Raw genomic sequence first — 144179 nt, 5'->3', positions numbered from 1 at the left:
CAGTCGGTTACGCATCTGACTCTTGATTTCAGCTCAGGTCATGATCTCAGGGTTGTGAGATTGAGCCCTGTGTAGGGCTCCATGCTGGGCCTGGAGCCTGCTTAAGATTCGCTCTCTCTCTCTCCCTCTGCCCCTCCCCTGCCTAAAAAAAAAAAAAAAAAGAAATGTTAAAATAAGTTCTCCCGAGAGAATGAAAGTAATGTAGGTCAGAAACTCAGGTCTACATAAAAAAGGAAGAGCCTCAAAAAAAGAACAAATGAAGGTAAAATAAAAACTTTTTTTTCTTATTCTTAATCGATCTAAAAGATAACAGTTTGTTCAAAATAATAGCAACAATATATTTGATTATGTATGCTTATGTATGTATCTTATGTCTGTATATATATTTTATATATACATATGTTTATGTTTGCTTACATGTAAGTGAAATGAATGACACCAATGATACAAGGGACAAGAGGAAAGAATTGGGATTATTTTGTTTTTACAAGGTATTCACACTACCTGTAAAGTGGTATAGTGTTATTTGAAAGTGGACTTGCATTAGTTATAAATGTATGTTGCAAACTCTAAGACAATTACTAAAACAAGTTTTTTAAAAAGTATAATTGATATGCTAAGTAAAGAGAGAAATGGAATCATATATATTGTTTGATTAAAACCACAGGTCAAAAAAATGTGGAAGACAAAAATAGGAAAAAAGAACCGGGCAAAAAATCAAGAACAGTAACAAACAATGTAGATAGTAATCCAATTATATGAATGATCACTTGAATATCAGTGGTTTAAATATACCAATTAAAACACAGAGATTGTCAGAATGGGTCAAAAAAAACACAACCCAACTATATGTTGTCTACAAGAAGTCCACTTTAAATACAATGACACATATAATTAAAAGTAAATGGATAGAGAAAAATATAGTATGTTAACACTAACCAAAAGAAAGCTGGAGTAGCTATATGAATTTCAGAGCAGACTTCAAAGTAAAGAAAGTTATTGGGCAGAAAGAAGGGCATTACGTAATGATAAAGCAGTCAATTCTCCAATAAGACATAATAATTTTTAATGTGTATGTACTTAACAGAGCATCCAACTTACATGGGGCAAAAATTAATAGATTTCAAGGAGAAATAGATGAATCCACTATCATAGTTGGAGACTTTAACCCCTCTCTCTCAGAAATGAACAGATCCAGGAGACAAAAATCAGTAAGGACATAGTTGAACTCAACAACACCATCAACCAACTGGGTATAATTGACATCTATAGACTACTGCAGAATACACATTTTTCTCAAGCTCACATGGAACATTCACCAAGATAAACCACATTCTGGGTCATAAAGCACACTTTAACAAATATAAAAGAATATAAATTATACAATATGTACTCTCAGGCCACAATGGAATTACACTACAAATCAATAACAGAAAGATAACTGGAAAATCCTAAAATAAATAAAGATTAAACAATACACTTCTAATAATACATGGGTCAAAGAAAACATCTCAGGAGAAACTTAAAAATAAACTAAATACAAATGAAATAAGAATAAGAACAAAATAAGAATGAAAACACAACTTAGGAAAAATTTTGGGATGCAGTGAAAGCAGTTCTTAGAGGGAAATTTACAGCACTGAATGACTATATTAAAAAAGAAGAAAAATCTTGGGGTGGCTAAGTCCATTAAGGATGAGACGCTTAGTTTCAGCTCAGGTCATGATCTCAGGGTCATGAGATCAAGCTCCGCATTGGGCTCTGCACTCAGTGCAGAGTCTGCTTGAAATTCTTTCCCCCTCCCCCCTCCCTCAGCTCTTCCCCTCCCCTCTCTCTAAAATAAAATAAATAAATAAAATCTTTAAAAAGGAAGAAGAAGAAGAAGAAAGCTCTCCAATAATCTAAATTTTCACCTTTGGAAAGTAGAAAAAAGAGCAAATTAAATCCAAAGTAGGCAGAAGAGAACAAAGCAGAAATCGATGAAATTGAAAACAGGAAATCACTAGAAGAAATCAATGACACCGAAGCTGGTTCTCTGAAAAGATCATAAAATTGATAATATCAACCTCTAGCTAGACTAAGAAAAAAAGAGAGAGGACATAGATTACTAATATCAGAAATGAAAGAGGGACATAACTACGAATTCCATGGAAAGTAAAAGGATAAGAAGGAAATACTATGACACACTCTATGCCCACAGATTTGATAACCTAAATGAAATGAGCCAATGCCTTGGAAGACACAATCTGCCAAAACTTACATAAGAAAAACTGGACAATCTGAATAGGCCTGTATCTATTAAAGAAACCGAATCAATTATTAATAACCTTCTAAAATAGAAATCACCAGCCCCACATGGATTCACTGTTGAATCTACCAACATTTAAGGAAGAAATTACGCTGATTCTCTACAATCTTTTTCAATGGATAGAAACAGAGGGAATACTTCCTAAGTCATTCCATTAGGCCAGCATTTCCCCAATACCAAAACCAGACAAAGACATTTTAAGAAAACCACAGACCAATATCTCTCACGATCATAGATGCAGAAATCCTCAGCAAAACATTAGCAAATTGAATCCAAACAAGTAAAAAAGAGTTATCTACCATGACTCAGGTTTATCCCAGCCAGGTATGCAAGCCTGCTTCAACACTCAAAAACCAACTAATGTAATTCATCACATCAAAAGACTAAAAAACGAAAGTCACATGATCATATCAAATGCAGAAAAAGTATTTTACAAAATCCAAAACCCATTCATGATAAAACTCTCAATAAACAAGGAATAGAGGGGAACTTCCTCAACTTGATAAAGACTACCTACAAGAAGCCTACAGCTAACATCATACTTAATGATGAGAAATTTGACACTCTCCCTCTAAGATCAGGTAAAAGGCAAGGATGTCCCCTCTCACCACTCTTTTTTAACATACTGGAAGTCTTCGCTAATGTAATAATGCAAGAAAAGAAAAGAAAAGGTATACAGATTGGGAAGGAAGGCATAAAACTGGTCACAGATGACATGGTCATCTATGAAGAAAATCTGAAAGAGTCAACAACAAATAAACCTCTTGGAACTAATAAATTATTAAGTTTTGAGGATACAAGGTTAATATACAAAAGTTGTTGTTTTCCTATATACCAACAATGAACAAGTGGAACTTGAAATTAAAAACACAACAGCATTTATATTAGCAACTAAAAAAATGAAACACTTAGGTATAAATCTAATAAAATATATACAAGATCTATATGAGAAAAACTATAAAACTCTGATGAATAAAATCAAAAAACTAAATGGAAACATATTTCATGGTTAGGAAGATTTAGTATTGTCAAGATGTCAGTTTTTCCCAACATGACCTATAGATTCAATGCAACCTCAATCAAAATTTCAGGGAGTTATTTTATGGATATCAACAAACCGAATCTAAGTTTGTATGGAGAGGCAAAAGACCTAGAACAGCCAACATGATATTGAAGTAGAAGAACCAGGTTGGAGGACTGATGCTACCTACCTTCAAGACTTACTATAAATGTCAATAGAAATCAAGACAGTATGGTATTGGTGAAAGAGAAGATAAATAGATCAGTGTAATAGAATAGAGAGCCTAGAACTGATCTTTGACAAAGAAGCAAAAGCAATACAATGGAGCAAAAATAGTCTTTTCAACAAATGCTGCTGGGACAACTAAACATCTACATGCAAAAAAAAAAAAAAAAAAGGTGAATCTAGACACAGACATTAACACTCTTCACAAAAATTAACTGAAAATGGATCATAGACCTAAATGGAAAACACAAAACTATAAAACTCTTGGAAGATACCATAGAATAAAACCTATATAGCCTTGGGTATGGTGATACCTTTATAGATACAACACTAGAGACAGGCTCTATGAGAGAAATAATCTGAGCCTCATTAAAATTAAAACCTTCTGCTCTATGAAAGACAATATGAAGAAAATGAGAAGACAAGCCACAAACTGGAAGAAAATATTTGCTAAAGACACTTCTGGTAAAGGACTATTATCCAAAATATACAAAGAACTCTTAAAACTCAACAATAAGACAACAAACAACCTAATTTAAAAATGGGCAAAAGACTTCAATAGACGTCTCAGTAAAGAAGATATATAGATAACAAGTATTTGAAAAGATGCCCCAAATCATATGTCATCAGGGAAATGCAAACTAAAACAATAATGAGATACCACTACATACCTATTAGAATGGCCAAAATCCAGAACACTGACAATACCAAATGTTGATGAGGATGTGGAGCAACAGGAACTCTCATTCATTGCTGGTGGAAATGCAAGATGGTGCAGACACTTAAGAAGAGTTTGGTGATTTCTTACAAAAGTAAACATACTCTTACCACATGATCCAGCAACCACACTGCTTCGTATTTACCCAAAGGAACTGAAAACTTATATCCACACAAAAACCCACATACAGATGTTCACAGTAGCTTTATTCATAACTGCCATAACTTAGAAACAATCAAGATGTCCCTCGGTGGGTGAATGAATAAATAAACTGTGGTACATCCAGACAGTCGATATTACTCAGCACTAAGAAGAAATGAGCTTATAGGGGCTCCTGGGTGGCTCAGTTGGTTAAGTGTCTGCCTTCGGCTCAGGTCATGATCCCAGGATCTTGGGATCGAGCCCTGCATCAGGCTCCCAGCTCATGGGGGAGCCTGCTTCTCCCTCTTCTCCCTCTCCTTCCAGCTTGTGCTCACTCATGCTCTCTGTTGCTATCTTTGTCTCTCTCTCTCTCAAATAAATAAATATAAATTTAAAAAAAGAAGAAGAAATGAACTTACCAAGCCATGAGAAGACAGGGAGGAATCTTGAGTGCATATTACTAAGTGAAGGAAGCCAATCTGAAAAGGCTGTATACCATATAACTCAAGTATATGGCATTCTGGAAAAGGCAAAACTATGGAGACAGTAAAAAGATCAATGGTTGCCAGGGGTAGGGGAAGGAAGGGAGAGATAAATAGGCAAAGCACAAAGGATTTTTAGGACAGTGAACATACTCTGTATGATATTATAATGATGGACATATGTTGTTATACATTTGTCCAACATGAAGAGTGAACAATAAGGTAAACTATTGGCTGTGGGTGAGCTTGACATGTCAACGTATGTTCATCCTTAGTAAAAATTGTACCATTCTGGGGAGCAATATTGACAATGGCGGAATATATAAATGTGAGGGGAGAGGGGGCATATGTGAAATCTCTGTAAACTTCTCTCAATTTTATTGCAAATCTATAACTGCTTTTTAAATATTGTCTTTAAAATAAATAAAAATAAAATTTTTAGGGGTGCCTGGGACTCAGTTAAGCGTCCAACTCTTGACTTTGGCTCAGGTTGTGAGATCAAGCCCTGTGTTGGGCTCTGTGCTGGGCGTGGAACCTGCTTAAGATTCTCTCTCCCTCTCTCTCTGTTCTTCCCCCGCCAAAATGAATAAATAAAATAAAATGTTTAAAAAGGAAAGAGTCCCTTTTGATAAGACAGTTTATAATAAAAGCCACAGTATGAAATTATTTCTAGAGAAATATTAACATGATAATGCCACTTATTTCCAAAAATAAAATGATAGTCAAAAAATATATAGAAATCCCTTTTAAAAGATTTTTTGTTTGCTTGTTTTTAAAAACACCAACTACAAAGCAATGGAGACCGGAAGAGAATTTGGTCCAAAACCCTAGATCAACACAAACTCTTACAACTAAAGCAAAAACTTAGTTAAGAACTAAGGTGAAACAAGACACACACGAGCTGCATAGTTTTCATTATTTAGTAAAAGGAAGCCCATCAGTGTATAAGGGCTGGAAGGAACTGATCATAGATAAGCCTTTATGTAATAGTGATTTGATGTAACTGTTTCTTACACTGACCATCTTCAGAAGTCAAGGATACCATGGATTTATGGTTCTTTGCTGGCATTTCTCTGGGGAGCTAATACAACATAGCCGAATGACATCAGCTCTCTGGCGGTGGAGTTGGCGTGACATGTAAGATATTTATACATAAGGCTGACCAAATGAGAAGAATGTGAGGTGAGTAGAAATGTTTTCGTAGTGTCCGCTGGGTGCTAAGGACAGCCCACTGTGCTCACTGGCTTCCAGTCACAGCGTCCTCCTTGGTGTCTGGCTTCAGCAATTGCTTTAATGCTCCTTCCTGTGAATTTCTGTCACCTTCTTTCTTGACACTTTCTACTACAGCTTCTTAGCTGGTGAGTGACACTGGCCTTTTATTCCTGTGGTAGTTGGTACAAATGTCACTCAAAGTGGAAAGAAGTTTCCAAAGTTACTCACATGTTGCCCGGGCTCAGCATTTAGGAGCAGAGTTTAATTAGAGAGTTGAGAACCATCTCTGATAATCCTCACTTGTGGGGGAGGGATAAGAGATGAGCACTGCCTTTCCTTTCCCTCCATCCCCCAGAAGAATGTGGAGAGCTTCACATTCTGTCGTCTTAATTTTAAAAATGAGAGGTCATTTTTCATTTTGCAAAAATAAAATTACATTACAAATTTGAATATTCTTTTTCAAGCCACACCTCGCTCAGACTCCACCGTGGAGCAGGGGGAAGCACCTTCTCCTCCAAAAACCACATAAGAAGAAGGGAAGGTTAGCAGGCCCTTGGGCTCTTTTTTGAAACTCATTTTGTTTATTCAATTGTTTAGTCATTCAACACGGTCTGACATGTAGGTATTCTGACTAGCTTGTTTAAAGGAAGGCTCAGAAGTTTTGGTGGCCATGATTGAAGGAAGCAAAGCTTCAAATTTCCTATGAAAATTACCCTTGCTTGGATGAAAGATCAGCTCCTCCCAGGTGGATTAGAAGAGAACCAGAAAGCAGGACTGAGACTTTCCTCAGGAAATAGTTTCTTCGATGTGCACAGGGGAAACCCCACAGTTGTAAGGGTGAGCCTTACCAATAAAAGGCCTCAAAGAGTTTTAACATGATTTCTGTAAAACATCTTATCTTGAATGTCACCTGCTGTAACACACCAAGATGAGTGGGTTGTCAAATACACTCCAGGAAGTTTACCTGCTCACTTGGAGTTTAGTACAATCCGTCAGGATGCTGAAGAGTGTTGCCAGAACCAAGAGCGTGTGGCAAAATGACCCCTGGATCCAAACACTGAGCGCCTCTTTCCGATTAGAGCTGGACTCAGGGGCTTCCTGAGAACATTGCTGGCACAGCAGAGCCATGCCATCGTAAGTCATTTACCCTGGCAGAACTTACACTCATCCGAGGGTGACAGAACATTTTAAAAATGTCATCAAATCAGAAGTTTAAAAGGAGAGGACTGTAACATTGTGTTATGCCAATTAGAGTTGAAATTTGCCCTCTCATTTTGTGCCTTTGGGTGATTCTCAACACATCAGGCAGTTCTTTTATAAATTTTCAAGAGGAGCATTATAACCCTTCTATAGATGGTTCCTGAGGGAACTGCTCCTATAGAATCAAAGATACGTGGTTGACAACATTATGTGCCTTGTCAAAATCCTTTAGCCTGAATCTAATTATGAGGAAATAATCAGACGAGTCCGAACCGAGGGCCCCTCCACAAGACAACTGATCTGGGCTGCTCTAGGCGAAAGAGTGGCGAAAACCAGAGGAAATCCGTGCTGACTGGCTTCAGGAGCGAAACTTTGTCACAAAGAACATTCTTGGGCCAATTGGAAGGAATTTTATGCAATTTTGTTGTGTTAATGTTACATTTCTTGCACGTAATAGTGATATTATGGTTGTGGAGAAGAAAGTGCTTGTTCTTAGGGGGTCCCTGCTCAAGTATTTACGAGTCAGGAGTCCTGATGTTTGCAACTTTCAAATAGTTCGAGAAAAAAGTGTGTGTGTGTGTGTGGAGAAAGAGAGACGGGTACATACACACAGATAAAGCAAATGTTGCAAAACAAGTGGTGAATCTAGGTGAATGGGCTCACCGTACGCTTCCAGCTTTTCTGTGGGTTTGAACGTTTTTATGATACAAAAGGTGTGGTGGGGTCTCAAGTTCACTCCATGAGAAGTTGGTTAACCCAGTTGCCTGCCGGTAACAGGGTGGCTGGGGAAGGAGGGAAATTTTTTATTGTAGCACACACCTTTCTGTACCAAGTTTTGAACAAAAGAAGGTGGATTATCTATACCAAAAAATAAATAGCATTTATATTTAAAAACAAAAATATAGGTGGTTGACGAATAATAAGATGCAAAAGTTGTAATGTTGCCAAAAGCCTTAAGTTATTCTTCAGCTTTCTTAAATAAGTGAAACTAAGTGTAGCAATAGTTGGTTCTAGAATAGTTAGGCCTTAGAGCACCTGCTTTTCCTGGACTATATTAAATCGCGAGGCTCCGGCCTGTCGTTTATGGAGAAGAGAGCTGGGGCCACTGACAAGAGCATGAACACCCCCCCACCTCAATTCTGGAGAACCTGCAGATGTGGGAGGGAAGCGTGCACAGACCTGAAGCACTAACAAGAAATGGTGAGAAAACCCTGAGGCACGGAGGGCTGTTGCTAACCGTGGGCCGGGCTGGGTGTGGGGCCGGCAGCATGCTGCTGTGGGCGGTGTGGGACGGAGCAGGGGCACATTCTGGAAGTTTGAGGCTCAGCTGGTGCCGTTCTCCCACACTGGCGTGGTCAGAGCTCACCCACTGCCACAGAAATAGCTGCCACAGTCCTGGTCTCAAGGATGTCGGCTCCCAACCCTGCTGAGCTGAGGAGCAGATGAAAGCAGGCCAGCGGGGGGCCTGACCCCAGCACTAGAGCTCTGCAACCTGGGGGCCCTGCCTCCTCCCAGGGCTGCGTCTGCCTGAGGGCCTACAGACACAGGCCTGAGGAGGGGCGTCCCTGGTGGGGTGGTAGCAAACAGGGACAAGCAGAGGCCACAGTGGACCTGTGGGACTCATTCCCTCGTCTCTGCTTAGGCTCGCTGGGAGGAGCACAGGTGAGGGCCTGAGTTTGGGCTGCTCCCTACCACACATTATCAGAGAGGGAAGCTACCACTTGCAGAGGAATATGAGCCCCCGAGCCCCCGGGCCAAGGGAGTATCGAAGGCACGTGAGCCAGGAACGAGAAGTTATTGAACAGGAGGCGTGGAACAGCTTTTGGTGCCTGACTCTCGAAGGGGCGCAGGGAGGGATCCTAAGGCCCAAGGAAATTCTCAAGACAGCAGTAGGAATTTCAGGGGCCCCTGTGCTACCTCCCCAGCGCGAGTGATAGAGATTCGGGGGGTGATGTTAATTCTACCCTTCCTGACCGTTTTAAGGACGTCCTTTGCCACCCTCAGCACTCACTTTAAAGAACTGGTTCTTTGCCACCCTTCTCACAATCGACAGCTACACACCGTGCGTTGCAGCACTGAGGTGGAGAACCGTGTCTACACGGGTCTGATTGTGTTCGTCTCCGGCCTAAAAACTTGTAGTGGCTTTCTACCATCAACAGAAGGAATTCAGGATGACACACAAGGCTCTTTATATCCCAGCCCCAAACTGCCTTCCCAGCTTCGTCTCCTGCCATGCTTCTCTAAATGCCTTATAATCGAACGACACAAAAATTTTCATCCCAGGATGGCAAAGAGGCCACTTCTCAAGCGCCAGTCCTGTGGATCTGTTATTACTGCCTGGGACCCTCTGGAGGGGGGAACCGGGGAGAACCTGCTGTGGGCGGTTGGCTTGGCTGCCATGGACCCAGGAGGTGGGGAATGGCGTGACGCTGTGAGTTAATGAGCCTTCCCAGGACATTCCCCGTGAAGACCAAGGCTTTTCATAACTTCTTGCCTTTCGAAATGCTGTTGGAACTGCCTAGAAGGTTCTTTCCCACTCTGCCTCCAATTAAACTCCTACTCATCCTTCAAGACTCATCTAAATAGTAACCCTTCTTAGCATCATCTCTTTCCCCCTTCTGGACTCCAGCCCCTTGCCAGTATGGCTGGTGCCTTCCTTTCTCCATGGCCGTGGTTGTGATTATAGGCTCATATCACATGGGACTGGTAGTATTTGTTTATTGATCTTTCTCTCCAGCCGTGAGCTCCTGGAGGCAGAGACCATGTTTTGCTTTTCTTTGCATCCCCTCTGGGAATGTGCAATGCCTGTCACATAAATATCATTTAATAAATGCTTAATTAATTAATTAAATGTAAGTGTCTAACTAGCTAATTAATTATCATGGATAATTGTATATTACTGAAGGACCTGTCCAGGGTGGTTCTTTGGAATTCCTGCCTGGAGGGAGGGTAAAATGAGTTTAGTCTGGCTTATCCTGGAGGTGGGTGAGCATGATTTAATGATAGAGCCTTGCTGTGCCTCCCTCCAAACACCTGCCTGTTCTCCAGACCGAGGCTTTCCCCTGAAGGGTCCCTGCCTAGCGGTGGGGGCCGGTGTCAGCAGTGAATGTGTCAGCCGCTACAGGTATGCTTTTCCAATTTCCTCCTAGACCCAAAGGAATGACCTTGTTCTGTGGAGGGAGACATCATATTCCCCTGCAGGCAGGCAAACAAACAAACGAAAAAAAAGTTGGGCTGTTGGACCACCCAGAATGAAAGATTTCCAGTATAAAACGGAGCTTACCTGGGAGCTGGGGCTTCATGCAGAGGTAGCCCAGGAGTCAGGCACCCTTTGCGAGCTCCTCCCTATGCTTCTTCACCTTTTCCGGGGGCGCTTCCTCCACCGGGAATTCTCCATCCCACTCCCACTGCCCCTGCAGCCTACTGGGGAACACCTACCCGCCTTTCAAAATGGAGCTCCTCGGGGTCATCTTCCCGAGGACGAGGACGAGGACGCTCCTTTGATCCCTCCCAGCCCCCACCCCTGCCAGGCCCCAAGGAGCACTGGCCCCTCCCTCTGTCTCTCACAGCACCTATCCCTTGATCGTGCTATTTCTGGGACTGAGTCCGCACAGATCCCAGCTGGGAGGCCGGGACAAGTAGGGACAAAGAGGCAGGCCGGCATCCCCGGCAGCAGGCGGACAGCAGCCCCAGAGGCATGCACGTGTGGCACGGCGGAACTGTGGGTTCCCACACCTGGGTGCCCACCTGGTGTGCAAGCTAGCAAGTGGGGCCCGGAGACAGTGCTCTCCAGGCTAGGCGGCCACCGAATGGGGCTTGCAGGCCGCACTTGGGAATCTGCCACAACGGCAATCAATATGCAGCCTGGGAGCGCTTTCTACCCTTTTCCACTACAGAGAAAACACTAACTTGGAGCACAGGAATATTGCAGAATACATTAAAGTCTTCCTTGCAAGGAACGCAAACATCCTTGGCAGGGTGGAGAGGCGACCTGGGGTTAAGAGAGAATGGTAACAGCTCGGGCCCGAGAGATCTAAGAGATCCGGAGCCCAGTGCTGTGACCCGCCAGCCTGCAGCACAGAAACACCATCCAGAAGAGCTTTCGAGCTAAGATCCCGAGTCAGCTGACAAATCAGAGAAAAGGGTACCAACTTTTTGTAGGCATTTCTTCCATGGCTGTTCTTCAAGAGGCATCTGCTTCAGGAGTTAATATTAAGTACACATTTTTTTAGAGAAGGGAACTCTTCTTTAAAAATCACAGACAGAAAAGCTTGTCCCTAATTCCGTCCCTCTCCCTTAAACCTGGTTTTGATTTTAGCCTTCCCATTCCAGCTGGGTGGCCAGGCACACTAAGCACAACGAAGCAATAGCCGCACTCCTAAAATCACAGAAACAAGGTTTCCAAAGCTGGCTTAACTTTTAAAGATTAACTTAACAAAAGAGCAAATACACAGCCCTTACTCTGTGCTAGGCTCTGTTCTAAATGCTTATATGAATTCATTAAGTCTTCCCAAGTACCCTGTATGTTAGCTACTCTGACGATGTCCATTTTCCAGATAAGGAGCCTGAGGCTGAGAAAGATCACAGACTTGCCCCAAGCCTCAGAGCCAGGAGAGAGAATGTGGGCATTTGTAGCCAGGCAGCTGCTAGGCCCCAGGATGTACACTTTTACCAAGGTGATAGCCCACCCTCAGCACAAAGGCCATAGAGTGAGGGGGGCAGGACACATAGGAGGTTCACCCCTATCATAGCAGGGCTAGAGCAAGGCTAAGTTGGAGTTAGGGGATGACTATTCATGGACGAGGAGGAATGAGGAGGGGAAGGAATGAGAAGCTGGAGCACCCAGTGGGGGCTCTGGTCAAAGAAGCTGTTGCCCGGGTGGGTGATGCCTGAGAGCCGCCAGGGGCCCAGCATGGATGGTCTGAGAGAATGTCAAGGGTCAAAACGAGAGCGATCCCAAAGACAGGCAAAAACTGAGATGAGCCCTAACATTGAGGATATAAACAAGTGTAAAAAGCCAATGAGAGGCCAAGAGACCAGCATGGATGAAGAACAAGGAGAAACGGTCCCATGTGGACAGGCAGTGGGGTGGCCCAGTTGGAGCCACCTGGAATGTGGTTGATGCAGCCACTTGAAGGCCACGGGGTCAGGCCGTGAGGAGGAGGCCTGGGTCAGGGAGTGCCATGATAAAATGACCACTGGCATTTGAAGTCTGGCCACCGGCAATGAAAATGGCCCCGTAGAAAGAAGAACTGGGATTGACTCCTCAGGAACATGCAGTCAGGAAATGTCTGGGCTGGACCTCTGACTTCCACTGGGCTGGGAGGCCATGGTTCTGGGCTTCTCCCTCAAAGGCCCCAAGGGAAAATCTCCCTTCTGCAGCCACAGTCTCACTTGCTCTGGCCTTACTTCCTGAGGGTGCTGAGGACTTAGGGCAAACCTGCCACCGTGTCAGGTCCTATTAATTCTGGGCACTAAGCAGCTACTAAGCTATAAAACAAGAGCACACAAGTCATTAGCAACATACCCGTGATCTCATAATGTTACTGTGGAGATTTGCCAAGTAAATAATTTCCTTTCCAACCACTGAGTATCATAATGATACAACCAAGAAAGGTGTCTATTTATTCCCAGCCAGTCTCCCTCAGATTTACATTCCAATCATGAGATGGGACCTGTCACTGCATTTCAATGCCTTACTTAATCAAATGGTATGCTGGTTGACCCCAGTGTGTCTTAAAGTTGGGATTATTTATGGATATGGTTTCTTGTGTAGGGTCACTGTGGGGCCTAATCCACATATGTCTCTCAGGAGAGCTGGGAAGTTATTTGCATAAGATCCCCTAGGTTTCTTGGGAGGGTCTACAAAGAGGACGGTGGAGTAGCTAAAGGGCAGATTCCCCACGTTTAGGACCCAGCTACCCAAAAGAAACTCTAGCAAAAACCCCAAAGGGGAGTACTTTGGGAAAGCAAGCTCTCACACCACCTCAAGGCAAGAGCGAGCCAGCAAACACTTGCTCTGCTTCAGGGGGCATCTCAGTCGGTACAATCTACCATGGTGCCACGAACAGCCATAGGCTCCTCAGCTCCTCTGAGGCCCTTCCTAGAGAAGGGGGTGCTCTTGTGAGCCAGACCACAACTACAGTAGACTTCCACTACATTTGGTTCAAAACATTTCTTAAGCACCTCCTGGAGCGGGGAGCGGGGGGGGGGGGGGGAGGGGGGAAGGCGGGGGAAGGTGGGGGAGGCAACACCAATAGGTGTGATTCTTGTCTTCAAAGGCTCTTATGGTCCAGTGAGGAAGAGAGAGATGTGCCATCAAAACCAGAACAGTGGTTTATCTTTTATCTTACTGCTTTATGTCTTCCTGGTGGCTGGAGCCTTCTATCATTATGTAATTACCTTTTTGTCTCTAGTAATTTTCTTTGCTTTGAAGTCTACTTTAACCAGACATTAATATAGCCACTCCTGTTTTTTATTATTACTACTACTATTATCATTAATGTTAACATGGTGTATCTGTTTCTATTCTTTTACTTTCAACCTACCTATCAGTTATATTTGAAGTATGTTTCTTGTAAACAACATATGTTGGGCCATTTTTTAAATCCACTCCGTCAATTTCTGTCTTTTGATTGTTATAGTTAGACCATTTTAGGTAACCGTTCATGCATTAGGGCTTAAATTGGCCACTTCATTATTTATTTTCTGTTCGTTTCCTCTAATTCCACCATTTCCCTTTTCTTACCTTCCTTTGCATTACTTGAACATGTTTTAAGATTCCACCTTGATATATTTATAACATTTTTGAGTATCTTGTTCTGCATATAGATATTACAATATATATATGTAACTTATCGAAGTCTACGGTATCAGCATCAACTACTTGTGAGTGATGGATAGAAAACATTTCCATTTTGGTCCCTCGACACTCCCCATTTTTAAAATATACTTTTTTTTTTTTTTTAAGTAGGCTCCACAACCAGCGGGAGCCCCACGTGGGGCTTGACCTAATGACCCCAAGACCAAGACCTGAGCTGAGCTCAAGCGTTGGACATTTAACTGACTGAGCCACCCAGGTACCCCTAAAATATACTCTTCTTAAGAATTTTCTCCACTTATATTGAACACTACATCAGATGGTGTTAGAATTTTGGCTTGAAACTTCTGATATGTTTAAGAAACTCATGAGAAGTAGGACAGTCTATTTACCCCTCTTTTTTTTTTTTTTTTTTTTTTACCCATTCTAATGTTCTTTTTCCCTTTTCTGATCCAAGCCTTCTTCTATTATCATTTCCTTTATGTATTGGGAACTTTCATCAGCCATTCTGAAAAGATAGGTTTCCTAGCAACAAAATCTCTTACTTTTTTGTTGTCTGAGAATGTCTATTTCCCCTTCATTCTTGAAAGATATTTTTGCTGGTTATAGAACTGATGGTTGACAGTTCTTTTCTTTCAGTTCTTGAAAAATGTTGTGCCATTTTCTTCTGGCCTTCATGGTTTCAGATGAGAAATCTGCTGTTATTTGAGTTAGTGTTCCCCTATACATGATGCATTATTTCTCTCTGGCTGCTTTCAAGATTTCTTTTTTTTTTTTTGGTCTCTAGTTTGTAAAAGTTTAATGATGATGTGTCTTATCATGGGTTTCACGCCATTTGGGTTTACCCCATTCAGATTTCCCTCAGATTCTTGAATCTGTAGATTTATGGCTTAACCCCGCTGATGCGTTCCCAGCAAAAGTGGGGCACTAACTCTCACTGGCCCACTGCCTCCTAGGACCCCACAGACCCCTGGCAGTGGGGAAGTTGAGGGCTCCCTCACACTGCTTTGTTGCTGCAGGACTGGGGCAGAATGTCAGCAACTTGCTGGGCCCTGCTGACACTGGGGAAAAGGAAGAGGGCAATCAGCACACCAACTAGCCTTCTACATCACTCTGCCTCTCTCATACCAGGTAAGTGTCAGACTCAACTACCTACTGGACTCTACTGATATTACCCAGGGAAACAGGGGCACAGCCTGCTTTCTCTGGGCAGAGACTAGAAGATCAGCTACCCACCTGGCCCACAGACCACTTCCTGTGGGGAATTAGGGCACCACCTGCTTCCACCAAGTTGGAGGTAGAAGATTACAAAGATCTCTGCTTAGCCCTACTGAACAGGGGACTGGAGTGCTACTGCCTGCTTCTGTGGGCAGTGGAAGAAGATCAGCTCTCTGTTCAGCCCTGCTGAAACTCTGGGGGCAGGGTTCTTCTCCTGGTGTTTGGCTGGAGCAGGGCGAGTATTGCCAATAAGGATTTCTGTTGCTAGGTGACCCCTTTCTTGGTCTATCGGCAATGGGGAACAGGCTTTTCTTGAAGATTCTTTTGGTCTATGCCTGTTGGCAATTCCAGGTTGGAAGCTTCTGTAGAGCCCTGTCCAGAATATATAGAAGGCAATAAAGAAACCCAGGGGACCGACCACTGTGCTGTTCCTCAAGTCCCAAGGGCCCTGGGAAGTCTGCCTTCTTCTTTCTGCCTTTCAGAATCTTCTTAAGCTTGTTTGTTGTGTTATGCCCATGGCCCTTTAGCTGTGGGAGGGAGGAGCTGGGAGGAATGGGGCTACTTCATCTCGGCTGTAACAGGAAGTCGGACTATATCTGGCATGTTTAGGAGAGGTCAGATAGGCTGCAAGGGACCTACAGTTCCCTTTTGGGTTACAGGCAATCACAAAGTTCCTTCATGACCAGCGGGGTAGGGAAGTACAAGAAGCCAGTGACGTTGCCAAAAGGTTGCTGTGACATGGAAGGGCAAACTTTTATTGCTTTAAACATAAAGCCTTTCCCACAAATTAAGTAATGATCCAAGAACCCTGTACATTGAACCAGTTTCAAAACATAAACTACAGACTTTATAGAGCACAGCTCACTTTCCCATGTTGGATGCATACATTTGGTTACTATTGTTTACTACTCAGTAGGCTACCCAAAGTACTTAAAACAAAAACCACCATGGGCACCAAAAGTAAGCCAACATTTCTAGACCCTAAATTCTAACATTTCTTAACTGTGGCTTTTTCAGACATTGTCTTCAAAGGCCCTTTATGAAGCATAACGTACACAAGGCACTGTGGTCGCATCCAGGCATGCTGGAGCAGCATGCGTGGTTAATTTAAATGGGCTTTCCGGGGAATGTGGTGTGAAGAAACCAAATCAATAAGATGCCCACTGAAAAGGAAGACTTTGATATGCTGCAAGGAACAGTGACTTTTGTCCCCAATTTCTGACATCTCTTTTAACATGAAGTTTTAAAACATCTGTTTCTGAAGCTGAGCAGGAAATCTCTAAGCAGCCATAATTCTTTGGTTGTGTCACATGGCAACTACAGGCTGTCTGCATTTTTTTTTTAATCCTACCAGGAAATCTTTCTTTTTCCTTTTAAACCAGTTCAAAGCAGAGCATTTAATGGGCATTTATATGTAGGGAGAGTTTGAGAGGCCACTTTTACAAACGGTGTCATGAGATGAGTCATGGTCAAGGATGCAATTCTGCTTGCAGGGTTATGAATGGGGCTGCTTCCTTAGCAAGCCAGAGGCAGGAGGGAGACCACCTGATTCGGCGTGTCACAGAAAAGGCAAATTGCAAATGTATTTGTCAGGTACCTCTCTTCTGGGCACCTCTTTGAAGCAAGAATGACTGTTCTGGCCCTTTGTTTGAATGAATGGCTTTTGGAACTCTGTTTCCAATCTCTGTGACAGTGGCTTATATCGCTTCAGCGTCCGTGGATTAGATGGACAGGGTGCGCGAGTATGTGAGCTTGTGTTTGCCTACGCAGTAGGGGAAGGTCAAGGTAGTGTTTTTTTTCCTTGATGAAATATCTGAAGTGCCATATGGTGGAGCAACCTGAGAATATCAGGTGTGCCCGCATCAGAATCTGATGTGCTGTTACCATGGAGACGTTAGCTCCCTCTGCAATGCAGGCTTCTATTGCCACCCCCCCACCCCCCACCCCCACTCCGCTCTGAGGAGCTTACGTGTCTAATAGGAGCAGATGCTTTGACATACAAAAGAAATAAACCTTGAAGGCAAGCCTTTAGCAATTTCTGATTTCTTTTTCCTTGATTCTTCCTAGAGTTTTCTCCCTCTCTACTCATGGCTCCTACTTGAGCCCAAGGCCTTGGTGAAATAGTAACAATAATAGTGACATTTATTGAGATAGTACTTTGTTATACGTATAGTATCTACCCTTTTAGAAGAAAAAACCAAGGCTTCAAGAAAATAGGAGATTTTATACCAAAGTCATAAATCTCTTAAATAAGCTGTCCAAGATAGAACATGAACCCAGATCCATCTGACTTCACCCTGTGCACTTAACTTCCTGTCAATGATGAAGTCATTACATCTGGAGTATACCTTTTCAAAGAATCATCAAGCTTTTTTGCCCTAGCTGGGCTTTTCTAAGTAAATGCCCCAGGTACTCAGAGATGAGAATAGACTAAGAACTGAGAAGCAAAAGCAAAAGGATGTGAAGCTCCTGAGGGTTTTAGAATAGCCAAGTAATGACTTACTAACAGGACATGCCACAACCACACTGAGAATGAAAGGCTAAGCATTATTGAACATCTGTGTGTCATTCATTCTTTCATTAAATACGTATTGAGTCCTACCTTATGCCAAGCATTGTTGAGTCCCGTGGATACAGCAGTGAACAAAACAAACGGACAAAAATCCCTGCCTGTGGGGACTCCCTGGGCTCCCCAGTCTGTGTCTGTGTCAGACATTTGGCCCCGGGAACTTGGAATGGGGTAAACCATGGTCCTTCCCCTGAAGTTTAAGAAGCCAAGACAGATGTGCAAGAACTTAACTGTAATGCACTGTGAACAGTATGGAGCTGTGAACAGTACGGAGCAAGGTACAAAGTGCTGTGAGTGGTGGATTATTGGGTGGGTGTGGATGAACGGTTCCAAGGTTTTTCTCACTAGCTTAGATGACCGAGGCCCTCAAGAGATCCCAGATCCACTGACCTGCCTGGAGGTCCTCTAGGGGCCTCACGACAAACTTCTGGGAAGTTGGAACCCCCTCAGGTAACACATACTGGCAAAGGCCTTTGTCATGTAGTGACCCTTATACCAGGTCTTCCTAAGTTGTGCAACAAGCAATTGATTAAATATAGGATTTTACATGTTTCTACCTCATTTCATTTCTTTACATTTCATTTTGCTCATTCCAGCTCTTCCTTCCACCTACTGAGCTCTTTTTAAAATGGTGTTTCAATAATCTTCAATATAATCTGTCCTTCCCAGCTTTGGGCCATCTAGAAATTTGATATCTTCATCTTCACCTTCTACCAAAACACTTGGATAGCAGGGTCATGTACAAGGTCCTTTGGCATGGTCTTTTTTTTTTTTTTTTTTTTTAAAGATTTTATTTATTTATTTGACAGACAGAGACACAGCGAGAGAGGGAACACAAGCAGGGGGGAGTGGGAGAGGGAGAAGCAGGCTTCCCACCAAGCAGGGAGCCCGATGCGGGGCTCGATCCCAGGACCCTGAGATCACGACCTGAGCCGAAGGCAGACACTTAACGGCTGAGCCACCCAGGCGCCCCCTTTGGCATGGTCTTAAGCCTTCTTTCTAGTCCAACACAGATCTACTAATTAATGCCCTTTGATATAGTCATTCTATTAGCCAAGAACCCATGTAACTATCATTCAGCATACATTGCTCTACCTTGTCCATAAGGACATGGTTGGAGATGTTGCCAAAAGTCTTGGCAAAGATCCCTCTTCCATCCCCAAAGGCGCATACGCACGCGCGCGCACACACACACACACCCCTACCTTGGTAGAGGTTGGGGAGATCGCAATTGCTTTACAATTCCAAATGAAAGATGAGAACACCCAAGTATCTGGCTCTAGCCAGCCTAGTACACTCAGGCCTGTTGTTCACACTTGGGTTTTGTTGCAATGGTGCCAACTGTCAGTCAAACAGAAGTGAAATGTTACCAGACAACTGTCCCATTTTATTAATTTTTGAGTAGACAGGCATGGTGTCACAGCAACACACAAACACAGTTCAGTGTTAGCATTAAATAAAACTTAAAACAAAGCAAATCTAATACATTTTAATGAAACGCAGAGCCATGATTATGCCGAGTGGTAATAAAATAGGAGTGATAAGACATTCACAACAATTGAAATAACTTTCTTACCCAGTAAAAAACCCCTGGGGTGAGAGGTAGGTAAAGAGAGGTCCTAAAAAAGGAAGAAGGGAAAAGGGGAAGGGAATTAGGACCATTTAGTAAGATCAGGTGTAAGAGTGGGTTTTGCCCTTCTTTAAATCAAGCAATTCCAAGCACTGTAGTGTTTCCAATCCCTGGAGGTGGCTGAATTTACGAGCTAGGAATTTGGGCAAGGAGAAGAGAGTCTAAGAATATCTGTTTGGTTCTTCTAAAAGAAACCAAAGAATTTTAAAAATCAAAATAAACTAAAATCAACCAAAGCTGATTCTAGGAGGACTACTAAGATACTAAGGTGAAAGATAGTGCCTCCCTCAAGAATGGCAAGCAACAAGAGAAAAGCAGACATTCCTATGCAAGAGTTCTTTACCAGGGAAGCAAAGAAATCGATGATTCAATTAAAATTATCCAGGAAGCTTTTTAAAAATTCAGACACCTAGATCACTCCAAAGCCCGCAAAATCAGGATCTCAAGGGAAGGCGTATAGGCATGTGTATTTTTAAAAGCTCCCCAAATGGTTCTGACAATCATCCTAATCGATTATCTAGAACTTTGATGTATATAAGTTTTATACCTATGGGTGATTCAGAATTGCAGCCAAAGGAAGGAAAGACTGGGGAAAGCAAGCTGAAGAAGTAAATTACACCAAGTGCCACAATGTCAATACGTGTAATAAAATGTAGTCAGATTGCTTTCCCACCACCTACCACCTAGGAAAAGGGTACTCTGACTGACATGGAGGATGGGGTGATTGTTTTGATGCAATATGGAACAGGCTGAGTGGGATGTCAAAACATGAGGTTTTAGAAAACCCAAGAGAACTGGGCACTTGATTCACGGGGATAAAATGTTGTAGGAGGTGAAAGGAAGAGAAGACAGAAATGGGCCTTTTCAAAATCTAATCGGATTACTCTTGCCTCCAGTCTCCACATGCCAGAGCAGTTTCCAATTAACTCCCTTCTGGTAGGTCCGTCCCTCCTCTTCCCCTTCACTGTCATACGGCTACAGGTGGAAACTGTGTGTTCGAGGAGGGCGTGCTCTTTCTACCCTACGTGCCGTTTAACCTCCACCGTGCCGAAGCTCCACAAGATACACCCCGCGCTTTGTGACCTGTGCTAAGTCGCCGACAAATGCAAACACATTTGAAGTGTTTTGGTCACAGCTCTAGGAGATTTTAGAACGGCTGACCAAGATTTGTACAGTCATGAACCTAGAGGTGCTGACCTGCGAGCTTCCCCTCAGGGAAAGGAGGACCCTGTACACGAAAGGCTCATTGGGGCACGCAAGCCGTCATCCCACGTGCTCTCCTTTTCATTCTTATTTGTCAGCCTCTCGTGAAATAAGCACTTCCGTCTCCCCCATAACCATCCCATCCCCCAAGGATGGGAGCATCTATTTTGCCTCTTTCTGTTGTCTCCCAACTGCAGTCCTCTGCCCGGGAGCTCTTCCAGTCACTTCCATCTATTTTATCACTCTTTCATTGGTCATTGCCCTGGGAATGTGAAACCTCTGACGAGCAGAAGTGGGGTGCTGGGAAACTCAGTGGCTGAAGAAAAGTCACCCACATTTCCCACAGGCAGTGCTGGGTTATTTTTACCAGTTGAGCACCCCGAGGACATTAGGAGCCCACGGAATACCCACTGCACAGCTCGCCCCCCGTTTCATGTCTCCAGCATCAGGAGTCATCCACCTACTGTTCCCCCGCACAAAGGCTGGAAGGAAACATACCGCGTACTACATACAGGTTTTATTTTAAATCAAATAAGCACAGGGCGCAGACTATTTATAAAATAGAGACACGATTTGCCTTGGCAGGAACTGTGACTTACTATAGTACTGAACAACTCCTAGTGCTCTGTTGAGGCTACAGAATAAATTTAAATAGGTTGCCTCTAACACAAGGTGGCTGGAAAGAAAATGATAGAAAATTGAGTCAGTTTTCATTCCAGGATTGACCATTCAGGATCTGTTTCATTTCTTGGTCTCTCAGATGGGGTATGATTTTAGGAACAATAAAGGCGTTTCCTTTACAATTAGCAAAGCAGCAATTCCTGTCTAACATTTTTCACAAGTGGATGTTGTGAAGAGAGTGCTGAAGTGAAGTCTTGCCATGTGATCTTGGGCAAATCACCTCAGTAGGCCTCAGTTCCTCGACAAGAAAAGTAAGAGCACAAGACAAGGTCCCTCAACGTCCACTCGGCCCTAAAGCTGTCTGGCTTCCCAATTCTAAAACTTCCAAATAAGAAAAAAATGAGAATTAAAAACAGGAAGCCAAATTGAATAGTCCAGTCACCAAGCATGATGAGTAACTGTGAGGTGGACTGCTGCATGGGTGGATGAACGTCACCAGTGGTAGAGTATATTATTGTTCCCAATTATTCAACCCCCTCCTTGGAAGAGGATTATACATCTCCACCTACTGCCATGTGACACCTTATAGAGAGAATATTTGCCAGTTTCACTGACAATGGCTTTGTCCACGTGACTTGCCTTGACCAATGGAACACAGCAGAAGTAATGCATGCACCATCTGAAGTTAAGAACTTTTGAATGCTTCTGAACCCTCTTGCTCTTTCCCCTATGTCATGAGGATGGGGGGGGTGCAGTTACTGAAGGCATCATCAATCTCAAAATGAAGACAATGCAGGGAGCAGAATCACAGCCAAAGAAGAGCTGCAGATGACACAGCTATGTGAATAAGAAATACTGATCCATCACCCACCACTGGGCATATCTGATAAAGACTCAAAGAATGACAAGGATTGCTTGGCTATCATGTACTCTTAGAATAGAAGCTCCTGGCCACAGCAGCCTTATAATTCAGATAGCACCAGGGACGCCAGAAATATAAAACAATTCAAATATGTAACGCCAGCTGCCTCCCACAGGAATTTGGGGATGGCATGACACTGCCATCATGGCTGTGCCCACAATTCACCATGTATCTAATTGGAGCCGAATGTGATGAAGAGAGATCCTGGTCTCACCATCCAGAGGCCCCAGGCTACTGCCTGATTACTAAATTCCTTTAGGTCTACAGGAAAACTTGATCCTGGAACCAAGTCACATAACCTTTGAAATCTCAGTGGTAGCTCCCCCTTCAGAGAGGTCTGTGCTTATATTTTTTTGTGGTTGTTCGTCTAATGAAAACACAGTATTTAAAAATTTCTCAAACAAATGGATCCTCTAGCTCAGTACGAGAAACACTGGATTCAATGATCCGTAAGGTCCCTTCCAATTCTGAAATAGGTCAATCTTAAAGCATTATCGAATCCGGACATAATTGTCCTCACCATTTCACAGGTGAATATCGTATCTATTAGTGGCACACATCAACCTGATGCAGCAAATTAGGGCAGAAAAACAGGTGAATTTTCCAAATGAATTGAGAGCATAATTTAGGTAAAATGAACATGATTATAAGGCAAACCTGTCCCTACTTAATCAGACTGTTCAGAAAGTAATGTGTGTGTTACTTTAAGAGGGGAAAAAAATCAGAACTAATTAGATTTACAATCTGTGAACATAGTCAAAATATAGAGCTCAAATCTATTTTTTTTTCATTCCTATATAGCCTGAGGGCAATAGCCAAAAGAAATTACTATTAAGTGTGAGTAATGCAAAATAGATTGTGTGCGAATTTCAATCCGAAATGTGTGAATTTAATATACACCTGCAAATTAAGAAGTGCCTTTTGATTTACAAAGTAGGCTTGGTTCATACGTGGAAAAAAATTCTATGCTATAGACAACTCCAAGACGGACTAACAGACTGCATGTGAACCTGGAAAAACAAGGGGGAGTTCTGTAGCACTGGGAAGGTACCGTGACTGCAGAGCTGTATCATCACCCACGGCGCATATGGATCAAACCACTGAGAGGAGCACTGTTGCTGGGTCTCCAGGGCCAGCTGCGGCCAGGGCAGCCACCCTCCCAGTAGAGAACGCAGGTAAAGCAGTTTATCAACAACACAATAACCAGGAATCACAATAAGGTGCCTTGAAATGACATGGAAATAAAAGAAAATGAAATTTGTGTTTATTTAGACCATGACACCCAATTTTGCTCTAGGCCTTCTGCTTAGGAGCGGATTTCAAATCCAAGCTTTGCCATCATCCTGCAGTGAACATGTTTCTTCACATCAGTGTTCCTCAGAATGGTTTTGCTTACAGGGTCACAATGAAGAAAGGAGACCTTCTTGTATGATTACAGATTCTCCTTGCCCACCGGGGGTGTGAGAACCTACCACACACAAAGTACAGGAAGCAACGATTACACTGCTCCCTACCCTCACAGAGCTCACCATGTAGTGAGGAAACAGAGGCGTTAAAGAACTTGCTCTAATAAAAGGCAACCGTCACTTGGATACAAGTCACCAGGAAGGAGATGACAGCTATCTCTACCTGGATTCGTGTTCCTTCTCTTGCCACCTGCCAAACTCCTCTTCATGCTTCAGAACATGGCTGACATCACGTCCTCTGTGAAGCCTTCTTTGTCCTTCTCCTCCTCCACACCACTTCTCAGTCACATACTCACTGTTACCGACGCATAGTATTGTGTGATGGTTTGTTTCCAGGCTTTCTCTAGCAGGACAAGTTCCTTAAAGCAGGGTTTCTATCTAGAATCTGCTGGGCATTCAGTAAGTTGAATGACTTAATAAAGGTCTAAACAGACCTACATAAATAATCTGTATAAGATTCAAGTTAGAGTAGATGAAAAAATAAGTCTTGGCTAGATCCTCCAGACCCCCTTCCTGCATAATCCCTCATGCATTACATAGAAAACCTCCTTACATGGAAAACCTTGGAAAGTTCCCTCTATGGAACCTGAGACCCTCTGACATCATGTAACACTTTTTCCTCCTTGGGAAAAGCAAGTGGGGCTAACAAACTACAACTCCAGTCTGTGATTCTTAAGCAAGGTACACAAGGATCTGTGTGATCCTCTAGAAAGGTGTGTATGTATTTGCAATTAGAAAAACAGCATGTAGCCTGTAAATTCCCAATATAAAGAGCCTCTTTGTTGAGAAATCATGCTTGCTTTTCTGTTTCTATTGTAAAGAGGGAGAAATGTGATCTTGTGCTAACTGAGGCAAGAGAGTTCTAATTGGGTGCTACCACTAAACTCCAGTTTTTGGATCAGGAAAGGTATTAAAAGAAGTGAGAACAGAACCCTCTCTTCCTCTTGCCCCTACCACATTTGCTAGAAAATAGCCAAACATTTCTCACAAATGCCTGGCAAAACACTTCTATGTACACGTCTACAACCACTAGGTAGGCCATGGCAATTCTGGGGTTCAGAACCTTTTGGACAATTAAAGAATCCTCACTTTCGGCGAAAGGCTGAAAGCAGTGTAGGTATTGCCTAGATAGAGCTCAGGCTGTATTCGTCATGGAATAAAAGGGTAGTGCAACACTTTGGTCTATTTCTGGTGTCCTCAGATTTCTCCTACATGGAAATAAAAGTACTGGAGTAAAGTCTAGCTCAGAAAAGAGAGTGGCCCTAATTTTGGCAGACCCCAAACAGCCATTCACCCCGAGTCAAAAATGGCTCAATGCAAATCAATCTGACCCTATTCATTATGACTGGCAAGGGCTAGGAATATTATTCACCATTGCATCTACTTATTTCACAGGGATTGACAAAGAGCTAGACTAGGCTTCCAGGGCTGCTTTACTTACAGACAAAAAAGAAAAAAACTCACACAAAACAAAAATAGCTAACCAGTGCTGTGCTGGTAAACTGGCTCTCTAAGGGGGTGTGCAGAGGAAGCCTCGACTTGTAGTGTTTTGCTGATTTCCGTGGTATAAATACACCCACTGAGGCCAATTCCAAGCTATCGATGGTTAGAAGACTTGCAGCAACCCTTAATATTCAGCAACTGACTCTGGGAAAGCCTGTCGTGTACCAGCTTAGCACACGTTTACCGAGGATTTACTGCAGTGCCGGAAACTGATACACACTTGACATTCAGGATCTCATTTCATCTCCCCAATGGTCCTGTCTTATTACCACTCTGTTTTCAGGTGGAATAACAGAGGCGCAGAGAGGATAAGTAGCCTGCCCATGGTCACACAGTTTGGAAGTGGTGGAGGTGGGGCTAGAACCCAGGTTTCTAGCGCCAGAGTTGACGTTCTCACAATGCTGTAATGCCTCTCATGATCCAACCAACAGACCCCTTGTGTAAATGGCTGACAGATCTCTAGCCACACAGCCGGAGAGAGGCTTTGACCAGAGTACACACAGTGCAAATAAGCCTAACATTTGTGGTTCATGGCACGCTTCGCCTAGTCACAGAATACATGAGGATTCTTTTCCTTTGAAAACTCCATATCCTCTTTCCTTGAGTCTCCCTTCTAGTCTGCCTCTCAGACCATAAATTAACACTTTTCTGTTAGTAACTAAGGATCTCTGCTCGACTCTTGCTTCTCCCTTCAACAGTTCCGTTCACATTTAACTGAAGAGTCCTTCTCCTCCTCCATGAGCAAGGAGAGGCCAGCCAGGAGCGGTGGCCCCGAGCCGATGAAAAGAAAAGGGCAACAACGGGCGCGTCTGCAGGGGAAGGTTTTAACAGAAGCCGCAGAAACAGTTGTGGACGTCGGCACAGGGATCCCTGACAAGTGAAAAAGAAGAAATGGACAGTGGCATTCACATCGTATCTACAAGTCAGGAATTACTTTAAGGCTGAGAAGAGGAAAACTCACAACAGGAATTACACTTGTCCCAAGGCATTCGAGGACAATCACGTCCAGACTGAGTAGAATCAGGAAAACCGTCGGTGGGACTGACTGGGAACTAGAATTCCTGGGTACCTGCGGGTCAGGGAGGCAGGCCGGCGGAAGACCCAGTCCCTGACCTCCCGTAGGTGTTTCCACTGTTCCAAGATTTTGTTGCCAAAAACAGTGAGTCTCTTACTAAAAACTCTAATATCTGCAACTTAACCTTGAAATAAATTTCCTATTCCTTTAAAAACCTTCCAAATGAAGTTCACAGGGTTAGCCAAAGGTAAATGAAAACTTCCGTATAATTAGTGAGCATGGGATTTTTTAATCATTTTTAATGGAGCTCATGACTTATAATTGCAGCCAATGATTTCTTTCTTCCACTTGATCTATACATTTTTGTGAAGTAACTTTTTCACCACAACAGTCATGAAATTAAGCACTGAAATACACTGAATCACTGTACCCAGTGAGGCCACGGTTTAAAGAGATAACAGAGTATATTTAATCTCATGGCTCTCCGTACAAATATTCTTCACTATTTTTAGAGGGCATTTTGTACCAATGAAATTATTTGTCAGTTTTTTCATATTTACAGCCTCTAATTTTCTAACTTTGTGATTACGGTTATAATTTACATACAAATAATACTGTAAGTTACAAATATTCTGCAAACTACCAATATAGTCAGAGTGGAAAACTCCCAAATATCTCATTGATGGAGAGGAATCATCACAGAAGTTTGTAGAACACTGTTCCAGGTTACCAGTGACGATGACCAGCACAATCCTGGTCGAACGAAATGGAGTCATGACTGACTTATAGGCCAAGGGCTTTTGGGAGACAGAAGAGCAGGTGCTGACTTGATTTCTATAAATATTCTTTTCTAAAACTACCTTAAAAGTCTTGTGAGCATATTTCCTTTGTAAAGTAATTGTCATATGGAAAAATAGAAGGTAAAAGGTAAAAAGCATCCTCTCATGCAAGAGGTTTTTCATTTTGGCTTGAATTTAAAAAAAATTAGGTGTTAATTCTTAAAAGGAATTCATCGATTATAAAAATTTTTCCTAAAATATTAAGAGTTCATTTATAGCACAAACTAGCAATATGTATAAGAAATCAGTATGCCTTGAAAAGTACATAAAAGATGTTTTGTTTTCATCCCACATTAAACAATTCAGGGAAAAAATTATGGTCTCCACGAAGAACAGGAACTAAAGAGGTTATTTCTGGTGATTAGCAAATATGTATTGCACACAATTCTCTAATGAGAACCCAAGAAAATGGTGCCTTTCTTTTCATGTGAGTATTTGTGAATGCAGCTTCTAGTTGCCTTGAGCAACCTCCATTCCTTTGTTGCTATGTTTCAGCAAATCTCTGGTTCCAGAGTCATTCTGGTGTATGACATGCTGTCCAATTAGTTGGCAACGTATTTCCTTTTACCTTCACTGCAATGACCTTACTTTTTCTAGGAAGATTTCATACAATTACCCCGCTGAATTAAAACTACACAAAAAGCTGTGCCGGCAGACCGAATGCTAGGCAACACAAACCTGTTGAACTAAATCTCAGGTGAGAAACATTTCTGAAGAGAGATGAGAACAATTACAGTCGTTTCGCAATAAATTATTAATTTAATCCAGAATACAGTAATGTCTTACTAGAATTTGTAAGCACAGGTAAAAACAGGAAAGATAATCTATAAGAATTTAAGCATTTTATGAATGTATGTATGTATATTTGAATATGTATGCATATTCATCATGTATGTGATGGGTCCCCCCCAAATAGTTTATTTCATTTGATGTCTGATCGACCCACATTTGTCACCGGTGCTATGACTTTGGGAAGGCAGTACAGAAAACATCAGTGCACTGTGTTTTCAAGAGAGCACACTGTTATTTATTACAAGCTCTTTGCAGAGACCTGCTTTGAAGAGAAACAAATGAAGCAAGTTCTTTCAGTAAAAGCAGAATAACTTATTACAGTAAATTCAGAACTAGCTTAGATTTTGAAATATGCGCTCTGCATTGTAAACTGAACTGAAATATTTCATCCACATTCATCTTTGAAGGAAAAAAAGTTTAGATTGGGGAAACGGCTTTTAAAAAAAAGGCTGATGGAATTCATGACAAGGGTTCCTAAGGCTGCTTGGAAACCAAATTGTTCTTAAAAAATAACTTTGATGAGTTAAGTGCAAATGAATCAGAAACATATGGATTAAATTTCCCTTAAAATACACAAGGGTTTAAAAATTAGAGGAAATATGCTTGGTAAAGTACATTTGAGAAATGTTACAAAACATATTTCAAAATGTTTAAAAAATAGCTTGAGGTATTTTACAAATTGCAAACGAAGCTTGATTCATCCATCTCTAATTACATAATAATTACTAACACTATAGTGCAGGATTTATGTTCTATAATACAGTAGTCATACCATGATTAGTTATTTGTCTAAAAAAGTTATTCAAGATGTGCTAATTGAAAGCATTTTGAACATTCAGAACCAAACTCAGTTCTGGGGTAGCGCTTCTAATATAGACAATGAGCCCAGGGCCAAGTACACGGGGATGGCTCTCCTGATAATTGGCAATGACCATACATACAGCTAATGACTTGAGCTGTCATCCAGTGGGCAGAACACTGTCGGGGATCTTAATAAAAGTAACTGATAGAGCTTTATGTCGCTTAAGCTGGTGGTCTAAATACAATTTATGGAAACTTTCAGAATGACTGGTTCATATAATAAAGTCTGTCCTGCAAAACAAGTAGGTGTATATTTACACTCTGATACAGCTCTGACAGTGACATTCCCCAATTCATTTTAATCCCACAACACAAGAGCCTACAAGTCTCCTGGTAAAAAAAGCATTACAAGAGGGGCGCCTGTGTGGCTCAGTCAGTTGAGCAGCTGGCTCCTGGTTTCAGCTCAGGTCATGATCTCAGGGTCCTGGGATGGAGCCCCACATCAGGGCCCATGCTTAGTGGGGAGTCTCCTTGGGGGGGTTCTCTCGCTCTCCCTCTGCCCCTCCCCCACTCTCTTCCTCTCTAAAGTAAATAAATAAATCTTTCAAAAAAAAAGCATTACAGGAAAGAGAAGGTGAGAATGATTAATAACCTCAGAAAAATGAGTGAATATAACATTTATTTCAAGAATTGAGTACTTTTGCATTTACATTGTTAAAAGTAATCTTGGAATACAGCAAACAAAGAAATAGGCTCTGGAACTAAACTGACCTAATTCCATTCCTTCTTGCACTTCTTAGGGGCCAAATGACTAGAGCAAGTCACTCTATAAAGTTCAGTTTCCTCTTCTGCAAAAAGAGTAATGGTATATCTTACAGCTAATGTACAGATTTAATAAAGCAATAAGGTAAAGTATTTAGTACGTAGCAAACATTATAAATGTTAGTTCCAATCTATGACATCAATTTATCTTATATTTCTTATGAACTATCACTAACTTGGGTGAATGCGCTGTATTGGCATCATGCTTCAGAGGCTTAAAGGTCCTTAAGAAATGTTTTTGCTGTCTGGTTTACTTTCTTTAAAGCTTATCTGCAGCATTCTTCAAGATCAAAAATAGATACAAGTCTTATTTCCCAGTTCAAAATGTGATCTTGAAAGCACATCATAAAATTTCCCTGGGTTCGGGTCTTTCACCTGTAAGATAAGAGGACTGCACCATGTCATTTGCTCCCAATTTCATTTGCTCTGGGTTGCTGCTGCACACCTCTTAAAACTTACATGAAAGGTCCAGAGATGACCTTAGAAAAATTAAAACTAGAGAAGAGTTGGCCATAAACTTTTCTGATCATAAAGAGGATAGGAAGTAGCCACTGAACACACTGCTCCTCTCCCTTGATTCCTTTCCCACGTGTCCTGGTGTGGCAGGAGCAGCGGTGGTGGGCAAGGAGCTGGACACATCCTGGGGGAATCCCTGTATCTGTCCGGGCCAGCTGCAGCGGCCTGAGGTCATGTCCAGCCAGGGAGGGAGGAAAGCACACTGGCCCTAGCCTCCAGAATCCAAGCCTGATGAGAGCCCATGCTTGTCCTCTCTGCCTACCCATTTGCAAGGCAGCAGCTGACACTGGCCAAGCAATGTTTATACCTTCCCTCACAGTTTCCAACGACATCCCTGGCTTCTCTGGGCAAACACCCCAACATTCAAGTATGCTCCACCATATGAGCCAGTCACCACATGACATCACCAGACAGCACTGGAGAAAGTGGCAAGGACTGAAGCGAGTGGGAAGGCTCTCGCCACAAATGTTTCCTATTTTTTTGTCCCATTTACCTAATTCTTTACCTTGATAGGCTTTAACAGATCAAATCTTCAGTAATGGTCACAGCAAGAAGGGCAGGGCCATGGAATTAAACTGATGTTAGGTGCTTTCCGGCTATAAATATCATACGACGAACACGACAATATAATCAAGCATAAACATCTACTTCACACTTGGGTCTACCAGGAACACTTCTGGGAACCAAAGATAAAGCTAAAAAGGCCGCAGTCTAGAGAAATGACACAAAGCACTAAAGCTCTAAGACTGAGCAGCTTCCTACTACTCCTCAGCCCCAAATGGCTATACTCCTAATTTACCCATAATTCTAACAAGCCGTTTAATGACTGTTTCACTGGGTTCACTACAGACTGGAGGTAGGAACTGGAAGAGGAATAAAGGTTGTCAGCCTGATAACAGAAGAGTAAAAATGCTATTAGAGCAAACACCAAAACTCAAAGACCATTTAGTGACAGGCAGAAAAGCCCTGCTCCCTACGCTCCCGCCCCCCACCCCCGCTAGCTGCTGAGGGTAGCGTATCTTAAGGATAACTCTGAATCACAAAGAAAAGGTTAGGCTCAAATTCTCTATTTTACAAAGTCAGAGAACAAGTATGATACAGTCTAGCAGGGTTTCAATAAAAGCCAACTAAAAATAGATAAGCATATGAAAAGATGTTCAACATGTCATTAGAGAACTGGAAATTAAAACAGCAATGTTATACCAGTACACACTTATTAGAGTGGCAAAATCAGAACACTGACAACACCAAATGCTGGAGAGGATGTGGGGCAAGAGGAACACTCACTCATTGCTGGTGGGAATGCAAAATGGTACAGCTACTGTGGAATGCGGTTTGGCAGTTTCTTAGAAAATTAAACACACTCTTGCCATATATTCCAGCAATCACACTCCTAGGTATTTACTCAAATGAGTTGAAAACTTATGTCCACACAAAAAACTGCACATGAACGTTTACAGCAGTTTATAGCAATTTCTAAAACTTGTACGCAACAAAGATGTCCTTCAAACAGACTTGAACATCCATGTAACAGACAAAAAGAAATGAACTATTAAGCCTCAAAAAGACATGGAGGAACCTTAAGTGCAAATTGTTAAGTAACTGTAGGATTCCAACTATGTAACATTCTGGAAACGGCAAACTACAGAGACAGTGTAAAAAAAAAAAAAATCACTCAGAGCCAGGAGGATTTTTAGGGCACTGGAACTATTCTGTATGATCCTGTAATGGCAGATATACCACATTGTACTTTTATCAAAATTCACTGAACTGTACAACACAGAGTGAATCTTAATGTAAACTATGTACTTTAGTAATAATGTAATAATAATGTACCAATAGTGATTCAAGTATCACAAGTGTACTACACTAAAGCAAGATATTAATAAAAGGGGCTTGAAGCGTGGAGGGGAGCAGAGGAGGGAGGAAGAACTCTCCTCGCTGTTGAATTTTTCTGTAAATCTAAACCGCTCAAAAAAATAAAGTCTATGAATTAAAAAAATAGTTTTGGGAGATCCATAAAATAAGATACAATCATCTGGAAAATTCACCATATGGAACATCCATTTTGCAATGGTGTTATACACATAAGGCAAGTGTATTTATTAAACCCGTTAGAATTAATTAAAAAGTCACTCTTATCTTACCTGCATCAAACTTGAAATTATCAGTATAATGCATGGCAAACACAAAAGGTCAGGTTTACAATATGTGATTTTTTAAGAACGGAAACTCTGGGAAAAGTCATTCCTTACTAGTGAGGGGTTTGTCACTCTCACTGGTGCCAGTAAGTGTAGATCAAATAGGGACCACAAAGAAAACACCAACAAGCAACACTCTAGAAATTTATTACCAAATCATAACCTATGCACAAAGACAACTAAGCTCATGAGACTAGCAAAGTAGCAGCACAAAATGTAAGAAAAAGAACGTTTAAGAAGTACAATTTAGAAACGTCGTCTTCTTTGAATTAGGTTCAAAATACTGAGAGACAAACACTGAAACAAAAATCTTAACCATACACAAACCATCTTAGCATGTAATGATCTGTTGGAAACCATCCACACAATGGTAACTGAAGGCGACTCCCTTGCCGTACCAACACATGAATAGACCTGTGTCCATTTTTGTGCGTTTTCATAAAATACATGGGTTCTTAGAGAATAGACACAAGACTAGTTAAGATTCCAAGATTTTTACTGTTATCACATTAGTTTGCATTTATGAAGCTATGAGAAAAGAAGGGAACGTGTGTCATGTTTGAAACTGCTCCTTGAAACGAAACACATCTGAATAATGAAGCCACACCAAAAAGAGAAAGAATCATCCAGACATTTCACAGAGGCTTAATTTGGAATAGATAGCTTTGCAAAGGCAAATATTTTAAATAAAAAATTCAAGATTAAAAAAAAGGTAGTTGGGGGGAGGAGAGCAAGAGGAGAGAGAGAAGGAAGTACTTAAACAAATCTGCATAGATGATGAACAGAATTTAAATATGGTTTCAGTTCATTTCCTCCTAAAACTATGCCTGGTTAACTGAGGTAGACTCTGGAAAAAACAAGTGCAAAGATTCAGGTTTTCCAAAGGGCAATATTTAGTCATTTCAGAGGTTGTAAAATGAAAGCGCATTTTATGAGCACAGAATCAAGTGGAAGCCCTTTTACAGGAAGAAAACCTCTATACTAATTCCCTATTTGTTGTGCCAAACTTCCAAATGTATAAAACCTACACACTGCCGATGACAAAGCAGTATCCAGGTTATTTATAGACATACATGAAATAAGGTTGATCAAGACATGAGAATGGTAAAATAAAAAGAATAAATGACATTACCTTATTAGTTTTCCTTTATTTATTAACAAGTCACTTGGAAATTTAGAAATACCACTGGGTTAAAGAGTTGTCTGGAGCCAAAAAACCTAGTAAACATTTCAAGAATTACTGTTAATTTGTGAATGTTTAAAAATGTATCTATTATCTTAGGGATTTTATTTTTAAAGTGCTCATGCCGTTTCTACATTAAGAAACAATATTAAAAGCAAACAGCCTTTAAAAATTAAATAAATAAAGCCCAATTTAAAGTATAAATAAGTAAATATAGTAATTAACAGAGTTTTTAGCTTTTTCTGCAAATATAATTAGTGGAGATGAGAATATAACATTTGGGGTTCAAATATTTTTATTCCCTAACAAGCCCTCCAACTGTAATTCCTATTCTTCTCTATTGTGACAGATTTTTAGATTCACATAAATATTATGTGCATCATAGATTAAGTGATATGTAAAAAAAAATCATAAAATCAAAACAGTTAAGAACAAAAGACACAAAAAATGCTAAAAAAAAAAAAAAGGTTTCATTCAAGTTAATGTGGCCCTTTCTTGGAAAAGGCCAGCAAATATCCTTAACATTTTATGCCTATCACACAGGATATAGGCTAAGGTGATTTATCACTAAGATAAAAGAAAGAGTGGGGATCTACTATTACACAAAAAGGACTCAATAGTCAAGATAATACTGAAGGTGGCAAAGCCCACACAATATGAAATACCTGCCTAAGTCCTTCACTTTACCTCCAGGTAGGGTGGAAGAGAGAGAAACAGAACTATGCCAACTGGCTACCATTTTACAATTCTCATCTAAATTCAACAGTATATAGTACAAAAAACTTCCAGTGCAGGAGTTCACACAAACTCAAGCTGTGCAAAACCTAAAGAATATCAATAACTTCACGTTCAATAGAGTCAGGCTACATATAGCCAAGTGAAAGAGTGAGCATTATATTGTACATTGGGGCTGTAAACACGCTTTTTTTCTTTAAGTACCTGTATGTTTGTTCATAGTAGATTCACCAGATATTTGCTTGCTCACTTTTTGAGTAATTAGTGGTTTCAGCCTATACTTTGACAGTCAAATATCACATCATAAAAACTGCAATCTCAGGAGCTCAACTGAAGCCCCTAATTATGCAGCTAGACCACAACACATTTCCTCTTCCAAGCTGTCTTGCTTTTTCTGGAGATAGAGGTCCAAGTCCAAAGTGTATTTTGATCACGCTAGAATGTCTACACTGCTACTGACTAGAAGATGAAAGTCTGTGATGCCATTGTCTGTTTTCCTGCTTGGATTTCTAGAAGGTTTCAGCCTACATTTAAAAGCCATTTGTCTGGTACATTTCATCTATACTAAGTTCCTTTAAAAAATAAAGTGACTATAAGAGCAAAATGTTTACCATAATTACACGTGTACATGTTTACAATAAACATGAACTTTGGGAAATAGTTCGTGAAAATCACCAGATCTATTATAATTACACTGTTCAAACAAACTTATTTTAAAACAGATTTAAAGGAGAAAAAGAGAAAAACCTGTATATATTATCTTTCCAAAGCACACACAGATTACTGTGCCTCTCCTTTTAAGATCTGAACTTGTTTCATTAGTTGGATCCAGAAGCCACACAGTGTAATTATAGAAAGTGCCCAGTCAGAACTGCACAGCCTGGTCCAACTTTGTAAGCCACAGAGCTCCCGCCCGAGGGTCTTGTACATGGTAAGCAACCAATATAAATTTGCTGAACGAAGGAACTATCTGATATTTGCAAGACAGAACTGTATAAAACTCAGTCCTAACCTCATTGTGTTGCAGAGCCCAAAACACTCATGTTTTCAGATGAAGTATTTGATAATGCAACATAGAAAAAAACAAAGCAAAACACAACAATTTTCTCATTCTGGGTAAGGCAACACACTGTCTTGCGATAAAGACAGCGTACATACAATGTACAGTAAAGGCTGGCTAGAACACCTGAGCAATCTCCTCAGGATCCTTTAAGGGGGTTAAGAAATACAAAGCAATCACCATCCACTGACAGAGCCAAATGAGAAATGAGGGAAATAAAAAATTAAAAAAGCACACCCAATTCACCATCATAGCAAAGATAAACTTCTAGGAAGCTTGAGTGTCCAAATACTACTTAACTGATAATTTTTAAAAATCACAATTACCATATTATTATCCATGAAGAATTTTAAAAAGAAGAAATACATGCCAACGCAAATAACACAAAACCTAGAAAAACAGTCTAACAAGTTTTAGCAATCAAAACACACGTTTTAATGGCTGCCCCTGGGACTTCAGGGAAAAAAATATGTTACTGGATGGCAACAGTATGCAAGATTATCTTAATGTGATCATTTATTTCTTTATTTAAAAAGTTAATGAATAAAAGAAAACTTACTTCAATGTTTTAAATGAATTCATTCAATTAAAATAAAATCATGATGTCTTATGATTTTAACTTTTATAAACTATTTCTCAGAGGAAAGGGGGGTAATTTATAGCATTATATAAAATCCTAAAGTCTAGAATCAGACTTAAGTTATCTAAAAATTATATAATTCTTAATAGGGAAAAAAATCTTTTAAAGCAAGATACTAAGAGTTTTTTTGTTAAGTGTCTAAAAAGTTCTATTATTTTTAGTTTTAAACCAGCTGGGTGCTCTCCAAAACTGAGAATTGAAGACAGCATCAAATACAAATTTTAAAAAGCATCACCATCCAAAGCAAAGGCTGTCCAACCCAAATGGGATAAATGTAATTAAAAAAAAATGAACACAGGATATCCTACATGCCATCTACTTTTTCTGGCCTCTTTTTATTGCCTAATTCCTGCTGAACTCAATGTGTATGTCAGATTTCTATCCTAATCTTACTGTAGTGTACAAGTTCTCAACCTAGACAAGGAATAATTTTAAAATTTTAAAATGAACATCACTTATTATGTACAATGCTATTTTGTTAAACTAGCTGTCTGGAAAACTATAAAGATTTTGTTGTTTGTTTTGCATTAGCCACAAGAGAGTGGACTTCCTTAGAATATCAAAGTATTTATTTAGAATATGAAAGTCAAGTTCAGCAAAAATCAAACATTGTTAGAGCTGAGGAAAATAAAAGACTTATCCATTTGAATGTATTGAAAGAAAAGTGAAAACAAACCTAGAATTCAAGAATGAAGAAATGCTTCTTATGCAATCATAATATTCTTCCCAACCTTCCAACATAAGTACCAGCAAAAAATACTAAAGACCAGAGAAACAACCTGACAAAATGCTTCAAAGACCACAAGGCTTGAGGAGATCATAAAGCTGAATAAATGAATAAATAGCTAATAGAAGAAATGGTGGGGGAACAGAGGGTAAAAATTCAACTGTATGACAGACTGTGACAGTAAGAGTTAAATTCTAAAGGTTTAACTAACAAATTCATTATTTAATTCAAAACTATCATTTTTAACAATAATGAATTTGACACAAACCCAGTTCTGATGTTAAAAGTCAACATACATGGGTCCCTCACGCTCAGAGCAAAGAATAGAAAAAAACAAAAAGCAACAAATGCAACTGAAAAAGAGAGGTCCTTCTAACCCTTTTGTAAACAAGCTTCTACAAGAGCATACTGATCGCTCTTCAGCCTCCCTGCACACCGCTTTGCATGTGCAATATTAACGCGTGAATACGTGGAAGTACCGGCACAAAGCCCGGTGATGGAGACTATCAGGCTCCCTATGTAAGCTTTCCTTCTTTCCCAACTACATTTATATTCTTTGTGGTTTTAGGTTTTTTGCCTTTAAGGGAAACATCTCTCCAATGAAAAGTTCTAAACCTGTTTTTAAAAAAAACTGCAGGGAATTTCTTCACATTTTATAAATAAAAATACCAGAAATGAAAGAGCTGACAGAAATTCAAGCAGATCCAAATTCAACCATCCATTTTTCATACTTCTCCAAGTCTGCAGCAGAGACAGACTTAGCAATTTTCTTAAGAGCCAATTCAAAGTCTCCTTTGGTAACAGGCATCTGAAGTTCCTCTTTAGAAAGTGCACGGATCTCCTCTGGACCTAAGCCATTGATTCGCCGTCTCATTGCCATTAAAGAGGCGTCCCTAAAAACATACAAAATCAGTGAATCCATACTGATGCAAATGTTTTAAACACTGTCAACTGTAACAAAGTTAAGAGAAAACATTCAAAAGATCATTTTATGTGTTTTTACGATGCTGCTCAAAAGTTCCCATTTTAGAGATATCCTGACAGTTTGGAAAAGGTTAAAACAGGATGTAAATGACTTAAACATAAAATGTACTATTAATGAATCCTAAAAGTCAAGGTTGGGCTCAGATAGTACTGAACTTTCTTTTCCCCACTTGCTCTTCAAAGGCAGCCAAGAAAGTTAGGAAACAGAAGTAGAGTTTTGAAATACTGAATTGCACACTTGAAAATGAACACATGGCTAATGTTAAGATAATTCAAATCTTAACCAGTTTGTCTACGACCTAATTAGAGGAGGTAAAGCCAGGAAACTCCTTCTCTGGAACATGAATGTATCTACATAGAGTGGATGTGGAATCCCCCACATGGAGCATTGGTGGGCAACTAAAGGGATAAAACCTGGCTTCTCCAGATCCTACTTTTAGTTCCATTCTGATCAGCTATAAATAATTATGAAGGTTTGGAAGAACTGGACAATTAATGCTCACAAAAAAACTATTAGGAAGCCAACCCAACCAAAACCTCAAATTTTTATATATTTTACACAGTGATATTAGAAACTATTGGGAGCTTCTTGTGTGCCACTAAACTTACATGCACGTAAGAAAAATACTAGTACAAAAAGTGAGAAACAACAGATACTCCAGTTTTAAAGAAAGGCTACTGCTATCAATTTAAGTATAGTTAAGAAGGTAAGAAAGAAAATCCTTATTGAGTGATGTGAATTGTCTACAAAATATGATGTCACTAAATTGAAAAGGAAATATATGATATATTTTACACATATGAAATATGTATTTCCCAGCTTAAACTGATGCAACTTTGCTTGCTCATCTGCATGTGGTAAAATAATGCCAACCAAAACTAATATTATTTTATGTTGATGCAACTAGGCTCCAATTCAGGGCTAAACTGACCTTGGCCTGTCAAAGTCATTATTGCCAAATTAAGTACAATTTCTTTAAAATCAAAGGATAGATCAGAGAAAGACAACTATCACTTGGTTTCACTCATATGTTGAATAAGGATCATAGGGGAAGGGAGGGAAAACTGAATGGGTAGTCATCAGAGAGGGAGACAAACCATGAGAGACTCTTAACTCTAGGAAACAAACTGAGGGTTACTAGAGGGGAGGTGGGTGGGAGGATGGGATAATTGGTGATGGGCATTAAGGAGGGCACGTGATGTGATCAGCACTGGATACCAACTGATGAATTACTGAACTCTCTATCTGAAACTAAGGAGGTACTGTATGTTGGCTAATTGAATTTAAATTTTTAAAAAATCAAAGGAATAGAAAAGGTGACCATATTGTTATAAAATTATTCATCTAACAATGACCCATGAGGTTATATAGAAAAGAAACAAGACAAATAAGAAATCAAGGAAATGGGTCGCTGTTTTCACATCAAGGGCTAATAATGATACTAACTTTAAGACCAATCCTCCTGCCAAATCTATACCTAATATCTAAGGTCACGGATCATTAAAAAAATACCTGCAAACATTAGTTATATCAGCACCAGAATAGCCCTCAATCTTCTCTGCTATATCTTCCAATTGAATGTCAGGATCCAGTTCAACCTCACGAAGATTTATCTTCAGCAGATCAGTTCTTCCTTTCGCTGTAGAAGATTTTTTTGTTACTGTTGGATGTTTTACTTTACAAATCATTTTGATAAGAAATCACATATTAACATTCAGGAAAAGAAAGACGAGTCAGTAACTTGAGTCCACCTAGTATTACCAACTCATTGTATGACTCAGAATTCATGAATATCCTAAGTGCCTTGGCTGCAGTAACTAAAAATTGAAACAAAACTCAGAGTTTTCCTTATAGATTGTGAAGATACTTGCTGTGAAAACAAAGGGTCTGTGATCCTTTATGAAAAATAAAATCATTAATATTGAAGTACCAAACATGCTTTTAGTAAAAAACAACATTTAGCCTAGCTTTATAAAACTAGATTGCATGGAGTGTAACTCCTGTGAATCATTTTGCTCACCTTTTAGTGTGATATAGAAAAAGATTTCCCAGGATACAGGAAATCAGCCCTTAGCACAGAACACATATTAATGTGTTTTTTTACTTGGAGAGCCAGCCCACAGACATTTGCTGTTCCAATATGACTGAAATGTGTATTGTACTATGTAAGCTCAAATGAATTACAGAATTGTATAAAATAACCAATCATGCTTACTGTTTTACTATCAGTTTTAATGGCAAATTTCTATTTAATACAGCATACTAAGATAATGCAAACGTAGGTTGCATCTGGCTTTCTACTATTTCCTGATATGTAAAATGAAATGTAATCTTCCCCAACTTTTATTTTGAAAAATTTTAAATCTACAGGTTAAAAAAAAAAAAAATCAGTGAACACCCATTTACCTTCCATCTAGGCCCATCAACTGTCAATATTTTGCCATTATCACTCCCATCTCCTCTCTCCTCCCTCCTCTTTTTTGAATTGAGAGCTAACTGTAGGCATTGCAACACTTCACCTTAAATTCTTCAGCATGTACCTCCTAAGAACAAAGGTATCCATACAATTATCACATTACCAGCAAATTTAACATTGTTATATTAGAATCATCCAATACACAATCCAGATTAAAATGTCCCCATTTTCCCCAGGCCCTTATGACTTTCTCAAAATACACACTGCATTTAGTTATCATATCTCTTTAGTGTTCTTTAATCTAAAGCAGTTCCCCAAAGTTTGTTTTATCTTTCCTGACATTGACAATTCCCCCAATGATCATATAAAGTCAAAGTATTCCAGTAAAGATCCCAATAGGTCTGTTTGTGGATCTGAACAGGCAGATATTAAAATGTTTATGGAAATGGAAAGAATCAAGGACAACCAAGACACACTAGAAAAACAAAAGTGAGGTGGGAGGAACTGCTCTATTAGAATTTAAGACTTACTACAAAGCAACAGTATTCAAATCAGTGTAATACTCTTGCAGAGATAAACAAATAGATCAATGATACAGAACAGGGAGTGTAGAAGCAGATCAAAGCATATAGTATGAACACCTGATTTAAGACATATGTGGTTCAAGCAGTGGGAGAAAATGCCAGAACAACTACTATCTACAGGGTAAAAAAAAAGAAATTGCATCCTGCCTCATACCATACATAAAAATCGGTGCCAGATATATTACTACTCTAAATGTAAGATGGAAAATTACAAGCATTTTAGAAGATAAAACAGGAAATATATTAATGACTTCAGAGTGAATATCCTCAAGATATATATAGATATGTAGATACATATATTCAAGAAGTTGCCCACAAAAGAAAAGACTGAGAAACTGACCACATTAAAATTAGGAACTCTAATTCACCAAGACTCTGTAAATAGAGTGAAAACACAAAAGTTAGAGTTTGAGAAGATATTTACAACATATATAAGTAACAAAGAACTTATATCCAGAATATATAAAGAACTCCTACAAATATAAAGGTCAGACCACCTAATAGAAAAATGGGCAAAAGACTTGAACAGATATTTGTTATATATCTTTTCCTTTAGTAGCCATTTGATTTTGTTATAATCAAATAACATAGTAACATGGCTACTAAAGGAAAAGATAGTCAAATTATTTAATAAAGAAGGAAATAAAAATTAAACCACAATGAGATAGCACTGCACACCAAGAGACTGGTATAAATTTAAAAAGTCTAAGGTTTTGGAAAAATGTGAAGTAACGGGAACTCCCTATCTTGCTGGTAGGAGTATAACGTTTAACAACCACTTTGGAACAACCACTTGGGAAGACAGATTGGATTTATTTATTGTTCCAGCTATGCAACATGACCAGCAATTCACTGCAAGGATGGAATGCTCCATCTCGACCTAAAGAAACTTAGGCATTTTCACCATTATGCAAGTATAAAAATATTCATAGCAGTACTATTCATAATTGCCTAAAATTGGAAACAATCAAAATGTCCACCAAATAATATGATGGATAACTGTTGTATAATGACATAATGGATGTTATAGGCTGAATTATGTCTACCCCAACCCCCGAAGTTTTATGTTGAAGCTCTAACTTCCAATACTTCAGAATGTGACTGTATTTGAAGATAGGGCCTTTAAAAAGGCGATTAAAGTAAAATGAAGTCATCTGGGTGGGCCCTAATCCAGTCTGATTGGTGTCTTTACAAGAAGAGGAGATTAGGACATACACGGTGGAAGACTACTGGAAGAAAATGGCTATCTAATGGCTATCTATAAGCCAAGGAAAGAGGCCCCAGAATGAAACAACACCTTGCTCGATCCTGGACTTCTAGACTGCGAAAATAAATTTCTGTTGTTTAAGCCACCCAGTCCGTGCTACTCTGTAATGGCAGCCCTAGCTGACTAATACAATGGAATGCTATACAGCAACAAAAATGCACAGCATCTAGATACCATAATATGGATGAATCTTAAAAATGTACTTGAACAAAAGAAGCAAAATACAAATAAACATAATTAGTGTGATTCAATTTAAGTTTTAAAAAAAGATAAAACTTTGTTTAGGGATACATTATTAGGTGAGAAAATTTTAAGATAAAAATAAATTATTTCCATAAAAGGAATAACAGTGATTACCACCAGGGGGAGGTATGCTAGGGAAAGAATATACCGGCAGCTTCTGAGGTCTGATAATGCTCCATTTCTTGCCCTAGAAAGTAGTTACATGGTTGTTTGCCAATTATTGGATGGACTGAACTAAATTTTAATACAATTTAGTTCTATAATGAGTTATATTTCTCAATCACACACAAAAAGTAAGACAAAGCAAAGCAATGCAAAGAGCAGCCACAGTGAAAGAGAAGTAAGCAGGCATTATCCGGGATTGCCAGAAAAAAAGAACGAGTACTAAGTCAGAAATCTTTACCTCCAGAATTCCTTATTCTTGAGAGCTCCTTATCCTTGATCATCCCCAGCCAAAAGGCCCACCTTACAGTTCACTATGGTATAGAGGCAAAGAAGTCCTGCACTCAGATGGTCAGCAAGAGGGGAGTGGGAAAAAAGAGGGAAGGGCAGGAAGCCCCTAGGTTTGCTGCTACAGAAAGTGGTTGTGCTCCTGATGCCTCAGTAAGAACTCCGACTTTAACCTAAGTGTGATTTCATAGTGCTCCATGCATAGCAAGTGAATGTTAGCAGACAAATATCACTTTGCTCTCTTAGTCCTAAAGTTAGAGTATCACCATATTTGTAAATCAAAATGTTTTACTGCAGGCTGCCCTAAGAACTCGAACACCAAGTTCAATATAATGTATTATCCCACAGAAACAAAGTTCCAGTCAGTCACCTTAAATGAACTTTGGGGCATAAGCCTGCTCAAAGGGAAGGCCTGCATAGTAGGAAGCATCTTTTTCCCTAGTAACTATAATCTGGGGAAAATAACTTTTAATTCTGGTTGTATCAGTGATTTGTTAGAAGATTCCAAGTAGGATTTATCAATTGTATAAAACTGAATGATATTGTAGAAGGATTTAACCAGAAATTATTATGTTAATAATAAAGAACTGCGAATGCCACATAACCAAGTCAGTACACATTCTAAATTTAAATAAACATCGTTAAAAGGATCATACACTTCTTATACTAACAATTCTTCTTAAGCACACTTGGCAGTCCAGCGCAGAAGACAGCAAGTATGTGCTCTGGGGCCAGACTGTCTGGGCTCACAGCCCTGCTCTGCCTCACTGGGTGGGATACTTAACCCCTCAGTGCCTCAGTTTCCTCACATGTCAAATAAAGATAAGAACAGAATCTACTGCAGAAGACTGTTGTGAGGGTTAAATAAGTTAATACATGTAAAGCCTGGCCCACAGTCAGCACTCAAAAAATGTTCATTGTTTCCCCCGCACCACCACCACCATTGGCTAGTCAACAAACAAGATTAGAGAGAGACATAGAAAACCCAGATCCCTTCTATTAAGGACCATCTGAGACACAGATAACCCAGAGAAGTAAATTCTACACAAGGGAGATAGGCCAGGCCAAAAAAACCTTCATAGAATTAGCATGCTTTAATGTCAACTTTGAAAAAAATCAATAAACTTTTCTTAAAAGTTTTATTTATTTAAGTAATCTCTACACCCAACGTGGGGCTCAAACTCACAACCCCAAGATCAAGAGTCATATCCTCTTCTGACTGAGCCAGCCAGGCACCCCACTGGATTTTTTGTTCTTGAAATTTCTTCTTTTTAAGTAAGCTCCATGCCCAACATGGGGCTCAAACTCACAACCCCAAGATCAAGAGTCACATGCTATACAAACTGAGCCAGCCAGGGGCCCCAATAACATTTAAATAGAGGCAAAGAGAGAGAACAATCTGGGAAATGGGAGTACCATAAATAATGACATAGAAGTAAGAAGAAGCATGAGCATACCAGAGTTGTGGGAGGGGGGGAAAGGTAAGTAGGGAAGTACAAAGGAGGACTGAGAAATGGAAATAAACACAATTAAGACAGATAAGGTATGAACCAAAAAGCACTCTGACCCTGATGTGATAGGAAGTTAGACTCAGAGTCTAAGAGACTCTATGACATTTCAGTGATTTAGGGAGATTATTCTAAAAGCAAAATACAGTTAAATGAAAGGGGCTGAAAAAGGAGTTAAGCTGACCAGGCGCTTGCTGCTATAATTTAGATGCACAAAGGAAGAAGAGACTTAGTGTAAGGCCGAGCTGTAGCTCTGCCTGTTGTTTTGCCTTTTGTGAACTATGGCAGATTGTATTCACCAGGATGGCCGCAACAGTCTCATCCCACACATGCTCCTACAATGTGGTCTTGCCACTCTCCCACCTGGAGGTAGTCTAACTTGAAAACGAATGGGGCTGTAAATGCTTCAACCCAGGGTACAGCAGAAGTGACACTATATGACCTCTAAGGCTAGGTTATAAAAAGCGATGCCCCTACTACCTTTTTCCGGTGGAACATCTGGAGCCCTGAGCTACCTATGTATGAAATCTGACTATCTTAAAACCCACTACGCCTGAAGCAGCCCAGGCCACAGGGAATGGCCACAGGGTAAAAAGGAAGTGCTCCAGAAAGACAAGCTCCAGCTGAGGCCTCAGGGTGCCTTTAGTTTTATCTACTCTCATTTTTATACTTCTTTCCTTTTCCAACTAAAAATTTATTTTCATGGGTTGCTTTTTTCATAAAATTTTAGTCCTTCAACTATTTTTTACTTTCATATAATCTTTCTTTCCATTAATTTTACCCTAGATTTAGAAATCTTTCTTTCAGGTCTCTCGTCTTTCCACATGTTATTGTTTTGTCTATCCCAGACCCTTCTATCCTACCAGATGCTCCAGCTACAAGAGCTACCTGTCTATTCATCTTCAAGCAACTGCACCTTTGTTTGTTTTTCTCTATGAAAATTAGTGAAAATGTAACTTCCTCCATGAAGTCTCCCCAAAGCACTTTGACCAGAATTTATTATTCCTCATTCTCCACTCCAAGGTACCATGGACCAGAGGGGAGGTGGGGATTAAATAGGTGACAGGGATTAAGGAGTGCACTTGTCGTGATGAGCACCAGGTGTTGTATGTAAGTGTTGAATCACTATGTTATACACCTGAAACTAATATTACACTGTACTGGAATTTACACTGGACTGGAATAAACTAACTGGAATTTTAAATTAAAAAACCTGAAAAAAAAAAAGTACCATGGAAAACACTAATATCACGTTACACTGTTTTCCCTACAGTTAGGTTAAGTGTATGGCTACCTTCCAACTAACTGCATCGTGAGCTCTCTAAGGACAAGGCTTGTACATTGTTTTTATTCCCATAGTACCTAATAAATGTCTAACAGCAAAGAGCTAGATAAACACCTACTGAACTAATAGAGAAAGAGTGGAGTTCTAATTATGATTACCTGTTTGGATACACTTCAGGAGAAAGCAATTTCTCAAGTTCTACGGTCACAAGGTACACACCTTCAGACTAATAATGAGCAAAGAGAAGCACCCAAAAATGATTACCTATAATGGACATAATGTTTTCATAAGGGAAAAGAAGTTTAGAAGAAAGCCTTTCAGTCAGCCAAATCTATTTTCTTCTCCACTATTTCAAAGAAAGCTAAATTCCTACCTTTGTACCACAAAGCATGTCTTTCCCCCAATAGCTAAGCTCTCCTCAGCAGTTTATAAAATTGCTATCATCATCTATTTTTCCAGTTACATTTTTTCCTCCCTATTACGGTGAATTAAAGTTCAAAGTACCAAAGTTTAAATGATGTCAGTTCAAGTAGTAAAACTTTTATTTTCCCCCATTAGTATTAATTTCTTATTTATAATCATTGTACACAGTAGTAAAATTAAAACCCATTTCATAAAAATACACTAGATAGCACACAGATATTTGGCTTAGAAAACAAGGAAGAGAAAAAAGGGAAAAAAGAGAAAGGAAAGAAACATTAAATCAGAAGTGATAACAAACCACTCAAATTTCAAACCTTCATGTGGCTAATATGAGAGCAAGCCAGGAACTGAGGAGCTGCTTCTGGGAGGTGGAATATTCCAGGGTGGCTTACAGCTTCTAAATTGAATCACTTTCATTACTGCTTTAAGTAAGTTTATTATTAAGTTCAACAAGTAATTTAAGCACTGTTTTAAGAAAAAGAACATTTTTCAAGTAACGAGATTGTTAGTATTAATGGAAAGACAATATAAGTCAGAAACTATGAGCTAGAAATCTACCAATTAATTACATAATAGAGTCTTGAGATCTAGTCAAGAAAGTGAGTAAGGAATATGTTATAAAAAATTAAGTTTCAGGCGCCGGGGTGGCTCAGTCGGTTGAGCATCTGCCTTCAGCTCAGCAGGGAGCGTGTTCCCTCTCCTTCTCCCTCTGCCACTCTCCCTGCTTGTGCTCTCTCTGTCAAATAAATAAATAAAATCTTAAAAAAAGAAAAAAGTCACAGGTGAGGCTTCCATTCTGGCCATCATGAAAAAACTGGTACCAGACTTGTCTTTCTATGGTAAACAAATATAAAACAAGAGATAAGAGGCAACTGTTTTCATGCATTAGCCAACAGACAGCAAATAACTGTAGTTTTTTCTTAAGTTCTGCCAAGAATATGAGTGCCTGCCAGAACAAAATTCAATGCCCTTCAAAGGAAAACATAATCCAGACACCCTATAATGTAGAGCATATAATAGAAATTACTGGACATGTGAAGAAACAGAAAAATGTGACCCACAATTAAGAAAATTAAAAAGTAGCCAATTCTAGAAACTGATGTTCCAGATGTAAGAATCGGCTGACAAAAACTATAAAGTAGTATATCAATTATCTATTTCTGAATAAAAAATTATACTAAAGTTTATTGGCTTAAGATAACAATTTATTATCTTCACAGTTACTGTGCATCAGGAATTTGGGAGAAACTTAGCTAAAAAGCTCTCACTTTTTTTTTTAGTCTTTTTTTTTTTTTTGTCTACGAGAGCTAATTTTGTGAACTTGGCCAGATATTTGGTCAAACATTATTCTAGATGTTTCTATGAGGATGTTTTTGTATGAGATTAATATTTAAATTGGTGGACTCAGTAAAGCAGACAGCTCTCCATAATGTGGAAGGCCTCATCCAATCAGCTGGAGGCCGAAGCAGAACGAAAGCCAAACCTGCCCAGAGCAAGAGGGAATTCTGCCCAAAGAGGGCCCTCAGACTTGCATTGTGACATCAACTCCTCCCTGGGTCTCCAGCCTGCCAGCCTACCCTGCAGATTTTAGACTTCCCAGTCTCTGTAATTCCATGAGTTAATTCATTAAAATAAATTTGTCCCTATATACATGTTCTATTGGTTCTGTTTCTCTGGAGAACCCTGACTAATGCAGGGTCTGTCATGAAATCTTAGTCAATGTACAAGCCAGGCCTATAGTCATCCAAAGACCAACTCACATAACAGGTAAGCTAGTTCTGGCTGTCGGTGGGAGACTTGTTTCTTCCCATGCGGGCTTCTCCCTAGGCTATTTGTCCTCGTGGTATGGCAGCTGGCTTCCCCAAAAGCATATAATCTGAGAGAGGGAGAGCTAGGCAGAAACTATCCTTTTTATGATTTAGCCTCAGAAGTCACTTACAGCATCATTCTCCCATATTCTATTCCTTAGAAACAAATCACTAAGTCCAGTACATTGTCAGGGGGAGGGGAACTAAGCTCCACCTTTTGAAGGGAAAAATCTCAAAGAATTACAGGAAAAGGGATAGACTAAATGGATTAAGATCTGGGGAATCCCAGCAAAGCAATGGAAACTATAATAAATAACCAAATGGAAATGCTAGATTTGAAAAATACGTTTGAAATGAAAAATTCACTGGATGAGATTAAAAGATTAGCAATGGCAGAAGAAAGTGTCAATGAACATGAAGATAAATGAACAGAAATTACCCAACCTGAAGAATTAAAAAAAAAGACTGAAAAAAAATGTAATGGAGTCCCAGTGACCTGTGCAACAATATCAAAGTCCAACATACATAGGATAAATAAAAGGAAAACTCCACAGAGTACATCATAGTAAAATTGCTGAAAGCAAAAAGATAAACAGAATATCTTAACAACCGTGAAGAGGGGAGCCTGGGTGGCTCAGTCAGTTAAGCATCCAACTCTTGGATTTCAGTTTAGGTCATGATCTCAGGGTCATGAGATCTGAGTTCCGCAATAATAATAAATGTCTAACAACAAAGAGCTAGGTAAACACCTATTGAACTAATAGAGAAAGAGTGGAGTTCTAATTATGATTACCTGTTTGGATACACTTCAGGAGAAAGCAATTTCTCAAGTTCTACGGTCACAAGGTACACACCTTCAGACTAATAATGAGCAAAGAGAAGCACCCAAAAATGATTACCTATAATGGACATAATGTTTTCATAAGGGAAAAGAAGTTTAGAAGAAAGCCTTTCAGTCAGCCAAATCTATTTTCTTCTCCACTATTTCAAAGAAAGCTAAATTCCTACCTTTGTACCACAAAGCATGTCTTTCCCCCAATAGCTGTTTATGATTCTCTCTCCTTCTCCCTCTGCCCCTCCCTGCCTAAAAAAAAAAACAAAACAAAACAAAAACCATAGAGGACAACCACTCAAGAAAATTCCAACCTGGTTTCTATAAACATATACTATCACATGACCCAGTTATTTCACTCCTAGGTATTTATCCAAGAGAATTGAAAACATATGTTCACACAAAGAATTGAACATGAATGTTGACAGCAGCTTTATTTACAACAGTTCCAAAACAGAAACCACCTAAATATCCATCAATAAGAGAATGGATAAATAATCTGTAATATGGCCATATAATGAAATCTTACCCACCAGTAAAAAAAAATAACATTAATAAATCTCAAAATAATTATGCTGAATGAAAAAAGACAGTCCCAAAACAATTCATACTGTATGATCCTGCTTGTGAAATTCAAAATAATTTATGGTGGCAAAGATCAGATCAATGGTTGCCTGAGGTAGAAGGTGTTGGGGAGAGAGGAGAATGGGCTGCAAAGGGACACAAAAAATCATCTCAGAATGAAAGATATGTTCTACATCCTGACTGTGGTATGGTTTCAGGGCTGTATAAAATTGTCAAAATCATCAAATTTTAAGTGGATAAAGTTTATTATAGATAAATCATTATTCAATAAAGTCGGTTTAAAAAAACAATAGCCAGAAGAAAAAATATACATTACATACAATGGTGTGAATGACAGCGGACCTCACATCAGAAACCAGTGGAGGCCAGAAGATGACAAAATGACATCAAAGAAAAAACAAAACAAAAAACTTTTTCCAACCCAGAATTATTTATCAATTAAAAATATCCTTCAGAAATAAGGGTGAAAGAAAGACATGTCAAATAACAAAAACTGAACTGGATGCTGGCAGACCTTAACTAGAAGAAATATTAAAGGAAGTTTTCTAGAAAATGGGAGATGAACCCAGATGGAAATGTGGACCTTAAAATAGAAAAGCAGAGCAGTGGGGGTGTTAAATATGTAGGCAAATAGAAAACACTATTTTTTGTGCTCCTCTTAATTGAAGTTTAAACTAACAATTTAAATTTCATTATATTGTGGGATCTATAATGAATGTAGGTATAAAATACATGACAAAATAGCACAAAGGCTGGGGGCGGGGGAGGCAAACAGTTCTTATATTTTACATGAAATGGTATAATATTAGCTCAAAGTCAGCTGTGAAAAGTTACAGGTGCATATTGTAATCCCTAGATTAACTGCTAAAAAAAAATAGGTATAGGTAAAAATCCAATAAAGGAATTAAAGTGGATACTAAAAAAGTCAATTATCAAAAGAAATTAGGAAAAGAGGTACACAGAGAAACAAAAAGGAAAATCGCAAGATGGCATACTTAAACACAGCCATATCAATGATTACATTATATTTAAATGGACTAAATACTCCAATTAAAAGCCAGAAATAAAGTGGCTAAATAGCCAGACCCAACTATATGTTGTCTACAAGAACTGCATTGCAAATACAAGGACAGGGTGAAAACTGAAGGAAGAAAGCAGATATATCATGCAAACAATAAGCAAAAGAAAGATCATGAGGCTGTATTATTATCAAAGTACACATCAAGTCAAAGGGTCTAAGTAGAGACATTTCATAATGGTAGAAGAACAAAGAAGATATACCAATTATAACTGTTTATGTACCTAATGATAGAACTTCAAAATGCATAAAGCAAAAATTGACGGAATTAAAGCAAACAATAAACAAATTCACAATAATATCTGAAGAGTTTAACAACCCACTCTAAGTAATTGGTAGAAAAACCAGAGTAAAAAAAATCAGTAAGGATCTAGAAGACTTGAACAATATTATCACACTAACTTGATATGACCAACAATTATAGAATATTATCATCAACAAGTACAGAATAAACATTCACCAAGAAAGAATATGCTGAATCATAAATTCAATAAAATTTAAAAATTGACATCCCTGACTACAGTGGAATTAAGTTAGAAATAAAAAAAGGAAAATTAGAAATGAATAGCAAAGAAAATATGCTATAGCAAAATTGGTGGGATAAAGCCAAAGCAGTGCATAAAGAGAAATTTACAGCTTTAAATATTTATATTTAAAAAAAGAAGGTTTAAAACCAATAGTATAAGTTCCTTACTTCAGAAAAAGATTAAACTCAAAGTATAATGGAGAAATAATAAAAATAAGAGGAAAAAAGTCACTGAAATAGGCAACAGAAAAATTACAAAGCAAAAAATTAGGTTTTTGAAAAGATTAATAATATTGATAAATCTCTAGCAAGATGATCAAGAATAATGGAGATAAAACACAAATGACCAATTTTAGGAATGAAAACTGAGCCATTACTGTAAATTCTACAGACAAGAAGAAAATAAAGTGTGTAGATTTGTATTATGTTAACTTAAGCAAAGCCGTAATTTCATTTCCCAGGATTTACATTGCATAGCTCTGGTTCAGTGTGGACCACATGAGTCATTATGGGTGAAATCTGAAAGAAAGTTGGTTCAGGGCGTGAAGTGCATTTGCAGTTCAAGCATACTGTCACTTATCTTCTGACTCACCCTACTAGTATGGAGCAGCTCCTGCCAGATTTCCTCCTTCAGCTTTTTTGACTCCTTAGCCAGGTATATATTTAGTACTGTTACAATAGGACACCCCAGTCATCAAAGTTGGAAGTCTCAGAAGCAATGAGAGCCCAACATGGGTTCCAGTCTATCCTCATGAGGTTCCAGTTCATCCACACAGGTTATACTTTGTCCTTGTTTCCACCACTTCATCTTCTCTTCCCAACTGCCCTCACTATTGACTTCAGGCTCCAGAACCAGACATGAAATCAACAGCCTCACATAAACCCTTTAGTCAGCTTGTATGTTTGTATTAGGTCAAATCCCAATTTGACAATTTAGAAGAAATGGACAAATTCTTTGAAAGACAAGCTACCAAAGCTTACTCAAGAAAAAACAGAGGGGCACCTGGCTGGTGCAGTTGGTTAAGTATCCGACTCTTGGTTTTGGCTCAGGTCCTGATCTCAGGGTCGTGAAATTGAGCCGCACATCAGGTTCTGCACTCAGCAGGGAGTCTCCTTGGAGTTTCTCTCTCCCTCTGCCCTTCCCACCCCCTGCTCTCTCTCTCTCTCTAAAATAAATAAATAAATCTTTAAAAAAAAAAGAAAAAATAGATAACCTAACTAGATAGCCCTATACTTATTTTTAAATCAATGGAACAGAACAGAGAACTGAGAACTAGAACCCACACATACATAGCAAAACAATTCAACAAAGGTGTCAAAATAACTCAATGGAAAAAGAAAACTCCTTTTAACAAGTAATGCTAAAACAACTCGGCATATATATAAAAAAAAAGTGAAATTCAATCTCTGACACTATATACAAAAATTACTTCAAGATGGATCATAGATTTAACTAAAGTTTCTAAAAGAAAAATAGGAGAAAACCTTTGCTCTTCGGGGTAAGCAAAGATCTCCTATGACAAAAAAAGAGCTATCCGTAAGAGAAAAACTTGACAAGAGAACATCATCAAAATTAAAACTTCTTATCAATAGACACCATAAAGAAAATTGAAAGGCAAACCAAACTGGAGTAAAATATTCACAATGCATATCTGATGAAGAACTACATAGCATTAATAAAACAATAAACTAATTAAAAACTGAGCAAAGGACTTGAAAAGACACTGCACAAAAGATATACCAATGACCAAGAGGTACACAAAAAAGGCACTCCACATAGTCATTAGAGAGATACAATTTGGTAGGATGACTAAGATTAAAATACTGACCATACCAAATGTTGGCAAGGATATGAAAATACTGGACTTTTCATTCATTGATGGTGTAAGTGTAAAATGGTACAACCACTTAGGAAAACAGTTTGAGTATTACAAAGTTAAATATATACATACCTACCCTAGGACCCACCTATTTTATTCTTAGTTATATTACTGAAAAGGATCAAAAACATTTATCCATAAAAAGATTTGTACAAGAATATTTATAGCTTCATTCATAATAGCCCCAAACTAGAAATAACTCCAATGTCCATCAAAAAAGGAATAAATTGTGGTATAATCATTTCAAGAATAAAATACCAATACATGTAACCACATGGATGAATCTCAAAACATTATGTTGAGTGACAGTAACAGACACACAAGAGTACACATGTTATGATTCCATTTATATGAAGTTTAATAATAGGTAAAACTAATCTATGGTGATAAAAATCAGAAAAGGTTAATACCTATTCAGGGTTTGAATTAATTGGTAGAGGGCACATAGAAACTTCATGGGGTGACAGAAATATCCTACATCTTGAGTAGAGTATTGATTAAACAGGAATATTCATTTGACAAAACTCACCAATTACACACTTAAGATTTATACATTTCATTCCATGTAAATTTTATCTCAGTACAAAAGAAAAAAATTCGCTTCTGAAAATTTCAAGTCATCAATAGGATGAAGTTATATTTTTCAAAGCAGCATATTTTTAAGAAAACCCCAAGAGAACTTTATTTTTAATCACTTAAGATTTAATGAGGACTTTAAATTTAAAAGTAAAACTTTAGATATCCTATCAAATTTATTAACATGAATACTGCTCTCAGGGCACCTGGGTGGCTCAGTCATTAAGCATCTGCCTTTGGCTGAGGTCATGATCCCAGGGTCATGGGATCGAGCCCCACATCGGGCTCTCTTCATCAGGAAGCTTGCTTCTCTCTCTCTCCCCTACTTGTGTTCCCTCTCTTGCTGTGTCTCTCTCTGTCAAATAAATAAATAAAATCTTAAAAAAAAAAAAAATACTGCTCTGAATATAAGAACTGCTCTGAAATGTAAGGAACTTCAACAGAGTACTACTGTGGCCTTTCTTTCCATCTATTACAAATTGGTTTTGTGATGTTATAAACTTTAAGTGGAATGCCAAACGACTAAAGACTTAAAGAAATAGAAAAACGTAACAGGAAGAAAAAAAAAGAAAAATATAGTAAAAGGAAGGCATCATACCTGTTGGGAGAGGTATATATATCCTTTTTTCTAATCTCCTTCTCAAAGCTTCATCAATGTCCCATGGGAAATTAGTAGCAGCCAATACCATAACCATCTTGGAAGGATCATCATTCTCTAAAGCTCCTCCAACTCCTATACACAATTAGGGGAAAAGAAGGCATTTTCCTTAAAGTCCTTTATTCTCTCATTCAACTAACGTTTCTAAGCATCAGCTAGAGGTTTTGTCATAGGCTCAATGACGGAAATAATGCAGTCCTTCTGACCTCTGTATGGTGGCAGAACCAGACACACCAACAGGTAACTATAAAACAAGGAGGCAATAGAATTCATATAATCTATTACAGGATTCTAATCCAGTAAGAAAAACCATTTTTTTTTATAAGAAAATGAGTGTATAGTTGCTCTGAAAAGAAAAGGCATGGGAGATTACACTGTTTTATTCCTTTTTTAAATCATGAAGTCCCTCAAAAAATTTTTATTTTAGTTGTTAGTCTAATTTATTTTCTCAAGAAGGAAGAACAGAAGAAGGTTCACATTTGCTAATGTACTAGCAAGCAATCATAATATGGCAGGATATACTGCAATAATTTTATCCTTCAAACTTCTAAGCGACTTCGAAAAAATAAACAAAAAATCTGAGAATGAACCTAATAATCATCACTACTGAAAATATCATTTCTTTTTATACCAAACCAAACATATATACCTTGAGTCTACTTTTTCAGAATTAAAGTTTTAGAATAAAAAGTTTCAGGTTACACAATGGAAACTTTGGAAAATGTGCAGTAAAAAACAAACAAACACAAACAAACAAACAAAACAAAACTCACAAACTTTATTACTAAGAGTTTCTAGTTGTGGCCTGGCATAACAAAGTAGTGAATTTAAAGCAACCCAGTTCAATATGGTATTTTCTTAATAAATTATTACCAAACTCCTGTTTCAATCATTATCACAAAGAATCAAGCTATGCAACTAATAATCCCCAACAGTAGTCACAAACACCCCTTGATGAAATTCAGCTGACTAAATTTATATTCAGTGATATTTTTAAAACATCTAATGTATTTCTCCTCTGGATGCCTCCCCCAAAATATACTTTAGCAGGAATTAAAATGATAAACTCAGGGAGGGCAGGGATTCATATACTACACTGTTTTATGCATCCTTACAGTGCCTGGCACTATATAACACACACTGTAAGTATTCAGTAAGTATCCACAGTTGCTGTAGAACCATAGCTGTTTTGAAACAACACATTCTGGATATTTTTTTTTAACACATTTTACATTTGCCACACAACTACCAGAATAATAAACCTCTGAAGGCAGCTCTGGCCCATCACTCTCTTCCTTCATTGCCATTTCTTTGAATAACTTCTACCAAAGCTTCAAAGCCCAACTTGGCTGTTCCCTTCCATGACTCCCTCAGTCTGGGTGGTACCTCTCCTACTGCGTCTTCACCACACCCAGAGTTTAGTTCTACCACACAATTTAAAATGTATTGTTAAGTTCCCTGCTTCCCAACTAGATCAGTGGTTCTACTTTTTGGTTTCATGATATGTTGTCTATACTCTTAAAAATTACTGAGCTCCAAAGAGCTTTTGTGTGTGTGGAATACATCTATCAATATTTACCATTAGAAATTAAAATTGAGAATTTTTTAAAATATTAATTCATTTTAAAGTAACAATAAATCTAGTATTTGTTAATATATATAACATTTTATGAAAAATAACTGTGATTTTCAAAACCAAAAAAAATTTAGTAAGAAGAGTGGCGTTTTCCTACATTTTTGTAAATCTCTTTAACGTGTGACTCAACAGAGAACAGCTGGGTTCTCTTATCTGCTGCTGCTTTCCATCTATGATGACATCCCAAATGTCTTGCAGCCTCTGAAACACTCCACTGTATTCTCGTGAGAGAATGAGAGCGAAAAAGGGCAAATAACGTCTTGATATTATCATGAAAATGGTTTAGCCTTCGCAGACCTTTTAAGAGGGCCTTAAAGATCCCTGGGGCCCCGGACCACATCTCTGGAAGCTCTGCAGTCCTAGTAAAGTCCTTACCGGCCATGACATTCCTTTTCTTTGTAACCTCAGAACCTGAAATGGCATGTGATTCATAACACATATGCGGTAAATGCTATCTGAGTGCATGAACAAACTGAACAAGTGGGTGGATGAACAAACGATTACAAATAAATTCAGGCTGCCTTCGAGTCCATTCACTGAGCATTTCCACAACATGAATCTACCCAAAATTCAAAAAGGAAATATAACAGTTTGGGGACAGTAATTAAATATCAATTACCATCCATCTGAATGAGTAGTTCAGACTTGACTCTGCGACTTGCCTCATGTTCATCAGAGGTTCCTCTTCGACTACAGATAGAATCTATCTCATCGATGAAGATCGTGGTGGGCGCATAAAATCTAGCCTTTGTAAAAAACATTTTAAAGAAACCATTCAATGAGCTCATAAAACAATCTGAATTTTTTAATGCCATTTCCTCCTCCTAAAACAATGGTTAAAAAAAGAGCAGAAATTTCTCACTGCTTTATTGCCACCATTTGGCTACTGACAGAGATTAAATCATTTACATCAGAAAATGGAAATTTCTAAAAATAAAAGATGGTTGGTGAAGGTGGGTGACAGATACATGGGGATTCATAGTACTATTATTTCTACTTTTTTGTTTGAAAATTTCCATAATATAAATCTTTTTAAAGATAAATCATCCATCTCTATCTTCCAATATATATTCTTAAATAGCTACTGCAAGTCCCTTACAAAAAAAGAACAAACTTTAATGATAGATTGATTTCTAATTTTTAAAACATATACTAAAATATACTCTGCTCAACCAGCTCATTAGAAATCCAGAAATATCACACCACACACATTTCCAAAGTGTCTTCCACCCTCACTGGATAGGATGCCAAAGGGCCTTCCCTTACCTCAGAGAGGAAGAAACACTGAAGACACATCAACTACTCCACAAAACCCACCACCCCATACCTTACTCATGTGTCAGGATGAACTGTTCAACTACAACTCCATTTGCCCTTTTAAAAACAGATCCCTAAGTGAATGGATATAAAAGGGGTATCATCTGCCTACACAAACAGTACTTTGAAATCTGCATATATCATCACTTACCATTTCAAACAACAGACGGACTAACTTCTCAGATTCACCTCTATATTTAGATGTCAGTGTAGAAGAGGAAACGTTGAAGAATGTTGTGCCACATTCAGTGGCAACAGCTTTAGCTAGCATAGTCTTACCAGTGCCTGGGGGTCCAACCATCAGTACACCCTGAAATTTCAAAAGCTGTATTAAATGTTTTATCAGATATAAAATGCATTCTTATAAAATATCATCAGCTATTGATGTACATAAAAATTTTCCCATCAAAAGATAAACTCAACTGTCACAGCAAAATCACGGTGTATTTGACATAGTATCATTTCATATATTTAAAAAAATGACTGATTTCACAAAACATCTCAAATCAGAGGTACTTAGAGATGGGCTAACAAAAGGCCCAGACAATAAGAAATCTTCTAATACGTTGAGAAAGAACCTACCCAATTTTCTTAAACCTGGAAGAAGATAAATATGTACAGTTTTGAGCATGGCTTAAGAGTGACTGCTCTGCTTAAACATAATGAAAGTAAGACATTTTCTACCACATCTAGTAGAACTATATATCCCTTACCCTCCTAAGGGACAAAACCTGTCTTCCACAACACATAATACACAGTTTTTAATCAAAAGTAGAAATCCACTTATTAGTTACTAAAGTAATTAAAAATCCAGTGGCAATTCAAGCGTAATCAATTTAGCTAGCATTTTATCAGCTTAATGGGCTACACAATTAATAGTTTATATAAAATAGTGTTACTGATGAAAGAGCCACTAAATATAGACTAAAAACTAAATTTTAGTTACTTCTCACTTTGAAAACAAAAAAACTCTTCTGTAAAAATAAGTCAATAAGGAGTAAAAGTTATTCAAGAAACACCAATCCTCTAGTGTTGAAGACTACTGGATATTCAAATACTCAGTATTTTCTTCTTCCAGTGGGAGTTCAAATACAAAGTTAATACTACATTTTTTTTTTTTTTGTATATTAGTTGGTGATCTTTAAAAGAATTCTGTCCCATTTATTAATTTAGTTTAATAAGCTTCTGGGGATTTAAACTTTGAAAACTATGCACACATAAAGTTTCACAAATTCAGAAACTGTCTAAACCCTTTTCTAGTGTGAAAATTAATGAAAGGAAAACTCCTTTAAAATAGAGCTGCGAGGCCAGAAGGGGGAGCTCTCATGCCCTACAACTCTTAGTCAATTGCAGACCCAACTGGAAGAGACCAGCCTTGCAAGTCTATTCTACATTAGCTACTTCACCACCCCAGCAGGAGGAAGAAAGGTTTTTCTCCTGCCCTGGCAACAATGAGAGAGTGTCAAAACCAATGACACAGTGTCAAAACCCAGCCAATGAAAAACCACTATACTTTAACCTCACACTTTATTCCAATAGACTTTTTCTTTATTACAGCCCTCCCAATTTCCCCTTTTCTCTATAAAGAAGTGTTCTTCTCCTTTGTTCTTGAGACTTGCCTATGGTTCTGCCATAGCTTGCGTGTCCCAAATTGCAATTCTCTGCTATTCCCAAATAAACCCATTTTTTGCTGATAAAATAACTGACAGCTTTATTTTTAAGGTTAACACTAGCTATAGAATTCTGACACCCAGAAAGAGGATTTGAAACACTACTTTTATAAAATTTTTTTTGCTTTCCAAGGAGCTTATAACTGTGAATGAGATGGATATTTTGAAAACTGTAAAAACAACTAATGGTATAAGCACAGCTATAGCAAAATTCATTCTTTCTCTAATGTCCCCTTTGAAGGCCCTCTCAGTTCTTGTAATGTCTTTCATGTGGGCACCTCTAATATGAGTTAATTTCCAACATTAGCATCTGTACATAGATAAAATCACACAGTATTTATAAATTTCAGCTCCTCGTGACATTACTCTTTCAATTATCTCCTCTATTTCCTCTCTCCTTCTGTATTGGCTCCTTCCCTCAGTATATAAACATACTTAAATCTGTCCTGTTTAAAAAAAAAATCCTTCGCTTGACCCTACAAATCCTCTAGATACTATCCACTTCCTCCCTTCTCAGCCAACCTTCTTAAAGAAACGGTTCATACTTACTATTTTTTATGAGCTACAATCTCACTTCTGTCTCCACTAATTCACTAAAATGACCTAATTTACTAATCCAATGGTCACTTTTCAACTTACATCTTCTTTCCTTCTCCCTGACCTCTGATGGTGCTGATACCTATGTTCATTCCCTTCTTCCTGAAATGCTTTTGCCCTAGGTTCTAAGACACTGTTCTCCCCTGCTGCTCCTCCTACTCATGACTCTCTTCAGTGCCTTCCAGGTTTCCTCCTCCCCTGCCCTCTACATTCTCAAAGCAATTCCAAGCTTCTTGCTCTTTTTCCTTTATAGACCTCCTTGAACAATCTCATCCACACCTATATTATTACAATTTTAATTTAAATTCAAACTCTATCCTAAGCTCCAGACCTCTATTTCCAATTACTTGCTGAGTATTTACCTAAACATATTTTGTTTCTATTTAAACCTGCTCATCTTCTCAATTTCCAGTATCAGTTTACAGTGTGCACCCTGTTTAATAAAGAATTTGGCTGGTCTTTTTCCCCAGTTCCTAGGAAGCAGACTATAAATCCTTGGAATTACCAAAGTAACAGGAGTGTTTTTGTTGTTCATTTGAACCGTGAGATTTTATGCTGAGGTGACTCATGGTGGGCCCCTATATAGTTTATGCTAATGAGATGATTCAAGATGGTGGCTGGCCTTGCCAGAAAAACCAACCATGGGATTAGAGGGCTGGACCTTGAGTCATATGATATCAACTAGACCTAGAGAAAGAAAGGAGACTGGAGACTGAGACACATGGGCAGTGATTCAATCAACCATGACTATGTAATGAAACCCCAATAAAAACCCTGGACACTGAAGCTTGAGTGAGCTTCCCTGTTGGCAATACTCTATGTATTGTCACACATCCATGCGCTAGGAGGGCAAAGCATTCTGATTCTATGGGCAGAAAACAACAGACGCTTCACTTTCAGCATCCTTACAGATCTTGCCCTGTGCATTTTTTCCTTTGGCTGGCTCTGATTTGCCTCCTTTTGTTAGGATAAAACTGTAATTTTAAGTACAGTATTTTCTTAAGTTCTGTGAGTCATTCTAGAAAATTACCAAACCTAAGAGGGTAGTAAGAACCCCCAAATTTATAGCCAGCTGACCAGTAGTTAGGGTGACCTGGGGATGCCCAAGTTTGCATTTGGCATCTGAAATGAGGACAGTCCCATGGAAAAGTGCCTTCAACCTGTAAGGTTTGGTCCAATTTGGGGTTGCTGGTGTCAGAAGTAATTGCACACTCCTTCAAGCCTGGAATTTGGGAGTCATACAACTTGTCCCTCACCCTATAAACACTCAGTCATAATGTTATCATTTACATTTTAAACATCTGTCACAAATCCACCCATTTCTACTAGTCAAATAACAAATGTCTTTTTTCAGGTTCTCATTGTTCAGCTCGACTATTACAACAGCCTCCTTCATCAGATTCCTCACCTATATCCACCTATGCCCATCTCCAGTCCATCCTTCACACTGCTGACCAAGGTGATCTTTCTACATGTGCAAACCACCTTCCTGGTAAAGACTTACAGGGCTCATCATGATAGAGGTAGGTTATACCTACCAAGCTCACTGTCTTAAAACTCCTTTAAATACCTATTTTAAGACTTTTTTTCTCTCTCTTTTAAATACTGTTTTAAAAGTTAAAATAAAGAGGGAATGTATGGTAATATGTTACCAAAATTAGGTAAATCTATACCAGTCTATAAAAGTTTTTAAGTTGTAGAAGACAATCAAAATGCCATGAATATTCCAAGCTATTTGTGTAAATATAAAATCTCTCCTCCTCTTTACTTTTAGGCGTGTCAAAAGAGGAAGAGATACTGAGAAGGGAAACAGCCTTCCTAGCTAATTCAGAAGGGCAAAGTAAAATCATGGTTTTATTTCACTCCACCAATCAGATTAAAGGAAGCCTCTGCCTATGACTAAGACCAAAAAAAAAAGTTCCAGGCAGCCATTGTTAGAAGGGCTTTTTAATATGCTAAAATAAAAACAATGGATTTAGGAACTAGTCCTAAGCAGGCTTTTTACTCTTAAGTGGAAGGCATGTCTGAGAATAATATCAAGCCTAAATGAAGTGATCAAAGCAATTAATTAGTGAGAAATATGCCAACTTTTAGAAAGGTTTATTTGATCAAATACTTATTCTATAAGACTATCTACTATTTAATTTCCTTCTTAACTTATTTACAGAAACAGACATCTAGAAAATTCTTAAAGCTAATCTCTAACCCGGCAAACCTGAGGGGAGTGACTTAACTAAAGACTGTAGTTTCAACACTCTGTTCCTCTGAGAGACAACACATCTCAACTACAAATTCAAATCCAGGTATTTAGGATGTACAAAAACCTCCTCCAATCTTTACTAACTTAGTTAACAAACACATAAAAAAAACCACAATGCTGTCATTCATGATCACACAAGCATCATTTTTATACCTATTTTATTTTAATAAATGCTCACCTTCCATGGCCTTCTAATCCCTTTGAAAAAGTCAGGCATCCACATTGGAAGGACAACAGCTTCCCTTAGCAACTTCTTAGCTTCTTCCAGATCTGCTATGTCATCCCTTTGCAAGAGCAGCAAAGTTTCATGTTTATTCACGGATACCAGATACGGTCAATACTAATTTTTTAAATTTTTTATTTATGAAATTATATTAAGAACACTATTTTAATTAATACTGCATAAAATGATCAGTGAAAACATACTGCAGTTATTAATTAGGATATGTTATTCACTTAACAACCTTTGTCATTTATGTCAACATCAAGTTAACATGTAAAATGTCTTGGTTAGATTTTGAAAGAAGAACTGTCCTGTCAATTTTACACATCCATTTATTATGATGAAATCACAGTCATAGATAATAAGAAAAGATTCACACAAGGCCAACCAATAACTTGTTTTCTCTGCTGCTTTAATTCAAGAACTTAAAAGACTTACCAATGAATGCTAGGATTCCTGGACACAATGTCTCTCTCAAGCGCTTCCACTAGATCCTTATCATACCCGGCACCATCAAATTTAGGAATTTCACCATCACTTGCCCCATCTTGCATATTCTTCCTTCCCTGTAGACAGGTATAAAAAAGTACTGGTCAATAACAAGATAACTTTAACATCATTGAGCTTTCAAAATATTATAATGTAATCATTTTAAGTAATTTTTCATTATTTTAAGATAGAGTTTTCTGATTACCCAAATGCCATCCTCCCGTTTATTTCATCAGAAACAGATGAATTGGCCAACTTTATTACACACTTCTTCACATTTACATCCTTGGGGGTACAGTTTCAAGTAAGACTAAAATGATCCTTGCTAGATACTTCTGAATTTGTGGATGCAGGGAATTCCCACCACCACCAAAGAATATACAGAATATTAATGCAGAGGAAGAAACAACATTAATGTACTGAGAACCTACTATATGACAATAAATCTCACATATATTATCTCATTTAATACTCACAATAAGGTAGGTATTGTTTTACAAATAAGGAACTGGGACTCAGGTGAAGTACCTTAATCAAGTTCATAATTATTAAATGTCAGAGTAGAGATTTTTATGCAGCTCTTCCTGACTTCTCAAACCTATGCCCTCTGCACAACATCAGACCACCTCATGCCTAACTAAGTCAGCTTAAAGCTTAAGACCTTTACAAACTATGAATCCTCCAAAGCCGAGAAAGAGGCTGCAGATGAGGAAACCCTTGGGACTCTGAACTGCATCTTACAAAGCCTTTTCCCTGTTACTCTAAGCATCTCCCAGGATTCAGGTTTCTTCCCAGTAAAGTCCTTGGACCACATCACAAAGTCACTGCAATGATAATGGTAAAAGGACCTTTTTAAATAGTATTATTAAGACCACTAAAGCAGTATACTTTACCCCAAATTCTTTATTTAACAATATGGTGGCTTAAAAAAAGAATTACATACTCTGGTTTACTCAGCTTTGAAGAGCTTTAAATGAAATGTGCTCAGTTGCTAGAGATAGTTCAACCACTGGAACTACTTCAGGAGACAGAGCCAAATACCTCCCTAGAGCTTCAGCCCCACAGTTACTGTCTAATACAAAAATGAAAGGGAAAGTGGTCAAAAAAATGCGTGAATTTCCTAAGCTTAAATCTGAAGAGAGAAAAGAATGAACCTCTCCTACCACACGTCATCTGAAATTAACCATAGGCTTGATCCTAAGTGCTGACAGGGGACTAAATGGCTCCCCTTGGGCAAATGCTTGAGTTCATTAAGCCACTAGGTAAATGACCAAACAGTAGTCTTGGTGACTTGACCCAAAAAATGAGTAATTTACTGTTTCTGGGTAGCACAGTGACAATATTAAGCTAAATTTTCAGAAAGATTCTTGTATTTCAGATGATAGATACCAATAGTGACACTATCAAAAAGAGTACATTTCTGGCATACCTAACACAACAAACATAATATCTACAAATTTAAAATAAGCTCAGCCTAGAATCACACTTTATAATACAGGGAGGACAAGGCTACAAAGTCACATTCAAACAAATCACTGGAAATTCTCTGCAATCATTTTAAAAACTCTTCTAAAAATAAATCAACTAAAGAATGCAACAGAAACCAATATATCTGGGACTTAATATGCCATGATATGGCATTGTAATTTCAACTTACCAAAAAATTATTATTAAAAAATATAAGTAGACATCCATTTTAATATGAATGCCCAAGTGGTAGGGAAGACATGATAAACACTGCCAAGGGAAAGAAAAAGCTGTACACCTATCTCTAAGTAGTAAGAATCAGAGGATTTAAGAATAACCATGTGAGTATCTGTCTAATACATTTCATTGTGCATTAGGTTTTATCAGTGAATGAAAATACGCTATCTGCCCTCATTGAGCATCTAGTCTAGTAGGGGAAACAAGTAACAAGTGAACAAAACAAAAACACATATAATCAAACTGTGAAATGCTATGAAAAAAAACTAAGTGGTCTGTATGGCTAAGAGGTACTGAACAAATAAAACAGATTGGAGAGACAGGCAGAGGCCAGCTCAACTAGGCCCCTATAGGCTACAGGGAGGAGTTTGGATTTTACTCTAAATGCATCGGGAAATTTTTGAAATGTGTTAAATAGGGGAATGACAGGATCTGATTTATATTTTTAAATGACCCTTCTGCCTACTGTGTGGAAAACGGATGGGGTAGAGGGAGAAATAGAAGCAGAGAAAGAAGAGCCTGTGTTATAGTACTCAAGGTCAAGCCTTTCTTCACAGAAGAGAAAATGTGGGTGTAAGCCAATAAAATGACTTGCCCTAGAATCCAAAGTTTATCAAAGGTAGAGATGAGATTTGGATACAACCTAAGTACTCCAAAAAAGATTCTAGGAACTCTTCCAAGTCAAAATGGTGAGGTTATTAAAAAACAAATTTAGATAAACTAAAAATAAATAATTTGGTGACATTGGGAAATCAACAAAATGGGTGACCATTATCCTTCATAACAAATACTCTGATAAACTGGAATAGGGATATCAAATATAAGTAATTGTGGTTTCAGTTAATGAGCTAGATTAACTATAACACTTAAAAGAGACTTTATTTCAAGCAATAAAGATAACCTCACCCAAGATACCACCTGAACAGTTTATAATAATAATAATAATAGCTGCAGTAACACTGAAATGATCTTAGAAATCTTTGCTTAGATTTTCACATTAATTGACAAGGGTCAACATTAGCAAGAATTTGATATGTAGCATGAAGTCTGACAGACCATTTTCCTCATTAAAGCAAATATTTTAGCATCTTTTTACTAACATCTAAATTACCCTTATCAAGGAAAGGTTTGATAATGATCTTTCATTAGTATTGGCTAATCATTCTATGTGAAAAAAATGAGGCTAAAATTAGTGACTAACCCAGTATTATATAAAGTCAATTAATGACACACGTTGGCCTAAAGCACAAATGATGGTTTTTACATTTTATTGCATGTCTTCTCACATTGGCAGATTAAGTGAAAGATGGTCAGTTACTAGCTCTGGGTCTTGCATTTCAAGTGACAAGTGAATTGCACCCAGAGAAGAATATCCAAGGCAATGAAAGATTCAAAAACCACATCATCTAGAGGAGGATCAGGGACACTAGAGACATTTAAGCTGAAGAAGAAAACACTAATGGAGCCACATGACCAACTGACCTATTTACCTCTATTTCCTCTATATTATTCCAAAAGAAAGAACCAGGACCCATAGAAAGTAAGAAAAGATATAAATTTCAGATCAGCAAAACAATTTTCTAACAATGAGTTCTGTCTACCAAAGGGATCATTGCTCTTATTAGGCTGTGAGCTACCCAACATCAGAATTACTAATTAGTAATAAAAAAACCACTGGCCCACAGTCACAGGGATGTCCAAGCTCATCTCAATTCTGAGCTGAGCGACATCATGTTGGTAGCTTGAAATGGGTCATAGAAGTATTTATATCACAGAAATCAGCTGATGCTACAAATCAGGGCTTGATTTATTGTTTTGTTAATGGTCTAGACTTAAGAAAATAATGGGGAAGATGTTAATAATGCTGAGGATACTTAAAAGTATGCCATTTCTGTAGCTGTTACATTGTAAATAGTACAAAAATTAAGGAAATATTTTTCCAGTATTTGAAAACTATTAACTGCTTCACGAAAGTTGCTCAAATAATTGATGAATGAGTGAACTACCAACATGCATTTCTATTGTTTTACTTTCATCTGACTCATTAATGAAAAAAAAAAAAAAATACCAACCAACATTCATGTCAGAACTACATCTTTATTCAATTGTTAACTGCAACCATAGGTTGGCTACAGATATAAGAGCTGAGCAAAAGTCAGCAAAGGCATTCTGTGAGAGTCCATTCGCTCTACAGAATTTACAATAAAGAGCACCATATATTTATTTTTAAATTATGACATCCTTTATATCAGTCAGATTTATAACAAACGTGTGAATGTGTATATATACACTTTTTTCAGAAAACTAGTTATTGAACATTTACCAATACACTGCTAGTCAGATGATCATTGTTCACCAAATAGTACCCCATATGACAGTATCCTTTTATTCAAAAGAAAAAGAAAAGTTTTTCTGAACTCACTGTTCATTTGTATAATCACTTATCAACAGTTCTCAATCCAGTTTACAACATCTCTCCACATCAGACATCCCTAGACTTACTCAGTGATGAGAAGGAAAGTATTCAGAAAGGGCCATTTGTTACATGTAATTCAATGAAATGAATTCCTTTAAGTTTAATAACTTTAAATCAATTCTATTAACATAATTTATCATACTTCAATCTGAATTCTATTTAAAAACATATATACATAGCTTTAATCATGAGATCATAATGGAAGCACTGCTCATTTCGCTAAGAGTTAATTAACCATAAAGTCATAGTTTTAAAAATACTTGAGAATCAGAGTTTTATGAATTAACTTTATTTTTGGTTATAATACAAAAACATTTCCTCTGCTACTTAATATTTAATTTTAAACCATCCTTTTTCAATTAAAAAAATGCATTTGTTATTTCTGTGTGTATTTCTATACTGACTCTAGGCTTAAATAGTTAAATAGTAATACATCAAATTTTCTCAGGTACATTCAAATAAGACTGAAAAATATAGCTGTCAAGGCTAATTGATTCATCTCACTCCCTCTCATCAATAAGAAAATAATCAACGTGCAGCCAGGAGTCACATTTTATTAAAGTCTCTATTCCCAGTACCTGCAAGTATGACAAACACAAAGTACGCACATAATAAAGGTGTGTTAAGTAAACAAGGTAATGAACCTGCTTTATGATGACTCTGTGGACCTCAGGGAGAGAAAAACGGTAAGGGCTGAACAACAGATCACTATACAAAGTGATTGTTACTTATTGAAAAACAGTATTTTTAAGCTTGGACCCAACTTGAAGCCCGTCAACAGTTTAAGAAAAAAAAAAAAGAGGAAAAGAAGATTTAATCACTCCCAGAAAATGAACTGGAACTCTTACAAGAAACAGGTATTGATGATACATTAAAATAAGATGCTAAGCATTTTCAAATAAGAGGCTATATAGCATACTGATTAAAAGCTCAGGTGTTAGGGGCACCTGGGTGGCTCAGTCGTTAAGCGTCTGCCTTCTGCTCAGGTCACGGTCCCAGGGTCCTGGGATCGAGCCCCACATCGGGCTCCCTGCTCAGCGGGAAGCCTGCTTCTCCCTCTCCCACTCCCCCTGCTTGTGTTCCCTCTCTCTCTATGTCTCTGTCAAATAAATAAATAAAATCTTAAAAAAAAAAAAAAAGCTCAGGTGTTAAAGAATTCAGCTCCTAGTTCCCCCATCTACTTGCAGGTGTGACTCTGGTGCCTCAATTTCTTCATATGTAGAACATGGAAAATAATGCTGAGGTCACAGGAATTTATAGAAATTAAATAAGCCAATATACATATAAAACTTCAAAAAGGGGCTAGTACAGGTTAAGTGTACTCAAGGACGAGTAACAACTGCTCCTGCAATTATTATTAGTTGCCCCATAACACAGTTTGGGCAACACTAAACTAAAAAATCCAAAGACAGTAAGAATCTTGGGCGAGATATGTAATTTCTCTTGTCCTTACTTTTTTTTTTTACATCTATAAAGTTAAGTGGTTGGAGTACAGCAGCAGCTTTCAAACTTTTGACCATGACACAAAATAATAAATTCATTTGAGATCATGAGCTACTATATACTAATATATAATTACATGATTAAGTTTTTATATATATTCATATAACTAAATATTTTTTTTCTCAAAATAACAGTGTCCTTACTATCACTAAAGCATTCTGAATTTTCTAGTCTGTTCTCCTTTTTTTTTTTAAGCTGGTTGCAGTACACAAAACTAATTTTCAAAACATAACACTGGGGACCACAATATCTCTGAGGAGCCTTCCAATACAAGGTACTCATTTTCAAATTAGCATTCAAAGGCTGTGGATATCTGTCAGTTTCACCTAAACTCCCTCAAACCCTATCACAGCCTTCAGTAAATTTTAAGGACACTAGTATTCTAATGGGCATTTCAGTGCTTACAATAATAATAACTGAACCAAGTACACTTTTCAAATTCTAATAAACTTTGCATGAGTTTGTTTTTCTAAATTGTAGTCCCTTTTGTGTCCAGAGTGACTCAGAAAACATCTTTGATCTTCAAACAACTGTAGGGTTTTGTTTTTTTTTTTAAATAAAGGGCTTACTTTCCAGTGACATTTGAGTAAACTTACATGTCAATGAAAGAATAAGATTTAGAAAATTATTTGGAACTTTTTAAGAGACAATTTGCAATCTCCAGAAAAATCTGACATTCAACAAATGCTGCCTCATTGCTTTGTTCTTTGCTTACGAATCACATTTAAAAATCAACATTTATTTAATTGTTCTGGGACTCCTTTCAAATCCAATCCATATTTTTAATCTAGTTTGGTAGGGATAACTACATAATATGAAAAAATCCTAAAATAAAGAGGAAAAAGATCTGTGACTTCACAAATTCCATTCCAAGCCCCATTCCTTACTCTCTGACCTTGGGTTAGGTACTTCAGCTCTCTACCTCAGTTTCTTCATTTATAAGATGACTACCTACTTCATGGGATTGTTTCCTGAATTACTGTCTAATCACTCTGAATGGTGCCTAGCAGGGAAGCATCCAATAAACCATGACCAAGATTATTCTCTTGTGTTATGTGAAATTAAGGTAAAGACTAAAAGTTCCCCACCCAGTTCTAAAAGTTTACCTAAAAGCTACTAGCAGAGTGAGGGTTGAACTTCAGCCCCTACTTTATGCTCTAAAATGCAAACCAAGGTTAGCTGACAAAAATGAAGAACAAGGGAGGAAACAAAGATGACACATAAGACAGAGATTTTTAAGTATCCATTCAGGTGGTTTTTGATAATGGCAGAAAACCAGTTCAATTTCACCAGCAGGAATGATTAATTCATTCATTAATTAGTGCCCCCTCACGAATCCCAACAAGTATCAGAGACGGAATCACTGTTTTATGGTATAATAGCTCTGACAAATTACAAAAACAAGTAGAATCTATCTTTGAATCTATCTCATGAATAGAAATACTCAAAAAACACCAGTTTTATTCTACCACAGATTAAATATGCACAAGGCTTGGGAAGGTGGTCTGTGCAGAGTCCTGATCTACTGACTGAAATTATACATGGTAAAAATATTCAAACACAGCATCTAATTTTGAAGGATAACAACTTGCTATTAGTGATAAATTATATTTTCATTATAAATATCATGGCATCAACATGAGGACATATCCTGAACCCCTAGCTAGGAAAATTTAAAACTTCTTGGTGGCAATTCAATAATCATCATCATTCATGTATGATCTCACAATGGAAATGGAAAATGCTATCACTAAAAATCTAATTTTGTCTTTTCCCTAAAATTAAGGCTAAAAGATGGGTTGGATCACCCTGGCCTGCTCCCTCCTCTGTAACATTATCTAAAGTCCATTTTAAGGGCAGGACAGAATTTCCACCTAGTACTATGTTCATTCACCCATCAATTTCCCAGATAAAGTAAATGTACACAGTGAACCCCAACCAAGGAAAATTCTCTAATTAAGAGAAAAAAATCCACATCCTTCTAATAAGTCTTTCCCCTACAACAGTTTTCATTTATTGCTCATTTTAATATAGAATAGTTGTTAAAATATATTTTAAGTTTTAAAACTTTATTTTGAATATTTCTTCCAAGATCCATTTTACTAAAGATCTGTGTGTATGTTTTTTTAAATATACTTCTGAGGTTATTAGCATTGCAGAATGGCCTTCAAAATGCAAAGACTGTTTAGGTTTTATAATCAGACTGTTTTTTAATCTCTTCCATGTCAAAACCGGGGTACCCTGAAAAGCCAAAAAATATATATATAATATGCACCAAAAGTCATGGGCTTCAAGGGAATGAGTTACAAAGAGAGTCTTGCCTTATCATCTCTTCCTCTTGCTCTATAATCCTTGTCTCTACTTGTAGAGGGTTTTTCACCCTTGGATATAGGATGTGCTCGGCCTACAGGTCCCCGGCCTCCTATTCCTGGCATTTCTTTCCTCAGAGGTCTTACTTCTCGATTGGGACGCCTTATCTGAGGTGGAGCTCTGACAAGAAAAAATTAAAATGAAAATTAATCAAAGGCAAAAATATTTCAAACTACTTTAGTCAATAAAACTATTAAATCAAGAAGCCCCAAATCTCAGTTGTTCCCCTTTTGCCAATTCACGGCTATAACTATTAGGTCAGTTTCTAAAAGTGTTTTTCTTAAGGAAAAAAAAAAGTGCTTTTCTGTAAAACATACCAGTTGACACAATTTTTAAACACAAATAAATATGTATAACAGCAACTATTTTGTCAAAAATAACTAATCACCAATAGAGGGCAATACAGACTATTTCCATCTAATAATAGTGTAATGGAAAGCCAATTACTTTATTCATTACTGTCCTAAGCCAAAACTAAGTAACTTAAAAAAAAAAAAACCAAAGCATATGAAACTAATATAATATTGTCAATTACACTTCAATTTTTACAAAAGCATTAAAAGCTGAAAGGAGAGGATTCAAAATATGTCTATCTGCATAGTTGATTAATTTATTGACAATCAAAATGATTTCCTCTGCTTCCTTACTGGAAAATCCAACATTTCAGTCATCATATTAGTAGGCTAAACAATGAAATCTTTTTATATACAAATTAATTTATGTGTGAAAATGTTATTCATGTTCTGACAGTGTCAAAAGTAATCACAGGAACATTCAAATTACATAGGCTCCCACATGTGAATTAAGAACTTCGATAACTATGTATGGTGAAGGATGTTAGCTAAACAAGTATATAACTTGGAATCCAGCAAAACAGGAAAATAAGATGAAAAGCCAGGAAGAATGCAAACTCGAGGCAACAAAGGTGAAAGACTGTTGACATATTGCAGGTCTAATAGAGCATCATCAGACTGTTGGAATTAGACCACTACATGAAACTGCTAAGGATAAGTGAAGCTGGTGAAAACTGGATGTCTGTCTATTAGGTTATAACATGCTGACATCGGAATCCTTGGAGTTCAGTCCAGCTAAACAAGTATTTGACCACCTATTAGGAGGTATATGGCCACTAGTTTGCTAGGCTCTGGGAGGAGACAAAGATGAATAAGCAATCTTGTGAAAGAAATCACAGAAAAGGAAATCACAGAAAATAGTGTATAGTACAATGGCTACAAGGCATTTTCAAATATAAAGATATTATTGTGGTATTAGTTCTAGTGCATGATTAGTCTCTTAAGTATCTGCCAATAAAATAAACATGTGATGAGACTGATTAAAAAAAACAAAACTAAAAATGTTACATGCTCTATTCCTACTATTTCATTGCAACCACTATTTTTTGACTGAACTTTTGTTCTATTTTGATGGAGTGGAAAGTAGTAGAGCAGAACTTTACTTTTATTTTTATACATTTGTGCATGCATAAATGTCTTTCCTGAATCAGACCCACGGGTAAGGCCAAAGACAATAAAATGAGAGCAACAATCTCCTCCACAGAGAACACGCGTCAAGTTTGCCCTTCTGTTAGCAGCTGCACCGGCTATTCAAATAGTCCGTCATTGTGGGTCTGCTTTTTAGACGCACAGCCGGCCTGAAGCTTTTTGCTCCCCAACAGCAAGCCTGTCCCTTCCAGCTGCATGCCAGGCTGCTCATCAGCTGCTGGGTTTGCCCCGCTAGGCCTCACTGCTTAGGGCTGAATGGTAGAAATCCTGAAACACTTCTGCCTTCTCAGCTTGTGCTTTCCCCACTTTGGCTTGCTATTTAACAGTCGCTTTGGAGTCCTGTGTAGTCCATTTTGCACACGCATTCGGCTCAGGAAAGCTGTGCTGGGAGAAGAATTATTTCAAAGCTCTTACACAGGCTGCATTCCAAGTGCTTGCGGCTGCTGACCTTGTCCTGCCACTCAATATTCTGATAGGCTCATAAATGGTCTGAATGAAACCACTCGGGAAGCCAGATGTGCCTGGTGGCAAGTCACATATCTCCCAGAAAGTGTGCCTGTGTCTGTGAGTCTTCAGTTCCATCTCACTGCAGGTTGACATTACATTTGTAACAGACTCTGTCAGCTTCCCAAAGGACATCCTTGATTCTGCTCTGTACTTCGTCCATTAGCACGTCACTGCACAATGTCATGCTTCAATTTAAGGACTCAGTGACAGCTTCCAAGCTGGGTAAAAAATAAGTCTCAAGGCTTCTTTTACTGGCCTCTTTTGAAAGAGAGACGTCAGTAGGGTTACAAAGCATCATCAACCTCTGCCCTGATCGTCAAAGAGAAGACGACACTGTACTAGCTCCCAGTATTCCAAATGTAGAGAACTGCTGGTAGATGTGCAGACCAAAGACTGGGTGGTCTACACTATGCTCAGTTCTCCTCTGTTCCCCTCTAGGAATGGGAAGAAATAGGCCTTTTTCTATCATATGCAAATAAGCCTAATCTCCTCCAAAATCCAGGATTTCTTCTTTCTAAGCCATATTAACTATCAATATTATATGTAAATGTTCTTATCAGCACTGCTTGTAATAGCAAACACCTGAAAACAACCCAATGTCCAGTATCAGAACAGATACATAAATTATTATATATTCACATAATGGATACAATATACATGTGAACATGAATTATAACTACATGCAACAACAATAGATGAATCTCAGGATCCTTATGTTGAGTGAAAAAGTAAGTTCAAAGGACACATACAGTAGGCAACATAGGATACCGTTTGGGGACACAAATATATGTACTAAAAGTAAAGGGAAGCAAGGGAACAATAAATCCCAAGTTCAGGACAGTGTCTTACTCTGAAAGGGGAGGAGGACAGAATGCAGAGGATCTCATAGGGGGTGTTCAAAGGTAATAGTACAGTTCTTTATCTTAAACTCCTTGGTGGGTACATAGAAGCTACTGTATTGTGACTCCTTATACCTTACATAAATTTTAATTATTCACATTATCTACTCAGTAGTTAATAAAACTTTAAATGTGATTGTACTACAACAACACTAAGTAAAAGATCTGAGCACCCAAAAAGTGAAATTATAGAGTTGCTACAAAGTTTTTGGCATGTTCCAGAAATACACATGTCCTAGTGACATGGGCTCAGAGTTCACATCCTTAGTTGACCTACTAGATTACTGCCTGGCAAATCTCCATAAAACATCAGGCAACAGAGAGAAAACTGTCTTATGTCTGTATTATAGCACCACTCTTCTGTGGTTCCAGAACTCAAAGGGAAAAAGACCTCTTTCAAAGAGGTCCTTCATTCCACACCATATTAAGAAACAGGGTCTAAGATACTAACACAATTTTCTCCAATTGTTATACAGGCTCCTTCTTAAGATTCCTAACTATTGAGCTCTATTTCTTCTAGCATTCTGCTTAATGATTATTCTAATTTTTTTGTTCATACATTGTTAGAATTCTGGTATAAGAATAAGTAATTTAGAACAAGTCCTAGATATGCCCAAGAACATAAGCCAGATTGCTTAAAGTTAACTTCTGGAAAAGAAAGCAAAATAATCTTATTTTGCTATTATATTAATCTATAACCTATAACTCCAGAAATAAACAATGAAACATCTCTTTCCCTATCTAATAAAAAGATAAGAAACATAAGTTCCAATTAGTTCATAATGATACTTTTGCTATAAGAACTTGGAGTCAATATATGAGACTTCTGAGTCCAAGAGAAATTGTTTGTTAAGAAATCAGGAGGCAAAAAACAAAGCTTAAACAGAAATGAGAGGACCTATGATTTGAAATCAAACATTAAAGATTAAGAATTTTAATGTCCATCTCATCAAATACATGACTGCTATTTTTTCAAATCAGTAAAGTTATTATTTACCTAATAAGTATAGGAACTGTGCTGGATGTTATATTGACATAAAAACACTGCAGGGGCACCTGGGTGGCTCAGTCGTTAAGCGTCTGCCTTCCACTCAGGTCATGATCCCAGGGTCCTGGGATCGAGCCCCACATCAGGCTCCCTGCTGAGCAGGGAGCCTGCTTCTCCCTCTCCCACTCCCCCTGCTTGTGTTCCTGCTCTCGCTGTCTCTCTCTCTGTCAAATAAATAAATAAAATCTAAAAAAAAAAACAAAAAACAAAAAAAAACACTGCAAACACTATTCCTAACTTCACAGAAAAACAGCATGGTGATCTGAAGTCAGCATTAGACTTAGAATCCGAAAACCTGGGTGGCTTTTTACTCCCAGGTCCACCAATTACTGATTATATAAGCCTATCACTTAACATCTATAAGCCTCACGTTCTCCCTCTGTCGGTGGAGATGATAATACTTCATAAAATTTGTAAATCTATTTTTCATTGATATAACATATGTTCAGTAAAATGTACATATATTACACAACTCAATAAATTTTAATACCATATAACAACCTGTAGATGAAGACATAGAACATTCCCCGCTATCCCAGAAAGCTTTTTCAGGGTTCCTCTTAGCCAATGTCAGCCGGTAAGGTCAGCACTATTCTGACCTTATTATCATGGATTAGTATTGCCTATCTCAGTTTCAGAAAAATGGAATCCTACAGTACATACTTTGTACTTGGTTTCTTTCTTTCAACATTACCTGTGAAATTCATCCATGCTCCTCCAAGTAGCATGAGTTTATCTTTCTTCAATGTTGTGTAGTATTCTATTGTATAAATATAATTACAATTTCTCTATTCTACTGTTCATGAGCACTTGAGCTGTTTTCCATTTGAGGGTATTATTAAAGCTTCTATGAATATGGGGATTATGTTCATGGTAAACATAAGCATTCATTTCTTTGGAGTATGTACCCAGGAATAGAATTGCTGGATCATAGGGTATATATATAACATTAGCTTTAGTAAATAGAGCCAAACAATTTTCCAAAGTGGTGATGCCATTCTACACTCGCATCCACAATGTATGAAAGTACCAGTTGCTCCATCCTAGCCATTCTGGTGGGGTGTAATGGTATCTCATTGTGGTTTTACTTTGCCTTTCCTGAATGACTATGGATGTTGGGCACCTTTTCAACAATACACTTATTGGCCACGTAAACATGGTCTTTTGCAGAGTAACTTATTCCAGTCCTTAGTACACTTTTTTTTTTCAATCAGCTGTCTGACTTTTTCTTATTGACTGTCATTCTTTATATATTCTAGATACAAGTCCTTTGTCAGATATATATTTATTGCAAATATCCTCTCCTAGTATATGGCTTGCCTTTTCACTCTCTTAATGGTGTATCCCCTCATGAAAAGAAGTTCATAGTTTTAGAATTCTGATTTATCAGTCTTTTGTCTTTAATACTTTAGTGTCCAGTTTAATAAATCTTTGCTACCCCAAGATCATGATAACATCCTTCCATGTTTTCTTCTGGAAGTGTATTCTTACTACCTTTTACATTTTAAGTAATGATCTATTTCAAGTTAATTTTTCTATATAGTATAAGTTAGGAGGGGTCAAGATTCCCCCCCCATAAACATTCAATTAACCCAGAAGCATTTAGTGACAAGACCCACCTTTCCCTACTGAATTGCGGTGACATCTTCTTCATAAATCAAGTGACTTCACAAAAGTTAACCTTTAATGATAAGTTCTAGTTCCAAAAAAGAACTTTAGAAATTTTAGTTGTTTGCTATCAGATTAAAAACAAATATTTTATGATGATATATTCAGGAGTCTGTTCAAAATATTAATTTTTTCAATAAATATCTGAAATCTTAATGAATACAAGACATATGCTACACAATATGAAAAGCCACATTAAATCTTCCCTATTACCTAACAAACAAATCAATCAAATCAAGAAACACATTGAATACTATAGGTCATGCTGACAGGAGCTGTTTTGTATCCGCGAGGGTAATTTTTGTACTCTTCAGAAGCTCACTTTGATATTTAAAATATTCAACTTATTCAAGTTAAAAAATGCAAAAATTCAGTTATTCCTTAAAGCTTATAGATCCAGCTTATAAATCTTTTCCCACATACAAAAGTGGCAGATTTTAGAAGTCATTTTTAAGATGCTTTTACATAATGTTTGGTCCCATTTCATACCTGGTTAATTAAATGCCACCAAAATTTTTTACCTACATTTATAAATGTAATATATTTTATTTCCTTCTTAGTTCCTCAACTGTCTTACTCAATAAAGCATAATAATTTACATATAAATATTTTTATAAGCCTAGTAAATTAGACTTATAAATAATATAAGCTTAAACTTCTCCTAATGTTCCCCAAAAGTACTTAACATAAATTATGTAAAAAAAAAAAAAAACACAGATCTCCATTATTCCCTAATACATTTTAAGTTGGAATTGCATGCTTATCATCCTCACTAGCCATAACAAATATGCACATATCCCTTAACAGAAAAATATTATTACTGCAGCTTTGATTCTCTTAGACATTTCTATTCTTAATTCTAAATCTTCCTGGAGTTGAAAGATGCTTAGCCACTACAGAAGACAATTATCATCCAAGTTAACCAAGGTAACATTTAACCAGAAATTTCAGCTGATATGAGATCTGGAGCTATAGACATTCTCACACCAAATATTATACAATCCTATTTAATATCATGGGGGTTGCCTTCTTAACATTTTGATATTATCCACAACCTGACAGCTGGAATAGTAACAAAATTTTTGTCAGCAATTTTGATGGGACACACTAAATCCTTATTTAAAGCTGCTACGCCAGTCATTCTATCACTTCAAAGGTGGGGGGAGAGGGGATGATAACATTACTAATTCATTAGTCTAATGGTAGAATTCCACCACTCTCAGGAAGGTTAATTACTTGATTGTAACTTGCTCTTCTTTATCTAAAGATAGACAAGCCTTGTGTTTTCCATGTAACTCTAAAGACTTTTAAACTTGAAAACCTTAAAATATTCCATTTTCTGCCTAACTCTAAAGACCTTAAAACTAAAATGGACAATGGCATTCTTACAGGGTATAAGGGCTACACAACTTCTACAAATATTAAAATAATACCAGTTGAACTTTAGATATCTCATGTTCTTTGTCTAGCGTATAATCAAGTTCTAAGATTATTCTTATTCTGAAAACGCACAGACACAAAAAAACAAATGAGACAGGCCCTGCATCCAAAAAGCTTAAAATTTAGCTAAAAACACATCCATATTTTAAGAATTATACTGAACATCCCTTTCTGTCCACACATAAATCCTACAACTAAAGCCTTGCTGAGGAGTTCCTCACTAAACTAGAAACAAGAGTCCTCAAAGCCAACAAACTGTAGGATAAGACCTTCAAGAACTTATGATAATAGAAATATTTTTAGAAATGTAGGAATTCTGGATAAAATGTAACAAATACCCTTCTATATACATAAGTGAGTTTACCAGAGGGTAAGAGAAATATCTAATGGCCAAAAAATAAAAGAAAGCTGATGGCATGGCAGTCCTTTAGGGTTTCCAGGCCTCACACACCTAAGGGTGTGAGATTCAATGACCACACAAGAAGACCGGAGACAGGGCCTTAGGCCCACACCAATCAGAGAAGTTGAAACTGAGACTAACACATAAATACAGCCAGCCCCGTCAAGGGACTGCATCCTCAGTGAAAGGGCGGAATCGAAAACATGTGGAAGAAACGAGTACATCTGTTTATGTGGGCCTATGTTCCATTATTTGTGGGGTGAGGCCAATGTCTTCCCTGGAAATGGTAACCAAGGTCCTGCTGTAATGTGATCTGAGGTTCAGTTTTATACTACCTGAGGCAAAGAAACTTACTGAAAAGGGGTCCTGGGCAGGTGACATCCCAAGGCACCTGGCTGAAGCAAACACAGACCCTCTCGGGAGTGACGTCCCTCTAACAAGACCTTAGAATGACTAAAACTTTGAAGAGACATTATTAACTTTACCACAAACAAGAGCCATCAGAAGTTAAAAAAAAACAAAAAAAAAAGATAAAACTCCCAAAAACTTCTGATAATAGATCAGTTATAGAATATAAAATGAATGTTTAAGGTGGTTTTTAAAAGCATGAAGAATTTGAAACAAAAGAAACACAAGTCTTAAGTAGTATAAATAAAAATAAATTCACACTTAGATAAGTCATCACAAAACTGTTTAATACCAAAGACAAAAACAAAATCAGGAAAACAATGGGAGAGAAAAGATATCTATCTACAGTTAGACTGATGATATAAGCCAGAAGACAAAAATAATACTATTACTAATGTCATCTTCAAAACATAGAGAAAAAATAACTGCCAATCTGGTGTTCTATACTAAAACTATCATTTCAAAGTGACAGGAAAATAATGATACTTTGAGACAAAAATTGAGGGTTTACCACTAAGAGAGACGTATGTAAGAACTACTAAAGGATATACTTCAGCAAAGAAGAAATAGAATCTAGAAAGAGTGAAATGCAAGAAATGGTGAACAAAACAATTAGTAAACACATGAATAAATCTAAATAAGTATTTTATTCACTCACTCATTCAACAAATATTTATTGAATGCCTACACTGTGCTGAGCACTATTCTTGGTGTTGAGGGTACAGCAGTAAAAAAGTCAAAGGCTCTGACCTTACCAAGCTTCCAACGTAGTAAGGATGATAAACAATAAACACAGACTATAATATTAGGCAGCAGTAAGTACTATGAAGAAAAATAAAGCAGAGTAAGGGGACAGAGTGATGACAAGTGAGGGAGTAAATTATTTTTTAATTTTCTGAGTACAGTTGACACATAACATCACATTAGTTTCATGGGTACAACACAGTGATTCAACATCTCTACACATTATGCTGTGCTCACAAGTGTAGCTTCCACCTGTCACCATACAAAGCTATTACAATACCACTGACTATATTCCCTATGCTTTACATTTCATCTTCATGACTTATTCACTCTTATAAATGGAAGCCTGTACCTCCAACTCCCCTTTCCCCATTTTGCCCATCCCCCTAAGGGGACAAGTATTATAAATAAGGTGGTTAGGGTAAGATTTTCTAGGTGACATTTGAACAAAGACCTAAATAAGGTGAGGACATTAGTCACCTAAATACCTAGCGGGGTTGGGTTGAGGACTAGGGGAATGGGTGATGAAAACTACAAATATTTTTTGAGCACATCCTATGTGCCTGGCTATTCTTCACACTTTACTTGTATTCAATCATACAGTTCTCAAAATAAACCCACGAGGTAACTGTAGCATTGATCCCCAGTTTACAGAGGAGGAAAATGAGGGAAAGACTGAATGGCTTGTCCTCACAGACACTAAGTGACAAAGTTAGGATGAACCCTCAAAGTCTGGCTAATTATCAAGCTCCTGCCAAAGGAAACAGCCTTCCTAGAACCTGAGCTCCTGGAGGGCAGGAATCTTCCTCCTATTTTTTGCATCCATAGTGCCTAGTACAAAGGGGGTGCTGGGTATGTTGAGCTGAATTGAATATATAAAGAGCAGAGGGATGGGACTAGCAAAAAAGAGCGATAAGAGAAAGAGAAGAGGCAACAATCCAAAAAGAAAAAGAGGAAGAAAAAAGGAATACTGTAATGTCACAGAAGCCCTAAGAAGAAAGTTCCAAGGAAGAAAGATGGTAAACATGATCAAATGTTACAAAAGTTAAATACAGTAAGTCTTGAGAATAGGCATTCCATTATTAAATTAGGAAGCAATCTTCAAGAATTCAGTCCCAATACCACAATGATGGAGATCCAAGATTTCTAGTTATTCTGGAAAGCACGGCCGTGAAAGGTGATACGGGTACAGTACACATGACAGCAGTTTGCCAAAGGAGCAAGAGAGGGACTGCCAGTAGCTCAAGTGCAGCAAGGCAAAGATTTTTTCCCAAATTTAAAAGTAATGTGTTAGATTTCATTCTGACTTACCACTATCTTGTTCCCATTCTTTAGTTTATCTCTAATGAATTAAAATTTCTATATTTCAGTTGTCTTTTCTGTAACATAAAAAAGCGGCAGAAATACCAAGTTTTTAGGCACTTATTGTAATAAATATCTAGAATTCCAAAATGAAGGTTTCAAATGAGTAACTGAGTTCTACAAAATAAGACAAATGCTCCCTAGAGAAAACTTAAAAATAAAAGAAACAAAATAATATAAAATAGCCAAATAAAATGACTTCCCACTCTTAGGATACTTTTGATCAGAATTTAGACCCTGGGAAAACATCTGTTCCCTCTGTCCTCACTCTCAAATGATCTTGCTTGCTTTCTTCCCTCATTGAAATAACCAGAAGAGAACTTCCAGAAATGCCCACCTCTGTATCTGCCCACTTCTCTACATCCATACTCTATTAAACTACCGGCCTTCCCTCCAGTTACTCACAATCAGCTGCACTTGCAGCATGCTCACCAGCCTACAAACAGCCTGCCGGTCCTCTCTTCTCTAAAACAACAAATCTTGGGCGCCTGGGTGGCTCAGTCGTTAAGCGTCTGCCTTTGGCTCAGGTCATAATCCCAGGGTCCTGGGATCGAGCCCCACATCGGGTTCCCTGGTCTGTGGGAAGCCTGCTTCTCCCTCTCCCACTCCCCCCTGCTTGTGTTCCTGCTCTCGCTATCTCTCGCTCTGTCAAATAAATAAATAAATAAAATCTTTAAATAAATAAATAAAATAAAACAACAAATCTTGACTCTGTCTTCCCCACCTACCACTCAATTTCTCTGCTCCCCTTGTCAGCAAGACTCAAAGTATTACATATACTCATTGTTTTCAACTCCTCTCTTCCCATTCTCTGAACCCACTCCATTTTTCAGTACCATTCCATGAAAACTATTCATCACAGTCACCAATGATCTCCATGTTGCTAAATCCAATACAATTTTCAAATCCTTATCTTACTTTACCTACATGCAGAATTAGATAAAGTTGCTTAATAGAATCATGAAACCTTAATTTCTTCTAAAAAAAATAGAGATGATAGTAATAGTATCTATTTTAGAGGGTGGTTGTGAGAATTAAGAAATAAAGCATGTAAAAAGTTTGTTAGCACAGTACCTGATTCACAATTAGGAACTCAATAAATGTCAGTTACTGTGGTTAATCAACACTGCTAGCTGCATTCTACCCACAATCTAAAAATAAAGCCACTCCATCCTCCAGAGACAGAATTTTAGAAGAGACTAGGACTCTAGAATGTTTTTTAAAAATGAGTATAATCTCAACCTGCCAATCATATTAGACAAATAACCTATTCCACCATATAAAGAATGACATTAAAATTTCCTTCTTAAAATTCCTTACTTGCTGATGATTCCTAAATAACTAACACTAACCCTAATCTTTCTGAAGTTCTGATTCTCATTTCCAGTTCCTATTAAACAGCTTGATCTAGAAATTTAATCATCTGCTCCAATTTTTCTCTCAGTTCTCTATATTTCATTAATCACCAAATCCTATCCTTCTACCTCACTAATGGCTCTCACACTCATTTTACAAGACCATATGCTTCAGAGGGCAAGGACTGTGTCTGTTTCTGAATCCCACCATATCCCCAGCATAGTACTGGGATATATGACACCGTACTTGGCATATAATAGGTGCCAGCACCCTAGCTCAAGCTTTCCAGGATGCCTGCATTATTTTCTCTTACTGGTTTCTGGAGGCCAAGGTCTGTAGGGGTGTCTATTATCTTTACACTTTTCACAAGGCCAAAGATCATGCTTAGCATATGATGAATGTTCATAAAATATATGTTGGATATATCAATGATACAGTGTTTTTCTTCCTAAGACTTCAAAACAATTTTACAAAACAATCTCATTATAATATACATTTTACAGGGGGAACAATGAGGCAAGGAGAAGGGAACTTAACTTGGAGGACTACTCAATTAGTAGTGGAACTGTTAAAAACAAAAACACACACAGAAAACTTGCTCTCCTGACTCTTAATCCCAGGAAAATAACAGCAAGAGCCTGGATGAAATGTCTATAAGGATGAGATGTTAGTCTACTCTCTATCAGTACTTGACATTGGCCTTGCTTGATCTTTTTCCACTGCAAATTGGGACTTAAAATACTAGCAGTAACTTAATCTATTTTGGTACCCAAAGAAACAAAGCAACAATTTTAATACCAAATCAATAAGAATTTCCTCTTTGCTGAAATCCTACAGAATAGCATAAATTGAATAAAAAACAATCTTACTGTTTCTATGTACAGAGAAACACATTATGCCATTTTCCTTGGTTCCAGATAAAAAAATGGAGGGCCTGTTAAGAGTTCTATTTTACCTATACAGAATAAGCCAAATGATTAATATCAGGCTTGTGGATCCTATTCTCACTGCCATCTGTCCCAAAAGCTGTAACTTAAAAAGACTTAACACATTTATTTTTTAAGTTGAATAAAGAATAGTTTATTAAACATATGCTATATCAAATATTGCTCCAATGCACAAAATCTGTTCCATTGCTTCGGATGTCACCAGGAGAGACCATTTTGAAAGGGTCTCTTTAAAGAGAATTCACTTGGGCACCTGGGTGGCTCAGTCAGTTAAGCATCTGCCTCAGCCAAGGTCATGATCCCAGGGTCTTGGGATCAAATACCACATGGGGCTTCCTGCTCAGCGGGGAGTCTGCTTCTTCCTCTCCCTCTGCCCCTCCCCATCGTTCGTTCTCTCTCTCTCTCTCTCTCTCAAATAAATTAATAAAATTTTAAAAATAAAGAGAATGCACTTAATAAACTTACATGGAAAATATTATAAGTAATTTAATTAATACAAAATACCCTTTAACTTAGGACACTAAGAATGATCTGGAGGCTCCCTCTTTCTGGAGTTTAGTTCTAATATTGCCACTATCTCCTGTCATAAGACATTTGTAGCTCAATTTCCTCACATTTAAGACAGTGAATCTAATTCATTTTCAAAGATTGTTTTGATTTATCCAAGCGGCTGCTGGTGATTTAAAACAGGATCCTCATTAAACTCAGCAGAGGCATGACACATAAGGTATACCTTGAAACAATGTGGCAAACCATGCTGGAGACCACAGTCAACAAATTACCTTGGTGTGCACAAACAGGGATAGAGAAGTTTTGTGTTAAAAGTCCATTAAGTGAAAAGGACAGACCCACAAGCAGGGTTACCAAATTAGTAGCTAATGCTGAATACATCAGATGCATCCCAGAAACATTTTACACAAAACAAAGTAAATTATTATTTTCCTACTGATTCACACTGTAATTTCAGCAAAAGAAATTTCATCAAAAGAAAAAAAATTTAACTATATTTAAAATATCAATACTTATTTCATTAAGTATTTTCAGCTTTATTCTCTTACAACCTCTAATAAAAATTTAATCAAGTAGATAATAGATCTATGTATGTATAGGATATATGGATGTACATTAAAACCCATAGATATCACTGAATATGTGTAGGACAGTAATGCAGTAAAGTGGACATAAATAAGTTGAGAAGATCTGGGTTCAAATCCTGGTTCTGCTACTTACTTGTTCAGATGACTTTGGAAAAATAACAAACTCTATAAGCTTCAATTTCCTCAGCTGCAAATGGAGTTCATAATAATAAGTTAACAGTAGTAATACGGGCAAACAATAATAGTAGCTATTTCATGGGATCCTTGGAGGTTTAAATAAGATAATGCTTATAAAACATATAGTAAGTGACCAATAATTAGTTGTCATCCCTCCCCGAAAATGATCACCAACTTCACAAGACCTGGACATTTAAAAAACCATTATCTTCTCTGCCAGAGTTATTCAAAATGTTTCAGAAAACAAAGGATTTATGCAGAATGAGCAGGGAGGAAAGTTATCATTTTTTAATTGTTATTCTCTTATTACTTATCTGAAAAAAAATGGTAGTACTTTATTCCAGAGCTGACCATTCATTTTAATTATTCATTACATGTCAGTTACTGTCTTACACATTAAACTCTTAGTTAATTCCATGAGGTAGAGATTCCCATTTTACATAACGAAACTAACATTTGGAGAGATTAAATAACTCACTCAAGGTCCAGAAGCAAGTAAGTGGCAAGAATAGAATTCAAACTTGGGTCTCATGGACTTAAGAGTCTTCCCATTGAACTAAGAATATCTAAGGAATACGTCCACTAATCACTATCTCTAGGTGAAAATTTCATTACGTTTTATGTGACCTGTAGAAGAAACAAAATTGTAAAAGAAAAAATATATCCTATGACTCTAACCTCCCAAAACTTTCAACACTAAACTTACAATCTTAGTACTTACTTATTTTATCAGCCTATGAATACTCAAGGTTTTATACAGAATTCCTTCATTAGTAGAACCTTGTGAAGTTTTTAGGTGTTTTTCCATGGTTGCTGATGATACACGTGGGAATGGGAATCTTCATCCCCCCCCCCCCAAACAATATACAGTCTTGGATTTGCTTTTTATTCTGATCCATACAGTGGATACTATATCCATTGTATATAGTATAGAGAAAAAAATTCTATATACAATGTCTACATACAGGGAAAATTTCTTTTAATTTAGTATGGAGAAAGGAGGTTCATAGAAATACATTCTGGTCCATTCATCTGTCGCCTTCATTAAGAGTTAGGATTAAAACACAAGCTTAAAAATAAATAAGATCTGTGTTATGAGCAGCTAAGGGAGGACAAATAAAAGGAAATAATGGCATAACGTTTCTCTAATAAGGAGAAGTTTTCAGGTAAGTGTTCATCAATGGGCAAATGCCAGCCACACTTTTTTATTCAGTTTGAGCCACAAATATTAGAACTAGTATCTGTGGCCACTGCTTTTTGAAATACATCATGGTACTCTAGCAATTATTTCCTATATTGTAAATTATTCCCAGGACAAAATGACTTCACTGGCAAATTCTACCAAACATTTAAAGAAGAGTTAACACAAATCCTTCCCAACTCTTTCAAAAAAATCAAAAAGAGAGGACACTTCTAAACTCATTTTACAAGGCCAGCATTATCTTGATATCAAAGCCAGATACGAATACTATAAGAAAACTATAGACTGATATCCCTAAGGAATACAAAAATTCTTTTTTTTTTTAAGATTTTATTTGTTTATTTGAGAGAGAGAGAGAGAGAGCAGATGAGTGGGGGAGGAGGGGCATGACGGGCAGAGAGAGAGACGGAGAAGCAGGCTCCCTGCTGAGCAGGGAGCCTGACTGAGCCACCCAGGTGCCCCAGGAATAAAAAAGTTCTTAATAAAGTATTAGCAAAATATTCCCATTGAATATGAATTCAACAATACATTAAAAGGATTATACACCAAGACCAAATGGGATTTATCCCCGGGACATCAGGTTGGTTCAACATACAGAAATCAACACATTAACAATAAAAAATAAAAATCATATGAACATCTCAATAGATGCAAAAAAAAAAAAAAAAGCATTTGACAAAATACAACAGACTTTTGTGATTAAAAAAAAAAAAACCTCCACAAGGACCATACCTCAACATAATAAAGGCCACAAACAATTAAGCTCACAACTAACATCATACTTAAAAGTGAAAATGGAAAGCTTCTGCTCTAGTATCAGGAATAAGACAAGGCTGCCCACTCTCATCATTCCTACTCAACATAGTGCTGGAAGTCCTAGTTAGCACAATTAGGCAAGACAAAAAAATAAAAGGCATCCAAATCAGAAATTAAGAAGCAAAAGTTGTCATTATTTGCAGATGATATGATCTTATACAGAAAAAGCCCTAGAGACTCAACCAAAATTCTCTTAAAACTAAAACAAATTCAGTAAAGTTGCAGGATACAAAATCAACATACAGAAGTCAGTTGTGTTTCTATACACTAACAAGGAAACATCTGAAAAGAAAGACAACAATCCCATTCACAATAGCATCAAAAACAATAAAATACTTAGGAATACCATTTAACCAAAGAAGTGAAAGATCTGTACATTGAAAACTACAAAACTTTAAAGAGAGAAATTGAAGAATACACAAACAAATGGAAAGATATCCCATGTTCATGGATTGGAAGATTAATATTGATAAAATGTCTATACTACCCAAAGCCATCTACACATTCAACACAACAATCCCTATCAAAATTCCAATGGCATTCTTCACAGAAATAGAAAAAAAAAAACAACTCTAAAATTTATATGGAACCCCAGAAGACCCCAAATAGCCAAAACAATCATAAGAACAAAGCCAGAGGCATCACACTTCCTGATTTCAAACTATACTACAAAGCTTTAGTAATTAAAACAATATAGTACTAACATAAATACACACATGGAAACCAATGGAACAGAACAGAGAATGCAGAAATAAACCCTTGTATTTATGGTCAACTAATATTTGACAAGAGAGCCAAGAATACTCGATGGGGAAAGAATAGTCTCTTCAACAAACAGTGTTGAGAAAATTGGATAACTACAAGCAGAAAAATAAAATTGGACCCCTATCTTACACCAGTCACAAAAATGAACTTGAACTGAATTTAAAAGACTTAAACATAAGACTTGATATCATAAAACTCCTAGAAGAAAAACATGGAAAGAAACTCCTTGACATTGGTCTTGGCAATGACATTATGGATATGACATCAAAAGCACAAGCAACAAAAGCAAAAATCAAGTGAGTCTACAGCAAAAGAAACAATCAAAAAATGAAAAGGCAACCTTTTGAACGGGAAAAAATATTTGCAAAACATGTATCGGATAAGGGGGTTAATATCTAAAATATATAAAGAACCCCTACAACTCAACAACAACAACAACAAAATCCAATTAAAAAATGGGCAGAGGAACCAAACAGATATTTTTCCAAAGGAGACATCCGAAATGGCCCACAGGTACAACATTACTAATTATCAAGAAAACTCAAATCAAAACCACTATGAGACATCATCTCACACCTGTTGGAATGGCTATAATCAAGAAGACAAGAGGAAAGTGTTGGCAAGAATGTGGAAAAAAGAGAACACTTGTTCACTGTTAGTGGGAATGTAAATTGGTTCAGCCACTATGGAAAACAGTATGGAGGTTCACCAAAAAATTAAAAATAGGGGCACCTGGGTGGCTCAGTCATTAAGCGTCTGTCTTTGGCTCAGGTCATGATTCCAGGGTCCTGGGATCAAGCCCTGCATCAGGCTCCCTGCTCAGCAGGAAGCCTGCTTCTCCCTCTCCTTGTCCCACTCCCCCTCTCTGTCAAATAAATAAATAAATGATCTTAAAAAAAAAAATTAAAATAGAACTAGCAAATGATCCATCAATTCCACTGCTGGGTTTATATCCAAAGGAAATGAAAACATGATATGGAAGAGATACATGCACTCCCATGCTCACTGCAGCATTATGCACAATAGCCAAAATATGAAAACAATGTAAATGTCTATCAACAGATGAATAAAGAGGTGAAACATAACATACAGTGTCTATCAACAGATGAATGAAGATACATATATATGTATATGTAATGGAATATTATTCAGTCATGGAAAAGAAAGAAATCCTGCCATCTTCAAAAACATGGATGGACCTTGAGGGCATTATGCTAAGTGAGATAAGTCAGAGAACGACAAATACTATAGGATCTCTCTTATATGTAGAATCTAAAAAAATCAAAATTGTAACAACAGAGAATTAAGTACCAGGGGCTCAGGAGAATTGGGAAGATGTTTAAGGGTACAAAGTTGCAATTAGTAGATAAGTAAGTCCTGGAAATCTAATACACAGCATAGAGATAATATATAACAAGACTATATTATAACTTTCAAAGGGCTAGGAGACTAGATCTTAACTGTTCCCACCAGAAAAAAAAAAAAAAAAAAAAAAGATAATTACATGACATGATGGAGGTGTTAACTAATGCTACCATGGTAATCAAATTGCCATAAATACATATATATATATATATATATATTCAATCAATACAAATATACACCTTAACTTACATAATGTTATATGTCAACTGTATCTAAATAAAGTTATTGTCAGCTTTAAGCTGTAAACTAGAAATATACTTCTGAATTAATGACTTTCAGAAAAAAAACTAAGGTATTTTATCACACATATATACACAAAATTTTCAAGTTCTGATAAATCAAAATGCCATTATTTCTTTTTCTCAGTATTTACTTTGGAACTTCCATGGTAACAACCCTATGACTCCTGAAACGTTGCATTTCGAGAAGATAATGGTAACCTTAAAGTAAAACACCTGAAAGTGGTTACATCTGTGAAAAGGGCTGTACTGTTGTAGACCTTAGAAAGGAATCATCATCTAGTGTTTTTATAATGGGAATCATAAAATTATCTGTAACTCAGTGGAAAAAACCCTGAAGGAATAAATTAACCACTTTTCACAGTTCTTTAAATGCTTTTAGAAAACTTCAAGAGATCAACAAGTTAAACACATGATCATAGCTATTGACCAAAGGGAAATTTATTTTCTATGATGCAACACTCGGGCCACAATACCACTTCACAAATCAAGGAGACTGAAAGCCAGAAAGCCCTAAACTCGGATCCTGACCTAGACTAACTTACAGGTCAGGGTCTCTCAGGCCTCAGTTTTCTCACTGTGAAATTAATGGAATTATTCATTCAATGTTGGTTGAATGCCTACTATGTGCCAAACACTGTGTTAGCAATAAAAGTTTGTTATTTGTTTTGAGCAAATAAAAACATGGCCCTTGCCCTAGCAAAGCTTCTAGTTTTGTGAAGAGACAAAGAAATGCAACATAGTAACTGCTATGAACAAACTGTTGTGTTTGAGCAAACTGAGAAAGCCTGCAGAGAGAAAAAACACAGTTGAGCTGAGACTGGAACAATGAATATGAGTTGCTCAGATGGGGATCATGGGAATGCCCTGAAGAAAGAAGAGACTGAGCAAAAACAGAAAGGAAAGAAGAGCAAGAGACAGGTTTAATATAGATGATGCACAGGCTGCACATCAGGGAGAGAAACTTAGAGCCTGATAGGCCGCACTAGGAAATCTCACCTTTAACTTTTAAGGAGTAATAAGGTTCATTCTACACTATGACTCTGGAAACTGGCTGTAGGCCCGACCAGATGAATCCAATTTGTCCACCATTTCATCTAAAGTTGTTAGAATCTTTTAAAGCCATCCAAGTTTTGATGCTGACAGAAAATCTAAAAGACCTCACATAACTGATAAATTTTAGGACTAGCAGATTTCTATTGTTATGATTTATAGTAGTAAAACATTCTAAAAGATACACGACGAATGATTTACTTCTATTCTGTATCAAAAATGAACTCTGTAAACCTATCGGTGTGACAATTGTAAACAAGTATTAAATTTGCACACCCCACAAAATATTTTTTCATTCTTCATTTAAATAAAGCTCCATTCTCTTCACTCTGAGTATCAAAATTAACTATAAAAGTACCTGAAGAGAATATAAAATCCCATTTACCTGTGTTCTGCAGGTACAGGGGGCGGCCAAACAGCAGGATCTCTAAATGGTTCATCTTGACAAGACACAGGGAAATCTGGGGGCTTGTCAATTTTAAAACTTTCCAAAGTGCTGACAATACTTTTAACTTGTTCATATTCTTCCAATAATTCCTGCCGAACCTTAAAAGAAAATAACCTTTATGCTAGAAACTGTTTAAAGTTTATATGAATGGCAAGTAATAAATTGCTATAGAACGCAAGTTTTCTCGGGGCGCCTGGGTGGTGCCATCGGTTGAGTGTCCCACTCCTGGTTCCACTCAGGTCCTGATCTCAGGGTCATGAGCCTGAGCCCCATGTCAGGCTCTGTGTTCAGTGGGGAGTCGGCTTGAGATTCTCTCTCCCTCTGCCCCTCCCACTTGTGCTCTCTCTCTCTCTAGAATAAATAAGTCTTTAAAAGAAAAAAAAAAAAGAACGCACGTTTTCTCAATGTCACTCCAAGTATGCAAAATGAATCATTAAAACATATTAAAAAAACAAAGAACTATTTAAAGTAATATAGATAGGAGGGCAGGAACTGGATTGAAAAAATACATTACATACTTTGTTGTAAGGGAAGAAGTTATATATTTTTCCAAATGGAACTTTTATTTCTACTAATGAATGGGATGACCATTAATATAATTTGAAACAAGGAACTAAGTCAGGAACAAGTTAGCCATTCCCAGAAATCTAAAATGTTATGCTAAATCCTTTTAATATATTTGTAAATAGCTTCCAGAAAATTATCAGCCAAAATTTTCACCAGCATTTCCTACTCCTAGTATCACTAAGTATGAAATGCCTGTCATGAGCATCTGAAAATCTGAAGTGCTAGAATACTAAGCATTACCCATTTCCAATTTTTATTTAAATTCTCCTTCATCTAAAATCTGAATTCTTCTGGATTTGTTTAAATTCTTTCAAGTGTTGGATAAAGTTCATTATGAGTTCAAAGGCAAGATTTTTCCCATATTTAAGAAACTTCACTGAATACCTACTATGTGGAAATTCTTGTGTTTTCAAACTTTGAGACCAAACTAATTTTCAAAGGCAAACAGATAATAGATTGAAAATTACATTTATAAATTCATTTTAACAATTCTAATTTGTTTTTACCAGAAAGCATGCTTTACTATAAAGCAGAGAAAAGAAAAATCTAGGTAAAATTCAACTGCTAATATATGCAATTATGTACTTGGAGAAATGAAATTACAGAACCTAATGGAAATAATCATAGTAGAAATATCTGAATAGAAATGGTCACTATTTAACACAATTAAGAAATTGTCAAAAATATTTCCAAGCTAATAAACCACTCTTGCCTATGGCTAGTATGCAGGATAGAAAAAACACAACTAAAACTTCAACTTGGGTTAAAGCAAGTATATTGTTCTCACTCAACATAATTTGGTAACGCTTAAGTCAGAAAATAAGCCAAATCTACCCTGAAAACTTGGTGAAACATCAATTTCTGACGTGGAAAAATTAAAAGAAACACTTGAAAGGCATTAGTACATTAAATGGAAACTTCAAAGAAATGCTTGACTTTGTACTTTTAATCTTAGAAGGATTTTAAGTTTTAAGAATAAGTGGGGAAATTCTAATTCAAGTTTTTATTAACTGTACTATTATATAATCAAGTTGTACAGTCAAGAGACACAGCAAATATATTAGTTTTATTAGATTATTGACTCCTTTGTATTTGTAGGGAATCTTTCAAAAGAAGAGGAAACTTTCTTAAAGGAAAAGTTTTATGAAATGGTCAAAACTACATGTAAAAATGAAAGGGGAAAGGGCAAGAAGAAATACCTTATATCAAAAATTTGTGATCACACACAACTAGGTGACTGATCATGAAAATTTCAAAAATTCAAAGTAGATTCAATTGGAATTAAATATCTTCAAAATATGTCTCATGAAAGCTATGAAAAATACATAAAATATTAACTGGGCAAGACAAAATTATTCAGAGTACATTTTAAATATATTTCAGTATTTGGACAAATAAGAACTATTTACAAAACCTCCAACTAATTTTCCAACTCTGGTCTCTCAAGTATAATAAACTACTGCCCTCACTCACTGAATACTTGAATCTGTCTTACCTGTTGCCATTTGCCTTTGACAGCCGGGTCTCTGACTGACTGGCAATGTCTCTGAATCTGCTGTATCACCCCCTGGTAATATACCATTGATGAGTCATAGTTTCCAAGAAGTGCATATTCTCTTCCTTTCTTTGCATTGTCACAAATCTCAGCCAAATTCATCTTCCTTCAGAGACCTACACAGAATACATAATGTCTTCTTATTAAGTTTTCAGCACCAACTTTAGAACATTTTTTCTTTTCTCTAAAATATCTGCTTAAAACTACTTTCAAAGTCAAAATGGTTCTCTTTTTCTTTGAGGTTATCTGAATGCATCTTATAATACTGAACAAAGTTTCTAATTTTGGAAGTACAAAGGACATCATAAAAGAACACCTAAAGAGATAACACAGAGAGAAATTACACAGGTCTGAACTATGGCTTATGTTAAAGGTACATAAATTGGACACTAGTTTTCCTTGCTCATTTATAATTACCATAAGCTGTAATAACAATAAAGATGAACTTGATTGTATTCAATTTATTCTTGACAATGTAGAAATAAGTATATGAATATCACATATTTTTCCACTGAAAAAACTGCAGAAATTAGTTTTAAAACATTCTGGCCCCCAACACCAGAAGTCGTACTTAAGGAATACCCTTTAAAGGAACAGCCTATAGTTGTCCGTGCATCATTTATACATATTTAATTGTCCCATACAACTTAAATCTAAGCAAAACCCCGTGAATTAAACTACCTGAGCCCTTTTTCCTCCTCAACTTGTAATCTTCTATTATTTTGTCATTCTATAGTTTTCTGTCTGTGCAAATAACTATCATTGATCTTTTCCCTTCTGCAGATGCTAGGAAGAAGAGTTATCTTCTGAACCTCTGGTTTCCACCAAAGCCGTCCAACCCAGTAATTCTGGTTTTTCTTCCTGGCTTCCCAAACTCATCCAAGAATCATCCAAGGCTTCTATGCAAAGATATTTTCCGTCCAAGACTACAAAGAGTAGGAAGTTCAGAGATACAGTAGAATAACATCCAGGAAGAGTCCAAATTGCCCTACTCTTATTTCCCAGAATAAACCAATGAATCCACTTAGTAGAGAAAATCAAAATATTTCTCCATGCCTAATCCAGTCAAGAAATGGGCAGAAGACATGAACAGACATTTCTCCAAAGAAGACATACAAATGGCCAACAGACTCATGAAAAAATGCTCAACATCACCCAGCATCAGGGAAATACAAATCAAAACCACAATGAGATACCACCTCACACCAGTCAGAATGGCTAAAATTAACAAGTCAGGAAACAACAAATGTTAGCAAGGATGCAAAGACAGGGGAACCCTCTCACACTATTCGTGGGAATGCAAGCTGGTGCAGCCACTCTGAAAAACAGTATGGAGGTTCCTCAAAAAGTTGAAAATAGAGCTACCCTATGACCCAGCAATTGCACTACTAGATATATACCCCAAAGATACAAATGTAGTGATCCGAAGGGGCACCTGCACCCCAATGTTTATAGCAGCAATGTCCACAATAGCCAAACTATGGAAGGGGCCCAGATGTCCATCGACAGATGAATGGATAAAGATGATGTGGTATATATACACAATGGAATATTACTCAGCCATCAAAAAAAAAAAATGAAATCTTGCCATTTGCAATGACATGGATGGAACTAGAGGATATTATGCTAAGCAATGTAAGTCAATCAATTGTCTTACAATTATATGAGTTCACTCATATGTGGAATTTAAGAAACAAAACAGAGCATAGAGGAAGAGAGGGAAGAATAAAACAAGATGAAATCAGAAAGGAAGACAAACCATAAGAGGCACATGATGTAATGAGCACTGGGTGTTATATACAACTGATGAATTACTGAACTCTACCTCTGAAACTATACACTATGTTAATTAACTGAATTGAATTTAAATTAAAAAAATATTTCTCCATGCCTTTCTGAGGGAATCAAATTTTGGTGTTGCTTGGTCCTTTCTCTCTACCTCTTCTCTATTCTTAAGGGGTTCAAAAACTCTTCCTCAAAATTAAGCACATCTAGTTCTAGGCATTTCAAGAACTCCAGTACATTCTTGAAAATAAAGCTGTTTCCTTTATGTGTTTTGACATATTATCTGTCCCTTGGCCCAGCATAAGTTCCTTGAAGGCAGCATCTATTTTTTTTGAGAATCACACCACAGCAAAGAGTACACTACTTTTGCACAGTTAGAAACTTCAGTGTTCAGTAGATTCACCCACATGGAAACCATGGAAAACCTCTTGTTCAAATCAGAACAGTAACACCAAGCAATAAATTCTTATTACAGTAAATGAGCTGTAAATAATAAATCCGGGAGAAACAAAGCTGTTTCATATATTATTTTCTTTTAAAGTCACTGTGACACAAAAGCATTAATTCTCCTAATATGTGCAGGTACACAACTATGCAGGATAAAAATGTCTTCATGTAAAGCAGGAGTCCGCAAACTCTTTTTTTTTTTTTAAAGATTTTATTTGACAGAGAGAGAGCACAAGCTCGGGGAGCAGCAGGCAGAGGGAGAGGGAGAAGCAGGCTTGGGGAGCCTGATGCAGGACTTGATCCCAGCACCCTGGGATCATCCTGATCCGAAGGCAGACGCTTAACTGACTGAGCCACGCAGGCACCCCAGCAAACTGTTTCTAGGAAGGGTCAGACAGTAAATATTTTAGGCTTTAAGGGCCAACAGGCAAAATTGAGGATATTATATAAATACTTAAATAATGAGACAAAAATTTCCCTAATTTTTATTGATAAAATTCAAAACATTATAGTAGTAACTGTTGAGTACAACTTTTTGTAAAACCCATCTCCTGGTAAGAATGAAGCTCTTTGGGGCGGGTGGGGGGAGAATATTTCACTTAGTTGAGATTCAAAATTTGTGTTCCCTATCATCAAAATCAATTGCAGGGGTGCCTGGGTGGCTCAGTCAATTAAGCATCTGCCTTCGGCTCAGGTCATGATCCCAGGGCTCCCTGCTCAAGTGGGAAGTCTGCTTCTCCCTCTCCCTCTGCCCATCGCCCCATTCATGTGCTCTCGCTCTATCTCATAAATAAAATATTTTTTAAAAAATCAATTGCATTCATATGGTAATGCTGCTTTTTAATAAGATTTTATGTATTTCATGTTTGAAAATGTCTTTTTACCCAGAAAGGTGCCGTCACATACATATGATTTCAATTCAGCATGTTCATTGTTTGGAAGATATCTACAGACTTTATTCTTCTTTTAATATTTGTCTTTCAGCATGTCCTTACGTTGCAGATTAATCACTTCCAATTAAAGGTTAAGGTGCAAGTTAAATGGATTTTGTAATATGGTAATTTCCTTTGCATTTGCATCAAAGTCTCAGAAGGATGCTGAAATGGAGCTCAAAAACTGTATTTACTGCAAATCGAGTGACATCACTTCTTTACCTTCACTTCTGAAGGCATGGAAAGCTACATAAAACAACTTAATATTACTTGTGATTTAAACAACACTAGTTGGCATTGAAATAACTTTTAGTTTTGCATATAACCACTGTTTTGCTTGTAATTTTAGGTTGAGTACATTAAGAAACATTATCAAGTCTGCAGCAAAAACTGATTTCCAAAGCCATTCAGTGTTCAATAACAGTGGTTGAGAGCAGTTCCTCTCGTTCAGAAAAACCTCAATTCAGCCCTAAGCTCAAAAAACTAAATTGTAACTTTACCACTACTAAACCACTGAACTGCAGTGTGGTAGGGCAAGTCAGGATATTCAGCATCTATTTCTGACAAAAATTCATGGAGCTGACAAAGACTAAATACAAAAGAGCAACGTTCTTGAGTCTTGAGACGCTACTAGTTCTATATTGCGTGGTATATTCAAATATTCTCTGCAAAATACCTGCTGATAAATAAAATAAAAAACTATAGATTTTTAACCACTTTACAATTTCAGTTTTGTAAATTTGTTCATCTAAGCTTTTTTCTGCTCTACATGTATTTTTGTCACCATCAGTTGTAATACATCTTAGCAGATTCCACCTCCGGTCATACACAATTAGTGTTTTCTGAACTTTTTGTAAATATTTTTGTTTGTAGTTATTCCATGAACAGTTTTTCAAACTAATTCTTCAAAAACTTCAAACTTAGAATTGACTTCTTGAATAACAACAATTGAGCTGTGCTGGTAACCTCTGTCAACCCACAAAAGCCAAGGAAAACCACCCAAAATCATTTGCTTTGTTTTTTAATTGATTATTAATGTTCTCAACTCTTCCAGCAACTGTTCTCGCCAAAAGGCTAATAGCTTTAAACAAGTTTATTTTCTCCAGACACATTTCTTTGGCTACTACAATCAAACACGATTTAGTTAAGGCACCATCAGTAAACAACTTCCTTACTTGGCTAACAAATGAGACAGAAACTTAACCTCAGTGCAGTCTGATTTTCATTGTTAATAATTTTGTGAAGAAATTCTGCTATGATAAGATATTCCTTTTTAAATGTTCTAATTCTTCTGACGATTATTTTCCTGTGAGTTGGGAATACTGCGATGAGTGATTAGTCTGGTAATATCAGTGTATACTGTATTTCTTTAGCACAGCTATGGTATCACTGCATAATAATCAGTGCTCTGTCATCTAATTTGATAATCCATTATCTAAGGTACTTTAGAAGTATAATATGTCAAGTCGATTTTTCTCATCTTTTCTTGTTTCAACATGATGGGTATGTGCTGATGATAAAGTAAAATGTCACAGTATAGTGATATGCAAGTTACTTACAAAAGTGATTATAGTGCACCAAGCAGCAGTGCAAAACATTGAGAATGTCACAAAATCTCTGTCCTAACTACTCAAACTCACAAAAGTAGCCATAAATAATATGTAAACAAATGAGTGTGGCTATGTTCTAATAAACCTTTATTTATGGACACTGATAACTGAGTTTCACTTAAGGTCCACATGTCACAAAATAGTATTCTTCTTTTGACTTTTTTAACCATTGAAAGAATGCAAAAACCATTCTCAGTTCATAGGCCATTCAAAAAAAGTGGCTGGCTACATTTGGTCCCCAGATTGTTATTTGCTGACTCCTGCTTTCAGCTTCTATGTTAAGAATCTGGGAAGGGGCACCTAGGTGGCTCAGATGGTTGAGCATCTGCCTTCCACTCAGGTCATGATCTCCAGGTCCTGGAATTGGCCCACATCAGACTCCCTGCTCAGCAGGGAGCCTGCTTCTCCCTCTCCCTCTGCCTCTCCCCTCCCCTCTTGCTCGTGTTCTCTCTCTTGCTCTCTCTCTCTCTCAAATGAATAAATTAAATCTTTTTTCAAAAATTAAAAAAAAAAAGAATCTGGGAAAATACAAGCAAATTAAACCCAAAAGAAGTAGAACATAATAAATTTAAGAACAGAAATCAATAAAGTAGAAATAGAAGAACAGAAAATTTCAATGTAGCCAAGCTGGTTCTTTAGAAATATCATTAAAATGAATATACTTCTAGTAATTCTGACCAGGAAAGGGAAAGAGAAAACACAAATTAACAAAATCAGAAATAAAGGAGGGGTTAGCATTACAAACTAAGAGGGCTTAATGAAATGGGCAAATTCTATAAAGGTCACAAAATACCAAAGCTTACTCAAGAAGAAATAGAGTGATTAATCTGAATAGTCCTATATCAATCAACGATACGCAACTTGTAATTTAAAATCTTTTCAAAAAACAAACCAACCAACCCTCCAGATCCAAAGGGCTTCACTACTGAATTCTCCCAAAGCATTTAAGGAAAAAATAAAACCAATTCTAAACAAACTCTCAGAAAAAAAACAAAGAGGCAGAAAAAGGTCCAACTTATATTTTAAGGCCAGCATTATCCGGATACCAAAACCAGACATTATATAAAAGAAATTTACATACCAATATCACTCAGGAACATAGATAAAAAAATCTTTAAATGTTAGGTAGTCAAATGCAGTAATATATAAAAAGGATAATGCATTATGACCAAAGAGGGGTTTATACCAAAAATTCAAGGTGGTTTATTTTTTTTTTCAAGGTGGTTTACCTTAAAAAAACAATCAGAATTTTAAAAGACTAGAAATGAAATATATGATCATCTCAATAGATACATAAAAAGCTTTGACAAAAAGTCAACACCATTCATAAGAACTCTTAGCAAACTAAGAAGAAAATTTCCTCAACCCAGTAAAGAGCATCTATGAAATACCTACAGCTAAAATCATATTTACTGTGAAAGAGTGAATGATCTCCCCCAATATCAAGAAAGAACAAGGCCAGTATATTTGCTCTCATCCTTCTATTGAACATTAGAACTAGAAGTTCTAACTACTGCAATAAAGCAAGAAAAAAAAAAAGGCATACAGATTGGAAAAGAAGTTGCTTTTATTCATATACAACATGATTGTCAATGGAGAAAATCCTAGGGAATCTACAATAGCTACGAGAAATAATAAGTGAGTTTTGTAACTCAAAATTCATTTTGTAACTCAAAAGTTATTATGTTGTAGGACACAAAGTCAATATAAAATATCAATTGCAAAAAAAATCAACTGCATTTCTACATACTAATAATAAATAACTGAAAACAAAAATCAAAACAATGAAATCACCAAAAAATATTAAATACTCAGGGATAAATTTAACAAAATACATGCAAGATCTAAGTATTGAAAACTACCAAAAACTGCTAAGGGAAGTTAAAGATGATCTAAATTAATGGATATACATGTGTGTGTGCACACGTTTATAAACTGACACATTCAATATGGGTAAGATGTCAGTTCTCTTGAAAGTGATCTATAGAGTCAATACAATCCCAAATAAAACTCCAGCAGCCTTTCTTGTAGAAAATGACAAGCTAATTTCACAATTTATATGGAAATACAAAGGGCACTGAATAGCCAAAACAGTTTAGCAAAAGAGTAAAGTAAGATAACTTACACTGATTCCCAAGATTTACTATAAAGTTGCAGCAATCAAGACAGTGTAGGATTGGCATACAGACAGTCTCACAGACCAATGGAACAAATTAGACAGTCCAGAAATAGATCCATACATATACGGCCAATTAATTTCTCACAAAGTTGTCAAAGCAAGTCAACAAAGACAATTTTTTTTTCCAAAAAAGGGTGCTGAAACAACCAGATATCCATATGCAAAAAGAACCTAAACCTCAACTCTTACCTCACATCATATACAAAAATCATCTCAAAATGAATTACTGACCAAAACATAAGTTAAAACTATAAAACTTTCAGAAGACAACCCACGGTATGGAGAAGGAGGGGGCACCAGTTCCCCAAGCCCCAGTTCCCATAAGGCAGCACATAATGGGCCAGCTGACATCTGCATATACAGTAGGTTGCGTTACAGGAGAGGAATCTGCAGTTTAGGGAACCCAATCTATTATACTGAACCTATCCCTTTGTTCCAAAGGAAGATACTATCGCTTTCTTCCAAGGCTGTAAGCAAGCCTAACCTTTGCTCTGAAGGAAGACACTCTATCTACTTTCCAAGGATCTTCAATTTGGTATCAACTTTCACCCTGGGGAGTCCCTTTGCCTCTTCTATGTTGATTTTTTTTCTATGTCTTTCTCTTTCTTGGTCGCTCCCTTACTTTTATGGAACACATTTTCCATATATGGGAGGTAGAGTTTTTGAGACTATTTATTCTACCTTCACACTTTAGTGATAGTTTGATTGGCTACTGAATCCTAGTTTGCAAATAATTTGCCTTCAGAATTTTGAAGGCACTGCTCTATTGCCTTCTAGGTTTCAATTAAGTTGGGAAGACTGGTATCATTCAAATTCCTGATCCTTTATATATCACCTGTTTTTTCCCCTTTCTGAAAGTATGTGGGATCTTCTCTTTGACATAAGCTTTCAAAAATTATTGATGATGTATTTGAAATGGGTCTATCTGGGACTCTTTCAATCTAGAAATTAATGTCTTTAATTTTAGGAAAATGAATTATTTCATTGATGATTTCTTTTCATTTTTTCTGTTCTCTCTTTCTGGAGTACCTTTTATTCAGATGTTGGACTTCCTAGGTTGGTCCTATAATTTTCTTACCTTTTCTCTCCTATTTTCTATCTCTTTGTCCTCTGGCTCTACTTCCTTCAAGATTTTCTCAACTTTATATTCTAATCTTTCTCTAGAGTATTTTCTCCTTTTGTATTTTCTTATTGAAGTATATAACTTATATAAGAGTACACAAGTCTTAAATGTACAGCTCAATGAATTTTAACACTGGTGCATCCAATACAGCATATTTCCAGCACTCCAGAAGGATCCTTCATGTCCCCTCCCAGATAGTACTTCTACTCAAGGACAATTACTATTCTGACTTCTGTTACCATTGATGAGTTTTGCCTGCTTTTTAAATTTTTTTAAAGATTTATTTATTTATTTGAGAGAGAGAGAGAGAGCATGTGCATGAGTGGGAGGGGCAGAGGGAGAGGGAGAATCTCAAGCAGACACCATGCTGAGTGCAGTACCCGACAGAAGGCTAGATCTCACAAAGCAGAAATCATGACCTGAGCTGAAACCAAGAGTCAGATGCTTAACCGGCTATGTCATCCAGGTGCCCCTTACCTGCTTTTTTAAAATCAGTTTTATTGAGATATAACTTTTATACAATGGAATTCACTAATTTAAATCGTATGATTTGATTTCTTTTGAAAAATGTATACAGTTGCATATCCACCACCACCGTGGACATAGAGAACATTCCCATCACCGAGAAAATTCCTTCCTGCCACTTTGCAGTCAATCTCTACCCCCATGATGCATTCTTCTGTTCACATATCATAGTTTTGTCTGTCCTAGAATGTGATATAAATAGAATCACTCAGTATGTATTCTGGTGTTTGGCTTCTTTCATTTAGAATAATGCCTCTGAGATTCAACCATGTTGTTGCATGTATCAATAATTACATGCTTTTTATTGCTGAGTAGTATCTCATTATATGGATATACTAAAATCTGTTTATTTATTCACCAGTTCTCCATAGGCACTTTTCAAGAAAAAAAAGTACAGCATATATTCTTTTATCAAGCCTCATAGAATTTGCACTGAGGTTATATCTAAAACTTCAAGATACAAAAAAAAAAAAATACAATCTACCATGAGAGAGAGTCAAATGCTACAACATATAGCAGAATTAATGTTATTATCTAAAGCACCTGATAATCTATTATTTACTATAAAATAAGTATATTTAAAAGCACAGAAAAGACATTAAAAATGAATAGACACATATGAAAAAGAATCAAAACAAACTTCTAGCATTAAAAAATAATCATTGATGGGGCGCCTGGGTGGCTCAGTTGTTGAGTGTCTGCCTTTGGCTCGGGTCATGATCCCAGGGTCCTGGGATCAATTCCCGCATCAGGCTCCCTGCTCAGTGGGATGTCTGCTTCTCCTTCTCCCACTCCCCCTGCTTGTGTTCCTGCTCTCACTATCTCTCTCTCTGTCAAATAAATAAATAAAATCTTTTAAAAAAATGTTTAAAAAAAATAATAAAATAAAATAAAAAATAAATAAAAAATAGTCATTGAAATTAAAAGCTCAATGGACTAATAGGGAAAGAGCAGATTAAACACAAGATGAAAAAAGAACCAAGAAACCAGAAGACAGAGCTGAAGAAATTGTCCAGAATGCAGCTTATAGAGACAGAATAAGTAAGCAAAGATAAGAAATGCAGAGAATAGAAAGAGATGGTCCATGATAGGTCTATTATGAATTCCAGAAAGAAAAAAAGAGAAGTCAATATTCAGGCTATAATGGCTAAGAAATTTCCAAAATTTATGGAAGATAATAACTATTTCAAAATAGATAAAAATAAGTCCACACCTAGAGACAAAGTAGTAAAACTGAAGAATGTTAAAGGCAACAGAGAGAAATACTAAAATATCTTCAAAGAAAAGAGCGCTAACTTTTCAAAAGCAACAATGGAAACCTGGAGTCAGTGAAATTATATCTTCCAAGTGCTAAAGGGGGTGTGGTGGGGTGCGGGTGGGTGTTGCAACCTAGAATGGTATACCAAACTAAACTATTCAAGTGTGAAGGCAATATAAAAATTTCAAGCAGAAAAACCTGAGTATAAATCCAGGCAAATGAATGAGAGGGAATCAGTAAGTTCTGTTTTGTTTTTCTTATCTGCTCATGGGAGAATATGGATGAAACTGGTATTTAATATATACTTCCTGGTGTGAATATAGGTATTTTTATACTCCTCTTATTTCCTCTGCCTTATTATATATTCTTTGAAGTAAAGAATTATATGGGCCTTACATATACATGGGTGTTTGCTAAATGGGGGGTAGGTATTTACTAAATAGTGTAGAGTGGATAATGAATGTATGAGTGAATGGATATGATAATAACATTAATTGTTTAAAGACTACTTGATAAAGTAATATGATGCAGACAGGGTTTTGAAAGGTTTTATGTAATATCTTTCAAATACCATGAAATTAAGGACAGTAGGTATTTAATTATATAGGCAATGAATAAAATACATTATTTCATCTCTACTAGTTAGCTTTTAATTTTTTATTTTTGGATTAGCTATATGACTTTGAAGGAGCTGATGTATTTTGAAGGAATTTGAGGCAGTAGAGTATAATGAGCCAACAGTGCAGGCTCTGAGTTTAGACACATCTGGGTGTAAATCCAGGCTCTGGGCAAGTTTAAATTCTTTAAAGCCTCAGCCTCCTCTTCTATTAAATGGGGGTAACCATTTTTATTTAATTTCCACAAATTTTGAGTTGTGACCTCAGGCAAATCACGTAATTTCTCTAGGCCTTAGTTCTGTATCTATACAATAAGGAAAATAATATTTATCATCATAAAGTCAAAAACTAAATGTTATAATATATTAGCATCTTTCCTAGCAAATAATGAGCACTGATTCGATGTAAGCTATTATTTTTACTGCACATTAATATAGAGGTTTAGAGCAGCTAATTTTTCCTCAAAAACAACAAGAAATCAACTGACCCAGTTTTCATTATAAATGCCTAGAAGTGGGGCACCTAGGCATTATAAACACCTAGAAGTGGCTCAGTAGGTTAAGCATCTGCCTTTGGCTCAGGTCATGATCCCAGGATCCTGTGACAGACTGAGCCCCAAGTTGGGCTCCCTGCTCAGCGGGGAGGCTCTTCTCCCTCTCCCCCCTGCTCATGCTCTCTCTCACTCTCTCAAAGAAATAAATAAAGTCTTTATAAAAAAAACAATAAATTGGGTGCCTGGGTGGCTCAGTCGTTAAGCGTCTGCCTTCAGCTCAGGTCATGATCCCAGAGTCCTGGGATAGAGTCCCACATCGGGCTCCCTGCTCAGCAGGGAGGCTCTTTTCCCTCTGACCCTCACCCCACTTGTGCTCTCTCTCTCTCATATAAATAAATAAAATCTTTAAAAAAATAATAATAAATAAATTCCTAGAAGCTGTATCCTAACTTTAGTTACTCTTAACCATAATCTTGAAATATAGAGGGTTTTTTCTAAATTGCCTTTAATATAAATTAGAAGTTTCTAGGACTTTTAATTTTTTTTCAAAGATTTTATTTGACAGAGAGAGAGAGAACACAAAGAGGGGGGAAGGGCAGAGGGAAAGGGAGAAGCAGGATTCTTGGGGTCCTGGGATCATGACCCGAGCCGAAGGCAGATGCTCAACGGACTGAGCCACCCAGGTGCCCCAGAAGTTTCTAGGACTTTTAAAATGTCAGGTTACATCTAAAGAAAGCATGAACTGCTTTAAGCAATGTCTAATGCTTGATAATACTTCTCTTGAGTTTATCATGTATTCAAAAATGAATCCAGCATCTTCTTGCAGTATTTACTGCTGAACTGATCCAGTAATGTTGCCCTACACAGAATGATCCAAGTAATATCTTCAAGGAGAGTTCTTTGCTCAAGGAGAGTTCTATGCTCAGAATGAGAAGAGCTCTGCTCAAGTTCATGCTCAGACCAAAAAGAAAGAATATTGTTTCATTTGGTCCTATATAATTATGATTTGTCTCTTTCAGGACTCATATCTAAGCCTAACAAATCAAATAAAATCCTGATTCCAACCTATCTCTCCAGCTACATTACATCTACAACCACACCCTCTTCTCCTTTGAACTGCCATCCTCCCACAATACATACATACACACACACACACTCTCTCTCTCTCTCTCTCTCTCTCTTTCACAAAGAGCTTTCTCTCCCAACACACTTGGATTTTTATCTCATACCAAGACTAAGGCATATGTTTGGGAAAATCAAAAACTAGCTTATACGGAGAACCTAAACTGCTTAAGATGTCACAAATAATTCTTTTGTATCCACAGTAGTGGTTTTAAAATAGGAAGGAAAACATTTTTTCAAACTAATTTTTTAGGTGAGTGATATCTAATTCAGTTATACTTATAATACACATGAAGCTTAAGAAAAAATTATTGCTTTAAGCTCTTTTCATTCTCACACTTCCATAATTATCTCAGAATGTTCCTTTTCCTTCTATGAGTTGCAAATTCCTGAAATATTTATTTTAAAAACACTGAAGCGGCCTCAACTACAGCAATGTGAACAAAATAATACAAGTTAGAACAGTGGTAGCAAAACAACAAATCAGATTTGATTTTAAGCATGTTGTACCACACTGAATTCTACCAATGTTCAGCCTCTACATATTTAAAAAAAAAAAAAGTTTATTGAAATCACCAAAGTCCAGTCTATTTCATGCAATGACTGCTCTAAGTCCAAGTAATTTTAAAAAACACATAACCACAACTGCTCAAATTACTGCATCTTAAAGTAGGTTTAATAGCAATAAATTAACTTACTATGTAAGTACTAGTCACCAAAACAGTTCACTTTGAAAGCCACAATACCTCCCATCTCTTTATGATGGGTTATATGCTCAAGGATCGTAGCTTGCCATGAATAATGGAGAACAGGACTTCATCACAAACTCAGACGCAACAGGAAAATGTCTGTAGCAACAAAGCCTTTTCATCTGTTTCTAAGCTCACTTCTCAAATACTTAGGAAACAGAAAAATGACTGTCCGTACAAAATAAAAGAATCTAAAGAGATCATTCTAAGAGCTTAAATGTTTCTAAAAAGTAACCACTAAAACCATTTCTGCCCATGTACTCAATTCTTTTTTTTTTTTTTCTTTTAAAGATTTTATTTATTTATTCACGAGAGACAGAGAGAGAGAGAGGCAGAGGGAGAAGCAGGCTCCCAAGGAGCAGGGAGCCCGATGCGGGACTCGATCCCAGGTCTCTGGGATCATGACCTGAGCCGAAGGCAGACGCTTAACCATCTGAGCCACCCAGGTGCCCCTCAATTCTTTTTAAAACATTGAAGCAGCAGGGCACCGGGGTGGCTCAGGTCATCATCCCAGGGTCCTGGGATCAAGCCCCGCATCGGGCTCCCTGCTCCACGGGAAGCCTGCTTCGCCCTCACCCACTGCCCCGGCTTGTGCTCTCTCTCTCTCTCTCTCTCTCTCTCTCTCGCTGTCTCTCTGTCAAATAAATAAATAAAATATTTAGAAAAAAAACAAAAACAAAAAACATTGAAGCAGCAGAGAATGTTTATTATTATCTGCCACACTGTCTCAAGATAGCAGCTTAAACTATAAATTTTATCTTAAGTACTTAAGTAGCCTTTAACATAAAAACAATAGTAACATTCACTGAATATTTATTCCGCATCAGGAAATACGATAAAAATGGCTGTCTAGTCATTATCTCATTTAATCCTCATCACACTACTAAATAAAAATGGTTACCCCCATTTAATAGAAGAGGAGGCTGAGGCTTTAAAGAATTTAAACTTGCCCAGAGCCTGGATTTACACCCAGATGTGTCTAAACTCAGAGCCTGCACTGTTGGCTCATTATACTCTACTGCCTCAAATTCCTTCAAAATACATCAGCTCCTTCATAGCTAATCCAAAAATAAAAAATTAAAAGCTAACTAGTAGAGATGAAATAATGTATTTTATTCATTGCCTATATAATTAAATACTACTGTCCTTAATTTCATGGTATTTGAAAGATATTACATAAAACCTTTCAAAACCCTGTCTGCATCATATTACTTTATCAAGTAGTCTTTAAACAATTAATGTTATTATCATATCCATTCACTCATACATTCATTATCCACTCTACACTATTTAGTAAATACCTACCCCCCATTTAGCAAACACCCATGTATATGTAAGGCCCATATAATTCTTTACTCCAAAGAATATATAATAAGGCAGAGGAAATAAGAGGAGTATAAAAATACCTATATTCACACCAGGAAGTATATATTAAATACTAGTTTCATCCATATTCTCCCATGAGCAGATAAGAAAAACAAAACAGAACTTACTGATTCCCTCTCATTCATTTCCTCCTACCTCCTAATCACCAAGAAAAATGGAAGGGAAAATCATCAGAAAGGAAAGGATATTTAAGTATAAAGACACTGATGGGTACAGAGGAATCCAAGAGAATGAAAGAACATGCTATTGATATAAATGAAATAAATGAAGCTGAAGTTTATAAGTTATAGAAGCATTTACAAAAAATATCTTCATACCAAAAAAATATTAGAAAGAATAAAAATTTCAAACTAAAGCTCACTTTTAAAAAATAATGAAATCTTGCCATTTGAAACAACATGAGAGTATTACGCTGAGCGAAGTAAGTTAAAGACAAATACCATGTGACTTCACTCATAGGTGGAATTTAAGAAACAAAAAACAAACAAGCAAAGGGGAAAAAGGGTGGGGGGGGGGCAAACCAAGAAACAGACTCTTAGCTATAGAGAACAAACTGATAGCCACCAGAGGGGATGTGGATGGGAGGATGGGGGAAATAGGTGATGGGGATGAAGAGTGCACTTGTTGTGATGAGCAACCAGTTGTATGAAAGTGCTGAATCACTATATTGTACACCTGAAACTAATATCACACTGTATGTTAACTACCTGGAATTTATTTTTTTTAAAGATTTTTATTTATTTATTTGAGAGAACAAGAGAGCATGAGCAGGGTGAGGGGCAGAGGGAGAAGCAGGCTTCTGCCGAGCAGGGAGCCAGATGGGGGGCTGGATCCCAGCATCCTGGGATCATGACCTGAGCCAAAGGCAGACACTTAAAAGACTCAGCCACCCAGGCACCCCCAACTAACTGGAATTTAAATAAAAACTTAAAAAATAAATAAACAAAACTCACTTTTTAATAGGCTGCTTAATAGGAGCTTTTAATCAACAATTACTAATGGACAATTACTAATTAAGAATTCAAAGTTGGAAAGGGACTTAAAAGGTCATTTATTCCATCTCCATACCTTCAAACAGGATCATAATCAAACCATCCACAACAAAAGAAACATAAAGACATCTAGTGGACATTAAACAACTCACCTTGGAAAACACTCCTTTGGTTTCTTTTAAACTACTCTCACAATCTATGCCTTAAATTTATCTAGCTAATGCCTGTATATACCTAACTTTTACTAAGTATTCTAAGGCATTATTTCACTAGGCCTACCATATATGAGTTATCTAGGAGAAAAAGTGTTTGAAATAATGATGAGAACATTAAAATATACATATTTCCATTTACAAACTGATGCTCAAAATTAGTGACATCATAATATAAATCAATCCAGAAATGAGATATAGTCAGACAACTGAAGAATTTTAGGGCTACTGGGATCTCAAATCATGCAGCAGAATTCCAAATTTCTTTGAAGATGAAACCAAGGCAAAGATGTTAATTTATTAATAGTCTATAAAATAACATTTTACAGCATTTCAGGAAGCCTCCCTTAAAAGAATAACTGATGAATCCTTTTATAGAACAAATCATTATTCCGTAATGTACCTACTACCTTGATCTACATGCTTAATATGATCAGGTAAAGTCACAGAACGTGGCCTCTCGTCAAATAGAACCGACAATCCCGGTACGCGCTGTTGCTAAGGGGGACAAAGGGAAGAGAAAGGTCTTCAATCACTGGGCACTTAGGGTTTACCTCCATTAAAGTGTCTATTCTTCCCAAAAATCTTATAAAAAGTATATTTTTTTAGTAAGGAGACAGGTTTGGAAACTTGTCCATGATCACAAAGAAAATAAGCTGTAGTTCCAGAATTGACAAAAGATGTATCTGACCCCTTCCACTATACCATACTCAGCAAATGATCTTGAAGAAATGTTCTCTATAAAAGAATACCACTGTGCATGTTGAGAAAATAAAGTATGAAGTATTAATCCAAAGGATCTGTAAGAGCTTTCTAATTTTACTGTGATATTTACACAAAATAGATAATAATTATCAGTTAAGTGAATAAATCTAAAGTTGTTGAAGAATACTCAATCATAAGTTCTTGGCCTGGATTCTCTTCTCTTTAGTAAGACCTTAGGCTATTGGTTTCCTCAATATTTTAAGCTCTCCCATAGTAAATCAAAATTTAAGGGAAAAAAAATATCACACAACCTTGTGTTTTGCTGTCATTGAAAATTACTGAATTCTAATCTCAGCTCGATGAAACCATTCTTAACCTGTCCTAGCTTTCCACAGTGGCTATTCCAAATCTCCACCATTCTCCTTTCCTAAACCAATCTGCCCTCATCAATTGACCTTGATTCCTATCTACCTCTTAGAGAACCTAAGTTTGAACTCTCTAACCTTTTACCACCCAACCTATAAATATACTTATCTATTCTCACTTCTTTTCTTTCTTTTTCAGTGCATCTCTCCTCCTGTCAACATTAGCACACTGCCTAGGATCACAGCGAGCACTTAGTTGATACTTACAAAATATAAATAATTCTAGACTAATTCTTCCACCCTGCTCATCCCATCCTTTTCCTACACTTTCAGAGACCTCTATCAGCTATCTCCTCTTCTCATCTCCTACATCTTCAAACATTTCCTCTTTATTGGCTCTTTCCCTAACAGTTTATCAATCTTTAAAAAAAAAAGAATACCTACAAACCGTTTTTAGTTACTGCCTCATCTCTTTCTTTTCTTTTCTTAAAGAGAAGTGTGCCTGGAAATTTCATATTAAGGAAGTACTGTCAAGTAAAGAGAATAATATTACAGGGTTTGTTTTTTTTTTTTTTTAAGAATCCTTAATTCTTTTTTAAAGTTTATTTATTTAAGTAATCTCTACACCCAAACGTGGGGCTTGAACTCACAACCCCGAGATCCAGAGTTGCTCACTCTATTGACTGAGCCAGCCAGGCACCCCAAGAACCCTTAATTTTAAAGATACATATTGAAATAATTACAGATAAAAAGATATGATATCTGAGTTTAGCTTTAAAATAATCCATTTGGGGGAAGGAGTAACAGATGAAACAAAATTGGTTATGTGTTCATTCTTCAAGGAAAGTGATGACTACATGGGGAGTTCATTATTCTATTTTCTTTTGTATATGTATTATCAAGGAAAATTTAAACTTGTTTTTCAAGTAGCCTAAGCTCACATTCCTCTTCATTTCTGCAAAGTAGTTTAGAAATACTTTACAGCCACCAAATCCATTGGACATGTTTCAATCTTTACCTTACTTGCCCTCTCCAAGACACATGATACTCTGGACCATTCCAGCTTCTTACTTTCCTCTCCTTTGTCATTTGTTATGCATGCTCGCTCCGAGTCTTCTCTGCCTCCCAACCTCTCAGTCTCATTTGTGGGTACTTCTCCCACTTCCTTCCAAACATGGTCCCACTCCCCCACCTCAAAACACACACACACACACACACACACACACACACACACACACACACAATGCTATTCCTTCCCAAGAGTTCCAAACTTTTCCTTTTTCATTTCTAAACATTCCTCCAATGTGAGTTGATCCATTCTCCTGTAATTTCAACTACTTATGCACATGCAAACCCATACCTCCAGCCCTGAACTCTCTCCTGAGCTCCAGATCCAAATGCATCCTTACCTGAATATCCCACAGGAACTTTGAATAAATGCTTAGAACTGAACTGACCTTTATCTTTCACTCCAACAAAACCCTGCTCCTCATCCTCTCAAATCAATGGTTTCACTATCCTCACAGACATCCTAGCCAGAAAACTAGGAATCATTTGTCTTAGGGTTCCAAAACTTTCTAGCCCCCAACTGAAGTCGTATCAATTTTATCCCTTAAATACTTCTACAATCCCTGTCTTTCCATAACCCCAACTGCTTTTCAGACTTTTCTTCATTTTTCTATTGTACTTTTTCCCCCTAAAACTGGTTTCCCTATACCACTCTATTCTCCCCTCTCCAACTTCAGCTGGAGTTATCTTTCTAAAATACAAACCCAATAACACCACTACTCCATTTGAAATTCTTCAATGGTTCCCCCCCCCCCCAGAAAAAAACAAAACACTATAAACTCTTTATCACAGTACCGAGTACTTTAAGATCTGGCCTCTTCCCCCCACTACACTGCAAGTACTCTGGGATTCAGGCATCAGAATGACCTAGGGTTCTCCAAACACAAAACACTGGAATCTATCCTTTCTTCTGTTGTGCCATTTGCCTAAAATGACTTTCCTCATCTTCTCTCCCAGTGAAAGGTTACTCAACTTAACACAAGTCAAATGTCACATCATACTGGAAACTTTCCCCAATCTCCTTAGACAGAATCAGGATCTTTCTACCAATGGGTACAGAGAATGGCATCAGTGGTTGAGATCATGACTTAAATGAGTTAGACCCACCTGGGTTAAAATCCCAGCTTCAAACTTTATCAGCTGACTCTGAACAAGATCTCTCAGTGTGTTTCCTCATCTCTAAATAACAGTAGCTAGGATTTTTTATGAGGATTAAATAATGAGCTACGTGCAAAATACCATACAGTGCCTCACTGAAATCAAGTATTCAATAAATGTTACTGTTATATTACCGTTTATTCCCTCTCTGGGCTCCTATGGCAACTTGCACTTACCTCTATCATACTATTGTCATGACATGACTGTTTCCTCATGCAGAACACAGACTATCTTCTATCATCTTTTTATTCCCACTACCAGGCATAATACCTATAATATCATAGGTTCTTAACAAATCTTAATAAACAAGTAAAATGCTTCCAACTCCTGTACTATATACCATAAGGCCTCAATTTTTTTTTCTAGTGGTCTTTCTAAATTTACTTTCCATCTCCTTGTACAAAATTGGTACTTTAAGTAAAATTTACAAGTCAGCCTCATTTTAATTGAGAAAAAGGGCATTTTGTAGTGGCCTTGCGTTGTTTTCTTGTTGAAAACACACACACGGGGTGCCTGGGTGGTACAGTCAGCTAAGCATCTGACTCTTGATTTCAGCTCAGGTTGTGATCTGAGGGTCGTGAGATAAAGCCAGGAGTCTGCTTAAGACTCTCTCTCCCTCTAATAAAAAAAAATAATAATAATCAAACACACACAAAATAAGCCCACTGTTCTATCAACAATTTTTCTACATACTATATAAAATAACAAATTTCTAGGACGGTTATCTACTTGTTAAAAAAATGTTAAAGGGCAATCAAGGCAGGTTTTCTAAATCTGTGTTGGCTTCCTTACCACCAGGACCTGAGCCAACTCTAAGGACTAAGGTGTATTGCAGAGTATTTGTTTTTTAAGTAGAACATGGCATTTTTCATTTTGAAAACATGCTCCTGACAAATTCTGAAGAACACTGAAATAACCAAAGAAAATAATTATTACTACCCACTGCTAAAAAAAAAAAAAAAAGACAAGCCTGTGCTTTAAAAATCACTAGTAAGTTAAAGTTAAACTAATCTTCAAAATAGAATCAAAATATATGTAGGCAGTATTCAAGCTAGTAAGTGGGGTGTGGGGGTACTCGTTCTGCAATCTTGACCCTCAATAAATGCAAAAGGCAAAACGGTTTAAAAAAAAAGATACTACTATAAAATAGCATGGTCTCTACTTCTACACTTGACCTTTAAACATTAATGCCCTTTGAGTAATTATTAATGGGTTTAATATGCAAACACCTCTGAGCTACTTCAGAATAAACATGATTAAATACCTAAAATAAACGTATTAGGGAAAGGAGAAAGGCCTGTTAAAAAAAAAAAGTTTCTCGGGTCTCACATCAAATGTGTGCCATACATACGGTTCGGCACCGAGAGGCAGCAACCTGGGAGGGTCAGAGGCGCCGCAGGCCCGAGGCCCTGAAGCTGGGGCGGCTGCTCATCCCTGAGACTTTGCGGGGCGGTGGCCCAGCCCAGTCGGGGTGGGGCTGAGAGCTGTTAGCCGGGGCGGGCCAAGCGGCAGGGCGGGAAGCCCAAGTCTCACCTCCACTTCCCTTTCCCAGCGCAGAGCCCAGTTCCGCGACCACCCAAGAGCCCCTGCACCACAAAGATTTTCTCTCGCCCGGTCCGCTCAAAGTTTATCGGTCTTTCCCATTGGTCAGGGCCGCCGGGCTTTGTAGTTCGCCGGTCCAAGCCACCCCGCCAAGGCCGCAAGCCTGTGGAGCCGCTAAACTACAATCCCCATAATGCCCCGCGAGCCCCGCGCTCCCACTGTTCTCTACCTCCCCTCACCGCGCCCCAGGACCCGCGCCGCCGCACTGCCGTGGCAGCGGGAGACCGGGTGGGGCTGTGAACCTGAACCCCCACCACCTGCTCTCTTGCTTGCGCCCGTCTCCGTGTGATTCATTACCTACGTGGCGCAGATCGGCGGGCCGTTGGTGTTGCGGTCCGGGTGGGGGTGGGGCACAGGCCGCCGCCGCCGCGGAGTCCGTTAGTTCCCGACGTGCGAGAAGAGGCGGTGGCGGCGGCGTACGGTTGCCATGGCAGCTGCAGGCCTAGCGGTGAGGGGAGCGCGGAGGCTCCGAGTCAACTCGGGGGAGGAGCCTGGGAACCCCACCCGGGTGAGGGGGAAGGGAGGCGCAAGGGTGCGTCTGGGAGAGGGAGACGGTGACATTGAGGAGGACGAGTGACTAATTGAACTCGGGTACTGCCCACTGAGCCCTGCCGCGGCAGCGTCTAATCCCCTTGGCAGGACGCGTGTCCTGGGTCGTCGGCGGAGCGCGTTGGTGCCCGCTCTATTCTGGGAGGATGCCTGTGGCGTCAGAGGAAGGAGCGCCCGAGCGGCTCAGCGCCCGGCTCTTTAAAGGTCGTCCGGTCCGGCCTCTCCCCCGCCGCCTCTGCGGGCGTCCTTGGCTGGCTCTGCCGGGTGGCGTGGTGGGAACCGGAACCACCCTTTCTGGGCTTTTCACCAGCAAAACCGAGTTTGCAATCTTTCACACCTTTCTGCCACTTTCTGAGGAGTGGGCTAGAAACGAATCCTTTAGTAAGGCGTTATGCGTATGGCCTTTAGGATTATTGAGATTTGAGAACTTGTAAGTGGCACTGATTTCGGCTCAATTTTTGATGTGTAGTATTTCCGAGGTAATCTTTTATGGACTCTCCCAAGACCCGTCTCAGAGATGCGGTGCAGTAGAAACAGGTTAAGCGCATGGGCTTCTAAAACCCGCTTCTCGGTTCACGTCCTGCCCCTACATTTGGTAGCTGATAACCAGGGGCAATTTACTTAACGCTCTGATGCTGAACCTTTTAATCTGCGAAGTGGAGATAATGCCTAGCGCTGTAAAACAAAGACTGGCAATTAACAACTTTTAAATCTCACTTATTTAATCCTTCGTGATAAGAATCAGAAGAGTGGTACCCTGGAGGTGAGGGTGGGGTGTGACCGAAGAGGGAATTTTCGGTAGTGATGGAAAAGCTCTCTATCTTGCTTAGGGTTTGGGTTACAGAGGTATGTACGTTTGTCAAAACTCATGGAATGGTACGTGTAAAATCTGTATGTTTCACTGTAGGTAAATGTACCTCAAAAAAAGAACATAAAAGTAAGATCAGTCTTGGCAATTTTCAAAAATACAGTACAGTGTTGTTAACTATAGTGACCAGGCTGTACATTACATCCCCAGGACTTATTTATTTTATAACAGAAAATGTGTACCCTTTGGCCCCCTTCATCACCCATTTAGCTCCACTACTCCCACCCACCCCCCACCTCTGGCAACCACCAATCTGTTCTCTGCATCTGTGAGATTATAATTAGAGCTGTAGACTCTAATAGAGACCACAGAGATGTTCTCTGTCCAATCTCCAGATTTTGCAGATAAGGAAAATGAGACCTAGAGAATTAAGTAAATGGAGAAAGTGGGGGGAAATTACCCTGTCGTTTTCTACCAATAAATGTCTCTTGAGAAATTATGATTGAAAATAGCAAGCTACTTATGTGTATGTCATCCGGTTCTCAGTCGGGGTCACCTTGTCCACAGAAATTTTGTTGAAATTGACTCAAGTCCCTTTTCCACCTCCTGTGGAAAGGCCAATGTTCTCTCCAAGATTGTACATTCCCTCGGGGCGAGGCGGGGGGGGGGGGGGGGGGGTTACAATTTCAGGGTCATTTCTGGGTCTGAGTTCCTGCTTTCTCTGAACACATGGACTCTCTCTCATCTCACCTTCTGCAACTCTTTTCCCTCCTGCTGACACACAGTTTGGAAATCAAACCCTTTTCTTCGGTTGTTTGTATAGCAGGCTCCTCTGAAGGTTTGGAGCAACTGAGGGGTTTTAAATGAAGGATGCAATAACCTAAAGTTAGAACTCCCTGGTCTTGGAAGGCCTACAGTATCCCAATGGCATTGGTATCCACCAACCCCCGTTCTTTTTCAGCAGAAACTGCAACTCTGCATTAACCACCATCTCCCTGGTCCCATCTCTCCCTTCCTCTTTTCTCTCTTTATACAGTACTTTTAGTTACCTCTGTCTCCTAATCTCTACCTTCAGGACCACCTTCCATTCCTCAACTGGTTATCAAAGTATTTTCCAACACAAAGTACTTGCCCCAAGAGAACTCTGGTGCTGGCTATTAAAATCATATGTTAAAACTCAGTATATATCTGCATATTCTGTTTGATTCAGCCCAAAGTATACTCAATAAATATTAAGCTTATGCACATGACCTGTCTAGGCTACCTGCATAGTGGGTTCAATTATGAAAACTATTCGGTATAAATGAGGAAGCAGTTGATAGTAGCTAGAACCTCATGTCGGAGAGAAAGAAAAACTAAAGTCTGTGAGCACAGCTTATATTGTGCAGAAGTAATGACAGCATTCAAGCAATAAAATCCAGAACAAAATCTGAGTTAATACTTAATAGCAATAATGACATCCTTATAGAAGCAACACCTGGATTTGTCACCTCTAGCAATTTGATCACAACTCTGCATATATAATGAGCATATAAATAGAGTCTCCTTTACTCCTGGAGAAGATGATACGGATCTGCTCTCAGCTGAACACATGTTTTTGTAGTAGGGATGATAGGTTCACCTGATCCATCCATCCCTCATCTGATTTCCCTTGTGATTTGTACTTACAAGGCAGCTGGCCAGGGTTGTAGTGCAGTCTACAGTCATGAAGAAGTCTGCAAATGCAAGGCCCCAAATACATAACCCTCCTTGTTTTTTGAAGTCAGAATCCCAGAGAAGCAGCTCAGCAGGACAAGCCACTTAAGGAGAATGACGACAGCAGTGATAGGCAACAGCTGCCTTCAAGTAAGCTGAAGGAGGATGGTCACACAAAGGAAGACCATGAGCAGGGCCTTAGAAAACCTAGCATGGCTATGGACAGTTGGGAAGGAATGAGGACCGATAATAGTTTATTGCTTCCACGGGAGACTTTGGATTAGTTCAAGTAATAAACACACTGTGCAAATCTGAAAGTAATAACAGATGAATCTACATAGACAATATGGTCATGAGCCATTGCCCTCATTAAAGAGACTTAGAACATCTAGGGGTGCCTGGGTGGCTCAGTCAGTTAAGCATCTGCCTTCGGCTCAGGTCAGGATCTCAGGGTCCTGGGATTGAGCCCCGCATCGGGCTCCCCACTCAGCAAGGAGTCTGCCTCTCTCCGTCTCCCTCTGCCCCTCCCCCCTCTCGTGCGCATGCTCTTTCTCTCTCTCTCTCTCAAATAAAAATCTTAAAGAGAGAGAGAGACATCTGGTTCAAAGTCTGACATTTTTCCTCAGTTCTCAGTCTTGACCTGTATAGCATTTGACTTTGCTGGTCACCCTCCTTAGTGGTTCACAACCTTGGTTCTCCTCAAAGCCTACTTCATCGTGTTATTCACCACCTCTTCAACCTGCTCCTTATCTGTGGAAATAGCTCCCAACATTCAATCAATACACCCTCTCCATGTATAGCATTTCATCTCTCAGCTCTGGTTGACACTCAGATTTCCCTCACTAGTTCTGATCCCCAAGCTCCAATACTGCCCCGAAATGCTGTGCATTTCCTTATCTTGTTCTATATACTGTTTTCTTCACCTGGAATGCTATCTCCTTACCCTAAATTCCACCTCTTCTACAAAAACTAACTCAGACCTCTACATGAAGCCTTTCCTGATCATTCCTGCTCACAATCATATCATCCTGCTCTGTACTCACAACATTTCCTGCCTATATCACCCACTTAGACAACCAACCGTACCGCCTAGTGGCAGTTCGTGTGTTGTTTACTCATTGGCTTTTGTCTTTTCTCCTCACTGATTTCAAGCTCCTCTGATGTACATTTCTGGGTATTTCCAAATACATCTTTATAATACCTTTCATATAAGGACACAATATTTTTGATTGATGGCTCCTTAACTTTTCTCCTGAGTTATACCTCCTCTCTCATAGCTCTCCCCCTTCTAGTGCTATAAAGGACATTTACAGCCTCCTAATATAAGTATCCCTAAAGCCTATGGAAAAGTGTGGGCCCCCGTATATATTCAGTGGATGGGTAGCCTTAGGAGGCAGTTCCTCTAGGTCACTTGTAGTATGGAAGGAGTTCAGGAGGTAAGTGGCACTGAATTCCAACGCTCAAAGTCATGGACTAGGTCCTAGAGCAAAGTTTAGTAGGTCATGAAATCAATTTCATGCATCCTCTCCAGCTTTTTAATGTTTAAAACAGAGTAGGGTAAGGTAGAATCAAACAGAAGCAATAGGGACAAAATGCAGAGTGTATGCACATAGTTCCGGTCAAGTACTGGACAACAGTCGGTGGACTTTCAGCTTCAAACCTACCCTCTCTCCTGCTTTGTGCTGATGGAGCTGGAACTAGGCAACCCTCATTTCTCCTTTGTCTGCTGACTCCTGGGTACACTAGGGAAGAACACAAGGCTGGAAGAAGAGGAAGCCCCTCGCTCACATGGTTGCCTCCTGTTAGATTACTGTCAGCATCACCCCAGCAATGGCCTAATAGCCTGGTGCCAGTAATTGCTGTCCCAGCTTCTAGTGGCACTTCCAGAACCACACTCATGGCACCTCTCCTCCCTCCACCCCAGACTTACCCGCATGGTCAGGTGTGCCTTTCTTTAGAGGTCTGGGTCCCATGTCTATGGTGATGCTGCTCTAGGAGGCTGGGTTCTGAGAACACCATCCTCCTCTCTGCTCTCTGACCTCTGACCCCAGAGGCTATCACTGCTTTGCAGTCATGACTGACATGTTACTCCAGCATTCTTTTTCAATTTTTACAACCCTCCAACATCTACTTAATTCCCTCTGTTCAATTCTCTCTGTTGAAATACTTCCTCTGCTTTCTTTTTTTTTTTTCCAGATTTTATTTATTTATTCGCCAGAGAGAGAGAGCACAAGAAGGGGGAGCGGCAGGCAGAGGGAGAAGCAGGCTCCCCACTGAGCAGGGAGCCCGATGTGGGACTCAATCCCAGCACCCTGGGATCATGACCAGAGCCAAGGGCAGCCGCTTAACCGACTGAGCCACCCAGGCCTCCCTACTTCCTCTGGTTTCTTTTCTCCTGACCCTAACAAATATGGATTGGGAAGTAAAATATATTTCCTGCTGTGAATGTTTGTCCAAAAGTTTTAAGAAACACTACCTTAGAGGAATGGGAGAGTTCTTCAATAGACAGATGCCCTAAGTGCCAAGGGGCCAGCCCTACCTTGTCCCTGTCCAGGGGGCTCTGCATCTCAGGTGTGCGAGGAGCAGAGATGCAGGTTTGTCACGGCAGCTGTCACTGTTGGAGCCCAGGCCTAGCTAGTGTGGCCTGTTAGAACCACAGCTGATGAGCCGACAGCTGTCTACCACAGGTCGGCTGGAGCCCCAAGCTTCATCTGGAATCTGACCTCTCTCGGATATGTAGAAACTCAGCCTTTTAACTTGCTGCCCTTCCACCCTTTTAAGTGAGTGGGGGAAAACAAAAGTTAATGATGAAAAAAAGCTAGAGACCTGATAAAGTGGGACTTGGCGAGTCGAAGAAAAGGATGAAAAAGACAGATTTTCAGCGAGCATTTTGTCTATCTGATGCTGCCTTTTCTCACAGGTGATATAAGGAGGTGATAGGCAAGAGAAGGAAAGGAAGAACCTTATCCCTATGATCCAGCCCAAATGAGTCTTTTGCTCTATTTTATTCATGAACTTATATACTTCTGCTTCAGTGCTCCCATTAGAAGGGAGACACTCTTTAAAGACCAGAGCTATTAGGCTGGCCTCATTTAATCACACATTCTTAATTCTTAACTGCTCTACATTTTGGGAATTCAAAATATTTCTTATGTATGCCAAAATAAACACAGAACCTCTTGGCAGTCGCCTGTGGGGATTCTCCTTGCTTAGGATTTTGTGTTTCTTTATGCTAATTTAGAAATATGAACAGAAAACCCAGGACTCAAGGCTGTTAAGTGGATTTGTAACACTCTGGAGTGTTGTGGGTACGTAACTCAATGAATGAACGTATAGTCCTCTGTGATCGCTGGAGTAATAGTATTTTCATTGAGCACTGCAATCAGTCATCGCGGATACTCTGCAAGCTGCTAATACATTAGCAACACGTCTTTCACCTAACTGTTTCAGGACCTTACATTTAGTAGAGGAATACATAACCAAATGTGAATTACTCAGGCAAATGTTGGCAAGTTACTTCGTTTGTGACGTGCAGAACATTTTCTAGCGAACTGGAAAGCATGTCATGTGATTTCGCCACTGAAACACGTTACAATGTAGGTGGCATGTCACAGAGGAAAAGCAGCTTGTGATCAGGTTTTCTATTTGTAGACGGCAGTGTTGTGCCAAGCAACCCCAACCACAAAACATTTTAAGTCTGAATGAAAAAAGGGAGCGGTACAGCTGGGATCCCATTTCCCCTTCCAAGAAGATACGAGCCATCTAGAGAGCTATATTCCTGGTCCTGGAATCCTTCTCTTGCCTTTTTTTTTTTTTCCTGTGTCCTGTTTTAGTTCAGCCTGTCGGGAATTGAAAGTGATGGGTTTGGGAGGTAATTCTATTTCCTCTCTCCTCTCTTGTTTTTCTGCTACACTTTAGGTCTTCTTTGTGATTTATGTGCGTAAATGATGACTTACATGAATCATTCCTAAATGGTTAACTATTCAAGCAAACTGTTCATCATCCAGTTCTCTGTGATATCCTCGCCTTATGTTCGCCAGGCTGCCTCACTCCTTTCTCAAATCCCACCGCAAATTACACGTTTCCAAAAAACCCTCACTGACAGCTATAATGAAGACTTCTAACAGCCCTTATTCATCCTCGCCTCTGTCCCTTTTCCCCAGCTCTCCGGTTACCTGTTCTCACTATCCCACAGTGAAATCACAATGAAATAAAGGACAGCAATCACGTAAGTTTTGTGCTCTTTCTTTCCTCTTGCTCTGTGCCTGGATTTATGCCTTTGTGACAAATAAGCGTGTTGTTGTTTTCTTAAACATTACAACATACATGAGAATTAGAGTTGTCCAGTCACACCTCAGAGATGCTGTGGGTTGGTTCCAGAACACCACAATAAAACAAATATCACAGTAAAGCAAATCAAATGAATTTTTTGGTTCCCCAGTGCATATAAAAGTTATGTGTACACTATCCTGTAATCTTTTAAGTGTGCAATAGCATTATGTCTAAAAAACAATGTACCGGGGCACCTGGCTGGCTCAGTTGGCAGAGTGTGCGACTCTCAATCTCAGGGTTGTGAGTTCGAGCCCCATGTTGTGTTGTAAAGATTACTTTAAAAAAAAGTAAAATTTTTAAAAATAAAAATAAATTTAAAAAATAAAAACAATGTACATACCTTAATACAAAGGTCCTTTATTGCTGAAAGATGAGTTTTCAGCTGGTGGAGGATCTTGCCTCACTGTTGATGGCTGCTGATTGATCAGGGTGGTGGTTGCTGAAGGTTGGGGTGGCTGTGGCAATTTCTCAAAATAAAACAATGAGGTTTACCCATGTTTATACCTGTAGAATTAGTTCATTCATTTTAACTGCTGCAACCATATCATATAGTTCATCCATTTCCCATTGACGGACATTCATTTCTTTCCAACCTTCATGTCTTGGTACATCTGGGCTGCTGTAACAAAAATACCATAGGCTGGATGGCTTATAAACAGAAATTTATTTCTGACATTTCTGGAGCCTGAACAGTTCAAGATCAAGTCACCGGCAGATTCAATGTCTGGTAAGAGCCAGCTTCCTAGTTCATTGACAGTGGTCTTCTTGCTGGGTCCTCATGTGGCAGAAGGGGAGAGGGAGCTCTCTGAGGTCTTTTATAAGGACACTAATCCCACTCATGAATGCTCCACCCTCCCAAAGATCCTAATCACCTCCCAAAGATCCCACCTCCAAATAGCATCACACAGGGCGGGGGTGGGGGGAGGAGTAGGGTTCAAGCACATGAATTTGGAGAGGACACAAGCATTCAGTCTGCAGCATTTTACCCTTGGCACCCCAGAATCCATATCCTTCTCACATGTCATCAACTCTAATGTCCAAAATCTCATCTAAATATCATCTAAATCAGTTATGGGTGAGACTCAATATTCATCCTGAGGCAAATTCCTCTCCAGCTGTGAGCCCATGAAACCAAAAATGCCATGTGCTTCCAAAACAAAAATGGTGGGACAGGCACAGGACTAACTTTCCCACTCCAAAAGGGAGAAACAGGAAGGAAGAAAGGAATGAGGTCCAGAGTTAAGTCCAAAACCCAAGGAGGCAAATTCTATTAGACCTTAAGACTGGAGAATAATTATTCCTCTTTGACTTGATGCTCTGCCCTCCAGGTACACTGGGGTAGGGATCCCACCTTCCAGACACACTGGGCTGGTGGTCCTGCTCTCCCAGCTTTGTTGGGCAGAAATTGGGCCCCAAGGCTCCCAACAGCCCTGCCCCCATGGCTTTGAGTGGTTTCACCTGCCATGGCTCCTGTGGGCACCAGTCTTATAGCCCCAAGGTCCCATCCTTTGAAATTTAAGTGAAGGCAGCCATGTCCCCAGGGATTGTACACTCGGTAGGCAGTGAGATACCACCAGAGTTTGCTACCTGCACTCTCTCAGGGGTAACCACTGCAACCCACATTGCACCTGGGCCCACTGGCTCCTCACATGGGGCAGCCTAGGAGCATGGTGGGGTGTGTGGTTGTGGTTGCGTGGTGCGAGGGGAGGCAGTACCCAGCAGCTCACACTGAGCTCCTGCAAGTGCCAGCAACCCCTCTTTTGAAACTGCTCTTCCCTGCCCTCCTGCTCTGGGTCTATGTGGGAATGGTAGGCCTGATGATCTTTGAGTCACTCTGAGAGGAATCCTCGGTCATTCCTCCATTGTCTTGGAGAATAGCACCTGGCTTCTGCTAACGGGGCTGATCCATACTCATCTCCTCATCAAATGGTCACTTAGCCACACCCTTAGTGTTCTCTCCCAAACAGCCTTTCTCCTTCCTTTCAACAGGGACAGACTGAGAGTTTTCCAAATATTTAAGGTCTGGTTCCTTTTTGATCAACATTTCCATCTTTAAGTCATTTCTCTCTTCTTAAATTTTACCGTAAGGAGTCAGGAAGAACCAGGCTGCTCCTGCAACACTTTGCTTAGAAAGTGCTTCAGCTAAATATCCAATTTCATTGCTAGTGTGAAAGGATTTCAATCTCAAATGGAACCAGAGGCTATGAAATAGAGAATCTCAAGAATGCGCCCTTGGCAGCCCCTGGGTGACTCAGTCGGTTAAGCATCTATCTGCCTTCGGCTCAGGTCGTGGTCCCAGGATCCTGGAATCAAGCCCCACCTCCCTCCTCAGGCACCCTGCTTCAGTGGGGAGTCAGCTTCTCCCTCTGCCCCTCCCCCTGCTCATTCTCTCTCTCTCAAATAAATAAATAAAACCTTTAAAAAAAAAAAGCGCCCTCAGGAGAATAGAACTTAAGAACCAAGAGACTGATTTCCATTAAATGCCTGATTTACCCAAGACCAAGACTTATTGCCTGACCAATGAACATCCAAAAAAAAAAAGAATCTCTCCCCATCCTTAAGCCAATGAATTCGCTGCTTGGAATCTGGCTCAAACTCCCCCTCATTGCATTCCTTGCCCATAAATATTCGACCCAGACATTGAATGGACCGGCCTGTAGCTTGCATTTCCCAAGTTGTATTCCTCTGCTATTCCCGAATAAACTCAATTTTAGGTAATTTGAGCTTGCCTCAGTTTACCACTTTATGTAGGTTGACACTTGCTAGTTCTAACTTCCACAAAACACTAGAACATTAACATAATTCAGTTGTTTGCCACTTTATAAAGGATGGCCATTCCTCCATTCTCCAATAAAATCTTCCTCATTTCCATTGAAGACCTCATCAGAATGGCCTTTACCATCCCTGTTCCACCACCATTCTGTTCAGGATTAGTTAAGAAGATTGAGGCTTTCCCTACAGCCCTCCTCTTTTTGAGCTCTCACCAGAATCACCCTTAATGGTCTGTTCACAGCAATGTCAGCCTTTTCTAGCATGCACCTCAAAACTTTTCCAACCTCTACCCATTACCCAGTTCCAGAGCCACTCCACATTTTTTTTTTTTTTATTTGACAGAGAAAGAGAGAGAGAGCGCACACAAGCAGGGAGAGCGGCAGGCAGAGTGAGAGGGAGAAGTAGGCTCCTCACTGAGCAAGGAGCCTGGGATCACGACCTGAATCAAAAGCAGATGCTTAACTCACTGAGCCACCCAGGCACCCCACCACTCCACATTTTTTTAAAGACTTTTTTTTTATTTGAGAGAGAGAATGAGACAGAGGGAGAGGGAGCGAGAATCTGAAGCAAACTCCAAGCTGAGTGCAGAGCCCAAAGCGGGGCTCAATCTCACCACCCTGAGATCATGACCTGAGCCGAAATTAAAAGTCAGACGCTCAACTAGCTGAGCCACCCAGGGGCCCTGCCATTCCACATTTTTAAGTATTTGTTACAGCAGCACCACCCTCCTGGTACTTCACTAATCTAAAGGTTGTACAGTGAATATTCTTGGATGTTACTTTGTACATATGTATAAAAGGTTTAGTAGGATTTATGCCAAGAAGGAGAATCATGGATAGCAAAGCATGTTCGTCTTCAATTTTCCTAGATTTTACCAATTACTTCCTAAACTGGTTGTATCTATTTACATTCAAAACAGCAGAACAAGATGGGGCGCCTGGGTGGCTCAGTCGTTAAGCGTCTGCCTTCAGCTCAGGTCATGATCTCAGGGTCCTGGGATCGAGCCCCACATCGGGCTCCCTGCTCCGCAGGAGGCCTGCTTCTCCCTCTCCCACTCCCCCTGCTTGTGTTCCCTCTCTCGCTGTGTCTCTCTCTGTCAAATAAATAAATAAAATCTTTAAAAAAAAAAAAAACAGCAGAACAAGAGAATTTCTACTTCACCATATCTTGGAATTATCCAACATTTTAGTTTTTGCTGGTCTGACAAGTATGAAAGTATCAAGGTGTATTTGAGTTTAAGATGGGTGTCACTGTATGTGTATTGTCAAGTCAAGAAAATGAGGCAGAAGCCAAGGAAGCAGAGGAAGTCAATATGAATTAGGTAGTATATTAGTTATCTATTATAACAAATTACCACAATCTTATAGGCTCAAGACAACACACTTTTCTTATCTCAGTTTCTGTGGGTTAGGAATCCAGGCACAGTTCAGCTGGGTTCTCTACTTCAGGGTGTCTCTTGAAGCTGCAATCAAGGTGTTGGCTAGGGCTGGGGTCTCATCTGAGAGCTTGACTGGGAAGGACCCACTTCCAAGCTCACATGGTCATTGGCAGGATTCAGCTCTTCTCAAGCAGTTGGACTGAGGGCCTTTGTTCCTTGCTGGCTGTCAGCCAAAGGTTGCCTTCAGTTCTCTGCTATTGGAACCTCTTCACAAGACAGCTCATAATATGCCAACTCGCTTCATCAAAACCGGCAAAGGTGAGACTTTGATAGCAAGACTTGATAGTCAGAATCTTCAGTAATCTATTCATGGATAGTATCTAGTAATCTATTCATCTTGCATATTCCACTGGTTAGAAGCAAGTCACAGATCCCACCCATACTCAAAGGAGAAGGATTACCCAGAAGTGTGACTATTAGGAGGTAAGGATTATTATGGGCCCTCTTAAAGTCCATCTGGCATAGGCTGGCATAAGAGTTGAGACTAGGGTCGCCTGGGTGGCTCAGTCGTTAAGCGTCTGCCTTCGGCTCAGGTCATGATCCCAGGGTCCTGGGATCGAGCCCCGCATCGGGCTCCCTGCTCTGCAGGAAGCCTGCTTCTCCCTCTCCCACTCCCCCTGCTTGTGTTCCCTCTCTCGCTGTGTCTCTCTCTGTCAAAAATAAATAAAATCTTAAAAAAAAAAAAAAAGATAAGAGTTGAGACTATTGGTTAGTCTATCATTACAAACCCAAATAATAGTGGGCTCAATTAGACTAGAGATTTATTTCTCTCTCATTTGGAAGTCTGGATAGGTAGTGCAGGGCTGGTACAGCAGTTCATATTCACCAGGGACCCATGCTCCTTCTATCTCATCGATCTGCTATTCACAACATGTGGATCCTACCTCATCCTACAAGACAGGTGCTCCAGCACTTGCCATCACGTTGCACTCCAGCCACTGAACTCCATTCTACATACTGCAGTCAGCATAATTGTGCTAAGATGAAAATCTACTCATGTGTCACTCCTCTGAGTAAATACCAATGGCACTTCCAGCCTACAGCAGAATTTCTCAAACTTTTTTTTTTTTATCATAAAACCCTGTACTCAGTACAGGCATACATATATATGTACATACCACTCATACACACACACGCACTCATAGATCTCACACACATGAAAGTTTCTGAAACAAAACTCACTCTTACTACTACTTTAATATTCCTTTTTGTTTTAAATTGAATTCATGAACTACTAATGAATGTGGGAAAACACTGGCCTACAGGCTATAGTTCAGAGTATATGGTGACCTGGTTGTTCTTGTTTTTTCTTCCTCTCTTCACTCCAACCTCTTCATGCTCCCAGACCTTGGTGCCTATATACCTCCTCCTTCTGCCTGTAACCACCCCCCCCCCCCCACAACTGTCCTTCTCACCTTACCAGCTCCTCCTTGCTTTGCAAGAATCCGCTCAAACTTTCCCTCTGGAACCCATTCCCTGGCCCCAGTCCCTTTCCTTGAGCCCCATAGAATTCTGTGTCTCCCCCATCATAGCACTCCTGCTGATTCCAGTCATCTGCTCACATCTCTGCTTCTCTCCTAAATCAGTCCCCCTGAGAATGGGGACTCTGACTAAGGTTGTGTATCCTCAGCCCTTGCAGAGTGCCTGACGTAAAGTCAAGACCTAATAAATGTTTCTTATATGAATAAATAAATGAATGAATGTCATAGGAAAAGAAGTTCCTGACAATATTTACTGAAAATCTATTGTATGTAGAGCGTTGTGCTAGAGAGAATCATGAAAAAAAAGCAGAAGTTGACAGTGATAAATTCTTAAAAAGGTATAAATGACCTATTTTCATAAATAAGGAGTGTCTTTATAACTACAACTAAGTACCATCAGGTGTCTCACTGACAGTGGACGGAATGATGTTAAATGGGATTGAAAAAACTCATTTCTCACATCCCTTCTCTTAACTGATTCCTTATTTCATCTCTGATGGGAGAAACCTCAGACATCCCTCAGATGTCTCTCTCCTAGCCTGGGTCTACTCTCCAAAGTGAGGCCCAGTGTAGAGCAAATGGACAGAGGTGTTCAAGTGATTTTTGATCAAGTACCCCACATGACTCATTCAGGGCCTTCCAAAACAGGCCCAGGGAGCCAAAATGAGGTAATATGACATGTTACAGACTTCAAGGGTTAAGAACACACGCAGCAGCTGCTGCAGATGCCAGCATGAGCCGGAAAAGTCAGGAGTTCAGCAGGAAGGGAAGTGTGAATTCAAAATGGATTCAGTGGCTCACTCTCAGACACTTCTTTGATCCTGGGAAACCCAGTCTTCTCAGGTCAATGCTGCGGTCCTGGCTGGTAAATTCAAGAGTAAACCAGGCCAGAAATATACGCAGACCATCTTGGAAAGAATAAAATATTAACAAGGCAACAACTTACACTTTGGTGTTAATTTAAAATCCCAACTGCTAGAGAACAGCATTAGAAATAACCTGACCTCTCTCAAACTATTGCTTTCTCCCTCTAGTTCATAATAATAGCAACAGCTTATCTTGATACTGAGTTTTATCGTCTATAAGAAGCCTTATGTCATCTGATCCCAGAGCAGCCCTGTAAGATAAGTACGAGTATTATCCCCATTTTATGGATGAGGATCCTGAAAAGTTAAGTGACTGCTTGGGTGTCACACAGTAACTAGAATTGTATGGGATTCTAATTTATAATACTACTGATTTATTGCAAGGGAACAGCAATCAGAAACCTGGATTCTAACCCAAGGCTGCTAACGACACAGCTGTGTCCTCTTGGGCCTGTCATTCAGTCCTTCTGAGCTACATTTTCTCACCTATAAAATATGCGCATAGTAATACCTTCCCTATCTGCTTCACAGGGTGCTCATGGGGACAGAACCCTGGGGTGTGTGTGAAAGTGCTTTGTAACCGGGATGGTAATACACAGATGTCTGATCTTAGCGATCTTTTTCAGCAAAATAATGAGAATCATACTCGTTACCATCTTTTTACTTTGGCAGCGTCTTCCGCTGCAGTCATTCAATAATTCTGCAGCATATTATTGCCTTTGTGACACCCGGTTGCTGCCATCTCTACAGCAGGCCGGGGTGGGAGGTGAGCATCACCTGGATAAAGTACTTTAAATACACAGGTGCCTAGACCCCACTGTGACCAATTAAAATTTTAGTGGGGGTGGGGGGAGATGGGGAAGGGCCCGGGCATCCGTAGTTTTTGATCTTCCCCAAGTGGTTCTAACGTGCAGCTAAGATTGGGAACCACCACTGTAGAGACTACAGGTTTGTTCCAGAACTGGCAGGTGCATAAGCACGGTATGTCTGAGATCGCTTGGGAAAGAGGTCCAGGCGTTGGACCTTGAACCACAAAGATCCTAAAGTCCTTCCATCACATCCGTGGCCGACCTCCACACGGGCAGTATGTGTATGATGGGAAAGATGGTGAGCATGGAGGAGAAGCCGGAGCAGCACAGAGCCCTATTTCTCGTCGCTGTTTCTCTGCTAAGATCTGCTTCTCCGAAACTCCGCAGTAAGTTCCTACGTCATTGGGATTACAAAATTGAATACCTTTATAAAACAAAACAAAACAAAAAACTCAGAAGCACGAAATCTACAAGTGGCCAATCCTATAATTTTTCCCACTGATGATCAGGAAAGAATCTTCCATTTAATTCCAGTGGTGCCCTTGCAAATAGTGCTCCATTCGTTTCATTTTAGGGTTAACCAAATAAGCATAAATTACCTTCCCCAGTGTGATATATTTCATGTCTATTAAAAGTACTTCGTTTCCAGTAAAAACATAGGTTTAGCTATTGGCTCAAATTTCTTAAAGAAGTCATTATTGGAAGAAAATATCCAGCAAAAATCCAGGGTGTAACTATAATTAGACCTTTGACTTTGCATCTTCATAGGAAACAAAGTAACACTTCCTCCACTATTCACCTCTGAACTCCTTCTCATACCAGAAATGAGGAAACAAAATAAATAAAAGGATTTGATTTTTTGGGATCCCTCTTTAGATCTGGGCACCAGTAGAAAGGGACATTCCCTTACACTGGTCCCATTAGAAATTATCTCGGGATGAATTACATTGTCTCATTTGATCAGCCCGCTCCCAAGACTGGAAACAATTTGGTGGGAGTAAACTCTTGTTACAAGACCTGGAGATTTAAATAATGAAGAGGTTTATCTTTCATCTGAGAAGAGTTTATAGTCCACAGCATAGCCTGGAGACAAATACCCAGCCTCTGGGACCCCACAAAGGCAGTAATTAGGCGGCATTTTATTGTGATGCAATGGGTGTGCAAAAGATGGAGCTGGGCTAGTCTCAGGGGCTTCTGAACCAAATTGGCTTCCTGGAGAGCCAACAGAAGAAAGCTGGCAACCTAAAAATATTTAAAGAGCTTAGGAACCCCCAGGGAGAATTTCCAACTATTGAAGTGGAAAAGACTAAGCATTTGCTAAGTCCAAAAAGGAGATTTTTAATGAAAAACTCAGCCAAATGCACAGACTTTGGGTAAGGATCTTAAAAAATAATGATTAAGGTCATACCTATCATAATCAAACTGGAGACTTTCTATTTTCCTTATAATAACATAAGAAACAGCATCTAAAAATAGGCTCTGCAGATAATGAACTCTGTCTCTCCCGAGTTCGTTAGACCACAACACCTTCCTTATACAGAAGATAGGTTCCATCTCACCATCTGTCAAGCATAAAGCTTGACATGGTCTTCAAGATCTTTTTCTCTGGCCTTTAATTACAATTCTGCTACTTATTCCTCAACACGGCCTACATCTCACATGCTCCTTATATGAATGATACGTAGTCTGTGCTGTGGGTAAGTTCTTGGGCATCAGACCCAACTGCCTGACCCAAGCTGTCTGACCTTGGCTCTGACTTCACCTCCTTGTGTCTTGCTTTCCTCGGCCGGATCATGGGGATAACCCTAGTACCAGCCAGACCCACGGTGCCTGACACACAGTAAGAACCCCCAAAATATTCGCTGTTATTATCACTGCCCATGGCATTTCCCTTAGTGCCTAGAAAAATATTTAGCATATTTTAAAAATAAAAAAGACATATGGTCTAAAAAAGGATTGTTTTTCAGATTGGTGGGTTTATTTATGTGAAAAGTATCAACAAGCCATCAAGTTACACACTTAGGGTATTATTTTTTATTATATTGCAATCCTACACCCAGGACGCTTTCTACCATGTGGTCCCTGACCTCAACTAGTTTATTATTATTATTATTTTGTTATTAAAAGTTGTTTTTTTTAATTTTTATTTATTTGTCAGAGAGAGAGAGCACAAGCAGGGGGAGTGGCAGACAGAGGGAGAAGCAGGCTCCCCACTGAGCAAGGAGCCTGATACGGGGCTCAATCGCACAACCCTGGGATCATGACCTGAGCTGAAGGCAGATGCTTAACCGACTGAGCCACCCAGGCAACCCTGAGCTCAACTAGTTTATACTGCATTTGAGAGAATATACGCTCACGAAGCACTAATTACAAATCCAAAGCTTCACGATTATGTATAAAGTAAGTAGCTCGGACCACAAAAGCTACAGAACCTGAGGAAATCAGGTCTTCACTGTGTCCGTAAAGTTGATAGAGAACTGCACATAGACCATGAAATGAAGGTAAGGAAAATGAAGGAATGTTCCAGCAGGAAGGGGAGCTGGGAAGGTACTGGCAGGTAAACAGAACCCTTCATCGGGAACAGGTGATTTGTGTTTGAAATTAGATGAGCCAGATGACCAAAGCTCCTCCAGCAGGTCCAGGCGACATGGTTGAGGGCTTCTAATGCCAGGCTGACACGTTTCACTTCGCCCTGAGAGTCCCTGAGGTTTGGTTGGTTGGTGAGTGCCACCAACACAGATACAAGAAAGAGAGCTTCATGTGGGGAGAGACCAGAAGAAAGGAGAAAAGTTGGATGGCTTTTAGTAATAATCTAGGTATGCGGTGATGAGGTCCTGGACCAAGGTGGGGACATTGGGAACAGGAAGTGACAGGCAGGAAAGGCATGACAAAGATTTGTCCCCCTCACTCCATTCTCATAGCCAAAATGCTCCCTAGACCAATCCTCTGTTGTCTGAGCACATCGGGCCCAATTCAGGAGCACCCGATGCATTCCTGAGGTTCCGAAGGTGTCTGGTCTCTGGTGCTTCCTCCCTCCCCCTTTCTTAGGTGCTAGAGGACAGAGTCCCCACAGGCTTCCAGGAAGCTATTCCGATGTCCTGGTGGACTGTCTCATCCTAATTCCCATTTGCTCCCTCTTGCCTTTCTATCTTGTGTCCAGTAGATTCCACGCAATAAGATAAAATCATATTCGTTTCTCACTCCCTCCAAAGGTCATAGAGTATTCCCAATTGTGTAGGGCTTTTTCAACTATTTTTTATTTGCAGTAATAAAGATTTTTAAATTAATAAGTCATTAGTAAATTAGTACATAGTTTAAAAGGTTAGAATAGTATGCTTTTTAAATGAAGTTTACTATACCTAAATGATTCCTTGATAAAGTTGAAAAGAAAAAAAAAACAGGCTTATTGAACATATAGAACAGTGACAATTACAGTTGAAGGTCAAGTAAAAAAGGCTTAACTGACCAGTTACTTTAGTCCCACAGCATTCGCTGTTGGTTTAGAAGGGTGTGTCATTTGCTATGTGTAGGATAAATTATCTCATATTGTATTATGGGATCATTTCTTATGTAAAATTAACAAAATGTAAAACCGGAACATCCAACTTCTTATTTCTGTGAGTATCAGGACATGAAATTGCAGTCATCTGCTTTTGCTTAACGCCTCATTGGAGGAGACACCGTTGTGCCCTGGATGGTAGTTGAAAGCGATGATTAGTCTCAATAATCGCTTGAAATGCCTTTCAACGCAGCAAGTAACGTGTGGATTAGTGTTTTCCGTGTTGAATTTAATGATGGAGATAGTGACACATAGAGCAGCCCCACTCGGGGTGGTCTCCTGATGGGCAGCGTCAGCATCACCCGGAGGCTTGTGTTACAACTGACTAGAAGTACAGACACTCAGGCCCCACCTAACACCTTCGAATCAGTGCGGGTGGGGTCCAGGTCCAGCAATCATGTGTTATAGCAGGAAAGGAAAAGCTGTGTGTGTCTGTGTCTGTGTGTGTGTGTGTGTGTGTGTGTGTGTGTGTGTGTAAGCCATGGTCCACACAGCAGGTGGGAAGCAGAAACATAATGAAGAGCCACGTGTCTAAATATAAAATAAATGTAGTTGTTTCACAGGTATATTTTTATAGTTACATAAAAATATATAGAGACATTATAGATATATGTTTTATAGTTATGTATCTCTCTACATATATAAGACATAATATTCTTCTAATTATTTTTACATTTTAGAACTTACTATTTCCAGTCAACATTCAACAACACTTACATACTTTAAGTACTATCTTCTGGCAATTTCCAGGAAGAGAAGGAAGAAGAGAAAGTGAGTGGGAAGACCTAATTATATACTTGTCCAAGCACTGAGAAACACATACCTCGCTCTCTTACTAACACTGCAATCACCGGGGGAGCGAGAGTATGCTTCAGATTAAAAATGGTTGAAACAGACTTTACCGTAAATTGGCATTCTTATCTGCATCTTAAAAAGCACACATCTTCCTGAAACGCTTTGCTCCTGGAATCTCATCACGGCACATGCTCTCACCTCCCACCCAGTGCAGGAGTCCTGCAGTCTCCACTTTGGTATCTGTGGTTGTCAGGCATGCTAGCTTACGTGCAGCCCATTTTCCACCGAACCCGTGGCCACCTCTCCCCGCGTGTGCTCTGTTAATGAGGGCTCTCCTGCCCCACGGGTGCCTTGCTCTGTCACAGTTCAGTGCCTTCGCTTGTGCCTTTCTTCTACCCGAAATTCCCACCTGCCACTTGTCTACCGGGCAAACCCTCCCCCCATTGAGTCTCAGCGCAAATGTTTTGCGCTCTGGAAGCTCTTTCAGAAACCCCCAGGCAGATTAGGGGCTTTTTGCCCTGGACTACACACACACACACACACTCACACGCACATGCACACGCACACGCACACGCACACATACACCCCTTTGTACACAAATCCATTATAGCCATTATATTTTCTCTCGTTGCATATGTTTATACTCAAATTCAACTCTCCATTGGACTACATCCGGTAAGGACAGGAATGATGTCTTACCTTTGCATTCTCGGCAGCTGGCTTATGGCCCCGTAACAAAGTATTATTTAATGAATACATCGCATGAATAATCAAATGAATGAATGAGTGCGTGAATGAATTATATCTAAACAAGTTTCTACAGAAGCATAGAAATGGCAGCTATAACCAGTGACTAGCCACACTGAAGAGACTACATCCAAGCTGGGCATTGAAGGACAAATCTGATTTTACTAGGAAGGAAAAGAAGAGAAAAATTATGAACAGAAGAACGGCAGGAACAGGGTGCCTGGGTGGCTCAGTTGGTTAAGCGACTGCCTTCGGCTCAGGTCATGATCCTGGAGTCCCTGGATCGAGTCCCGCATCAGGCTCCCTGCTCAGTGGGGAGTCTGCTTCTCCCTCTGACCCTCCCCCCTCTCATGTGCTCTCTCTCTCTCTCATTCTCTCTCTCAAATAAATAAATAAAATCTTAAAAAAAAATAAAAAATAAAAAAATAAAAAAAGAATGGCAGGAACAAAGTCATAGGGGTGGGAAAATATAATGGCCTTCGCAGAGAGCAACTAATACCAGCGGTCCAGTAGCAGACAAACATTAAAGAGGAAGAAGCCGGGGCCGACGCTGGGACCAGGATAATGTGCTGAGGAGTTAGGTTAGGCCTTATTCGGGGACATAATGAAGAACCGTGAAGGAACTCTGAATAGGGGAGACATGGGACCAGATATGTGACTTGACTGGAGCTTGGTTGGGAGGAAATTGCTGTAGTCCAGGCAATTACAGTAATAGCCTGGTAAAGCAAGGCAACAGTGGGACAAAGAAAACAAAGGAAATTTGAGAAGCATTTTGGAAATAGGATCAAGAGGACTTGGCAACCAGTTGAATGTGGGAAGTGAGGAACCCATGCAGCTGAAGACTGACCTAAACTTTCTGACCTGGTGACTGAGGGGAGACTCAGACATGGCCACCCAAGTGCTAGCTTGTCCTCACAAGCTCTGAGAGAGCGAGGATCTTGGTGGATGCCTTACACTACATTTCCTATACACTCAGAGGTATTTAGTGAACATTCATTGAGAGAATGTTTCTTAGACTCACCACCTATATAAAAAAGGGAAATATTACAATACTTATAATGTCTTTTTCAGAGACTCTGAGTTTTTCTTAGATTCTCAGCGTGTTTTTCAACCACAGATAGATTCACAAATGCCTCAACTTGTGCACCCACCAAGCTGACCCCTGTCACTCCATAAGCAGAAATCTCCTTTACAACTGTGTGTGTTGGGGGGCAAGAAGCAAGTGGTTGGTATTTTTACTTTTTTGGAGGGAGTGCTATGACAGTTTCAGTTCCTTGAAAATAAATCCAAAACAATAAAACCGAACGAATGTTTTTCTCCAGTAGAAGAAAAGAAAGCAAACCTACTACAGGTATATTGAAATCCTCAAATAGACCCATAATGCATAGCTGACATGCTTGGGATAATGGCTTAGTTAGACCAGGGCCACAAATCTTTACATTTCTTCATTCACCTGGCAGGACTAATGAGATTTTATGGCGGGCAAGCTGTTTATCCCTTGGGTGACATTGGCAAGAACAACTGTATCTTTATTAGTTAAGACTTTTCTGCACTGCAGCTCTTTTTTCCCCACCAAAGACTGCCCCAGCCTAGATCACAACACACGCAACATGTAAGAACCTCATTTCTTCATATACACACACCACTGTCCCGTTCTGTAGTTTGCCTCCAATCACTCTTTCCTAAAGTCATATTACTCCATAAAAGGACTGGTGGAAGAAATGGATAAAAGGAAAAGAGAAGAAAAGAAAATTTCAAAGGGACCTGCAAAGAGATTTAGGGCTGACGGCAACACATCTAGAATATTCGATGTGCCCAAAGGCCTTTAGGAATAGAGCTGCAGACCAACTGTTACCCACACTACCATAATTGCTGAACAGGGAAGAGGACTGTGCTCCCATCAGCAGTGGCTAGGAATAAGAGCACGGTGACCTCCACTTGAGTCTAGGACAAGGATTTGGCCCCTTTTGTATTGCCTATAATAGCCGGCCACCTTTTTTCAGCACTTAATTAGCACCGTATACACACAGACATACAAATTCACATATTTGGCAATTGCCATCATAAATGCCGGTAATGACATATCCATTCTACCTTTGTAACTAGGGAAGTGTCCCCAGTCCTGAGCCCAAAGGATATTGGGGAAATGGCTCAGCCAAAGTCAATGTGCAGGTTCTATTTCAGGGTGAGATGGAATCATACTCCACCCTGTTTCTCCCATTGAATACAGCTATAAGAGCTGGGGGCAATGCACAGAGCTGCTATTTGAGAACTTTTTAAAAAGTAAAAAGTTGCAGGTCAGTTGAGGAAGAAAAAAAGAATTCAAAGAACCTTTAAATTGCCTGTGGGTTTACCCGTCTTTCCTTTTGGTGATCCGTGGACAGGACTCAAAGCAGCCTGAAACCCAGAAGTGAGCACCAGGGTGAACAGAGCTCTAGCAGAACCTGCTAGTTCAGGCTCAAGATGTGAGCAAGAGGTCTTCCAGCGGTGACAGCAGCAGCATGGAAGTTCCACAGCATAGAAAACGCCAAGGAAGGGGACTCTTCCTCTCCAGTTAAAGGAGGGATGGCCCCAAGACCATGTTTTTTTCTTCTCTGTATGCACTTACCACTTGGCCCAGGCCATGGACAGAGTCACAGAAATTGCACAGAAGAGCAGGGTAAATAAAACCCTAGCCTTCTGGATGGATGAACAAAAAGGAGAACACCCAGGAAAAATTGGAAAATACCAGAGAGATCAGGGAGAGAAAGGAGGTTGGGAAAATAAACCCATGAAGTTCTTTGCTAATTTGGGGTCTCACCCCAAGCTATGCTTGCTTAAATTTGACCACAAACAACATACAAAAGAGTTTGAGAACTGAGTTAACAGATACATCACCATCTGGACCCCAGACCAACCATGAGATGGTGAGCATTCAGGAGAAATCTAAATAGCACTGCAAAGACTTTGCAAATGGAACCGACATTGGAACCACAGCCCACAGAAATCTGGACAGAACTTGCAGCCTAAGCACAATTCTGCCAATTGTCTGCTTAAAAAAAAAAAATCAACATTCTCTACGGATTTAAACAAGATCCAGTATCTTATAACATAATATTCAAAATGTCCATGATATGTAATATTATATTTATTTACTGTAAGACTGTATTTTTAAATTTATATCGCCATTTATGGATTCAGTTTGGAACCATTTTAAATTTAGTAATACTTATTTTAAAGCTCAGTCAGTAGAGGGTGCTACTCTTGATCTCAGGTTTGTGAGTTCGAGCCCCACAATGGGTGTAGGGATTACTTAAAAAAAATCTTCAGACAAAATTACCCTGCATGAAAGAAGCAAGACTCAAAAAGTTATGTATTATAACAATTTCCTTTATCTCATGCAGAAAGATAGAACTATGGTGATGAAGAACACATCACTAGTTGTTAGGAGTCGGGGGTGGGATGAGGGTGTGAGTAAAGTGGGGTAGCACTGGAGAATTCTGGGGTGTTAAAGATGTCTATGCTGATTGTGATGGTGGTTACATGAATCTCTACGTATACTAAAATGCATAGAACACTCCAGACATATGTACAAAGTCAGTATTGCTGCATATTATTTTTTTTAAGTAGACAAATAGAGATGCTGGTCCCTAAGAAATTTCTAGTCTTTGAAAAACACATGAAGCTTCACCATCTCTCTTGGATGCCTGCTTGTGAGTGCAATCACTAGAGCCATGGCCGTGGTCGATATCAGGCTGTTCCTGCTGCCCTCTTCACCTGCCCCACTACCAGTTCAAGCAAAGAATACATTACATGCTTGAGCTGAACAATGAGTAAGAAGTGAGGAGTCATTTTGTGTGATGGCCCTCTTGTTCTACAAAAACTATAAAGCCCTCCTCACAAATAAGAAAAAACCCATTGAACTCATCAGGAGCAGGGCTTAGATACCTATATGTCACCCCATCATTGGAGTACCAGCTTCTGAGTTTCCTTCCTAGCTGCTGCACCCACCGAAGTAGAGCAAATCCCCAGCAAGTCCTGGAGACTGCACCATTCTACCACTTTGTGGACATGTAGACTGTCTCTGTTATAACGGATAGCCCTTGGGTCAAAGTGATCATTCTCCTTCGGTGTTCGGTGCTTGGTATTGCTATTTTTGCCTTTGGTGGACCCATGGAAGGAAAAAGGAATCCGCACATCAGCAGGGGAAGGAATAAGATAAAAGCAAGACCTTCAGCACCAACTCTAACGCTGCAGTTTTGCATTGTTTAAAAGTTGTGTGTATGTGGCTCTCTCCCCCTTAAGGCAGGAAGTGTGCTTTACTCAGTTTGATGTCTCCTGGGAATTACACAGTGACGGACACGTAGACACGCTCACATAAATGGAGGTTGTAAACTAGTGAATGGATACATACATGGCTGAAGAAATGACCTATGGGACTGATTGAGGCAAAAAGTCTTGCAGACACATCAGATGGCCATGCTCCGCCCTGTTCAGCTGGGTCTCTTGCCACTGAAGGCAATGGGCTGTGGTGATCCAACGGCCTGGGATGGACAAGGGTGCCAACTGGGGGACCCGAGCTGACAATGGGAAGGCAGGAGAATTGGGCCACAGCAGGTGGCTCACCATCCTGCCAGATGGATTGGCATGAGCAGTCCATCCCTATGTCAAGCGGAAGGAAGGAAATAAGGAACAGGAAACAGCACAGTGAAATGCACTAAGGTCAATGTGCAAGCCAAAACATCCTCTAAAACATCTTCTATTCCCTGACGTTCCTTCAAAGAGCGGCCCATCTTCAAATATGTTTAAAGAAACACTCTCTACCCTGTCTCCTTCTTAAAGATGTACCATGTATATTTGCTTGATTAACGCCTCTGAAAAGTCCCATAGTAAAGAAATATGCTTAACTTTTTAAAAGATTTAATTGAGGTATAATTAACATATGCACAGTCCATTAAGTGTTCAGTTCAATGAGTATTGAGAGTTGAATATTCAATCTACCACCGCCCAAAGCAAGATATATAAAACATTTCCAACACCCCAGGAAAATTCCCCGTTCCTGCAAATCCCCTGTCCAGCAACAACTAGCATCTGACTTCTCATCACTATAGTCTGGTTTTGCTACATCTTAGACCTAAAAAAAACTGAATCATGTATGGATTTGCCAGTGGGGGGGGGGGGCTGCTGTCTGACTTCTTTTGCTCAGTATGAGATTTTTTAGTTTCATCGATGCTGTTGTGTATATCAGTAGTTCATTCATTTTTTTTTAAATTGCTGAGCTGTATTCCATTGTGTGTGTGTGTGTGTGTGTGTGTATACACATCTCATTTGTTTACCTGTTCTCCTTTTGATGGACATTTGCGTTGTTTCCAAGTTTTGACTACCATGAATAAGACAGGTATGAACGTTCTTGTGCAAGTCCTTTTGTAGACATATGTTTTCATTTTTCTCAGGTAAATACTTAAGAGAGGAATTGTTGGGCCAGAGGGCAGACATATTTAACTTTATAAAAACTGCCAAGTAGTTCTCTAAAGTGGTTGCACCTGTTTGACTTTTTTTTAGTCATTTGATCACAGAACACCCCCCCCCACACACACACACATATCCACCAACATCTGGAAAATGAGCAGGTAGGGTTAGATAGCTTTTCAGATTCCTCCTAGCTTTATGTGATGAGAAAATGACCATGCCATTCAGAAGTGGAGTCGTTTTGCCTTCTCTGTATGTATCTTGTAGGCAAAACCCAATGAGGTGAAACTCAGGATGGCCAGAATTGAAAAGCTTGGGAACAGAAAGAGAGGACAGCACTGAATTCGGTGAGTAGGGAAAAGGTGCTGTCAGGCAGTCATCTGGACAGAGGGATGAAAAAGAGATTTTTAAGCCCGAGAGACTCTGAGATACCAAGGTTAAAAACAATTAAAGCAGACACAATGGTGCACGGAGAATTCTACACTGTTTAAGAAGTTTCTCTGGTCCAAGGACATCACTGATGGCAAGATATTAAGAAAACTCTTCAACATTACTTTAAAAAGGTGGTAGGGGAGGGGGATTGGCTAGACAATTTGGGGGTAAAAGTCAAAATAAGGTACAGTATCACTGTACTCATTCTAACTCCATTTATGAAGAATTTAAGCTTATAAGGACCTATTACTGTAGGGATACGGTTCTCCGTAGATTTTTCAAATTTCTGCACATCTAGTGCAGAAAAATTGCCCTTTATTTTGGATTTTTTTTTTTTTTTGAAGGATGTTTATATAATGACCAACCTTGATAAAAAGAGACAGTGTCTCCTTCTGGAGCGACTTGCAGGTTTGCTAACATCCTTGGAAGATAGAGATAATGTCTACCTCTGAGGCAAAGGGCACATAGGTGTACTGCCCTTTATAAATGATTTGGGTTTCCTAAACTCAGGATTCCTCTCTTGAAATGCAACTCACTGTATAATCCAGCACTCTTTGCATTACTCTCTGGAAAATGAAAAAGAAGTGTTGATTGTCTGTCTACTGCTATGGCTGTGAGGAATAAACTGGCCTCCTCTGACCCAGCAGACTCATGTCTTCACCAGTAGCCATGAAACCAAAGCGGGCTAACTTTTAAGTGTGACATAGGTAAAATATTGGACCCTTCGCAATTCTTGACCGTTGCATCTGAACTTCTTGAACAACAGTAGCAAAAATTCTCCCTCCACACTTTTCCAAAGGCTCATTTGTTAAAAAAAAAAAAAAAAAAAAAAGAAGAAAGAAAAGAAAAGAAAAAAGAAAGGTGGGCCACCTGGGTGGCTCAATCAGTTAAGCATCTGACTCTTGATTTGGGCTCAGGTCATGATCTCAAGGTTGTGAGATTGAGCCCCGAGTTAGGGTTCTTAGGATTCTCTCTCTCCCTCTGCCCCTACCTGCCCTCTCTCCCTCTGAAAGAAAGAAAGAAAGAAAGAAAGAAAGAAAGAAAGAAGGAAGGAAGGAAGGAAGGAAGGAAGGAAGAAAGAAAGAAAGAAAGAAAGAAAGAAAGAAAGAAAGAAAGAAAGAAAGAAAAAGAAAGAAAGAAAAAAGAAAGAAAGAAAGAAAGGAAGGAAGGAAGGAAGAACAATTTAACTTGTAAACAAGGGGAATCAATTATAAAATCAGAAGATTTTTAAAAAGAAAAATTCAGGAAATTAAGAAGTTCCTTAATATGGTGTTAATTTATAAAGTTAGGGGTTTGAGGGAAAGTATTTTCTGATACTTTTTAGAAAGTTATTTTGCCGGGCACCTGGGTGGCTCAGCTGGTTAAGCGTCTGCCTTTGGCTCAGGTCATGATCCCTGGGTCCTGGGATCGAGTCCCACATCGGGCTCCCTGCTCAGCGGGGAGCCTGCTTCTCCCTCTTCCTCTGCCTTCCACTCCCCCTGCTTGTGCTCTCTCTCTCTCTCTGTCAAATAAATAAATAAAATCTTAAAAAAAAATGAAGTTCCTGTATTTAAAAAAAAAGTTATTTTGCTAGCACCAGTTGGGAAAAGATAATCCATTCTAGGAACCCACACGCTAAAACTTCTCAGATTCTGTATCACAAAGAAGAGAATCACACTCAGCCTCAGATGCCAGAATCACTAGCATTACCCAAGGGCAAGAGCCTCTCCCGCTTCTCTAGTGTCAAAGGGTGACTGGCTCACTGCTCCCACAGAAGCCCTGAGGAGCGCATGTTTCCTCCGCGGTTTCTGAAACTGGGTCAGAGGAGGCCAGTTTATTTCTGAAAGGTTTGCTTCAGGACAGACAAGTGTCCCTCCTCATTGCACGCAGTTGGGGAACCCTCAAATCTCCAGCCAGAAGGCAGAGGGTCAGAGGCAGGTGCCCTTGTTTCCAACTTGCCAGGTTTATACCTGTTGCTCCCCATTTGGAGAGTAAAGTCATCATCCTAGCCAAAGAATTCAGGAAGACTCTTCACCTCTTTAATTCCAACCCTCACAGCTCACGTGTCACCTCCTCCTACATTCCACTCACTTCTTCACTGAACTCATCTTTGGAAATGATCGGAGTCATAGGAGTGCTCCCCACACCCACTAGTATTGTGACGTGAATTCCCTCCACCTCCCAAATCATGACTTTCCCTTATAGCTTTCTCTGAAGGGCCAGCATTTCACCCACTGCGGGGAACAGTCCCCTTCTCTACTGTGAACTCAGTGACCCTCTTCTTCATCAGCATTCACTCTCATCTTCCACCGTTGGACCAGATGATTTCCTGAGATTCCTTCCACATTTAATATATCATTCGATGTTACCCATTCATTTATTCCCTCCGCTTAAAATAGACACATACCACCCAAAATTGACATTGACTCTTCATGTCCTTCCCCTTCTAATACAACCTCCAGTACAAGTCAATTTGCTCCTAGATAATTTCCAAGATATACTTTATCTCTGTACGCCACAGAAGCAGGGCTCTTAATAAGGTCCCTGGAGACCCACTCATTTCACATTTGATGAGTATTTCCCCTCCCTCTTCCTCATTGCCCTTTATCTGAGGGTGTGTGTGTGTGTGTGTGTCCGTGCGTGCGCACACACATGCACCCGCATGTAATCTGTTGGTCCTTGACCTTGTTATGCCTAGGAAACTATTAAAATGCAGTATGTTTAGTATACTGTGTAGAATAGAACACATATTCTACATAGTGTATTAGTCTGCTCGGGCTACCATATCAAAAAAACACAAACTGGAAGGCTTATACAATAGAAATTTATTTTCCTCAGTTCTGGAGGCCAAGACATTGAAGATCAAGGTGCCAGCAGGGTTGGGGTCTGTTGGGAGTTAGGGATCCACCTTTGTGACCTCTTTTAACCTTAATTACCTCCAAGGCCCCATTTCCACATACAGTCACGTTTGGGTTTAGGACTTTAAAATATGAATTTGGAGAGACACAGTTTGGTCCATAACAATAGGATGCAAAGCATACATGAAATAATTACGGAGTGGCAAGGCAAAAAATAAAGGTCACAGCTAAAGGCAGAACGCTAGCTATCGTCTGCAGAAACAAGGAACAGATAGCAAGTACACAGAAGTTACTTACCTATTTATTTACTTACTTAGAGAGCGAGTTGAGGGGGAGGGGCAGAGGGAGGGGAAGATAGAGAATCCCAAGCTGACTCCCACTGAGGGCAGAGTCGAAGGCAAGGCTCGATCCCACGACCCCAACATCATAACCTGAGGCAAAATCAAGAGTCGGACATCCAACCGACTGAGCCACCCAGGCACCTCTGTTTTATTTATATTTTAAATAAGCTCTTCTGATATCTTGTTTACTCACCCTCAGTGGCCATCATTAAATACAGTGATTTTTTTAAGATTATTTATTTATTTATTTATTTATTTGAGAGACAGGGTGAGAGAGAGAGAGAACACCAGCAGGGGCCAGCGGCAGAGGGAGAAGCAGGCTCCCCGCTGAGCAGAGATCCCGACACGGGGCTCAAACCCAGGATCCCGAGGTCATGACCTGAGCCACCCAGGCGCCCCAAATACAATGATTTTAACTTTACAAGCACAACTACATTTTACAAAAAGGGCAGGCTCAGTCAATATTTTCATACAGTACCACCTGTGATGGCGGGGGCTTTAACATTAAACACGAAAGGGCACATAATTCATTAATGGCTGTCATTTCCACTTTCTGGCATTGATTAGAGACCTTTGCTTAAGAACCAGTCATTCTGAAACAGTTGGGGGAAATTGGTTGTCTCTTAGATAATGTTGAAGAATTATTGTTAATTTTATTGAATCTAATAAAGGTATTGTGGTTATAAAGAAAATGGAGAAACATATAGAACTACTTAAGGGTAAAAAAGGAGGAGGAAGAGGAGGGGAAAGAGGAGGAGGAAAGAGAAAGGAAAATATGAAGCACATGTAGCAAAACATTCATAACCTGAACTGGGAGAGGGTCCATGAGGTTCCTTATACATTGTGCCTACTGAAAAATCTTCATTATAAAGTGTTTGTAGGGGGCACCTGGGTGGCTCAGTCGGTTAAGCGTCTGCCTTTGGCTCAGGTCATGATCTCAGGGTCCTGGGATTGAGCCCCACATCAGGCTCCCTGCTCAGCGTGGAGTCTGTTTCTCCCTCTCCTTCTGTGTGTTCTCTCTCTCTCTCTTTCAAATAAATAAATAAATCTTAAAAAAGTGTTTTTTAAAAATTATATTGGTGAACACTTACTATCAATGCATAACGTGGGAGTCAGCTGGCTGCCTGCTATTAGGGGTAGATCCAATTTTTGTGATGCCTGAAACTTTTACAGTCTTGAAGACCTTTTGAAGAAAAATCATGAATACAAAATTCTCCTGGAAGAGGCCTATGTAGTGAGAAGTCCTGATGCTTGAACTTCATCAGCTCCATGGTAAAGCCTTCTCTGTCTGCCATGGGTTAGGTTTGGCTGGCCCAACGATTTCCCCTTCTTGTATTATTATGAACATTTTAAATATAAGCAAAAATCAGAGATTATTCAAGGACCTTCTCTGCACCTGTCACCCGGCTTCCATAGCCATCTGTCCTTGGTGAGTCTTACCCTCTACCCCATCCACTCCCCTCCACACATACTGTGTTATCCTCAAGCACATCTCTGGTATCATTTTATCTCTAAAAATATTTCAGTATGCATCTCTAAAAGATAAGGACCCTTGCAAAAACAGAACCATGATATCATTATCACACCTAAAACAATGATTCCCTAATCAAGTCAGTCCGAATTTCTCTCATTGTCTCAAATATTTTTTTATATGAATAAGGAACCAAATAAAGCATATATTGCAACTGGTAACGCTAGTGTTTAAGTCTCTTTTAATGTATAGGTTTGCCCTCCACGTGTTTTCCTTTCCCTACAATTGATTTGTTGAAACAACCGGGTCCTTTTGTCTGCTAGGGTTTCCCACAGTCTGGATCTCACTGATAGCATTCCTGCGGTAACATCTCACATGTTCCCCTAACTCCTTCTTTCCTGTAAATTGGTATTTAGAGCCAGAAGCTTGATCAGATTTGAGTTTGCTTTTTTGACAATAATTCTTCCTGAGTGTATGTACTTTATCAGGAAGCACAAGATAAATTGTGCGTGTGTGTTTGAGTTGATGGTGCTAGTCACCATTGCCTGATCCTTACTAAGATCCTTTGTTTCCCAGTGTTTGCTTGGTTGTTATTTAAATGCGAGCGCCTACAGACAGGTGTCGCTTACCTGGCTGGCTGCTGCCTTATCTTTACCCCAGGCCCACGCCACACTTGACAGTTGACCTGGCAGGCTCCCAAAGGTGCTGAACCATCGGAAGGATTAGGCCTGGCAACACCGCAAAGATAAACAAGGTGCAAGCCTTGTCCTAAAGGAGTTCATAGCCTGGGTGTTGTAAACACACGAAAATAACAATAAAAGAGGTGTCGTTAAGTGGTACAAGTGACTTGTGCAGTGTTCCCCCTGGGAGACCCATCAGCAGGGAGAATCAGGCAAGGACTTTAACCCAAACACAGATTTTCGCCAACCAAAGTAGAATATCGTATGGATGACTGCGGAGCAGTCCCAGGTACAAGTTGGCGTCTACCCATGTCCACCTGGACTTCCTGTCACAAGATGTCCTGTCCATTCTTCTCTGCTGTGTGTGTTGGGCCAAAGCTTTCATAGCCAGATTTCTGGCTCCCTCCTGCCTGGTTCCATGCCACCTGGTGGTACGACCACAAGTTACAACATATTTTCCCACTGAAGAAGGGGAAGAGATCAGCCATTATCCGCATTGGGAAGTGTGGAAACAAGACAACTGTTACATGCCTACTCTGAGCCAGGCACAGAGCTGGGCACATTCCCGTGTGTTATCTCATTCATAGCCCTCGCAGCACTGAATACCTAGGTACTCACTCAGTATCCACATTTGCCTTCTTTCTCTCTGACAGAATCCCAATTTTGATCCCGGTGGCAAAGGGCCCGCTAACACTTGCCTACTCAGACTCTCTCAGAGCTAAGAGTGAGCATGTGGAATGAGGCTCATCAACGGGTTCTAGCTGCAAGCTGGCTAGGGATCTCTGGGAAAGCTTTTGGGGCTTCTCTTTCTTCCTTTCCCTCCTTTGCCTTCCTGCCTGGAATGCAGAGTTCAAGAGCAGCCATCTTGTGACCACAAGGAGACCAAGGTGAAGACAAACCCTTCACACTGAGGATCACACAGCAGGAACAAGGAAGTTACCCTCCTGATGTCACTACCCCTCCCTACAATACCTACTTCTAAGAATTCCCAAGAAGTGTGAAAAAAGAAAGCCTTACATGGTTAGACCATCTGAATCAGCTGTTACATGCAGCCCAAATATAATCTATCTGACAGTTGTTGTTATTATTATGGTAACTCTACTTATGTCTTAAGATACCGAAGTTCAGGTAGGTTAAGAAACTCAGAGGAGCTCACAGAGCCAGAATAGGACACAGCTGACATTCAACACATATCTATGCCCTGCCGCCTGATTACAAAATACATGAA

At 38.8% G+C, this 144179-nt stretch overlaps 1 protein-coding gene across 5 annotated transcripts; it reads right to left on the bottom strand.

The window, feature by feature from the left end:
• Nucleotides 1-33373: 33373 nt before the first annotated feature.
• On the bottom strand, nucleotides 33374-112394 carry KATNAL1 (katanin catalytic subunit A1 like 1). Of its 5 annotated transcripts, none has more exons than XM_032403259.1 (11): nucleotides 112189-112394; nucleotides 91504-91679; nucleotides 89379-89539; nucleotides 69891-70059; nucleotides 61836-61963; nucleotides 61353-61458; nucleotides 56799-56957; nucleotides 55950-56076; nucleotides 53635-53769; nucleotides 39088-39214; nucleotides 33374-37483 (listed from the first exon to the last, which is right to left on the bottom strand). In XM_032403259.1, exons 2-11 carry the CDS (start codon nucleotides 91663-91665, stop codon nucleotides 37285-37287), a joined length of 1473 nt encoding a protein of 490 aa, XP_032259150.1. In that variant the 5' UTR covers nucleotides 91666-91679; nucleotides 112189-112394; the 3' UTR covers nucleotides 33374-37284. The 5 variants fall into 5 exon arrangements, with proteins under 5 accessions (XP_032259150.1, XP_032259148.1, XP_032259147.1 ...); XM_032403257.1 differs by lacking the exon at nucleotides 112189-112394 and adding an exon at nucleotides 111823-111996; XM_032403256.1 differs by lacking the exon at nucleotides 112189-112394 and adding an exon at nucleotides 111619-111783.
• Between the last annotated feature and the right edge of the window lie 31785 nt (nucleotides 112395-144179).

This window comes from Phoca vitulina, unplaced genomic scaffold (assembly GCF_004348235.1).
Source record: "Phoca vitulina isolate PV1807 unplaced genomic scaffold, GSC_HSeal_1.0 scaffold5, whole genome shotgun sequence".
Lineage (NCBI taxonomy): Eukaryota > Metazoa > Chordata > Mammalia > Carnivora > Phocidae > Phoca > Phoca vitulina.
Note: the sequence above shows the minus strand (reverse complement) of the source record. Positions and strands in the feature narration are given on the sequence as shown.

Bases quoted from the DNA above. Each gene is read 5' to 3' on its own strand.
- KATNAL1 (XM_032403259.1), bottom strand. From the start codon at position 91,665: ATGAATTTGGCTGAGATTTGTGACAATGCAAAGAAAGGAAGAGAATAT. The intron at 89,540-91,503 runs GTAAGACAGATT...TTTTCTTTTAAG, and splicing joins TCAAAGGCAAATGGCAACAG to GTTCGGCAGGAATTATTGGA. The intron at 70,060-89,378 runs GTAAATGGGATT...TTTTCTTGTCAG, and splicing joins CCTGTACCTGCAGAACACAG to AGCTCCACCTCAGATAAGGC.